Genomic DNA, 144,179 nt, shown 5'->3' with positions numbered 1-144,179 from the left:
ACGCTCATTCTTATAGACAGCCTTCCAAACACTTGTAGGAGCAAGACCCTTTTCAACAGGTCTGTCAGTTGCCTAAAGGTGTGGTCCCAGGCTTCTTGGGTGTTCCAGAGTACTCCTACTCTTCATCTTCACATAAAACCATTAAAGTATCTTAAAAATTTGAATGGCTTAGCATCTACATGATGTTTTCCAAGTTGCCCCCCACTCCCACCTTCTACTCTAAAAAGAGCACAAATTCTTAGACCCCAAATATCTTGATTTATACTTTGGGGGATATATTTAATGTTTTCAAGGAATGTCCTCCACTTGAATAAGCACATTTACAATATCTAAACCTTACTGAAAACCAGTCTTACTAGGTAGCTAATTCCTAAATTTCTGTTATTTCTAGGGTTACCAGCATTCTCTTTTCTTTCCTCCTTCCCTTCTTTCATCTAATCACCAAGCCTAGCCCATTGTTTGCTCTGAACTCATCTCCAGTTGGGTTTTATCCTCTGCAGCTATTGCCCAGGCCAGGACCATCAGTTCACTCCTGATGAGTTCAAGGATTTCAAAAGACTGATTTAGTTGGTAGTATGCCCAAGTCAGGATCAATAACACATGGACAAAACTCTTCCTCTGGCACTATTTGTCACAGATGTCTACAGTCTGGTGATATTAAAAAACCAGGAGCCTGAATCAGCATATTTTTATTGATTCCTCATTTTCTGATCACTTAATTCAAATTGCTTTGTCCAATCGCTAAGGTTTTCTGCCAGTGTCTTGTATCACCATGTTTATTGTTCACATTATTCCTCAACATGGAACACCTTCAGCCAAGAGAAGAAACCCAAGGTTTGCTGGCCCTCTTATGTGAGCTGATCATTCTCACCTCCATGCTTTTTGCCCATTTTATTCCACATGTCATGAATGCCAGTTCTGCCTTCATTTTTTTCCCTCTCATTGTAGACCCTAGTCCTACATATTTTCCTATCCTAGGATTTCGTCTATAACCCTTTCCAACCTTCAAAATGAATGTTCTAGAGTAAGTGTTTTAGAATTTACTTAGAAAATACTATATTTACATTAATCTAGCTCTGACAAGCAGAAGTTCTCACATCAACTGGAAACAAATATCATGAGCTATGAGCTTCTTCAAGACGAGGACCATGTCTTATTTAACTTTATATCACCAGCATCTAGTTCAGTGCCAGGCACATCATTTAAGTGCAGTAAACATTTATTAAATAATCAACTATCGCTTTATGGTGGCAAGTTCCTTAAGTGAAGAAGTTTTAGCTTCCTACTATGGAAAACAGTGCTCACAATGCTAGCATCATAGGTCATGAACATTAAATATGAAAACCCATGTAAAGGTCCTAGCACAGAACTTGGCACAGAGTTCAGTCCCTGTTGAGTTCACACCTTTCTGTTAAATTTTTAGAATTGTCATCACAATTGTAGAGCTCCCATAATTGCATATCAGGGTATTTCTGTTAAAGCCTTTTCTGGAGTAGAACCAAATTCAAGTGTGGGTCCAGCAAGAGGAAAATCCACAAAGACTACTTCTTACAGTACCCTTTGTTATCAAGTTTTGGTTTGGGGCATGGCTATGACACATCTGACATGCAGATATATGCTGGCTTGCCTTTTTAGGAGAATCTATAAATGCATTATCTGTTTGGATACTAGGCTTCATCATAGCAAGTACCAGTTTCGATCTCCTTGCTTACTTTTCATACAGGAGAGAAATTATATGATCAGCAGGTTGAATAGCCTTTGAACACTTCAGTGTGTTCATTTTTGCAACAGTGAACTCTGCACATTTGTTTCCATCAGGGAGAGTGAAAAATATAATTCCTGAGGAGCTGGCAAATCACTTCCATAAACTTAAGAATTTTCATAATTTTGGAGTTGCAGTCATTCCTAAACTGAATTATGCTCTCAGTTTTTCTATCTGTAAAATAGGGGTAATAGTTTGAACTCCCATCCTCTTCATTAATAATTATAATACAGAGGAAAGAGCACTGGACTGGGAGTCAAGAGGACTGAGTTCTATCCCTTGTTATGACTGGCTGCGTGGACCTTGGGCAAATCACTTCAACTCAGTTTCCTCACCTCCAAAATGAGAAGTCTAAACGAGGCAAACTCTAAGTCAGCTCCCAAATTGCAACAGATATACTTTTCAAGAAATGAAGTGGCCCTTTTCTTTTACCCAGGGATGCCAGATGAGAGGAGACTTTCTGCGCACTGTATAGAGACCGGTTCATGGCCTGTGCTGTCCAAGGTCAGTATATGGCATCTATGTGCTGACCATATGTGTCACAGCACCATGCACCAGGCAGGAACTAAGAGGGTGAATGTGATTGAAGACAAGTACTCGAGGGAAGTAGAGGCATGTGAATTCTTTGGATATCTTTGCACAAAGATAATGATTATGTTTTGTGCAAAAGCAGAACCTGTTATCATTTTTTTCACATTTCCTAAGCTGCCCACTAACCCTCTGATTTTTTGGTTGGAGGAATTACCTGTGGGTATACCCCAGCAGAGAAAAGTCTGGAAAAGGAAGTGGAAAGTTGCCTGTTAAAGAGTGTTAGCCCTTCCTCCAGGGATGGACTCAAGTGTAGCAGGTGAAGAGCTGCCCCTGTTATTCACTTGATGATCATGCCAAGTTCAAGGCAGATCACTTCCAACCCCAGACCTTTCTGGATCCATATCGTACTTTAGAATCTGTATGTGCTTGTATATATTATTAACACCATCCTATTTCCCAGCTGCAGGAAAAGAACCACAGGATTTCCAGTCAGAGATTTGAGTTAGGCCTTGGGCAGGACTTTTCGGGTCTCTAAGCTGATTGATATAAGGATCAAAAGAGACAAGGGCATGTAAAGCGCTTTGTTCCAGGGTTAGTCACAGCTGCCCTGGCCCTCCCTCCTCTATACATCTCCTCCTCAAATACTGTTTCAGGGAAGTTTTGTTAAATTAACTAAGACTCATCCCTTTGTTAGGGATATTTGAAGAAGGGGCACCAGTACAGACCAGAGGCTTTAGAACCAGAGTACACAGGGCACTGCTGTCCTGCAGCTTTGAAGCAGTGTCCCTCAGAGGAAGCTCTGCTTTCGGTAGCATCATCTCACCCACCCCCACGCAGCCCCGCCTGGGCTGTCTTCCCAGTGACTGTAACCTGGTGGCATGTCACTTGACCTGCTTCCCCTCTGCCCATGCAGTCCCTCACTGTTGTGACCAGGGGCTGCCCCCTAGGGAGCCCTGCCTCAGGCTCTCTTCTCACAGAAAGGGTACCTCAGAGAGTCCTACCCCACTTGACTTGGGATGTGCATCATGGCAAGGAGGCCATATGCCTTGAGGCTGCCGGTGCCACAGCCCAGCCAAGTGCCCCCTCCAGTTCATAGCCTGTGACAACCATTGAAAATTGGGGATCTGAGTCACCCCAGAACCAGAGGTTAAGGAGTCTCTGCTGTGAAAAGATGCCTAAAGCTTCACCACCAGCCCACCTACTAAAAACTTTTGCTTTACTAAGACTAGAGGGACTATCTGAAGGTCAGTTTATAGTAGCTTGCGCCATTGTGGCACAAGGAGAGCACATGGGCTGGGGAGGCAGACTGGCCCTGAGTGGAAATCCCAACTTCACATTCGCTGTTCAAGCGACATCTTGGGGCAAACTGCTGAGCCCGGTTCACACACATGTAAAATGGAGCCGCTGATGCCTCTGCACAGTTGTTGTGAGAATTAAACAGAACTGCATATTGTAAAGCACCCGGCCTATAGGGGCTGCTCCGAAGGCTTTTCTCTTGCTTCCTTCTCACCAGAGAATGACCAAATTATCTCAAGTATGACTCATTTAAATTTTTTTCTGTTAAAAAGCCAATCATGTCATACTTGATTATTCCTGACTGACCATTTCAATTCAGGTATTAAGGTATCCAAAATAAATGGATTTGTTTGCAGTGTTGACCTCCCACAAAGCAGGACAGTTTGACAGTAGGTCTGCCGGCTGTTACCCTCCCCTCATACCCCTCCCCACCCTACCAGCCCAATTCCAGCCCAAAAGTTGAAGGAAAAGGGCCATCAAATTTGTCTGAAAATCCTAGACACCAAGTAATTAGAAGCTTTTCATTCATGAAACTATCCTTTTTCCTGGGAAGCCCTCACTAATGGAGAGGCTCATTTTGATTTCCTGGTTTATGATTTATATTGAGACCATTTGTGTATTTGTATGTGTATTTCAGAAGTAACTAATCCCAAAACAGCAGAAAATTACCTTAGTCTCTATAGTAGCCAGTCTGTCCTAAGTATCTCATTGCATATCTCAAATCTTGTCACTGTTTGTCTGTCTTGGTCAGACAGCTCATTAAGACAGCCAAAATGACAGGCTCTACAGTGTTGTGGGCCCCTTTGTTTCCTTATGCATAGACAAAATGTAGACGATGTCACCCTCAAAAGACATAGTGGACAGATCTGAACAATCTTAAAGAACCACTGAAAAAACTTAACTACTACTTGCAATATAAATGTTATTGTATTTTCGCTTATTTTAATTCCCCTTCATATTTAGGAAACTGTGGTATGCTGTAAAATGGAAATACATCCAAACACAGTCCACACAAGTTATATCTTAGTTATTTATCCAAGTTCCTTAAATCCACAAACAAATAATGACCAGAAGTACAGTAAGTCTTTAGTTCTAAAGGATAAAACTATGTTTCTCTGTACCTTCATAGTACATTGCTTAAAAAAAAATTTTTCTGCAATTCAATTTAAAATACCCAAGTTGCTAACTTCCAAGCAAAGCAATCACAAGAAGGAATTCTCTCTGCCTGAAATTGGTAGCAGTAACAGAAATACAAGTCATAGGCAGCTTTTAAAATCAAGCATGATCGTGTTGTGCTGATTAAGGAGCATTTTCTTAACCAAGCAATTGTAGGTCCCAAATTTTCTGGGACTGTCCTGATTTTGAATGCCCTGATCCACTGAACTCTGTATTTAGGCTAGGTATCCCATTTTCTGGTTCCAAAAAGGTGTCAGCACACAGTTAATTTAAAGATAAGTGGCACACACAATTGTTATAAAAAACCAAAGTATCATCATCCCAATTTGTCTTTATTGAAACTGAAATTTTCTAAAGTCTCTTTGCTTAGATCCGTGATATCTCTATAATCTTTCCAGGTTCAATTGGAAAAATTTTTATTTCACTCTTACATCTTTTTATGCACTCTGAGTACCCCAAATGGGATTATAATTACACAGTCTAATTGATGGAGTTCAGATGAAAAAAATTGTTCCTCATCTCTAACTCCAAATTTCTAGAAAGATTTAAGGCTAATCCTGGGTACCTGAAAAAAAAAGGAAACAAGGCACAGATGCCTGGAATTTCTATTTTTAGCTTTGGAATGAATCTTTTCTTATGGTAATGAAAACAAATAGAAAAATGCTTGCTTTTGTGCTATGAAAGAGAGAAGAGAAAAACTGGTCCATAAATACTTGCAAAAAAAGACCACTTCCTACTGTAATAGAAACTGGATTAAAAAGCTGAAGTTTAGAAGTAAAATTATTTTGATACTCAAATATTTTAGCAGCTTAAAAATGCACTAGGAAAAAAATTCACATATTTCCCCCTAGCAGAGCATACCATTCAGGGTGATACTTGCACACTCCTATATTGCCACAGTGTGGATTTTTTCCCCTCAAATGAAAACCTATAGAAATAAACCCAGAAAAAGGAGAGATTGCTTCCCCCTTCCATCCTCATGTCAATAAAATATTTTAAGTGAACAGTTTTCTGATCACAAAATTCAAGTCCAAGTTGTTTTAAAAAAGCAAGAAACAGTTATTTAATAGAATACATTCTATTAAAAGTTAGCCAAGACCAACTAATAAGACCTCAAAAAAGGAACATATTTCAAAGAATTTTGTTCTCTTCAATAGTTGCATGAGTTGTTTTTTGTTCTTTCAGGAAAATGTGCAAATATCAAGGTTACCTGGGTCTGCTGGTCACTTCTAGTTTTGGACTCTTGAAGATGGTGAGTTTTGCTAATGATGCGCGGCTGTTTAAAGAACCGGGTAGCTTTTCTGGCAATCACTCTTTGTGTGCCATCTTTTATAAAGGTGCTTCTTGTTGCTAAGAGATCAGTTGCTTAGAGACCAAATCATTAAAAAAAATATATATGTCAGAGGCCAACATAAATTATAACCAAATTTTGTCATTTCAGCTCACCCTCTTAATGTTTGGCTTTTGTAATAGATCGTAACGTACCAAGAGAAGCCAATTACTAATCACAAATAGAAAACGGACCATGAGGAGGAGAAAAGATCTGTGCGTACGCTCCCGTGGACGGGGAGTAATACCACTGATTCCCTGGGAGAGAGTTACAACCTCTCGGGGCTCTCTGAAACTTTGACTCCTCATGGGGGGTCTGAGATGTACATTTACGTACACACATATATCTGTCCCAGGTAAAACTTGGGTGCAGTTTGGAGTATGAAGACAGGGCAATTGTGGAGCTACTTTTGTCTTTTTCAAAGGAAAATTAAGAGAAAAAGATGCTGCACTTGGAAAAATGTTCAGTTGGGAAACTGAAGTGATCTTAGCCTTCAGCCAGATATTTCTGTGTGTGAACAGCTGCCACTGCTGCAGGTCTGTATCGTGCTGGGAGGAGGGGGCTAGTGTACAGATCTGTCTTTTATCTTCTCCCCTGTACTCAGATGCAGCACCATCAAGGAGACAGCAATAAAAACAATTGGTTAAGTAGGTAAGGTTTGGCCTTGGGGTTCTTTCTCTCCCACTGTGTGGTGACTTTGCCCATTGAGAGACTCTTCCCTCAAATTAGCTGTCATTCAAGTATTACCCCCACGTCCAGGGGCATTTACATTTTAGGAATATATTTTTAAATGAAAGACTAAGAATGGTAGTATGCAAAGCTTCTTAACAGGTAGGATAGGTGATGTGGGGGAGCAAAATAAAGCTATATACACTCCTTAACTGTATGACTTCATAACACCTCGCCATCCTCCATCTCTTTTCCTACCTCCTCCATCCTTCACAGTTCTCTTTGGTCCCACCTTAGGTGAGAAGCAAGCAGGCAATAAGGGATCAAATACTTGGAGTTAAGAATCAGGTAAGATAAAAAGAGTACCTAGAATTTTAGAGGTTTATATATATATATATATATATATATATATATATATTTTAAGCAAGCCTCCAAAGTGCTTGCCATTAGAAAAGAATTCATGCCTGTCTTGATTCCTAAATAGTGTTGTGATGAACACATTATGTGGGAGAATGTGGGGCCAGGGCTAGGAGGTGGGGTGGAAGCATCAGGTGGGGTGATAAAGTGGTCTGGCTCTCATTCATTACTTCGTCCTGATCTCTGTCAGGTTACAATCATCTCATCACTCATTTACAGAGTAGATGAAAGACCCACCAGTATCAACTTATTTAGAGATATATGGCAGTTGGGAAAAAAAAAATTACAACCTGTGCAAATGGAATGGGGCTAATGCTCAGCAGAAATTCATTATAAGAGGAAAGGAAATGCTGACTTTGCTCAGCCCAAGCTACGAGTCAAATGGACATAGGACATGTGAATGTTGCAGAATAAACTCAGGTATGTCACCAAGATTTCCCTTAAAGTCTCTTCTCCCTTTCTAATCCCCCCAATTTTTCTTTATTGCCTATTTTTTTGAGAAAGAAATGGGAGAAGAAAGGGAACAGATCTGAGATAGAGCAATTAGGGACAGAAAAAGGCAAGAGAAATTAAAATTCCCAAGTACACAATTGGTCCTTAGTTGAAGGAATGAGAGAAATGTAGAGGAGGTTAGGGGAAAAGAGGTCATGAAGTTGATTGTATGTTTCTTAAGGCAGGGACCATCTTATACTTTTCTTTCCCCAATTCCACATACGTTGTACAGGGCTTTTGCATTTAGACCTCAATCAAATGGTTTTGTTAACTTCCAAGTCAAAAGAAAAAAAAAAACAGGGCCTGAAGAGGTTAAACTATTCCTTGGCCCTATACCCATGTGCCTGGTTCTCTCCAAAGGAGCAGGCTCTGCAGGTGTTTATATTTTGGAGTCCAATCTGAAAATAAAACCTGCCCTTCTTCTTATCCATCTGCCCTAATCTGTCTACTCCTTTGGCTCTGCTTTGACTCTCCCCACCTTTGTGGCCATTTGCTTTGGATTCTTCACCTCTACCTCTGTGACATGAGGCCCCTGCCTGTCTTTTTGGCCACCTCTTGCCCATTGGAAGGTGATTCAGGCACCACTCAGGATACAAATCTTTGGCCAAGCTCCAGGCTTTCACCTGCCTAGGTGGAGGTGAGAAATGCAGTGGGTCTGTGAAGGACCCACTCAGTTGTCAACCCTGTGTGATTGAAGAAAATAGGCTTGGATCCATGAGGCCTCTGCCTACAAGTGTCCCAAACTGAAATGACATTTTTCACAGGAAATAAACTGTTTGCACCAAGGAATGTGATCTGGTGTTATTTGGGATCCTGCAGTGCAACAGGCCACTTTTTCCACAGAAGCATGGACCAAAGAGCCCCCACAGCCTGGTTCCACCACTGCCATGGTGCTGCTCAGCCCACATAAGCTCCATCTCCCAACCTCAGGAATGAGGGGGAAGCTGGGAATCCAGAACAGTAGGGAGATGGTACGCTGAGAGACATTGAGCCCCAAGGCATACTCTGAAGAAGTGATTGCCATTTCCAGTGCCTTTCATTGATGAAAGCAGTTTTCTTTGATGTCACTCCCAACAGGACACCCTGTTGCATCTATTGCCTCCTACCCAACTGCCAGTAATTCCTCCAGGACTTGCCTCTCTTGACTGAAAACTGAAGACACTTTCTAGAAATAGAAGAGAACCTACTCCTATCCTGGAAAGGTTCCAGTATAGTGGCCTGCAAGTTCCGTGCCTAGTTCTCCAGGAAACTGTCCCCAGAAGAGGGCAAATGGCCTATCTAGAGGAGCACGCCCTACTAGATAAGAATGGAGACTGCTTCAAGTGCTTGTGGTCTTCTCTCGAGGGACACCTCTGCATGCAGGCAGCCTACAGCAACTAGTAAAAGCTTAAGCAATACCAAACAAGGTACCTTGCCAATGTCGTGTGCTGGGCAGAAAGCTACTCTTAAAAAGTCAGAGTACCGGAGGTCCTCAGAGGAGGAGCCGCCCTGGAAAAGTCTCCTCTAGCCGTCAGCACAGAGGTTGCTATTAAAGAACAGGATTTGGACAGTGGAGGGCAGCAGAACACACCTGCCTCAAATTGAACTTCAGGGCAACTTTGGGAGGTGTGAGGTGAAGGTACAGAGAGGATGTGTCTCTCCCAGAGACGGCTGTTCGTCCTGGCTAGAAGTACTGCAACCAAGCTTGCCCTTGTGCTGATTGCCTCTCTGGACTTCAAACTCTTGTTGAAATCCACAGGGACTTCTGGCATGCTAAAACCTGAGACACAGAGGCAGGCCTCAAGGCTCACGTTATTGCTGCCTTCCCTGATGGCATTTCCTCCTGGTCTCACCTTCTCCTGGCAGTGATGAAGGCTTTAAGACATCACATGTCATCGCCCCTTTTGGCACATCATCACAGCCTTACTCAGCAAAAAACCCTCTAAAAAACCTTGCTCCCCCATCCAGATTGTATTCCTGCTTTTTTGGGGTATACATCTGTCCACAGGCACACGCTCCAACAATTAGCTAAAGAGCAAGGCCAGACACAATGTCTCACTTGGGGGCTCAGGGAAGATTCACCCTTGTCCCCGTCACCAGTAATGGACCTGATCCAACTATTCAGATAATGTACCTGTAACAACCCTCCGCCCCTTCTCCCCTCCTTCTCCACCCCGCCACGGGAAATATGGCTTCCACCCATCCCACATCCCCAGAGCTCTGGTCATACCAACACTCTGGCAGCCAGCCTGCCATTGGGAGAGCTACAGCAACCCCCTTCCAGAAAGGCCTCAGCTGCACCTTGCTCTGACATGTTGAAGACTGCAACAAAGAGCCCATCCACCACCCCTGGTCTCCAGAGCAAGCCTGTATGTCCAACCCATCTGGTTGGTTGCCAGACATTCAAGGCAGGGAGCTCTCGGACTGCAATTTGTATGATAATTAACATAACAAAAGAGCCCAGCCTGATAAGCACCACCACACAATCCAATTTCATTGCTTTTCTTGGAGAAAGAACCATGATGTTCTCTTCATAGATTGTCTGGCCCTCATTGACCCTCTTTCGCAGTTGGTAATTTACCTCTAGTCACTGCCTCAGACAACTTTCAGGTTATTAATTATACCCATCTGTTGAGTAGTTTCCTGGGTGAGAAAAAAAAGTGAGAGAAGGAATAGAAGAATATGCTGTGGTAGAAAAATGTATTTGAAAACAGAAGTCAAGGTCTGGTGCTCTTGGACTTGTGAGGATTACATGTCCTCACAAGGTACATACATTAATATCTACACTGAACAAATTCCACTATAAACTAGCTCTAGAATCTTCTAATCCTCCTCAAGAGAGATCAAAGGGAGATAATTAGTAATTGCAACACAATTATAAGCCAACAATGTTGCTTTAGCAAAGTACAAATAAACTGAGCAAAATTCTCTTAAAACTGATCTCTTTCCCTTCTCTGATCCACCTCTGAGTCAATCTATCCCTGTCTTCCCATTCTCCCTGTACATCTCCCATCAAGCCACCTCTCATCTGCAGGGAAGCACTCTCTCTCCTGCCCCATCTGCGTGCATACCTTCTCAAGCCCGGGACAGACACACATCTTGAAATGAGGTGGGCTAAGATAAAGGCCAAAAAAGCACTAAACTAAACCACTCTGTCTTCAAGCACCTGTTTTGTTGGTTTTTGTTTCTCTCCTTTAAAGGTTGATTCCTGCCTGAACCACAGTTTTCAGCCAGCAGGGTACACAGTGCTTATTTCACTTTACACACTGCATTTTGAAACCAAGTGTGCCGTGACCACCCGGCTTGTCCAAAGTCCACTGTGTAAGGGCATCAGTCCTCTGTTAGCTTAAAGGGAATCCTCCTCAAAAGAAGTGTTCTCCAGTTGCCCGTGCTTCCGACACCATTACCTCCTTCCCACTCAGGGTTTCCCAATTGTTTTCATCCTGCAGGAGATTCATTGATTTGTAAACATAGCGACTAAACAGCAACAAGCATGCAGCAGGCATCCAGTTGAAGACTAATGAAAAAAAAACACCCAGGAGGAAATGAAAGGCAGAGATCCACACAGAGGAGATATTCTGGCTTACATACAAACAAGAAGTTGAGACCTCATGCCCATGACATCTTGAGAGGTAAACAGTGGCATATTCAGAACACACCTCTAGGAGGCCTCTGTAGGGGACAGAAGGTGCTGCCCCAGTCTTGCCAAGGATGATCCCAGCATAAAAGGCTTTTGATCCATCCCACCCATCATTTCTATCCATATGTTGGCATCAGGAGAGGGCAGGGTTGACAGCTGTTGGGGTTTGCTCCTGCATGTTCCTCCTACACATAACTCATCCAGATGACACCCACTCCAAGTGAAAAATAGACCCTCTGAGAATGAGCTGGAAAATTTATCAGTCTTCCTTGCCTATCCTGTCCTTTCCAATTCCCTAGATCAATCCCAATCAAAAGAAGAGAAAACATAACTTTCAAGGAAAGGAAAAACGACCCAGCCTTGTCATTCAAGAGAGACAGTGGCTAACCACTGCCACAGGGTTAAGTGTGATTGTTTCCAAGAGGCACTGCTAAAGCAATGTAGATTTACAATGCTTTAGCTGACCAGGAAAGGTCTGTTTTGAAGTGACCAAGAAACGGAGGCCCCTTGTACTTAGGGCTTTTCACTCTGCTGCTTCCTTGAAGCCGCAGCGAGCCTCTTCCAGTTCTCAAGCAGTTGCAGCTCAGGCTGTGGCACACGACCTTGCTGGAGGGCACCTGTTCCCACACTGGCTCCCCAGGCCCCTCCCTCCTGTCCCGGGCACAAGCACCTTTGCCCTAACTCTGCCCCTGCGGTCTCCCTCTTACTTTCAAATGGCACCCCCTCCTCTAACTGTTCAGTTAAAAGCCCCAAAGTAATTATTATACTGATTCATGATAATCTGCAGTGATGCAGGGCTAAAACTATTAAAGGAAACAAAAGTACTGCCTTCTGGATGTCCAACCCAAAGCAGGTCCAGGTGATTTTATTGGTAACTAATAGGAAATTCTGACATCTTTGAGGTGGGGTGTGAACTGAAGGTAGAATGTTAAAAAGTTCAATGCCTCAGTGAAATAGCCCATGGATGACTGAATTTGATATATTAGTAAAGAGTTGATATATTAGCTAAAGAGTATTATTGGAGTAAAATATTAAGTAATAGAAGGCTGTTTTCATGTAGTAGTTTAAAAGCACCATACATGTGACAAGTCATCTCAAGGCACTAAAGTCTCTATTTTTTCCCCAACCTATCTCTCCCCCAAATTCATGAACCCCTCAAGAGTAAGGACCATGTCTTACTCATCTTCTAATCCCTGGGCTGCTGGAGTCTGCAGCCCTTAGTAATTGGACAGTGAACTTTGCTGTTTACCCTTCACCTCATGTCCCCAGCCCCACCCCACCCCCCACCTTCCCTGGTGCCCCTCAAGGCCTGACAGCTGAGCTACCTGAGCTCTCAATCCTGTCACGTTCCCAGACCGATCATGTCTTGACACAAGGATTTTTATTCAAGTAGCCACATCTCTGTTCACAGTTCAAAGTGTGGAACCAACTCACCGTCCATCCCAAGTTAGAAAACTTGGGCCTTGGTGCCTCGGAGCTGACCCCTAGCGTTCCACATTGTTACTCAAGTCAGGTTCTCTGCCATAACTCCTTGCAATTCCCCTGCTGAAACACGGACTGTTGCGCCTAAGTGTTCAGTACTGAGTAGGGATTCATCTGACCCCGTTTCCTTGGTCTGGGTGAGCTGTCTAATAAGCACGCCAGCTCACTACCGCCCTGCCGTGCACGCTTCTGCAGCCCACTACATGGAGAGCAGTCACTTATCCCCCAGCCTGTTCCCCTCCCCTCCCCCCATCCCTTCCTTCCTGGAAACTGAAGCCCTAATTTGACCCCCTGACCCAACAGTCTACTCCCAGTTAGACTCAGACTATTCTCAGTGCTGACAGCAGCCTCTCTGCCCTCAGTCTGGCCTCTGCTTTGCCCTTCTGATGGGACACCCCCATCTCCATTTCCCGAACCACCCCCCAACCCCCGGTACTGGCCATTTGTTTAAATCAAGGCAGGGGATTACTGAGCCCTGTGCCCTCCTCTCCCAGCTGGCCCTCCACTTAGCATATGGCCACAGATAGTAAGGGGGCCCTGACATCTCCCAACCTTTCTTGGCAACCTTCAACAAAGGTATCTGCAAGTAATGGTGGTGAGCCCACCCCCAACACACAAGCACACACACAGACACGCATACACACACACACACACACACACACACACACACACACACAGACACTGGATTCCAGCATCCTTCTTGCACTGTTAAGAGAAATGGAAGGTGAACTAAGTGGGGAGGGATTTCTCTGAAATAGGTATATTGCTGTAGAACTAGGGTTTGGGGTTAGTTACTTCCTTCACGGGAGGAGGGGTAGGGGTACAGTGCCCTAGTAATGAGACATGCTGAATTGGTGGGGACAATCCCACTTTCTGTGGTGCTTTATTCATTTCAGTGAATGTAATTTACTTTGTGCTTTACTAAATACACAAGTCCTTACATTTCAAATGCCTTGTTGCACTTTATATGCATTTCCAAAAACATTTTAAAAGAATTCCTTCTCAAATCATGAATTGGGGGAAAGAGGGCCCCCATGTGAGTAGGTGGCTCCCCGGCATCATTCAGGGCATGGAGCAGCTCTCCCCAGGGGCCCTGCACCTGACTCTAACCTCAGGCTTCATGTTACAAGAGTCCTGCTCTCATCCACAGGGACATCAGCTTGGCTCTGCTTGTCATCACTCTTGGGTTTCCTCTCACGTAAGACTGCAAACTCCCCTCCAGCTTTAGCTGGGTGGGTGCTTTGGAGCTTCCAGCCATACTCAGATGGCAGACTTGCCTGTTGAACTCTCAGCTGCCCACTGTGTCCCCTTTTTTCCCTACTCCCCTCAGACAGGCAGGATTCCCGCACCATCCTCTCCATACTCCTTGCCAAAAAGCTTTCCTGAGTCAAGCTTTTACAAGTCTCTTCTTGTAAATGGGAGGTAACCCCAGCACCTTCTCTAGAGCTATTAGCTTTTTAAGCCCGTTTCCAGTGAATCAAGGAATAAAGACTGGCCCCTTTGAAGGGATTTATCATTAACCCTTAGGGGGCTGGAAGAGCCTGAGAGAGGCTCTTCCAGTGCCCCAATATCCTATACAACATTCCTGCTACCAGACCCAGCAGAGGCTGGCAAGGTTCAGTGAGAGAAGCCCCCACATTTCTCTGGCATGGCCCTGCCCCACCACTCAACTTCAGGCCCACTGCTGAGTGAATGGAAGGCAGACAGCAGGTGGGAAACTGAGGATGCATTGCAAATGCACCTTTTAAAAGACTGTTATCCCTGGCTGGTCCAATCCTGGGTGAGCCCATACTTAGCCAGCTCCTAAAAGTTTCCTTTTATCTCACATTCCTGCTCAGATTATTCCCAGGAACCACTTGGGAAAGAGGCCTTGTGTTTCTCTTTGCACAGTGCCTGGCACATAGTAAGCACTCAGTAAATGTTAGCTATTAGACATAAAAGAACAAATCCAGAATGAAATCCAGGATGCTTACATAGGAGCTGCTAGGAATAGCCAGGGGACCAGAAGAGTGGTGGGCAGCTAAATTCTCAGCACGTGGTGGACTGCTCATTTAAATGGTTATGAAATGGAGGGAGTTGCGGTTCTTTAAAGTAGAAAAAGAATGCATTTTGACCAAATGACAATGATAAAGAGTATTTTATTATTCCCAAACCTCCAAGAAAGTTGAAAAAAGTTTTCTCGCACTGGCTGAGTGTACTGTTCAATACCTAAGATGGAGGTTTATGACAAAACATCACCCATCTGTCTTCTGTCTTTGTTGTGAGAATTCCTGCTCATCAGATGATGTAAAAGATTTCATAGGACCCAGTGCCATCTGTGGCAGGAGAGAAAGCTAGTGAGAGGTGTAAAACCAAATAAGCAATATTTGCCAGATTCTCACCTAAAGCCAGGAAACAAAAAGATAAACAGCTGAGGTTCTGCCTTCAGACTCCAGAATTCATCTTACTGCCTAAAGCCCAGGATCACAGCCCTGCTTTCTTCCCTCCCTCTCCTTTGTCACGTTGCTGTCCACATGGAGGCTGGAATTTTTTCTCCATTCCCTGACTCTGTCTGGATTTCCAGCTGGTCCTTTTGTGATGCCTTGATTTCTCACTGGCTCTGCGGGGGCACAGGTTTGCTTCCCTGCCCAAGACCTGCCATGACCCCTGTCCTGAGGGCAAGAGTTCAGGACCTTGGTGCAGGTAAAGCCCCCACTTCACTTTGAGCATCGCCAGGACCCAAAAAGCTCTAGACTGGATGCCATTGGGTAGAACACTGGCTATCCTCCCCACCAAATGCCAGATTCTATGCCACTTTCATCCCAGCATGCCCTGTGATTGAACCAGTCAAGGTTTGGCAGAAAACTGGGTTGGTGGCAGATCTGAAACCTTAAAGTGAAGGTATGGAATGGGGGTGGGGTCACTGCCGGTGTTCAAGCAGGAAGGCCACAGGGGGGCAAGATGGACTGGACAGGCAGAGCCTGAAGGCAGAGAGACTGGTCACATGGACTTGGATAACTTCCCCTCAAGGTGGAAAGGAGGCAACCAATGTGAGAGATGGTTCAGAAGAACTGACATGAATCTGGGGAGGTGTAGGGGAAGGGAAAGAGCATTATTATGTTAAACAACTAGGTAACTGCAAAAACGTCTTTTGAATAGTGCCTTCCCCTGTGAGCCCACTCTCTCCTAATCCCTGTTTCTATTGAAGTTCCCACTCAGTTTCTCAGGAATCACCCAGGGATGAGGCAAACCCCCTTTATAGGAAAGATGTTCATGCTAAAAAGAAATGGACAAGGTGACCAACATCTAGCAAGTGCTTACTATGGAAGGAGCATTGGAAGCCTACAGGGAACCTGAGAAACAGGGTCCTTGCCTCAAAGGCTACCCATTAAAGTGCAGAGCCAGAGTCCAGTCTAGGAGCATGAGCCCAAAGTCCTTGCCCTTGGCGGTGCAGAGTGTTTTAGAGAAGCCAGAAAGAGGAGCAAATAGAGAGGGAAGATGACCACTTTGAACAGGTTGAGGGGCTGGCAGGATAGACAGCAGTTCAGTCAGCAGTCAAGAGCTGTGGGCTTAAAGATCTGTAGATAGATCAGGACCTGGAGAGACAAACCTGGGCATCAGCCACTTGAACACGTCACGTCTCCAGCATAGACAGAGGTCAGGAAAGAAGGTATAGGCCACCACCCTGAGGGACACCCTAGGTTTAGGAACTAATGAAGAAGCAGAAAAGAAGCCATGGGGGTAGGAGGAGGATCAGGAGTGGACCATTTAACTGGAGAGTCCAAGGAGGGCAATGTGAAGACAGGAGCAAGGAGCCATGAGCTTGGAGCGCTATCCTGACAAGCTGAAGATGCAAGAGCACGCTAGTGGCTTCAACCACTAGAGAACACTTCTGCTCTCCCACCAGTCAGATTCCATCAGGTGGTGAGCAGAGGAGCTGCTGAGCAGCAAGTGTGGACTCTTCTTTCAAGAAGAGTCAAAGAGGAGAGAACTGGAAGAGGTGGGGGAGGGGGGGAGAGTGGGGGAGGGGACCCTCCCTCCTTCAGGCAGGATTGCACAGCTTTAATCATCTCATAATTCTTGCAGTGTGCAAAGAGAGAAATCATCCCCAACCAGATTATTTATTGGCCTGGGCAGACCATACTTCAGAAGCGACAGTTTTACAGCACCTCCCTTTCAACTCAAACTCTCTGGTGGGGGTCATTCTGCCACCACCACTGGCTGTAAAAGTAGCATATCTCTAACATGATGCTAGAATCTTGGTGATCACCTCAACCAACCTGCCAATCTGTGTGGGAGCAGTAATGGCTCAGACTGACAAGGAGCCTTGAGGATCCCCGAATCTGTAGAAAGCTCTGAGCATGTTCCAAAAGGGGCCAATCATATCCAACTTTTGTGGATGTAAACTGTTTCTTGGTCTTACCCATTTCATCAGCCTCTGAATCAGGAGAAACAATGTTAAAGGAGAAGGAAAATAACTCTTTACTTAGGGCCGAAGGTGCAGGGGCCAAGTGGGAATGAAATCCTGCTCCTGCTTTCTTGCTTAGTCCCGGGTCCATCCAGATGCGACACCTTTTTCTAAACTGCCCAAAGGAGCATAGGCTAGTGGGGGCTTGCTTATACATGTATGTTGGGAAAGGTCTGGGTCTCTCTGTGTGGGTGGAGGGCAGCTTTCTCCTCAAGAGAAGCATTTTTTCTTTTTTTTTCCCTGACTGCCATCCTCTAGCCTTCACAGGCCTAGTTCCCAGTCCCCAGGCTCTCTGGCTGTTAGTCCAGGGTTGAGGGGAGGCTGGGATTGCTAGGGCCGAGTGCTCCACAGGCCATGGTAGTCTCGGGTAGAAAGGTCAGCTTCCAGAGGAGTGATGGATAGAAAAGGGGAAGGGGCCAAAATGATCTGCTGAGTTGTGGGAACAAAGCTTAGTGGTCCAATGCCTGGTGCAAAACACTGTTGACTGTCTGTGCAAATTATTTTAAACACAAAATTGGCAAGTCTTCACTAAATAATGCTCTCTCCCGTCCTTGAATGAACCAGCTGGGACCAGACCACAAGAGGTTAAATCATGTGGAAATCCCTATTTTAAAATGGAGCTACATTTACTCAAGAACCACTTATGTAGGATATGTCTTCAAATTGTTGCCATTTGCCAGAGAAAATATGCTTTAATTCCTTGATGCCAAAGAATGTCTGATACATTGTATAATGAAAGTAGAATAATTGAGCTACTTGTTCATTACAAAGCTCTACAGCTAAATACCCTAAATTCTTCAGTGGCTGAGTGGGCTTGCAGTGAATTAACAACGTTCCTTATTTAAAAAAAAAAAAAAACATTTTGAGATGGGGCACAATATTTACAATAGAATTTTCTATGAAGCATTACTGAATTCCTTTTACTTCAAGAAGGATCACGCATTATTCTTTGTTGGTAATGCCAGGGTGATTCAGGACAGGCGAAACATTAGCCAATGTGTTACACAGAAGTCCAGACAAGCTTCACTCTGGTCACTTTTCTCTCAGTTTCTGCCAGGGATCTTCCTTGACTTCTGTTCTCCTAATTTACCACCCCTCTCTCACAGAGTTCCTGCCAGCTGCCTTGTCTCCAGGTAACTGAAACACCAGGATTTGGGAAGCCCCGTAAAGGGCAGCAACCATGTAGTGTTATCCTTCCCGCCCACAGAAGCAGGCAGCAGGGTAGTGTACGCCTGGGAGGCTTTCAGGAAGGCACTGGTGTTGGGTACAGAAAGCTAGGGTTAGGTGAGAAACTGAATAAAAGCCGACAAATCAAGGCCAAACTCAGAACGACTGATGCTGCCGGACAGGACTGACACTGTCTCCACATCTCTGCACGTTCCAGGAAGAGCGAATGAAGCGCCAGCCCAGGCAGGGCTCTCCTGTCCTCTTCTGGCTGTGGCTCTGGAAAAGCAGGCTGCACCGTCAGTCACAGAGCTCTGGCGGCAGAGAGGTTTGGGGAGTGGAGAGAAGAGTGAGAAAAGAGAGAAGGGACACAATGAGACGTGGCCAGGCAGGCAGAGCCTCGTTTACAGGAGCACAGGAACATTTTAAGGATCACAGGTTGAGTTTGAGGACAACCAAGAGAAGGCCCCAAAAGTTGCTTTTCAATTTTTCAAGTGATTCCAGAGGGGTGAGGATAGATGCTAGATAACAGGAGGGTTAAAGAGGGGCTTGGGGCTGGGGGGTGAGGAGTGGGAGTGCAGTGGGGTGGGACAAGGCAAAGACCACACATTTCCAGAGCAGCAAAGAATAAAAACTGGCATGGGGGGCTGTGTGTGTCTGTGTTGGGGGAGGGGTGCTATGTCACTGGGGCTGGGAAGGGGAGTGGACACTGGAGTTTTATTTTAGCAGCAACCCTCTGGGCAGCCATTATGGCAGAAGTGCTCTTAAGGGAAAGCATCTGAGGAGCAGAGGAACTGTATTGTTTCTCTGAAGTTGGAAGGAAATAGAAAAGAAGGGCTATAGGTTGGATTTGTGTCCATGAGTCTCCCTCTCCCACATCAACATGGCACAGTGGGTGCAGGATGGAGACATCACAGTCATTTCTTTGTAGTGTGGGCTAGTGGCTAAAATGGACAAATGAGCAGCAGGGTGGATCCAGTGACCACCAAAGGACACTCCTGTAAACCAGGGGTCCCCAGGGCCAATCGTGGACCAATGTCCTTCTGTGGTGAACTTCTCACTGAAATAAGGGCAATGAGGTCCTTTTTTCATAGAGCTAAATTCAGCATGAAAGGACTGTCCTTTATGCTGAGATTATATCCTTTTCACTTTTTTTTTCTTTTATATTAAAGTGTTTTGCTAAACATGAAACAATGATCATAGATCAGGTTTGGGTTTTTCCCTTAATATCTTAGCAAAACAAAAAATGGTGTTCCTTGTGTCCTGCCCCTGCCACCACCACCTTTTTTTATATTTTTGTTTGTAAAGTGAATTCTTAGGAACCATTGTTCTCAAACTCACGTTTATACACCTCTAAAATACATACGGTTATATAAAGTATTTCAGAATGCTGGAAGAAAGATGTTTTGGGGTTGGTCTCCTGGGTCAGGATTTATCACCTCCTGCTGGTGCACCAGTTGAACTGTGAGCTGTTTCCTGCAGGGCTCACCTTGAAGATGAGTGGGAAGTCAAGTCTTTTCAACTCGTTTCCAAAAGGACCACATGACAGCTCTTAACGTATACACCTCCCTCCAGAGACACCAATGAACAGGTATGTGGTGGGAATGGAGCTTGTGCAGCCCTAGGATCCCAGCTCTTGAGACCTTGAAGGAACTCCAGAGTTCATCTTGTCACCTAATCTGAATTATTCTGTCTGAGGCCCTCTTTAAGGGAGCAGGTTTGTCTGAGGCCAAATTATCAACCATTAGCAGGGTCAAGGGCCCTCTTTCCCAGCAGGCAAGTTTCAAGCCAAACAACGGCAGCCTTGGCCCAGCATGCTAGGCCTACCAGGTGGTACTCGGAGGAGAATGCCATTTTGTCCTTTGTAGTAAGGCTATTTGCCTCCAATCTTTAATGCCTTTCTGCTGTGTGACTCAGAGCTGCTGCTATAGCCATTGTCCCCTCCTGGGGAGTTTTCTTCCAGTGACCCAGAGGTCATAGTCCACCTCAGCCTCCACGATTTCAACAAGGCTTTCCTGCAAACGTCTCCACTCCCTGTCCTCTCCCCAACCTCCCTGGCTCAATACTGCACCCCACGCCCCCCCACACCCACCCCAAGAGTGAAATCTCTGTCTTTTACAAGCCAGACCTCATGAGAGTTCCAGTTGAACTGATTGGCATAAAAATTCTCACAGTAGTCTGTGAGGCTGAAACACCGGGAATTACAAACAAGGGCACCTCTAGGGCTGGGAGACCTAGCAGAAGCACCTCATACTTTGGCTGTAAGGGACATGGTGAATAGGGCCACCGTGGGGACGTTAGAATGGAGGGGGTATTGGGGCCACTCTGAGGAATGGGGGGAGGACCCAGGAAAGCTTCACAGAGAAGACATTTGAACTGGGCCTGGAAGAATGAGTTAAGAGGCAGAGAGGGGACTTTCCAAATCCAGCTCCCTGGCCCTTGTCATAGAACCAACACACCCCAGAGAGCATAGCGGCAGTTACAGAGGAAACTCGCACTGAGAGCCAGGGAGGACCCGCCAGCTGGGGTGCACCTACCATTTGGGGTAGTGTAAAACCAAACTGCCCTTCCTTCCTCACTTGGGTCATGCCCCACCACCTGATAAAATAAGGTCATCTGTCCACTGACTCTAAGCTGAGATTTAATGCCCAAATGCCATTTAAGTTTCTCTGTATTTTGGGGTTGTCTATCTTTTTTAGACTTTGTAGAATAACTTGAAGTTTTATTGAGCCAGTGCCATAAAAAATAAAATGTAGTAAATTAATGTTTTAACTTTGACCCTGGCATGTTTGACAAGTTACATTGACATCTCACTATCCTTTATGCCCTTCAGTAATGATGTGGCCACTTCATGATGCTTGCAATGATAAGGTGTTTAGCTGGGGATATGTCGTGAGCATGTGTGTCTTGGAAATTAACATAAAGAAATCCAGAAACAAATTCTATCTCTGGGGAGAGAGCATTCACATGGGAATCAGAAAGACCTGGCTTCTTTCCCCAGCTTAGCCCTGACACTAAATGCCTCATCTTTAACTACCATCCACTTCACTTTCTCATCTGTAGAAGGGAAGCAGTTGCCTAGGGAGGGGAAAAATGGAATAGATGGTTTCTAAGGACTCTTCCAGCTCTGCCATTTCTATGATGAAATTCTAAAGGACTCTTTTATTGAACAGTCCTAGGACATTCCCTTCCACGCCAATCAACCTTGTGTAATGTTTGCTTCCAAAACCCTGAATCCTTGCTTTCTCAGGAACTCTTGGCATTAGTAGTTAAGAGTTTGCCTCAATCACTAATGCTATTGTCCCACTTTAGCTGTTGCTGAGAAAAAGCCAGCAGGGCTGTAACAAAGTGCAAAAAAAGGAGCTGATCCGGGAGCAAAGAATCACCCTTGGGATCATGGATCACTGCTTTTCCTCAAATTAGAAAAATGAGGCCTGAGCTGAGTGCTACTGTGAGCTTGTTCCTACAGCTAGCAGAAAGCAAGGAAGGCAAGTGCCTGGGGCCAGGCCCCCATCTGCCAGCTCCATCAGGTTCCTGGGAACCAACAAAGGCATTTTCCGGCTCCTTCAATACTCTGCCTCAGAAGGCTCCATACAGAAGCGAGGTACCTTCTGCCAAAACAGAGGACCCTTTCTCCTGAGCCCCTATGCACTCCTTTCCATTGTGGGTGGCATCTTCTGTCTGGTGGCGCCTGGGCTTCTTGCCATCACCAGGGCTTCCTTTTGATCCCTAGTTTGCATGGCTTTCTGTTGAGCAAACACATCCGTTCTCCCCCCCCGCCCCCCCGCACCAACAAGACAAAGGCAATTCATACACAGGAGCTGCTGCCCAGCTGACAGATGTTCTAGCCTTCTTGCCCTGCAGCCAGGCATGCTGCTGACCCCAAAGGTGAAAGGCTATGCTGCCCGTTCTCATCCCTCAGTTGGCCAGTTGCTACTCAGGATCATACAAGAATTCTGATGTCTGTCTTTCCTCCCCGACTCCTGCCTCCACAGTTCTTAGTGGCTCTTAGGACAGAGCTGTTTCCAAAGTGGCCTTTGATCAGGTCAGCTTCAGCTTGGAAAAGATGGGCTGTATGGCCAGAGATATCCTGCCACAGCTGCTCAAACCCTACATCTGCAGACCTGAATGTGCCTTCAGAAAGAAAAGGCTGTGAGGAACCCTTTTGGGGTACTTCCACACACAGGGACAGTGTGTAATGGTTCAGAAAACAAGCATCGCCTTTCTGAGCCTTTCTGGCTCAGCAATCTACTTTTCACATTTACCTTATGGCCTATGGGGGGGCGGGGGCGGGGGGGACAATATCCTAACTCTCCAGCTTTTACAGTTTAGATAAGTTCTCGACCGAATGGTCAGTCTAGAGGAGGGAACGTGGACTTCCAACAGGATACCCATGGGGGGTCCTATGGAGGTGGTGACATTTGAGCTGGGCCTAGAGGAGAGAGGTAGGATTTCACTGGGCAGATGTGGGGATGGGCAGGTTTTTGTTTGTGCAAATTCTTCGGTGTGAAGGCAGGAGAATGTGGAGCCAATCTGAGCAGCAGGGAGAATGGAGGGGCAGCCCACGAGGCAGGACAGATCACACTGCCACAAATATGCTCCTCCAGCTTGTCAGTCAGCCCACCAGGAGTCCTGAGCTCAGGTTGAGTCAATGCTCTTTAGACCCCTTTCTTCTTAGAAATTCACAAAGAGATTTTTGAGGGAGAAGTGACCCCTATGGAGTCCACTTAAAAGGCAACTCCATGATCTCAACTCAACGTACTTTCTCTAGGCTTCTTTAGAAATCATTCCAACAAATGTTTGGAATCTTCCAGTGTTTTTCTACATAGGTTACTGAGTTCTCTGTGTTTTACCCCAAGCCACAGCTGACAAGAAGGGCTACCAACAGCATACTACTTGTGAGAGCTAAGAGGCTCTAGAAATCACTTTGGTGCTTTTCAAAGTCATCTCCAGGGTGCAATAGAAAGGTTTGACAACATTGAGTGAAACTGATCCTTTGCTTCACTGCCAATAGTCAAGGCAGAGAGTTTCTGGAATAAGATCCTAAAGAGTGCTCCCACCATACCTGGCAGGCCTGCAGCTCTAGCACCACCTCCTTTGCTGGAGGCCTACGGAGTTTGAAGAGGGCCACTGCTGGCTCCTCCTCTAGCCCTGGCCCTACAAGGGCAACCGGCTCCCTGCTGCTTCTCCCTCCTACAAGCAACAGCCATTCTTTCCCCCAAATTATACCCATCCTCTACGCCCTTTCAGTATATCAAGGGATTAGAGATCCCTGTTAGTGTAACTTTTGTTGTTGTTTAAAAACATTAATAAGAAGGACATTCCCTTTAAGAAAATAATCACCCCCCAGAAGTAGAAAACAATAGTAAGGGGACAAACTGAATTGGACACCAATATGATTGAAGGCCAGCAAAGTGTGATGGGAGAAATGGCAGGAAAGAGAAAGAGGTGACAAGAAGTGAACAGAAAGCTAAGAAAGGAAACCGCCTACCCAAGGAAGATAATGAAGTCAGACCAGGGGCAGGCGGGAACAGCCATCAGAAGAGAAATCAGATCCAAGGAGACCTGCCACACTAAGGGTTGAAGATGTACTTCAATGGGCTTAAAACGGGCATGGGAAAGTTGGTCTTTGGAGGCAAACTATAAGGCAGAGGCTAGAAAGACTGAGTTTGGAGGTTGAAAGAATACCAATGTGGGGAAATCCCCGAAGGCAGTTTCTTACATTGGACTTGGCCATGTTGCTCCTCTTCTTTTCCTCCCCTTTCTGGTACCCTAAGGTTATTTGCACTATTCTCTGGTCCCCACTGCACCAGGGCAGACACCGAACATGTACCTGAGAGGGCACAAAGCTTCCTTTCCAAATGAGGTTTAGCTTTTATAGTCCTGAGCTGACCAGTGGCAGGATTCACCTGATTCTGGAGGCAAGGGCTACACCTCCAAGGCCAAGGGTCCTCCCTTTGAGCTAGGTGTATAAAAGGTCAAGCAGAGAATGAATGTCCCTTTCCCACTCCTGAGGGTTCACAGGCCTACATGTTTGACCCTACTCTGGCTTGACCAACAATGCCTTTCTTCCTTTTCTTATCTGGGCATCCAAGACATCCTACTCCTGCTCTCTTGGGCCCGAGTGTTCTGCTCTTTATCCTTTGATGGACTAGACCTGATTTAAGTGCCAGTTTCTTTTCCATAAAGTATCTTCAGGTTCCTTTGTCTTTCCAAGGCTAGGATTACTGCTAGTTAAATTCAGACCACTGGGAGTGACTACAATCCTGGGGAAATACTGGTTATGGTTGGACTTAAAAACCAAAAGTCTAAAGGGTGTGATATCACTGATAATTAAGCACAAATTATTCTTGGAAGTTATATAAACATTTTTAAAACAGTAAAACTTGGGTAACAATTTCCTTGCCAAAGAAAAAATTTCACAAATTTTCTACAAAAATTGCAGAGCTACAATTCTAAAATAGTAACAAAAGGGAAAAGGAGAACTAGATTAAAGTGTAAACTTATTGCATACATTTTCCCTTTTGCCTTTGTATTATCATCGGGTTGCCCCTTCTTGAATTTGTGTGTATATGTTTGTTTGCATCAAGCAACTCTTGCCTTCTCCTCTCCACCTTGGGTCAGCTCCAGTCTTCTTCTCATTTCTGCCTACAGACACTTCACAACATGTGCCCATACTATTTTTGCTGACAGACATGAACTAAACATGGACTTGACATTCTTGCAGATTCAAATGAACAGTCTTGAGCATCTTCACTCTATGGGGTCCCATCTCCCATTCTGCTGTGAAGCCTCATTGTTCACTTGAGGGCATTCACTGATTGAGACATCTTGCCTAGGTCTAAAGGTGTGTCATTAGCTGCCCTTCCAAATCACAAACTCACAGGATAATGGGGCTGAGGGTCACCTTAACTGCCTTCAGAGAGCACTTATCATTCCAACCCTGAGTTCTCAACTTTTAATCACTACTCCCTATAAACAGCAGCCTATTTTCCTCTAAGCAGTATTGGGAAAAAAGGTAAAGCAGGCAAAGTGTCATCCTTGGCGTCCTCTTTCTAGAGAATATGCCCAGAGTCTCCTTGACCTCTTTTTCACCTTTCTCCAGCTATCCCCTCTTCAGATCACAGTTTTAGACTGCAGCTACCCATCACCATCACTAGTACCACCTTCAATCTCTGCCTGTGGAAAATTTCTTCTCAGCCTCCTAGGTCCAGCTCAAATGTGACCTCCACTGGCAGGCCTTTCCTGATGTCCAACCTGCATCTTTCTCTCTTCTGCAGCCCCAGTGACCTTTAGAATGGCATTTGCCATGGTACTTGGCATTTTCTACATTAGACAGTAAGCTCCTGGAGGGCAGGATCCATGTCTGATACATCTCAGGATCCCCTGCAGGGTTGAGCCCTGTGAACCCTTTCTGAGGCATGCAGAAAAGGCTAAGGAAGGAGGGAGGCTCTAACAATGATACAGTGTGCTCTGCTGGTAGCCTTGAGTGTGGAGTCTACCTCTTCCTGGGACTGGTCCTCCCCATTCCCTCCCTTTCTCAATCCCAGCCATTCCTGAAGGACATCTCTTTCACTGTCTTCAGCCAACTGTCACTGTGGGACAGAGTCCTCTGAGAAGGCTTCAGCTGTTAACAGCTTAGAATGTTGCTATTCCCAGAAGTCTTTGCACTGAAGAGAAGGAAAGATGGACGTGGGGGTGGTTTGAAGGAGGTGAGGGTGTGAACCTTTACTCCTCAATGACATGTACGTTAGAGGATTTGGGCATGACAGGCTGGGCAAGTGAAGAATTTAGGGGATTGAGAGGGCTATTTATTGACACTCTTTCAAACACTACCCCTTAGTACTCTGAGTGAGTTTCCTTCTCTTTTTGCCTTTGCCTTTTTAAAAGGTGTATGCCCTGGCACTTAGCAGCCTTTAAATAGTAATCATTCTTAATATTGTCATTACCAATAGGTCAAGAATATCAACAAGACAGACAAGTGAAAACATACATAGCCCGCCCTAAACACATGAGCATGTGGAGGTGCCAAGTTGGACATGTAGATGGATTTTGTTAGGCAGAATTTCTGAAAATACGTTTCTGAAAGGAAGGGACTCAGAAGTATCTGCCTCCCTGGTGGTGGAAACAGCTTGAGCCAAGACAAGGAGGTGAAAACAGCAGATTATGTGTGCACAAGGGATGGCCAATGACTGGAGAGAGGCCCCTTCTAAGAGACTGATCAGTGAAGCCAGTTAGATGGCAGGAGGCAGTGGGAGGAGAATGAGGGGCCAAGATGAAGGAGGTATCATGATGAATTCAACTGGAGTTGCAACTACATATGCTGGTGGGTCAGTAAGAAGTCCCCTGGGAGACAGAAGTTTCCAGACTGAGAGTGAAGACGTAGGGCCTAGGCTCACCAGTGTGAGTGAATCTTGCAAAGGAGCAAGTATGAGGGAAAGGGAAGGATGTGGGATGCAGCGGAGTGTCCCAATGGAAAGTGTTGGGGATCGGGGGATGACAATAGAGTGATAGGAGTGGAACTTCTAGCTCTTCCAAGCTTACCAGTTATGGCAGAAAAATCCAGAAATATAAGGCCAGGAAGGAGGAGAATGTTGTTAGAAACCTAAAGTGTGCTCTACATGCAACTTTGTTTAAAATGAATATTGATGTGGTCTTTAGTTAATGATTTAAAAAATTAACCCTATATGCAAAACAGAAAAAGAGACACAGATGTACAGAACAGAATTTTAGACTCTGAGGGAGAAGGCGATTGTGGGATGTTCAGAGAGAATAGCATTGAAACAAGTATACTATCAAGGGTGAAGCAGATCACCAGCCCAGGCTGGATGCATGAATCAGGTGCTCGGGGCTGGTGCACTGGGAGACCCAGAGGGATGGGATGGAGAGGGAGGCGGGAGGGGGGATCAGGATGGGGAACACATGTAAATCCATGGTTGATTCATGTCAATAATGGCAAAAACCACTACAATATTGTAAAGTAATTAGCCTCCAACTAATAAAAATAAATGGAAAAAGAAAAAAAAAGATTAACATCTTCATTGTTTTTCTGGATTGGGAGATGTATTGAGGGCTTGATAAATGTTGAGTTGAAGTTCCCACTTGGTTATCTCCCTGGTGCTAGGTTTGCATAAATATGAATATATCTCTTGCTTTGGGGGTGTTGCAAAACCCATTACTTTCTCCCAGTTATTCTCTCTTTAGCTGCCAGCCAGGTAGGAAATATCACTGAATAAAGTCACCTTTCCATCTTCCCACTGTCACTTAGCTAATGATTGATGCATATTCTTGAAGAGGGACAAGCAATCCTTTGCAGGAGTGTAACTCTCTCTCTATTTTTTCCCAGTCTAAGTCGTGTTAATGATGGTTTTCAGTGGGTAATGAGGTTATGAGGAATGTTTATTTCCTTTACATTTTATGCATTTTCCAAATATTACTTAATTTTCTTGTTTTGAAGGAAGAAAAGCAGACTGGACATGATTGGAGTCATCACTCTTAGTCTTCCAAGAGAATTTCTGTAAGCTATGAGATTCCTAGTGACATGACAATACCTCTGTGCCTCCTTTGAGAGATTAAGATAATATTCTTGGCATAATATTCAAGAGTTTCAGCTTACTTCTTAAAAGATGCATTAGTATAAACTCTGCAAGTAAACTTTAGGATTGCACTTGAAAATAGAGGGTTTACCAGCCCCCACATGGCTGCTTCTCTTCTTTCAATGTAGTATCAACTCTTCAGTGCATTATAGGAAAATGTGACTTGGGAAGATTAGTAAGAATAGGGCATAACCTATATGACTTAGGTCATATTTCTAGCAGGAGAACTCAGCTAGTAGGGAGAGCAGTCGTACGGTTAGGACTGTCTCAAAACCAAATTCACCCAATACAAACTTAACACATGAACACTGCTGCTGTTCACTACTCCATGGTGCCTTCATTACTGCCTTCATGCCCCAATGCTCTGGGCCAGTTGACGACTCCCTTTACATCCCCACATACTCTCTGCTGGCTGGCTGTTGGGCCTTGCTTTGGCCAGGGGGCCACATCATGATAAAGGCTTGGGAATGTAGAGTCATCTGCAGCCTGTTCTGCCAAAATATTCAGTGGAAGACTGAGCCACGCTGACCTTGGACATGAGGAAAAGAGATGTGGTAGGTAGGATTCTAAGGTAATTCTTATCATTCTACCTCTACAGCCCCCAAGATTCCATCCCCTCATCACCATGCACATGAATGTGTTATCCCCCCACCCCTTGAGAATGAGCTGTGCTTAGTTGCCCAGTTGTGTCCAACTCCTTGTGACCGTGTGGACTGTAGCCCACCAGGCTCCTCTGTCCATGGGGATTCTCCAGGCAAGAATACTGGAGGGGGTTGCCAGTGAGCAGGACTTAATGAATATGAGGGAATTTCATTCTTGTGATTATTACCTTGTATAGCAAAAGGGGTGTTGTAAATGAAGTCAATGACCCTAATCAGTTGACTTTGAGTTAATTTAAAGGGAGATTTCTCTGGGTGAGCCTGAATTAAGCAGGTGAACCCTTGAAAAGAGTCCAGGTTTTCCAAGTCAAAATGATTTCAAGCAGCAGAGATGCTCTTCTGTTGGCCTTGAAGAAGCAATTCCTGCCATGTTGTGGAGAGGGCTACGTGACAGTGAACAGGAGGTGGCTTCCGGGAGCTGAAACTGAATTGTTCTAACAAGCAGAGAGCTTGGAAGAGAAACCTAAGCCGTGGATGAGACTGCAACTCTGGCCAACACCTTGATTTCAATATGAGCAGAGGACACAGCCAACTCAAACATGGACTCCAGACCCATGCAAGAAAGATTTCTGTTGTTTGAAGACACTAAGTTTTTGGTAATTTGTTATCTAGCAATGGAAAACTAGTACAATCAGTAAAGGATGTCTTCTTACATCCCTGAAGACAGAAGAGGATGTAAGATCTGAAGTCCTTTGAGAAGCTTTGGAAGCAAAAGGCATCTTGGCCAGCTGGAGTAATTCAGTGAGTGGTACTGAAATATAAAATCAAGCAAAGAAGCCTCCCCTTCTTCCTAGGGATCCCTGAGGTAGGGGTTAAACCCATGTCTTTCCCTCTCATGAAGAAAGCTCAGGTAAGTGGTGCTGCTTGCCGGTCTGTGAGTTCTCCCACCCAATAGGAGATTAGTGCAGAGGAGAGGATCCGGAGATGAAATTTATACCCTGGGAAGGTATCAACAGTGGGTTTCAGTCAAAGGCAAGCCCTTCACTTGTGTCTCTTGAAACTTGGCAAATTTCTTCCCTGAAATTTAGTCATTTACTAGAACTTTATTTCATGTTGTGCGTGCATGCTAAGTCACTTCAGTTATGTCGGACTCTTTGGACCATAGCCTGACAGGCCCTTCTGTCCATAGGATTCTCTAGGCAAGAATACTGGAGTTGGTTGCCATTTCCTTCTCCAGGGTATCTTCCTGATCCAGAGATAGAACACATGTCTCTTACATCTCCTGAATTGACAGGCAGGTTCTTTACCACCAGCGCCACCTGGGAAGCCCTTTCATGTTGTTCAGTTCAGTTGCTCAGTCGTGTCTGATTTTTTGCGACCCCTTGATCGCAGCACGCCAGGCCTCCCTGTCCATCACCAACTCCCGGAGTGTACTCAAATTCATGCCCATCGAGTCAGTGATGCCATCCAGCCATTTCATCCTCTGTTGGCCCCTTCTCCTTCTGCCCCCAATCCCTCCCAGCATCAAGGTCTTTTCCAATGAGTCAACTCTTCGCAAGAGGTGGCCAAAGTATTGGAGTTTCAGCTTCAGCATCAGTGCTTCCAATGAACACCCAAGACTGATCACCCCTAGGATGGACTGGTTGGATCTCCTTGCAGTCCAAGGGACTCTCAAGAGTCTTCTCCAACGCCACAGTTCAAAAAGCATCAATTCTTTGGTGCTCAGCTTTCTTCACAGTCCAACTCTCACATCCATACATGACCACTGGAAAAACCATAGCCTTGACTAGATGGACATTTGTTGGCAAAGTAATGTCTCTGCTTTTTAATATGCTGTCTAGGTTGGTCATAACTTTCCTTCCAAGAAGTAAGTGTCTTTTAATTTCATGGCTGCAATCACCATCTGCAGTGATTTTGGAGCCCCAAAAAATAAGTCTGACACTGTTTCCACTGTTTCCCCATCTATTTGCCATGAAGTGATGGGACAAGATGCCATGATCTTAGTTTTCTTTCTTTTTTAATTTAATTTAATTTTTTTTCTATTTTTATTAGTTGGAGGCTAATTACTTTACAATATTGTAGTGGTTTTTGTCATACATTGACATGAATCAGCCATGGATTTACATGTATTCCCCATCCCGATCATGATCTTAGTTTTCTGAATGTTGAGCTTTAAACAAACTTTTTCACTCTCCTCTTTCACTTTCATCAAGAGGCTTTTTAGTTCCTCTTCACTTTCTGCCATAAGGATGGTGTCATCCACATATCTGAGGTTATTGATATTTCTCCCGGCAATCTTGATTCCAGCTGGTGCTTCTTCCAGCCCAGCGTTTCTTATGATGTACTCTGCATATAAGTTAAATAAGCAGAGTGACAATATACAGCCTTGACATACTCCTTTTCCTGTTTGGAACCAGTCTGTTGTTTCATGTCCAGTTCTAACTGTTGTATGCTGACCTGCATATAGGTTTCTCAAGAGACAGGTCAGGTGGTCTGGTATTCCCATCTCCTTCAGAATTTTCCACAGTTTATTGTGATCCACACAGACAAAGGCTTTGGCATAGTCAATAAAGCAGAAATAGATGTTTTTTTGGAACTCTCTTGCTTTTTCGATGATCCAACAGATGTTGGCAATTTGATCTCTGGTTCCTCTGCCTTTTCTAAAACTAGCTTGAACATCTGGAATTTCACGGTTCATGTATTGCTGAAGCCTGGCTTGGAGAATTTTAAGCATTACTTTACTAGCGTGTGAGATGAGTGCAATTGTGCGGTAGTTTGAGCATTCTTTGTCATTGCCTTTCTTTGGGATTGGAATGAAAACTGACTTTTTTCAGTCCTGTGGCCACTGCTGAGTTTTCCAACCTTGCTGGCATATTGAGTGCAGCGCTTTCACAGCATCATCTTTCAGGATTTGAAATAGCTCAACTGGAATTCCATCACCTCCACTAGCTTTGTTCGTAGTGATGCTTTCTAAGGCCCACTTGACTTCACATTCCAGGATGTCTGGCTCTAGGTGAGTGATCACACCATCGTGATTATCTGGGTCATGAAGATCTTCTTGTACAGTTCTTCTGTGTATTCTTGCCACCTCTTCTTAATATCTTCTCCTTCTGTTAGGTCCACACCATCTCTGTCCTTTATCGAGCCCGTCTTTACATGAAAGATGTTGTTACTTGCTACCAAAGGCACAGAAACAAGTCCCACCATCTGTGATGCATTTTTTAAAAAAATAAAAGCACAGCCAGTTTACTTTTCCCCCAGAAGAACCAATATTTGGTTTTTCTTTCTTTTTCTTTTAAACAAAATTTTGGAAGGGTGACACCAGTTTCTTTCAAACTGGTGAATCATTTTAATGTTTGAATCATTTTAAAGGATTCAGAGGGACTATTTCTTTAATACTTGGAATAATTAAGAGATTATATAGTATGCACAGGAAAGACAAATAGCTTTAAAAAGAAAACCCTTCATCTCTTTTTCTTCTACCATCTCAAGGGCCTTAAGTCTCTACTAAAACAATAAAACATTTTAAGTGAGAAAGTTATCTTTAAATTTCAGATGTCTAGTAGATTGTGAAATAGAATTTTTTTTCATCTCCCTCATTTTATTTATTTTTTCTTTTTAATTGAGGGATAATTGCTTTACAGTATGTGTTGGTTTCTGCCATACATCAACATGATCAGCCATAGGTGTACATATGTCCCCTCCCTCCTGAACCTCCCTCCCACTTCCAACCCCATCCCATCCCTCTAGGTTGCCACAGAGCACCAGTCTGAGCTCCCTGAATCATAGAGCAAATTCCTTCTGCCTATCTATTTTACATAGATACTGCCAGATGTCTAAGCTGGGTTTAGAAAAGGCAGAGGAGCCAGAGATCAAATTGCCACCACCTGGGAAGCCCCATCAACATGCATGTACAAGTTTTCAGTTCTCTTGGGTGGAGTGGAATTCCATCTAGGAGTGGAATTGTTGGGTCATATAGTAACTATATCTTTTACATTTTGAGGAACTGCCAGGCTATTTTCCAAAGATACCACACCATTGTCACCCTGTTTATTTAACTTATACGCAGAGCACATCATGAGAAATGCCAGGCTGGACGAGTTACAAGCTGGAATCAAGATTGTGGAGAGAAATATCAACAACCTCAGATAAGTGGATGATACCATTCTAAAGGCAGAAAGTGAAGAAGAACTAAAGAACCTTTTGATGAGAGTGAAGAAGGAGAGTGAAAAAGCCAGCTTAAAGCTAAATATTAAAAAATGAAGATCTGGTCCCTTCACTTCATAGCAAATAGAAGGGGAAAAGGTGGAAACAGTGACAGATTTCCTCTTCTTGGGCCCTAAAATCACTGCTGATGGTGACTGCAGCCATGAAATTAGAAGACGATTGCTTCTTGGCAGGAAATCTATGACAAACCTAGGCAATGAAAGCAAAGACATCACTTTGCCAACAAAGATCCATATCGCCAAGGCTGTGGTCTTTCCAGTAGTCAGGTATATTGTGAAAGCTAGACCATAAAAAAGGCAGAGTGCCAAAGAATTGATACTTTCGAACTGTGGTGCTGGAGAAGTCTCTTGACAGTCCCTCGGACAGCACAGAGATCAAACCAGTCAATCTTAAAGGAAATCAACCCTGAATACTCATTGGAAGGACTGATGTTGAAGCTCTGATATTTTGGCTATCTCATGCAAAGAGACGACTAATTGGAAAAGATCCTGATGCCGGGAAAGATTGAAGACAGAAGGGAAAAAAGGCAACAGAGGATGAGATGGTTGTATGGCATCACCGATGCAATGGACATGAACTTGGGAAAGCTCCTGGAGATGGTGTGGGACAGGGAAGCCTGGTGTTCTGCAGCCCATGGGGTCTCAAAGAGTTGGACATGACTTGGCGACTTAACAATAGCAATCTATTTTACATATGGTAATGTATGTGTTTCCATGCTACTCTCTCCATTCATCCCACCCTCTCAATAGACTATTAAGTGCTATTATATTTTGTGAGAAAAGTATGTCACAGTACTGCTGTCACATCCATACATGGAAACACATTTCAGATACAACAACAGTCTAATTTCATGTGACATGAGGAGTCCAGACAAAGGTGTGATTGCAGAGGATGGGGAAATTGCTTACAGACCAAGTGACCAACCCTGAGCCCATCTTTAAAGGAAGGTTAATGTCCCATCAGTGACAACTGAGAAGGAAGGGACCGCTGGTCCACGCAGGAAAAAGTTGGGAAGGTTGGAGGAGTCTAGGCATATTTGTGTAATATTAAGTGAACCAGTTATGTTGGAGGTGGAATTCATGGCAGGAAGTAGAGATGTCTGGAAAAGCAAGCAGCTATGGAAGGTTTTGGTTGTTGAGTCTAGATCTTTCTTGTATGTAGTGGAAAGCCACGAAAGTCATTTGGATCCATCAAAAGCAAATGTTTTGTGAAAATCCGTGTTTAGCTGTGTTTGTCTGGATCGATGGCGGGGAACCGATGGGGTATTTATAGTGAAAGTGATAAAGACCCAGCCAAGGCAGTGGAAGAGGAGAAGATAGAATTCAAAATACAATACACACAAAAAACCTCAAAACGACATGGTGCCTCTCTAGGGAATCTACTGGCATCACAAGCCTTCAAAGGTTTTGGCTGGGACCCTGTTTGTTTGGAGCAGCCAAGTGGTCTAGGCAAACTTCTTTGTCTTTGCAGAGAAATATAATCATACATGGGCTTACTCTGACATTTTTATAGAATTAGCGCATGCCTAATTGAGAATTTCAGAGATTAAAAATTAGCCACATCAGGAACAGAGCATGGTAATGGTGTGAAAGGCTACTTCCTCCAGGGCAAGCATGAGCCAAGATTTAAAGATGCTCTTTGGGTCCACTGATGCTGAGAGATGCTGTTTGGGTCCTAAGTTTCCATGCTGCTGCTAAGTCACTTCAGTCGTGTCCAACTCTGTGCTATCCCATAGACAGCAGCCTACCAGGCTCCCCCATCCCTGGGATTCTCCAGGCAAGAACACTGGAGTGGGTTGCCATTGCCTTCTCCATAGGCTTCCACATATCTTCTTACTTGGCTCCCTGCTAAGCCATCAGTTTCTGGGTTTCCTCAGTTTCCTCCTCGAGAAATCTGTGTGATCAGCCCTAAAGTTAGTTTCGTTTTCATCCCTGCCATTGTGACATTGTTCTTGCCTACATCTTTAGCAATCGGACTAAGCAGTCACCTACTGCTTAGGTGGATTGTACCGGGATTCTAGTGAAATGAAGAGACACTAAAGGTAAGAGCTAATTATCTATTGAATACTTACAATGTACCAGGTCCTCTGCTAGATGAACGTTAAGTGCTTAACAAGGTATCTGGTACAGATGGGGCTCAATCAACATTCATTTCTTTTCTCCCTGCTATTAAATTATAGAGAGGACATGAGATGGTAGGGGGGAAAAAAAAGGAGCCAGAAGGGAGACGGGCAAGGAGAAACCCTGTCTTGTCTGAATGCAACATGCAGGTAACCCCCACCCTCTTGGAGCAGGAGGAGAAGCTGCTCCTCACCAACAAGTTAGGAAGAAGAGAAGTCTTCCCCACCTCAGAGCTCAGCTCCCCTCTGAGCAAGGGCCAGCAATTGAGGCCTGGGGAGAACTCAGAGGGATAACCCTGCTACTTTGCTACTTGCTGGCTGTCCTCTGTTCCCAAATCACCCTTCTGCTCAGAGGAAATTGTCTTGGAAAATGAGCCCTTCTTTAGCTTAGCTTTTCTTCCTTTGTATAATAATAGGTTCTGATTTTTTAATTTTTTTAGAGAGGGGGATTAACACTTGCATGAATTATACTCCAAGGAGATCTAGGTCTGAAGAAGCTGAGACATGGTTTCCTAGCAGAATTCTTCCTCTTTTGTGAGCCTGTAGACCCTATCGTCAGGGGCAGGGTCTCTTTCTCCCAAAGTCCTCCTCAAAACAACACACTCATCAGACAGAAGACTGCTATGGCTCTAGTCATATGAGAAGGGAACATATTCAGGCCCCAGAGTCTTAAATGCTGATGCAGTATAGAAAATAGAACCCATACTCAGGAGACCTGGATTCTAGTCTATGGTTTTACTGCTTTAAGACCTTGAGAAAATCATGTCACCCTTTGAGTCTTGGTCTCCTTGTGTACCACCTAGGAACCGCAAATGTTATCACAAAGTCTTGTCACAAAGTGGTGAGAATGGCAAGATAATCAGCACCCTTGCTGAGGTGTATAGTATTTGTGCTGATTCAATGGTTGGCCCCTATTCTTCCTCACATTTTTGCCTCCTTTCCCAAATTCAGTACTCTGGTCTTACTTTGATGTAGAAAGAGAAGGTAAGTTCTTTCAAAGAGAAAAGGCAGCAGGGCAGAGGCAGAGGGAGTGAGATGTCCATCTTCCTTCTGAAGGATTATCTCCTTGGCGGGTGGTCTCCGCTTTTCCCACTCTTTTTTTTTTTTAATATCAGATTCCATTCTTTTTCTATTTCAAGTACTACTTTGGAAACTCCAATGTCTTCACTTCCCTTTTGAGTTCTGGAACCCCAAACTAGGCTGTGTTCTCTAAGATTATATGTAGTGGGCAAAAAGATTTCTTTACAGAGTAATCTTGGCATTTTATCAAGTTCACAAAACTACAAGTAGTACTTTACATACTGTTTGCTAGAAGTGCTTTGTGGTTGGTCCCCCTTAGAGGAGAGGGCAATTGTAGATGTTTTCTAGAAAGACAGAGCCCCAGAACAGGTGGGAAATGCTCTCTTATGTATTGTGGTTTGGGGGCTAACAGGAGACCTTGAGAAAGAACTAAGTTTGGGTCCTAAATTTCTAGTCCACATTCCTGTTATTCCACTATACCATGAGCTCTTTGAGGGCAGGGATCAAGTTTTAGCCATTTTTGTATCCCCAGGATACAGCACATGGGGCATATAAATACATCTTTGCTAAGTGAACATGTGCGACAAATATCTCCCCAAATAAGGCAGAAAACTTGGAACCACAGACTCCTGGGAGCTGGCACCACCAGACTAGGGTATATAGGATCCCCAAATACAAGTTCTATCAGGGGGCAGCTACCAGTGACACTCAGGGGAGCACCAACAACAACAATACAAAAGGATTCTATGTGTGCTACTAGACTTCTGGTTCCAACCAAAGGGAGGAGACACATTGCACTGTGTCTCCCACTTATTACAACTAAACACTCTGAACAAGATACCAAAAAAAAAAAAAAGGCAATTAACTGAAGACTCTGAAAAGTGTAAAAGCAGGGGGTCTGGAGGGAAAATAAAAATATGATGAATGATCAATATGATAGCAGCCAGTTTCTTGAGATTTTTTCCCTGGATTTGACCTGTCCTTGACTGCTGTACAGTTATGAAACCGCATGGCAGTCATGGACAGCAGCAGCTCCAAGAAATAGCCCATTTTTCTGGTCAAATGACCTGAAAAATTGAACCCAATAATCCAGAGAGTGGGAGAAAACCCTGTTCTTTTTTCTCATTTTTAAATTTTTTAGCTCAGCCTTAAGGCCAGATGCAGCTCCCAAACTGTCCTGCTACCACCATGCCAGTTGCTCAGGTACCTAAAACCCCTGAGAGAAAACCTCTATCTCTGGATTGAGGAACTCAGAAAAATCTACATATTTTTTTAAAATTATTCAAAAATCTTTCCTGTGATGGAAAGAGTATGAGGGTAGTCCTCATTTTTTCTCTTATCACTTTGTTATGATTTTAAGAGGACCCAGAGTCTCATTACATACCATACAAAATGTCCAGATTACAATCTAAAGTTACCCAACATGGTAAGAAGCAGAAAAAAAAAATAAATTTCATTTATTAAGGAAATGGCAAGATTAATGTAATTGCTAGAAAAAAATCAAAGCAGCTATTATAACCATCCTTCGTGATGTAAAGGTAAACACTCTTGTAAAGAATGGAAAGCTAGAACTTCTCAGTTAAAAAAACAAAAACAACTTTTTAAACAGAACCAAATGGAAATTTTAAAACTGGGAAATACATGAAATAAAAATTCACTTGATAGATTTAATATAGAAGGCGAAAGAAGAAAGTATCAGTAGGCTGAAAGAGATAAATAGAAATTATTCAATCTGAAGAACAGAGAGAAAATGTTTGAAAAATAATGAATAGAACCTCAGGAATCTGTGGGAAGATATCAGATGGTCTAACATCCATGCCTTTGGTGTTCTCAAGAAAGAGGTTGGTAGAGAAAAAATATTTGTAAAAATAATAGCTGAAGATGTCCCCAGTTTGGTGAAAGGCAGAAATTTACAGATTCTCCACAAACAGGATAAACTTAAAGAAAACTGAACATCCTTTCCTACCATCTTACCCACCAATGCCCTCCTTCTTGCCTGCCTGGACCCTAAACACATCTGAGTTCTTGATCCTGGTGCCAGGGAAGGAGCACATAAATATAAGACACTTGGGAGATGATTAATCCTGGCTCACTGACTCAAGTGTGAGACCCAGGGAAAACTAGGTCCTCTGCCTAATCCTCAGTTCCTCATCTGGAAAATCTCAGGCTTGAACTAATGGTCTCCTGGTTTCCCTTCCAGCACTAAGATATCCATTAGCAGTTCTTATGTAGACTTTTCTATTCAAAAATTATTTATCAAACCCAATACTGTGAAACAAGAGACCGTCGTCCTCCCAGGAATTTTGCACCCTCTGTAATGACTGAAATGGAGATGCTCACTGAACAGAACTAAAACTGAAGTTTCAAAGCAACCAGGATGGAGGTCGACTTTCCCCAGCCGCTTCCTAACAACATCTCAAGCACCTTGGAAAGGCTGGAATTCATTGCAAAGGAGAGGAAGCGCCATAGAAAACTTTTGCTCCCAATAAATTCATTTCAAACGTCAGCTTTTTCAGATGCTAAAAAATGGAATGGAATGTCCCCATTGCCTTGGATTCCCAGGGTAACATCAAGTCTGTCAGAAAACATTTAATTTACCATGCCTGTAAACACAGCGATAACTGTCACTTGTGTAGCATCTTACAGTTAATAGAATAGGTCTCATTTCACCCATTTTCTCATTTCATCCTCACAACCACCACCTTCTCAGGTAGGTGAGAGCAGTCACCTCCTGTTTTCTCATAGAAAACAGTCTGAGAGGTTTTACCCCAGACCATCCAGCACTAAGCTGGAGAAAGCGCCAACAGTCTGGCACCCAATTCTGTGCTCTTTTCCCACACCAACAATCAGAGGCCCTGGGTAGTGCCAGAGTCAAGCTGTGAGCTACAGCTCCTGGGAGCAGGGCCAGTTACCCTACTTTAGGAGGGCAGGATGTAGTAGATTAGATCCTCTGGGCTCATTCCTCCCAAGAGGAACACAGTGTTGAGAGTCAGTGCCAAGATGTGCTGTCCCTTTCCCATCCTCTCATTTGCCTCCAGCCAGGCTGTTTGGCTGGAGAGGCTCTCTGGTATGAGACACACAGAGTTCTCCATCCCCACACCCTGCATATGAAGGCTCTTTTGCAAAAGTCCTTTCTTCCCTCCCTCCAGGGCCTGTGAACGCCCTTGCTAAGTCAAGTAGGCTTGGGGATTGGTGCTTGCTTCTTCAGGTTTTACCATTGGGGAGTTTTGAAGGGCTTTGCTGCGTGGCCTTGTCATCTGCTCCTCCCCACCATGGAATTCTGTCCCCTCGCATTCCTGCACGTTCTATTCAGCCTCCAGGCTGCATTGATGTACTCAGAGGTCTTCTTTCCCTCCCTGCATGAGCCATTTTCAGCTCATTTATTTCATACATTTCATTTTCAAGAAAAAAATACAAAGTAGTCTGCTTTGAGTGTGAATACTGAGTCATTGCGTACTGTCATTTCAGAACAAAAAGAAGTCAAAATGTGGGTGGGCTCATTTCATTTGCAAAGGAAGAGACCTCCTCTTCTTTGTTTTACCCTGAATGGCTCATTCAACCTGAATCAAAGCTGAGTAGTCTTGGCCTTGGAATAGGAGGCTGGTGTGCGGGAGCAGGGGGGCGGGAGGGGGGGTGCGGTGCGGCGAGTTGGAGGAGTGGAGTGTAGGCACCACACAAGCTGAGATCATGGGCCCAACCCCCTGGAACCACATCCATGAGGCATGAAGAGAGCAGAGGGACTGAGGAAATAGAGTAGTCGAATGGTGCTATGCAAAGCCCTTGCTCATCTCTGGTCCTGGTTCTTCCCTCTGTAAAAACTTCAAAAGGCTCACATGAGTGGGCTGGGAAAGGACCTCAGGTACACAACTCTTCTGTAACTATGTCCCTGGATCCGTGTGCTTTCTACCTGAGCACTGGAGTCTGGACTCAGGAAATGAGGTTTGATGCTCACCTGTTTAGGTGCCTGGACAGGTGGAGAGAGGAGGTTTTGGTAACAGACTAAGGTCTGGATCCCACCTCTGCCTCTTCTTGGCTATGTGGCCGTGGAATAAGTAAACTGAGTCTCAGTGTTTTTGTTCGTAAAAAGGGAATAGTAGTACTTATCTTGATAAGTCCTTGTGAGGATAAAAATGTAACCTTTGTGAAGTGCCTTAGCACAATGCTGCTGACGTTTTCTCTTGGACTTCCCTGACTCACATGCGGACAGTGGGACAGTGGTCAGTTTGGCTTGGTGGCTTTGGGCAGCCATTTAATCTCCCTTAATTTCTTCTTCAGTAAAATGGGTTAATATATGCTTCACAAGAGGATCATAAGCATTAGAAATGATGGCGTGAAGAATCCAGCACACTTCTGGGGCACTGTGGCTCCTTAAATGGTTGCAATTATTTACCTTAGAGGTCACTGTCAGGGTCCAATGCCCCTAAAAAGGGGTCCCTGGGAAGATTGCAGCAGTTCTTAGAGCTAACGTCGGAGGCTAGAGGCTGGATCAAGACAGGAGATACCAGCAGATTTTGAGACAGAGTAGATGGGATCAGGGTGCCGTCAGCTGGAGCCAGTACCCAGAGGTGTGGGGCAGGGTGCTCAGGGAGCATGGTACCTGGCAGGACACTTGCCCCCTATGGCCAGAGAGGCTGCTCCACACCCTTGGTTATGCAGCTGTTTCTTCCACAGTCTCGGGCTCAAGAAGTCTTCCTGCTGCGTCCACAGGCCTCACTCAGAATGCAGGCTGCCAGACAGGCTTCTTTAGGGGTTTAGAAATCATAATGCAACACCCAGGTATAGCAGCTCTAACCATGGGGACCTGGGTCACTAAAAAAACCCATAAGCATAAATACATTCCTTTGGGGGAAGGAGCACCTTTTGTCTTTTTTCTGGTGGAAGCTGGGATCTCTGGGGTTTTGGTCATGCTGGGTTGTCTAATGAGTCACAGACCCCTTGAGGTTCCAACACAAGGGGCCTTGGGATTCATGATGAACACTCTACCACTCTGAAAGAGCAATGAGATTCATCTCTCCAGTCCTTCCTTTCATCAAAAGTTTTAGTTGTACCCCCTGGAGGACCAGCTCTTTGTGGTTCTCCCAAGAAAACCACAACCAAACAATCTGCTAAAAAAAAACACAAAGTTCTCAGTACTTCTACTTGCATCATTGTTCAGTCTGGAACATCCTCTCCATTCATCAAAATCCTCCCTATACATAAGACCCAGCTCCAATCTTAACTCTTCCAAGAAGCCCTTTAATATCTTTTCAGCCCACAGCAGTTATCCTTGCCTTAAAATGCAGTCATGCCACCATTTTTTTTTTTTTTTTTCTGGATAGCCCCCTATTCCATGGCTTTGTTAACATCTGCCTTTATTTAACTTTTTTCTTTATGAATGTTGGTTTTCTCTATCTTTCCTCATGTCTTACTTCCAAATAGTCACCAAAGACCATTGATTGTGCCTCTCAGCAACATCTCAAATCCATCCACTTCCATCTGCCTCTCAAGGCCATTTTCTGGTTCAGGCCACCATGCAACAGCCTCCTAAGTGGTCTCCCTACCTCTAGACCTGGCCCTCCAATCCATTCTGTACCCTGAGGCTAGAGGACTCTTTCTAAAATACAGCTGTGCCACAAGCACTTGATCCCACTAGCCTCAAGATAGAATATAAACTCTCTAACAGGCCTTTCACAGTCCAGCCCGCCTTTCCAATCACATTTCTCAATATTCCCCACCCCTCTCTTTCACCGCCGTCACAGAGGCCTGTCCTACTCTGGTCATGATGAATCCTTCTCAGCTCCTCATGCATACTCCTTGGGACATTCTATCTGGATTAGTCTTCCTTTCCACCCTCCATGCACCTCACACAGCACTCAGTCTTCAATCTTCAGGCCTCCTCTTCAGTGTTATCTCACCCACTAAGCCGTAACCCTCCCCCTAAAGCCCCAGTCCAGGTGACATGCCTGGAGTACCTTGTCCCCTCCCTCTCAGGGCACTTTTAATTCTATTTTGTAGTTGCCTGTTCACTGGCCTCTGTCCTCCACCGGACTGTAAGCAATTTCAGAGCAGGAAGCATATCTGTACAGTTTACCGTTGTATCCCCAGTCTTGGACCCAGCATCTACATTTAGTAGAAGCTCAATAAATAATTTTTTTAACAGATGAATGAAAGGAAGACTGAATCTGTACATCCACATCTTCAAGGGCAGCAACCATTTCTTATGCTTCTCTTCAGGACCTCGTTCAGGACCCTGTGCATTCTAGGTACAAAGGAAAGGAGGTAATTATTTGCTGTGAGCAAAAAAGCCTCGTTATTTAAATAGCACACTCCTCTGTTTCGTGAAGTTTCCCCCTCTCCAGATGGAAGGCTTTTGAACTACATGCCAGCAGGGATGCAGCTGACAATGCAGTGACCTAAATCTGCCTACAGGGGAACTGGACACACAGCATCCCCTGCCAGGACTGGGATACCCACAGAATTCAAGGCCACTAGAAACTGAATGGGCCACTCCTCCACAGAGGAGCAGAAAAACCCTTGACAGAGTCCAGAAACTCACATTCTAGTCCTGGTTCCTTCCTTATTCATGGGACAACAGGCAAATTACTTAGCCTCCCTAGAGTTCAGTTTCCTCATTTGTAAAATGTAGAAAGGGGGAAGGGCCAATTATGTATCTTCACTTATAACTCTGAATTTCATTCTATGAAAAACCATGTCACCACATTCTTACCTGAGGTGAAGAAGAATCAAGATGTTTCCAACCTAAAGATCAGGACACCCGTACCATTTCAAACAAGGTGTTTTGTAATCATAATCGTATCCATTGTATGAGGCTTTGAACTTGGTAGTGAGCTTTCATAATTTTCATTCTTTTAGGTAACTGACAGAGGCAACCATATGGGTATGTCAGTGTCTCTTCTCTTCCTCTTCCTTGTCAACTTTATTAGAAACAGCAATATGCTCAGTTAAAAAGAATATTCCCCAACCCCCCTTACAGCTAGAATGACCATGTGACTGAAGGTCTAGCCAACAAGATGAAATGAGCAGAAGTCACATATAGCATCCAGAATATATTCCTCAAGGGAGAGAAGACACCTTTTGTGCTTTTTCTCCTCTCTTCTATGCTGGATGAATGAGAATAAGATGACTAGAACTTGGCAGCCATGGTGTACCATGAGGTGATGTGCTAAGAATGTTGGAGCAAGAAGACAAAAGGAGCATTTGTTTCTGATTCCTGGAGCCATCATCCCAGCTCTCGGCCAATTCTGTTGGATCTCTTTTCCGTAAGAGAGAAATAATTCCTATCTTGTTTAAGCTAGTATTTGCATTTTCCTGTCACATGTAAACAAACCTAATCCTGATTGATAAAGTGATCATCTGTTTTATGAAAGATCCTGTACTAAGTACTGTAGGGAATGCAGACATACATAAGATTTTGACACACAAGACTTAGGCAAGAAGTTTCTGTCTGGGTAAGAAGAAAGGTTTGGTTTTGTAGGTCCATGTGGGCATGAAAAGAATTTACGGGAGTCGAGACCAGAGAATGTAATGAAAGGAGTTTGACTGCCAGGCCAAAGAGGTTGGATTTGATCCTATGACAGACAAACAAGTAGATGACCTTGCCCCCAATGCAAATAAAGAAATCCATGTCTAGGTTACAGGACTTGCCTAAGGTCACCCAGCCAGGGAGTGACAGAGTCAATCTCAATTCTCTTGACACTTAGTCTGGTCTCATCCTGCAATTCTGTTCCGCATTTGAAAGGATCTGGAGCAGCAAGAGTAGAAATGGAGGTTTTACACTTTGACATAGCCAGGGAATTGAAGTGTGTACTACTCCAATTGCCGCCAACCCTCCCTACCCCTGCCCCAAACCTCTAAGAAAGAACTTTGGGAACTGCCAGAACTCTAGGATCCAGACTACCTTGAAGTCTGAGGACCCTTTCTGGGCCCCCTGGTTAGCCACCTCTGTGAGGCTACCTTGGCCAGGGTGCTCCTTTACTGCGTAGTAAGCCCCTCCCCAAGTGTCAGGTACAGTGCTGCCTGCTCTTTATACATTATCTGATTACTCTGATTTATTTGAGCCTAATAAAGTTATAATGTCCATTCCTGTTTTACAGATGAAGATGAAGAAACAGAGGCTCAAGAAATAAAGTCACCTACCCAATGTTGCTCAGTTGACGGCAAAGTTGAGGTAAAAAGCCATGTTTGTTCAATTCCATAGACCTGTTCTGAGCCCACATTCTAACATTTCCCCAGTCTCTGCCCAAGCATGGAACAGTCTCCTGTTCCTGCTCAGATTCCAAGGACTTACCTGGTTTGATGGCTTGACCAGCACTAAGAATCTGCCAGATTCCAGCTGTGCTCATTCCACCTGCATCAGCAGCCGGCATCTCATCCAGGAGTCACACCACCATGCTCTGCATCTGACCCTGTCTGGATGAGGGATCTCCTGGGAGAGAGTGGACCCACAGATGCCCAGTCTTCTGTGAGGGCTCTCAATCTTGTCTGGTCATGGGGCAGGGATATCGGAGTCCTCCCATTCTAGGTACTAGAGTTCACAAATTCCAGCGAACTGTTTCATGGGATCAGGGACACTTCGTTCTTTGTGTCCATCCTGTGACTGTCATGGTTAGAATGCATTTGTTCTGATTTGCACTGACATTCAGTCAATAAACAACTGGTCATTGGAACTGAATCTCCTATCACTGCCAGCATTTGCAAAGCTGAGTTTCATTTTGCTGGTCATCCAGTGTGTGTCTTTCCAGTAATGTGGTATGTCCAGTGTTCCAACATGAACCACATATTCCCCTAAGCTGACCACCTTGGCTTTCTTCTGGAAATTTCACCAGAAACACCCTGAGATACTGGAGCCTGCAAAGCTGAAGGCAACGGGTAGACCTTGGTCCCTCGGCATCCTGTGCCTAAGTATGAGGGACAAGCCCTATGCCAGGCTTTGTCCTAGGCCATCACATGTCCACCCCATTCTTGTCTTACACAACCTCCCTTTCCTCTGGCCAAACCATTGCTGTTTCTTTCCAAGCTCAGTCTAAGATTCTCACCCCTACACATGCTCCTCGAATCAGGCTGAAGACAGAATATGTTCACCTTATTTTACTATGACTAGATATATCAGTGATATATCAGACTTAGCCAAAGTCTAGCAGATTTTAATAGTTATTAATAGAATATTCATTCCTTATAAACACTATAATCAATATTCCTATTCTCTCATGCACCACTTAAAGTATCTGAAATCAGACATGAAAGAGTAATTTAAATTTGTTGAAGACAAAGCTTTCTCTTCATTTTATTTTTTAAAATGTTTATTTTATATTGGAATATAGCTGATTAGCAATATTGTGGTAGTTTCAGGTGTATAGCAAAGTGATGCAGTTACACATATACATATATTTATTCTTTTTTCATTTAGGTTATTACAGAGTATTGAGCAGAGTTCCCTGTGCTATATGGTAGGTCCCTGTTGGTTATCTATTTTAAATATAACAGTGTGTACATGTCAATCCCAAACTCCCAATCTATCCTTCCCCTCTACCCATACCCCCAGTATCTATAAATTTATTCTGTTAGTCTGTTTCTGTTTTGTAAATAAGTTCGTTTGTGTTATTTCTAATTAAATACCACATAAGAATGATTTCATATGATATTTGTCTTTGTCTGTCTGACTTACTTCACTTGGTATGATAATCTCCAAGTTCATCCATGTTGCTGAAAATGGCATTATTTCATCCTTTTTAATGACTGAGTAATATTCTACTGTATAAATGTACCACATCTTCTTTATTCATTCATCTGATAATGAATATTTCTTCCATGTCTTGGCTATTGTATATAGCAATGAACATTTGGGTACATATATCCTTTCAAACAATGTTTTTCTCTGGGTATATACCCAGGAGTGGGATTGCTAGATTATACAGTAGCTCTGTTTTTAATTTTTTAAGAAACTTTCATAAGTTTTCCATAGTGGCTGTACCAATTTACATTCCCACCAACAGTGTAGGAGGGTTCCCTTTTCCCCACACCCTCTCCAAACATTTATTTTTTGTAGACTTTTTGATGATGGCCATTCTGACTGGTGTGAGGTGATATCTTATTGTTATTTTGATTTACCTTTCTCTAATAATTAGCAATGTGGAGCATCTTTTCGTGTGCCTCTTGGTCATGTGTATGTCTTCTCTGAAGAAATGTCATTTAGATTTTCTGTTGGTTTTTTTATTGTGCTGTTTGTTTTAGCATATATGGAACTGCATGAGCTGTTTATAAATTTTAGAGATTAACCACTTGTCAGTTGCTTTGTTCGCAAATATTTTCTCCCATTCTGTGGGTTGTCTTTTTGTTTTATTTATGGTTTCCTTTGCTGTGCACAAGCTTTTGAGTTTAATTAGGTCCCATTTATTTATATTATTTCCATTACTCTAGGAGACAGATCAAAAAAAATATTGCTAAGATTTATGTCAAATAGTATTCTGCCTCTGTTTTCCTCTAAGTCTTTTATAGTATCTGGTCTTGCATTTAGGTCTTTAATCCATTTTGAATTTATTTTTGTATATGGCATTAAAGGATGCTCTAATTTCATCTTTTTACATGTAGTTGTCCAGTTTTCCTAGCACCATTTATTGAAGAGACTGTCTTTTCTCCATTGAATAGTCTTGCCTCCTTTGTTGTAGATTAATAGACCATAGGTGAGTGGGTTTATTTCTGGGCTTTCTATCCTGTTCTGTTGATCTATATTTCTGTTTTAAATTTGTTCATAACAAGGTTTTCTGAAGATATAAGCAGATTTTGTCAGATGCAGAAGCACATGCAATTCTCACAAACACATGTTGTAGCATGGTCAAAATAATCATTAAACCTTGTCGACATTCTTAGAGTTTTTACACAATCCTCATAACCTATCACTGTCACCAATAAGTGACAGCCAGTTAAGTAGTTGAATCCACATGATTAGCAAAGGCTCATTACTTCACTGGCTACAGCAGTTTCAAGAAAATCATGCTGTAAGTGTTTTGTGGACAGCAATATGTTGCATTTATATACCTTTCTACACCCTTATACACCCAGCTGAGGGACACAAAAGGAACTCTGAAATCTGTGCCACTTCACATGTACTCGCTTCTCTTTTAGCCAAGCAACAGCAGAGTTTGGCCTAAGTAAGGCTGGGATCCAGGCCCAGTTTACCTCTTAATAGTGTGTGATCTCTAGTAGGTCAATACTCTCTGAACCTCAGGTTTTACATTTGTAAAATGGAAATGATACCAATGCCTGCCTTATCTGAGGCTAACCAAGGATGAGAAATCCCTGATAGGCCATGAAGCAACACTCAAAGGCCCTAAGACAACAGTCAAATATCAGTCATCTTTTCACACACATTCACTTCTCACTTTGCGCCTGTCAAATGACCCTTCCCCTCTGCAGTGGCAGGGCTTCTCGGCCCGGTCCTTTCTCACCTTTCTCTCATGAGCCATTGGCCTGAAGTCTGGGAACAAACTGGTTGTCTCTGGGGAGAAAGGGGCTAAAGGAAGGCAGTCAAGCCCCCGATGCCTCCACTGCCCATGAGCCCTCTCCCAGGCCCCAGCCACCTGACTCCCCCCAGTACAAGTGTGTTACCCAAACACCTGTGGAGGGAACCCCTGCCTCCACCCCAGCCCTGGGCTGAGTAAGCACTAGGGCAAGCAGAAGAGGCTTGTCATCTGGCTGAGGCCAGAACTCAGATGCACAGGTAAGCCACAGTCCAGAACAAAACGGCACATGGTCAGGTGCCAAGGGAGTGGGAAAAACAGAAGGAGAGTCCCGGAGTCTCTGTTTGCGGACACTGGCAATTCTTGCAGCGCTCTGTGGCTGCAACAAGCCGAGAGACAGGACGTGCACCACCTGCCTCTTCCTCAGCCCCGCTCTGGAGGCCCCCCTCTGCCCTGTCCCTCATGACCCCACCACCGTCCCCCTCACTGGCCTAGAGGAGCCACGAGGTCAGGCAGTGGACCGCTCCCTTGCCACACATGCCAGGCTGCACCCAGAGGCTGTCCCCAGTGAGCACCTACTGAATTGAGCAGACGAGAACAGAGCAGGTGGACAGCACTAGGGGCTCGTCCTCTGGCCTTGCTGCTGCTGCTGCTAAGCCGCTTCAGTCGTGTCCGACTCTGTGCGACCCCTTAGACGGCAGCCCGCCAGGTGGAGGCCTGCAAAAGAGCGTGCAGGAGGGACCCTGTCCTGGGAAGGAGGTTGCCTAGGCTCTTGTGGGAGGAGCTCCCTAGAAAGAGAAAAAGGGAAATTCATCAATACCCCATGAATTACCTTGAGAGCAGTGCTGTTTAGAAAAGAAGCCTGGAAACTGAAATTCCTGAGAGCAGCAGCTAAGCCAGGGAGCACGCTACTCCCCTGTGTCAGAGGTGAGAGTGTAGAGCTGAGGCTCTATTCCTAAGTCCTGTCTGCACGGCCTTCCCACTGCTGGCCACCAGGGCTGCTTCCTGGACTGCAGGTGGACTGAGTGCTCCTTCCTGCCACTTTGCTGGGTCGGGGTGGGGCTCATCTGTGAGTTTGAAGGGCCCTGGCATTCTTGGAGAAAGGTGGCCTGCTCACCAGGCCCTGTTCTTTCCTGACCTTCTGCCAAGAATAGATGAACGCTTTCTCTGAACTGTTAAGTCCCTTATCTGATTTGGAAGCATGAAGGCAATATTAAGATAGAGAGCTACTGTATGCAGATGCCTGTCTCTTTTTGTACTATATTTACAGAAAGGAACTGCTTTGGCTTTTAGAGTGAAGTGTGATGTTAAGAGTTTGTTGCTGCTACTGCTACAGTTCACCACCCAAGCAATAAAAACAAATTGGAAATACTCAAATGTCAATAACACCATCAAATTGCTTTAAAATATATCATAGGCCCCCCCACTTCAGCTGTCATTTTTTAAATCCTTGGAAGAATGGAGAACTTTCTGAGTTTCTAATGCTTGACAACATGGTGTCCACCTTTCCTTTCCAAACTCTCCCATCGGGGCTTCGCAAGTACCTTTAATTTCAACAGTGTGGGGTGAGACTAGCTTACTGTGTGGCCTTGGGCAAGTCCCTGATGGCAGGATCTCTAGGTTTCTCTTCCACTCTGGAGCCCCTTTCAGTTCCATGAGTCTTTAACCAGTGATCCCATTAGGAAACAATGCAGTTCCTAGAATTATAGGTCTTCAGGGAGCACAGTCCACTTCTGGCTGAACTGTTCCCAACACTGCTGCTTACACAGAGGTTCCAAACTTTCAAGCCTCAATAATGACTCCAAAGAATTCAGCATTTTCTTCTGTACCAAATGACTGCCGGAACCACAGGGGCCCTGGACAGGCCTTAGCTGGCCCAGCAGGAAGAAGGAAATTGACCTTCTGCCCTCCTCCCAAGCTCACTCTTTCAGTGGCCTCCTGGGTTGCCTCCTCTGGATCCCTCTTCACAGCCCCAACACCCCACAAATCCAGGCCCTTGGACAGCCAACAGCTGCCCACTCTGTGGGTCTTCTCCGGCCCTCTCCTCTCCTGACTGCTAAGAAACTCCTTCTAGAGGGTCTGCACTTAAGTGGGAAGGAGACTTCTGACTAACTCACACTCAGATTCGATGCTTCCTCAGGAATGGAAATAGGGATGTCTCATAGGAGAAAAAAGCCATTACACTCCCACAGAAATCAGTTTTGAAGAGTTGAATTTGAGGCATCAAAGATGAACCAAGAGAGGGAGATGTTTTGTGGCGCAGAAGGCTTCCAACACCAAATTTCTGGGTTTGGGTTTGGCTCTATCTTGTCTTTAAAAATTGTGTGCTCTTGGGAAATGTATCTAACCACTCTGAAATCCGACTTTTATGACTGTAAAATAGCTCTGGAGCCTCTGACCTACGCCCACTCAGTCATGTGAGAGCGCTTGCGAACTGTAAAGCTCAGCACAGACTGCATGTCGGTGCCCCTCACCACTTCCTCCTGCATGTCTGGGAGCCGCCCCCTCCCCAGACACCACTGCGTGTTTCCGCGTGCCTGTAAGCAGCCCCCTCCTCAAGTCAGCTCTGCCGCAGTTCCGCCACTCAGAAGCCCTGGGGAGGGAGAGATGGCAGCCAGCACTTTCCCTTCCAGCCCTGCCCCTTTCCCACCTCCTAATCCCTGCAGGGATCCTCCCCCCACAAGAAAACACCAAATGTCACCACAGGCAGGGTTTCTGGCTTGGGCTGTAGTAGGACAGCAGGAGACCGGCATGCAGGGCAGAAGAGAGGAGGGTCTGTGTTGTGGATAAAACCCAGAGACATGGTTTTTTTTAAAACCAAGACAAGAATGTGGCCCTTCTGGCACTGTTTATAGCATCTCTCAGCCCCCTTGAAGACTGGGCAGCACTTCTTGGTGCTATTTTAAAATGAGGCAGCCCGGGCATACACACTGAGGAAACTAGATCTGAAAGAGACACGTGCACCCCAATGTTCATCACAGCACTGTTTATAATAGCCAGGACATGGAAGCAACCTAGATGCCCATCAGCAGACGAATGGATAAGAAGCTGTGGTACATATACACCATGGAATATTACTCGGCCATTAAAAAGAATTCATTTGAATCAGTTCTAATGAGATGGATGAAACTGGAGCCCATTATACAGAGTGAAGTAAGCCAGAGAGATAAAGACCAATACAGTATACTAACGCACATATATGGAATTTAAAAAGATGGTAACGATAACCCTATATGCAAAACAGAAAAAGAGACACAGATGTATAGAATAGACTTTGGGACTCTGTGGGAGAAGGTGAGGGTGGGATGTTCAGAGAGAACAGCATTGAAACAAGTATACTATCAAGGGTGAAACAGATCACCAGCCCAGGTTGGATGCATGAGACAAGTGCTCAGGGCTGGTGCACTGGGAAGACCCAGAGGGATACGATGGGGAGGGAGGTGGGAGGGGGGATCGGGATGGGGAACACTTGTAAATCCATGGCTGATTTATGTCAATGTATGGCAAAACCCACTACAATATTGTAAAGTAATTAGCTTTCAAGTAATAAAAATAAATGAAAAAATAAATAAAAAAATAAAAATAAAACGAGGCAGCCCATGGAATGGGGCTATTCTCACACTCTTCTTTCAGTCAAAGGACAGCCCTTCAACCCCCAACACAATGGACACTCTCCTTATTTAAATGTAAACATTTCTCATAGTTTCCCAAAATCAATATTTATAAATGCTATGCTGGCAATTATTCTGCTGCTGTTGCTGCTGCTAAGTCGCTTTAGTTGTGTCTGACTCTGTGCGACCCCATAGATGGCAGCCCACCGTCCCTGGGATTCTCCAGGCAAGAACACTGGAGTGGGTTGCCATTTCCTTCTCCAGGCAATTATTCTAGCTATTCCTAATTACCATTAGGCTTGTATGATGACAATGTGCTCCCATATAAGCTTGAAAATATTTCTAAAAATGCTAACAGAAACGAGTGAATTATTTTTTCTTAAAAAGCCAATTCATAGGACACTCAAATATTATAAAGAGAGGCACCATTATGTTTATTAAGCCACAGTTTGATGAAATTAAGTAATGCTTGCTGGGTGACAAAGTAACACACTGATCAGAGCTGGGGGAGGATCCAGTTCTCCTAATCCACTCATGGCTGGTTGAGAATGAAACAGAAAATAATATAACCTAAAAGGTAATTATGAGTCAAAAAGATAAAAGGCAAATTCAAAGCTGTTTTAAAACAAACTAAACACTGATTTAAATCCAACAGTAAACAAACATATGGAAATTAAATTTAAATGAGAAAAAACATAAGGGGGTAATGCAAGTTTCAGACAGGCAGAGTAAACACATTTCAGCTGTCCTCTTATGCAGAGTTTTTACTGTCAGCCATACGGGTCTTTGTGGGTCATAATTCTGAGGAGGAAATGGTTATACTGGGAAAACAAAGGTCATAGGTAAACTGTAACAAAATTCTGGGTCTTGTGTTTGACAGAAATTGAAGTCAGAAGTGGAGATGTAACCTCATTTTTTGTGAAAATGATCAGGAAAAATAAACAAAACTCTGCTTCCCGCAAAAGGGAATAAAATACTGGTAAACAAGAAAGACAAAGTAATTAGGAGAACTCCTAAACCCAGATAAACTGGCCCAGTTTGATTGGAGTGGGTGCGCACTGCAAAGCTCTTATAGTGATTCTGAAAAGCACGCTGAGGAGAGATGTCCTGTGGTTGCTTGTAAGAACTTGCAGCCTAAAGATGTTCACCTCCTCCACCATCTGCTTTCTCTGCTCTGTCTTCTTGTGCTCACAGTATGATGCTAAACCATAGGGCTTGTCTCATACTTACCCAACAAGTAACTAAGAGAATTCCTGAGTCTCCCTAGTCTCTCCCATTTGATTAAGGTAGGTGTCCAAATCAGGTTGCTATGGAGTAAGGACCGATTTTACTGAATGCAGTCAGCTCAATCCATAATTTACCTAACATCTCCTATCCATGGAGGCAAAGCTCTTCCAGGAAAATGAAGAAAGAAAAATACATCTGCAGTAACTAAGTCAAATGTCCAGAACTCCTGGAAAACAAAGAATAAAATGATAGCAAAACTAATAGGAACATGACATGGACCTTACAGTAAAAAAAAAAAATCTTGTTGGAATAAATCTCAACTGCAATAAAATGTAAAACACAGCTAAATCTTAATATTAAACTAGTAAATCCCAAGTATCTAAACTTTCATATTTTTAAAATCAAAGCTGTCTGAAGTTATGGGAAGTACCTAAAGAAAGGACCAATGTACATATGACAGCATTCAAACACAAAGGCACAGGGCCTTGGGAAGAGCAAGTATAATGAGGGGCTTTAATGCTTGAGTATCTTTCACTTCATGGCACATCTACCTCTGCCAATGCATCACTGTGAAATTGCTTCAAATAGTAGTTTACTGCATTTCACTGACTCATAGACTTTTAACCTGGAAATATGAACTGGCTTGTCCGTGGCCATACAGCTAGTTGGTGAAAAAGTCAGAGATCAAGTCAGTCTCTTGAATCCAAATCGAGAACTGTGTTCCCTACACCCTCTGCACCTCCAAAAACTTTGTATACACTCCTAATCAGCCAAACTGGCTCAGATTCTTGGTTTCAGGAAGTCAATAATCTTAGTTATCTAGCATCTCAAAAGAATAAATACTTCTAACATTTAGAAGTAAAGTAGGCTATGTGGAAGCTGGCAGGTGATACACGGCACCATATGTCACACTGGTGACAGCCCAGCTCTCTCTGGCTTGAGCTCATTGCTGTTCTCCATCTCTTCCAGAATCAGGTGCCAGGGCTAATTAAATTCCTGATTAAAGCCCAAGGCACCACTAGGGGTTTAGCTGGTAAACTGGCTGGTTAGAAAGCACAAAACAGCCCCTTCTATTTTATTTCCACAGACACTAGGAATAAATTGGTAGAGATATCCAATATTCCTTCCACATGATACATCCGCTTATTTATTCACTCATCCATTTGTTCATTCAAATTTCTTTCATGAGTACCTTGGGACACAGGACACATCAACCTCTCCCTTCAAGGAATTTACAACTCATTTGAGGAGATATGAAATGAATCCATGAAAAGAAGTTAAAATGGAGCAAGTATAGGCAGATGAGGGAGGGAAGAGAGAGGTTCCTTGAGATGGAACTGATCCAGACAGCCTTCATGGAGGAGACAGAGTCTATAAGCTCCTGGCAGTAATGAAGTAGGAAGCCCCTTGATCCTTCCATCCCTTGGTTAGACAAAGTAATATCTCAATGACACTAAGGAGCCGGACACATCAGCCACTTACCTAGGGATTTGTTAATTTCTGAAGTTAGCCCAAAGTGAAAGATAATACCCTTATATTATTATCTTTCACTTTGGGCTATGAGGACCCAGTATCCTCACTGTACAGGCCCCTTGGGGCTAGGCTTGGGACTGATGGATAGAGAAACATTTCTTCAGGACACTGGATCACCTGGAATAGTGGCTATCAGTCACATTAGATCCGATGCACATTTTTTAACAAATAATTTGTAACTCTTCCTTTCTCATACTCAAATGAAAGCCAAGCCAAAGATAAAACAATCTGCCTATACACAAAATTTACCCTCTAAAAATCCATAATTTAAAAAAAATAGAATCATACATTCACTGCACTATATTCAAGGAACAAAAAAAAGCAATTTATAGTAAAATAATAAGTATGTCAATACCTGAAAAAAAAAAGTGTACACAGCTACAACTCTAAGACCTAATGAGGGGTTGGATGTCTGCACCTATGTGCAGAATGACCATGGATTCAATACGTATGAATGCACACAGGTTCATGTATGTTTTAAGGGCCACTCAAAACATACTGGCATTGCCATTTGTAATATTATTTTCCAGAATGGTGAACAACCCTCAGTAAAGTTCTGAACAAAATTTACCACCTTCATTCAACCTTGCACTCCTGAGAAATTCAATGTGTGTTAAAGCTAAAAACAAAAAACAAAAAAAAAACCACCTTTGTGTTTATATATAAAATGAAGTTGGAAGCTCGACCCTGATAGTTATGAAAGATTTTCACAGACATGAACATCCAGTGAGATGTTTGAAAGTCAAGTAAGATAGTCCCTTGTGGTGTAGACTGTCCTGACCGCTGCAGAACATCTGACATTTCTGCCCATGTCCACTAAGGGTCGGTGGCTCCCTCCCCCCATCATTGTGACAAATGCCTCCATAGGCCTCCATAAATTCTAAAAATGCCTCTTAGGAGGTGGAACCACTATCTCTGGGAAGTCTAAATTAGAGGGCAGGGGTGTATTGTGGGAGACAGGGTGTCTTCCAATAGCTAGAGTTAGGGATTTTCTGTTTACCCTATTGCCCTCTGTGATGCTTAATTTTATGTGTCAACTTGACTGGGTCATGCGGTGCCGGCTATTTGGCCAAATATTCTGGGTGATTCTATTCTATTTTTGTTGTTTTTCTTTCTTTCTTTTTTTTTTTAACTTCTCTTGAAATCATTTATTATCAGGGAGGAGGAAGTTACAATAAATCATCACAGAGTTGGTACACAAACATAAACTTTCTTCAGCATTAGTTATTTTCTTAATTGAAGTATAGTTAATTTTTAAAATTTTATTTCTTTAACACCAAAAACATTTTATATTGGGGTATAGAAAATTAACAATGTTGTGGTAGTTTCAGATGAACAGTGAAGGGACTCAGTCATACACATATATGTATCCATTCTCTCCCAAACCCATCTCTCATCCAGGCTGCCACATAACACTGAACAGAGTTCCATGTGCTATGCAATAGGTTTTTGTGTGTTATCCATTTTAAATATAGCAGTGTGTACATGATCTTCCCCAAATCTATAACTATCCCATCCCCTGAAAACCATGAGTTCATTTTCTAAGTCCGTGAGTCTCTTTCTGTTTTGTAAGTAAGTTCATTTGTATTTTTTTTTAATTCCACATATAAGGGATGTCATATTGTATTTCTCCTTTTCTGTCTGACTTGCTTCACTCAGTATGACACTCTCTAGGTCCATCCATGTTGCTGCAATTGGCCTTATTTCATTCTTTTTAATGGATGAGTAATATTCATATATATATATATACACACCACATCTTCTTTATCCATTCCTCTGTCAATGGACATTTAGATTGTTTCCATGTATGTCTGGGCTGTTGTAAACAGTGCTCCAATGAACATTAGGGTGCATGTATCTTTTTGGGTCATGTTTTTCTCTGGATATGTGCCCAGGAGTGGGATAGCAAGGGCATATGGTAGCTCTGTTTGTTTAGTTTTTTAAGGAGCCTCCATACAGTTCTCTATGAGTGTATTTTTGGATGAGATTCCCATTTAAATCGGCTGAGTAAAGCAGATTGCCCTTCCTAATGTGGGGAGACCTCATCCAGTCTGTTTAAGTCCTGAATAGAGCAAAAAGGCTGAGACTCCCTTGGGTAAGAGAGAATTTCTCTGGCCTGTCTTCAAACTGAAATGACTTTTTCCTGCCTTAGGCCTCAAAATGAAACAAGGACTCTTCCTGGGTATCAAGCCTGCCAGCATTCAGAATGGAGCCACACTATCAGATTCCCAGTTCTCCAGCTTGCCAACACCCTGAGTAATCTGTCAGCCTCCAAAATAACGTGAGTCAATTCCTTTTAATACATCTGTGTGTGTGTGTGTGTGTGTGTGTGTGTGCACATGCGTGTATACAGGCCATCTACGTATTATCTTTACTTATCTATATACACATTATATTGGTTCTGTTTCTCTGAAGAGCCCTATCTAATTAATACACTCCCACACAAGTCTGAGCCATGTCCTTGCCCTGGCCTGCCTCCTGCCTTCTGGGGCCTCCTTCCAGGGTGCTGGGCTCTCGCCATCGTAGCCCTTGGTCCACCCTAAGACACCCTGAAGCTCTGTATCTGGAGGCTCAGCTGCAGCACACAGGACCCCACCCCAAACTCAGCATGAAGCAGGCAGTGGCAAACAGGAAGGAGAGGGACGGCCAACAGGCAGCTTTTCCAACTGATTGGCCCCCCGGGGCTGGGGCCCTTTTTCAGTATCTGCTTAGACACTCAGGTTTAGAGTGTTCTGTGAAACAGGGAGGACCTTTGCAGAAAGACATAGGTATTAGCAGTGTTCTCAGGAGGCCAAGAAGGCTAGGACCAAAGACGGGAATTTTACAAGGTAGGCAGATATAGAGAACCCCTTCAAATACCACCTGGGATGAGAAAGTTTCTCAAAGAGGCACCCTCTTTCACTGGGCAGAGGGAATGGCAATGTGAAACTTTGATTAGTTCCCCTTTAGTGAGTGAATCTTGTGGTCAGGAAAGAAGGCTTCAGAAAGAAACTGTAGAAAGGGTATTTCATTTTATCAAGTATTCATTCACTCATTCAGAAATGTGTTGAATGTCTCCTGCATGCCAGGCCTGCATTAAGTTCTGAGACTTTAATGATGAACAAGATGTAGGCCTACACTAAGAAGCTCACTGCCTGACAGGAAGATAGACAGGTAAAAAGGCAATTATAAAATGATGGGATGCACACCAGGAGAAGTAAACACAATCACAGTGGAAGCATATAGTTGAGGCATTTATCCCTCCCAAGGATGAGGAGTTTTCCCCAGATGGAATACCAGAGGTAAGATGTTCTGTTTATTAAAGTATATTTGACATACAATATTTTGTTAGTTTCAAGTGTAAAGCATAGTGATTCAGTGTTTTTATACATTGTAAAAAGATCACACTATGAGTCTAGTTACCATCTATCACCATACAAGTTATTACAATATTATTGGCTATATTCCCTATGCTGTACATTACACCCCCATGACTTAGTTTATTACTGTAAGTTTGTGCCTCTTAATCCTCTTTACCTATTTTGCCTATCGTCCCATTCCTCTCCCCTCTGGTAACCACTAGTTTTTTTCTCTGTATCTATGAGCCTGTTCGTTTTGTTATATTTGTATTTTTAGATTCCACATATAAATGCTATCATATGGTATTTGTCTGATTCATTTCACTCAGCATAATTTTGAAGAATGAATTGAAGCTGGAGCAGACAGAGAAGGGAAGAAGGACAAAACAGGCTAGAGATGAGTGCTGCAGTAGCAGAAGTCAGGGAAGGAGCCGGTACCTCCCGGAAGCTGGAAGAAGGAATATAAGGCACAGTGTGGGATGGTAAGAAACAGGCCAGAGAGAACAGACAGGGCCAGGTCACAGAAGTCCGTGTGTAAATCATGTCAGCAAGTTTGGTTTTCACTGTGAAGGCAATAGGAAGCAGCTGAAATATTTTAAGCAAACGAGTTACATGATCAAATTTGTGTAATAAACATATCATGGAGACTGAAGAGTCAAATTTAGGTGCATAAGCTAGCAGACTGGGAACAGGACAAGCATTAGGGACAATGTTGCAATAGTCTGGCTGAGGCAAATTAAGGCACAGGGGAGGAAGGGAGGGGTATAAGGGAGAAAGGGAGGGGTATAAGGAATATCAACACACACACACACACACACACACACACACACAATTGATAAATAAAATATGAAAAAAATATTGCCATAACTAATAAAGTAATAAAAAGTAAAAGGGTATGGTGTTTCCTTCTATGAACTTGATAAGGGTTTTTGTTTTGTTTTAAGGGAATAAAGTGGGCTTAAAGCTCAACATTCAGAAAACTAAGATCATGGCATCTGGTCCCAACACTTCATGGGAGATAGATGGGGAAACAGGGAAACAGTGGCTGACTTTATTTTTGGGGGCTCCAAAATCACTGCAGGTGGTGATTGCAGCCATGAAATTAAAAGACGCTTACTCCTTGGAAGGAAAGCTATGACCAGCCTAGACAGCATATTAAAAAGCGGAGACATTATTTTGCCAACAAAGGTCCATCTAGTCAAGTCTATGGTTTTTCCAGTAGTCATGTATGGATGTGAGAATTGGACAATAAAGAAAGCTGAGTGCCAAAGAATTGATGCATTTGAACTGTGGTGTTGGAGAAAACTCTTGAGAGTTCCTTGGACTGTAAGGAGATCCAACCAGTTCATCCTAAAGGAGATCAGTCCTGAGTATTCACTGGAAGGACTGATGCTTTGCTGAAACTCCAATACTTTGTCCACGTGATGTGAAGAGCTGACTCATTTGAAACGACCCTGATGCTAGGAAAGATTGAAGGCAGGAGAAGGGGATGACAGGATGAGATGGTTGGATGGTATCACCGACTCGATGGACATGAGTTTGAGTAAACTCCGGGAGTTGGTGATGGACAGGGAAACCTAGCGTGGTGCAGTCCATGGGGTTACAAAGAGTCTAACATGACTGAGTGACTGAACTGAACTTAACTGAAGGGAATAAAGCAGCAGGAGACTTGGGGAAAGTTTGGATGTGAGTTTGAAGTCCCCATGGGCCTCCAGGTAGAGCCCATTGGTAGTGACTTTGTGGGTCTAGAGCTCGAAAGAGAAGCATAGGCTACAGACAGAGTTTGAAAGTCTTCCATGGTAGGTGATGATCAAAAGCTCTGAAAGTAGATGAAGTCACCAAGAGAGTCTGAGTCTATAGAGAGGATGTAAGGCAAAACCCAGGCTTTCCTGATGGCTTAGCAGGTAAAGAATCTGCCTGCAATGCAGAAGACATGGGTTTGATCCCTGGGTCAGGAATATCCCCTGGAGTAGGAAATAGCAACCTGTTCCAGTGTTGTTGCCTGAAAAATTCCATGGACAGAGGAGCCTGGTGGGCCACAGTCCAATGGGGTTAGTCCAGTGGGGTTGCAAAGGGTTGGACAAGACTGAGTGACTAAGCATGCACACAAGGCAAAATCCAGAAGTATACTGGCCATTGAGGTGAAAAGAAATTGAGCAGTTGAAGGAGGCTGAGAAAGAATGCTCAGAGAAATAGAAGGAAAACTAGAATAAAGTGATATCGTGGAAACCAAGGGAGGAAGGAGTGACAAGAAGGAGGGAGTGAGTGGCCAAATGTTGCAGAGAGGTCGAGCAAGACTGACATTGAGGCAGAAAAGTATATATTGTGTTTAGCAAACAAGTCATTGGTGACTTATTTCTTTTATTTCACTTAATATTCATTACTTATTTCACCCCTCCCCCTATTTCCTTTGTATTAACTAGCTCAAGTTGCTACTCATTTCTTTTATTTTCCTTCTTAGTTTGGGAGCTGTACCTTTCCATTCTACCAGCTGCCTTCTCTTTCGTGTCACTCACAGGCAGACCCATTATATGAAGATGTGTCCAACTATTTCCTCCGAATTTGCTATTCTCCTGCTATTTCTCTTCCTCTGCAGGATAAAATCTTTAGAATTCTTTCACTTCCCACTCTCACACAGCAACATGAGACATGTGGAAAACTTTTACTTCCCCTCTTTCTCCTTTAGTACTTTTAGTTCCAGGCCATTATTAACATTTCCCTTGAAATATGTCTCTTCTATTTTGCACAATTCTATTACACATTCCTAAATGGACTATTATTATCCATCCAAATGTAACTAATTATATATTTTACAGATCCTTGTTCAACAGTTTTTTCCCCCCCCTTTCTATCCTCTCTCCATTCTGAAGTCTTTAAACTGATTCATTCATTCATTAGCTCTCTTCTTAATATCTTTTTCTCTGATAGAAGATGTGGGTGACATGTCCTTTGAATTCTTGCATATCCTGAAATATATTTCTATTGCTCTGACAGGAGGGTAAGACCTTGCTACAGGATTCTCAGTATGCAGCATTTTTTTCTGGTAATCCTCACATGATTCAGTCTAGTCCTCTCTGCTTCAAGTGTCATAGACAAGAAATTTGATGCCCTCATGATACTTCTTCCTCTGTAAGTAACTTGTACTTTCTTTCTGGAAGAGAACAAGCTTTTCTTTTTATTCTCAGACTTCAGGAATTTACCAAGCTATGACTCATTTGTCTTGCCCACAACTTACTGAAACCTTCCAATCAGCAGACTTTAATTTAGCTTGGAAATTTTACTTCCTATTACTTAAAGTGTTAGTCTCTCAGTTGTGTCTGACTCTTTGTGACCCCATGGACCTCTTTTCCATCTACTTAATTTGTCTGCAGAGCTTGCCTTCTGGTTTCAGAAAGTCTTTTTGTGTTCACTGCAGTCTTTACATCCTAATCTTATTTTTAAAGTTATCATTGTCTATTGGCTTGGTTTCATTAAGTCTCTTCTAAGAGTACTGCTGGGCCCCTTAGGTATTATGGTAGTCCTTCCTTTTGTCTGATCCCAGGGCTCAGTGCCAGCTGCTAGGGAAGCTTAAGAGGAAGCAGCCCCACAAGTGGTGGGTATTAGTCCCCTTATCAAGGCCACAGGAGGAAGACTCTCATTCCCCTGTTTTCTCTCACTTCCTACTCTCAGGAACAAAGATAAACTCAGTGCACCTGTATGATTCCTCTCCCTCTCACCCAGCCGGGTCCCTTTGCCAGGATACCTACTGGTACCAGATACTGGTGCCTTCTTATGATCACAGAAGAAGGGGAAGTGTAGAGATCAGGTGCTCACATGCCCAGCTTTAAGAAAACAGTATGATTCCACTCAAGAAATCATTTCAGAGTGATATCTGAGATGGATACTACAGTAGAGAGACCTAGGCCCTCTTTCCTATTACAAATACACCAATTCAGCAACAATTCGTGAACAAATTACTTCAGTGAGAAACCCAGAAACCAACTGAAAATTTCATGTACCCTAGGCAAACATTAAGCCAGACTTGCTGAAGCTAGTAAGGAAAGTCAAGGCACCCGTTTGCAATACTTGCTACCCCAGTACAGTTCCATATGACCAAGAAGAGAAACCATAGCTCCAAGTTTCTCCTAGGAAGGAAAAGAGCTCTTCCACATGTCCAGCACCATAGTTTTTTTTTTTCAAGGGGGCTACTCAGAGACCTGGCTGCTGTCTTGCCAGTCTTGGAGCTCTGCCATGTGCAGAGACAACCATGTGGACCGGTAGATACCATGGCTTCTCTCTATTTAGCACAGAGTGAGCAAACAAAAACATAGCTGCCTGATTCTCCTTGGCAAGGGAAAGAGTTGGCCCAGATTTCCAATACCACAACTTTTCTGGGGGCTTCCTTCAGGACTCGCTTCTAACTTGTTTGTCTTGGAATGTTGATGGGATCTGGCAAAATCTATCCAACTGGGGGCTAGTGAAAACAAAGACATAGATTTGAGCTGGCAGTCACCACAGTACCCTTTAATGTTGCAGCATCGAGCAAGCAGTTTTCTTTTTTTTTTAAACCTAGTTTCCAGATTCTCTTTGGGAAAGAAAAAAGTTGCAGAGAGTGTCCAATAACCCTAGACATCTGCAGACTGCAAATAACAGCAGAAGTGGACTAGATCAGCATGGAAGACTGAGAGGCCCTCGGAGCTGCCGGCCAGGCTGATCGGTGGGTGTCTCCTCCTATACAAGGCCAGTCTACTTTGTCTAGCACAGACGCTAACACAGAAAGTTGAGGACAATAAAAAATCAGGCAAAGATGTGCCAAACAAGGAAAAGACATAAATCTCCAGAAGATTACCCTAATGAAATGGAATTATATGATCCACGTGACAGAGAATTCAAAATAACTGTCAAAAAGATACTCACTGGGGTCAAGAGAAATGAACAAAATTATAATTTTATCAAAAAGATAGAAAATATTTTAAAAGACCAAACAGAAATCATGGAGTTGAATAACACAATAACTAAATTGAATATTTTTCTAGAGGAATTCAGCAACTGACTGATTAAACAGAGAAAGGATCCATGAACTCAAAGACAAATCATTGAAAATAATTCAGTCAGGGCAGCCAAAGGAAAAGAAAGAGAGAGAATATAGAAACTTTAGGGACCTATGGGACATCATAAAATAGACCAATAGGTGCATTGTGAGTATCTCAGAAAGAGAAAAGAGAGAATGGACTAGAAAGCTTATTCATAGAAATAATGACTGAACACTTACCAAATATGGAGAAGGAAATAGACATCTAGACCCAAGAAGCCCAAAGAACATTAAATAAGATGAACCAAATTAAAAAAAAAAAGAATACCCTACACTGAGACTTAATCAAATTGTCAAAATTCAGACACAAAGAGAGAATTTTAAAAGCAGCAAAGGAAAAGCAACTTGTCACATAGAAGGGAGCCACCAAAAAACAATAAGTGATTTCCCAGCAGAAACCTTGCCGGCCAGAAGAGAATGGTATGATATATTCAAAGTGCTCAAAGGAAAAAAAGCTGCAAACCAAGAATACTACACCTGGCAAACTATCCTTCAAATATGAAAGAGAGATAAAGAATTTCCAGACAAACAAAAGCTGAAGGAGTTCATCACCACTAGACTCATACAAGAAATGCTAAAGGGAGTTCTTCAAATTAAAATAAAAGTGTACTAAATAACAACACAGTAGTATAAGAAATATGAAAACCTTGGTAAAGGTAAATACATACACAAATTCTGAATTTTGTATTCCTGTAATGGTGGTAGGTAAATAATTTTTAATTCTAGTGTATACATTAAGAAACAAAAATACTAAAATAACTATAATTTTAAAATATGTTAAAAGATACATAGCATGAACAGATGTAAATTGTGACAATAGTAACATAAGGAGGGATCAGGAGAATTTACAGGGTGGAACTTTTGTATTTGAATTTAAATTATTAGCTTAAAATAGACTCTGATAGCTATGAGATATTTTATGTAAGCCTCAAAGTAACCATAGAGACAAAATACCTAAAGTTACACAAAAGAAAAATCAAGACATAGCAATAAAAAAAAATCAACAAATACAAAGTAAGATAGTAAAAGAAGAAAAGACAAGCAAAAGAATTACAAAACTATCAGGAAACAAGAAAATGGCCATAGGAAATCCTTCCCTATAAATAATTACTTTAAATGTAAATGGATTAAACTCCTCAATGAAAAGACATAGAGTGGCTAGACAGATAAGAAAACAGCACCCAAATACCTGCTGTCTATAAGACACTCCGATAAGACACACATAAGCTGAAAAACAAGAGATAGAAAAAGATATCCCATATAAATGGTAAATAAAAAAGAGCAGAAGTGGCTAATCTTATATCAGACAAAATAAACTTTAAGGCAAAAACTGTTACAAGAGACAAAGAAGTATATTACATAAAAGTATCACTCTACCAGGAAGATAGATAGATAGATATCACACATATACATACATACACATATACATACATACACATATACATAAACACACACTCAACATCAGAGCACTTCACCATATAAGTAAACATCAACAGAATGTTTACAACAACTGAAAAGAAAATAGAGAACAATAAAAAATAGAACATTTCAATACCCCACTTTCAGTAATGGGTAGAACATTTACACAGATTGATAAGAAGACATACATACGACTGGAACACTACAGACCAAATGAACGTAACAGATATACACAGACAATTCTAGCCAACAGCAGAACACATTTTTCTCAATTATCCATTGAACTTTCTCCGGGACTGATCCATATTAGGTCACAAAACAAGCCTTAATAAATTTAAGAAGATTGTTACCTTTTCTGACCACAATGGAATGAAACTAGAAATCAGCACCAGAAGGAAAACTGGAAAATTCACAAGTGTGTTGAAACTAAACAACACACTGTTAAGCAATAATAAGCTCAAAGAAGAGGTCAAAAAAAAAAAAAATTAGAAAAATACCTCAAGACAAATAAATACAACATACTGAAACATATAAGATGTAGCAAAAACATGCTAAAAGGGCATTTTATCGAGATAAATACACTACAAATGAAGAAAGATATTAAACACCCTAACTCTACAGCTCAAGAAAAATAAAGAACAAACTAAGGTCAAAGCAAAAGAATGGAAATAATAAAGATTAGAGAAGAAATAGAGTATAAAAAATTAATAGAAAATAATGAAACTAAGAATTAGTTCTTTGAAAAGATAAACAAAATTGATAAACCCTTAGCTAGACTAAGAAAAAAGAAGACTCAAATAAAATCAGTAATGAAAGAGGGGACAGAACCATGGATGCCACAGAAATAAAAGGATTAAAAGAGACTGCTATGCATAATCATACACCAACAAACTGGATGACCTAGAAGAGACTGATAAGTTTCTAGAAACACACAATCTACCAAGACTGAATTATGAATATATAGAAAATATGAGCACACCTGTAACTCATATAGAGATTGAACCAGTAATCAAAAACCTTACAACAAAGAAAAGCCGAGGACTAGATGGCTTCACTGGTGAATTCTACCAAATATTTAAAGTAGTATTGGTGCCAATCCTGTTCAAAGTCTTCCAAAAGACTTAAAGGCGGGGGAGAGCAATTCCATATTCATTTTGTGAGCCTACCCTGATATCAAAAGGCAGACAAAGACACCACAAAAAACAAAAAAACTGCAGGCTAACATCCCTGATAAATATAGATGCAAAAATCCTTACTATTAATAACAAATTTAATTCAACAGCACATTAAGATTATCACACACCATAACCAAATGGAATTTATCTCTGGGTTGCAACAATCTTTCAACAAATGAAAATCAATTAATGTGAGCCACCACATTATCAGAATAAAGGATAAAAATCACATGATTATTGCAATAGATACAGAAAAATATTTGACAGATTCAACATTCTTTCATGATAAAAACTTCCCAACAAACTAGGAATAGCATAAAGGTACCTCAGTATAAAAAAGGCCATAAATGAGAAGCCCACAGCTAACACCATACTCAATACTGAAGAACTAAAGCTTTCCTTCCAAGGTCAGGAACAAGGTAAGGATTCCTACGTTCACCACTTTTAGTCAACATAGTACAATACTGGAAGTCCTAGCCAAAGTAAATAGATAAGAAGAGGGAACAGAAGGCATCCAAATTGGAAGAAAATAAGTAAATTTGTCCTTGTCTGCAGACGACATGATTTTATAAATAGAAAACCCTATAAACTCCATTAAAAAAACTGTTAGAATAAACAAATTCAGTGAAGTTGTAAAATACCAAAATCCATTGTGTTTCTATACACTAACAACAAACTATTTGCCAAAGAAATTAGGAAAACAATTCCTTTACCATAGCACCCAAAAGTTAAAAGTCTTTTTACTAAGGAAATAAAAGACTTACATACTTAAAACTACAAAACTGACCAAAAAAAAAAAAAAAAATCAAAGAAAATATGCACAAATAGAAAGACAGTTTGTGGTTATGGATAACAAAACTTAATATCGTTAAAATGTCCATACTACCCAAAGCTATCTACAGATTCAATGAAATCCCTATCAAAATCTCAGTGGCAACTTTTTTTTTTTCCAGAAATAGGATAAGCAATTCTAAAATTCACATGAACCAACAAAATACCATGAATAGCCAAATCAATCTTGAGAAAGAACAACATAGCTGGAGGCATCACACTTCCTGATTTCAACATATATTTCAAAACTGTAGAAATCAAAACAGTATGGTACTGGCATAAAGACAGAAATATAGACAATGAACTAGAATAGGGAACCCAGAAATAAATTCATGCATGTGTAATCAACTGATCTTTGACAAGGGTGCTAAGAATACATAAAGGGAAAAGGACAGTCTCTTCAACAAATGGTGTTGAGAAAACTGGACATGGATATTAAAAAGAATGAAATTGGACCCTCATACACAAAAATTATCTCAAAATGGATTAGAGACTTAAATGTAAGACCTGAAATTCTATAACTTCTAGAAAGCAATATAGTGGAAATCCTTCATGGCATTGGTCTTGGTAATGGTTCCATGGATCTAACATAAAAAGCATAGGCAAAATTAGATAAGTGAGACTACATCCCACTAAATAGCTTCTGCACAGCAAAAAAAGCAATCAACAGGATAAAAAGACGACATAGGGAGTGGTAAAAAATATTTGCAAACCATGTATCTGATAAGAGGTTAATCTCCAAAATATATAATGAACTCCTACAATTCAATAGCACAAAAACTATTAATAACCTGATTAAATAAATGAGCTAACTGCTTGAATAGACATTTCTGCAAAGAATATATACATATGCCAACATTTGTTGTATATGGCCAGCAGGTACATGAAAAACTGCTTAATGTCACTAATCATTATGAAAATGCAAATCTAAACCATCATGATATATCATTTCACACTGGCTATCATCAAAAAAGCATAAGTCAACAGTGTTGGTGAGGATGTAGAGAAACTGAAACCTCTGTACACTGTTGGTAGGACTATAAAATAGTGCAGCTGCTATGGGAAACAATATGAAGTTTCCTCAAAAAGTTAAAACCAGCAATCCCACTTTGGGGTATTCATCCAGAATAACTGAAATCAGGATCTCAAGGAAATTTCTGCACTTCCGTGTTCATTATAGCACTATTCACAGTAGCCAAAATGTGCAAACCATAAATGTCCATCAACAGATGAATGTATTAAAAATAAGTGGTGTGTACATTCAATGGAACATCTGTGTGTGTGCTTAGTCACTCAGTCATGTGTTGCTCAGCTGTGTCTGACCCTTTGCGACCCCAGACTGTAGCCCACCAGGCTCCCCTGTCCATGGGGATTCTCCAGGCAAGAATACTGGAGTGGGTTGCCATGCCCTTCTCCAGGGGATCTTCCCAGCCTAGGGATGGAAACCAGGTCTCCCGCACTGCAGGCAGATTCTTTACTATCTGAGCCACCAGGAAGCCCAAGGGAACATTTACACCCTTTACAGCCTTAAAAAAGAAAGAAACTCTGTAATACGAGACAGCATAGATGAGCCTTGAGGACATTATACTAAAAAGGCATTATGAAAAGAGACAGTCATGAAGGACAAATACTGCGTGATTGCATTTATGTGAGGTACCTAAGATAGTCAAGTTCATAGAATCAAAGAGTGGAATGGTGGTTGCCAGAGACTGAGTGGGGAAGGAAATGGAGAGTTTCTAATCAAATAACATAATATTTTAGTTAAGCACAAAGACTACATCCTAGAGAACTGCTATACAACATTGTATCTACAGTCAACAATACTGTATCACGCACTTAAAACTGGTAAAGCCGGTAGAGCTCATGTTAAGTGTTTTTACCACAATAAATGTTTTAGAAAGAAAGAAGGTAAAATGATACACAAGAGTAATTCATTCCTAATTGTTGTGTAAGATAGTGGGGGGGGGGGGGCGGTGGAGAATGAGAGAGAGAGGAGAAGATAGGAGAGACATAGCCCAATATCACAGCTGTAGACATCTCAAAAAAAGAAAGCCATCGAAGTCAGGATCTGTAGGCTGACCTGCACTCCCCCTGGCTGGTGGCAGTCCTCCAATGCCTGGTTTCAGTCCCCTGGCTCTGTAGATGGAGTGCCATCTTCACCAGTCTTGATATTGGCAGGAATCCCTTTGGTCCCTCCCACTTAGCCGCTGGAGAGATGAGGCATATATTATCTTGCTTGTCACTCTGCCTTTTGACCCCAAGAAGAAAAGGTCCTGGGCTCTTAGTCTCCTAGTTCACCTTTCTTTCAGGTTTATTATTCATCTCTGAGATGCAGAAATGATGGTTCCACTACCTAGTCTCCAGGAGATCATATTCTGATATCATTGCTCTCTGTGAACCCACCATAAAATGCCAGATCTAGGACGGGTTTCCTCTCCCTTGCGAAGCTCACACATTCTAGCAGTGAGTGCTTACCCCGCCTTTGTTTTTAAGCCTTGGAGCCAAGTGCCGCTCTAAGCCCTTTTCCATTTCATCAAATTGAATCCTTTCCCTGTCCTATTTTCCCTATTTCCTGCCCATCATCTTGAGCATTCCTGACTGGCCAAGATTTGGGCCCCAAAGGTTCCCACTTTCAATGAAGAAGGCATGGATAGATGTTGGTGAGGTTACAACAGGATGATGTTCAGGCAAATTGCTTACCCAACCTGAACCTTGCTTTTCCATCTGTGAAATGGCTGTAAGACTTACCCTGCAAACTTCACAGGCTTATTATAGGGCTCAAATGACATGAGAAAGTACTTTGAAAACTGAACTGCTCTACAAATATAAAGCTTTGTTTTATTCTTTTGAAAACAGTGGCTCAAGTTTCTTAAGTGGGGCTTTGCAGTATTAACTTACTTCCATGGATTTAGCCATTTCAAAACCACTCAGAGCTCCTCTTCATATTTTTCCTTCAGTTTCTGAAAACAACCACTTCTTTTATTTACTGAAAGACCATAACTTCAGTTAAAAAAGAAAGCTTCTCTTTACAGTGTAACAAGGTTACAATTTAGATACTACTAATGTTGGAGTCTGGGGTCCTGTCTGTCACCAATCAGGTGGAGATGTGGACATGGAGATGTGCCCACATCCCCCTTCAAGGAAGGACTTGCTGCAAGGAGTGGGGGAGGTGTGCCTCAGCTTCAAGAGCTGCCTGGCCCAAGGCCACACCCTCCCCAGTACAGCCCACATCTGCCCGGTGATCCAGAGAGACGAGGGAGAAAGCCCAGTCATTCTAGCCTGACACAGTATACTGATGGGCAATACTCAATCCAGAGCCTCCCCGTTGGTCTGGCTAAGGCTTGGTAGGACTACACTGAACTGGACTTCTCCTTCTGCTCAGTTCTGCTTCCTCTCTTTCCTTCATAGGTACTGATCCCTAATGAATATCTCGTACCCCAAATTCCATCTCAGCGTCTACTCCAGGGTACCCAATCGGTGACAACTGGCTACCATGCACTAAAAGGGCAGGATGGGATTGGGGGAGGGGTATGTTTACTGCCAACAAAGGGAACAAAGAAAGCACAGGAAAGGTAGAGGGGAGGTCTAAAATAGCACTACTGTACAACCTCAGACAGCTCCAGCCTAACACTGATTGGGTTATCCAGATGTCTAAGAAACTATAACTATGATAGGTGGAAATCTGCTACCACCAAAATCTCATAAGGGATGCAGTATCATCCAGCCTTATTCAGGGCATCTATCTCATCATCTCAGTCCTAGGCATAACATGATTTGCTGGTCTCAGCCTAAGGCACCGAAGGCTGACTTCTCAGAAAATGCAAATATTACTGGGTATTATACAAAAACCTCAGTTAATATCAAGATTAGCCAAATTATCTAAATGTTAGTCAGGGTTTTATGTTTCAACTACCTTTAAATGTGCAGTGAAAGAAAAAGTGGCATTTTCTGGAACTCAATGTTTTCTTATTTCATTTGGAAAAATGGGTTTAAAGGCTGAGGTTTAGTCTGGTGGGGGTTAGAGATTATACATAGTTTCAGTAGTCACAGGAGCCACTGAAAATCCTACAATAAAAGGTAATCTCTGAAAATGAAAATCTGTCATCTGCAGTCCACCAAACCAACCTCCCCCCAACCCAACACACACACTAAAAACTCCTCACTGGCTTCCCACTCCTCTTACAGTAAAGACCCCAGCCGTATGAGGTCTCACCCACAGAGACTGGCCCCTAACACTTTCCCCAGCCTCACTGCACACTCTCCCTTCCTTGTTTCCAGTGTTTTCCACGCTGCAGCCACATCGGCCTTCTTATGGTTCCTTAGGGCCTCACACATGCTATCCCCTTTGCCTGCAGCTCTCCCACCCAAACTGTCACCTATTGATGACAACTCACCTTTAGTTTCCAACTCAACCATCGTCAGTTCCTCTGGGAAGCCTTCCCTGGCCCTGCACTCCACATGTAGGATGGATTCCTCAGTGGTACAGTCTCACAGAATCACACTCAGTTTTTTCAGGGCATCTATCTCATCATCTCATTTGGAATTACACCCTCACATCTGTGAGATTTATTTGGTTGATTATCTCCCCACTTAGACTGTAGGTTGCAGGAAGGCAGGAACTGGTGTCCCAGTTTGCTCTCCATCTTATTCCTAGATCCCGGCACAGTTCCTGGCAGAAAGCAGGCACTCAATTAGTCAAATAAGTGGATAAACAAATGTTGGAATGAATGAATGAGTGAACAAACAAGGAAAATGAGAGAATTTCTCACTTTGGTTGGGTGACTTGAAGTTTCTTGGGGTTAAAATGTAGAAACAGAGAGTTAAAAGCAGAGGGGGTTGGGTGGGAGATAGATGTACATGCTGACAAAAATCAGAGAGACTTTCTCCCTAACTGGTGGCAAAGAGGAAGAGTAGGGCTGGGGAGGCAGCAAAGCACCATCAGAAGTCACAACATAGCTGCCAACCTTTGGACCAAAATACCCAAGTGCCAGACCTTAAAGTAAATGAAAACTATTCACTTTACCCTCAGGAGAAAGTGCTATGGAATTAAAGTTGGAGTATATTCTTGAATTGGATTTTCTTCTCCAGGGCCCTAAAGCTAACCTGAAATCATTTTTTAAGACCATTCTATTTAAACTTTGAAAATGAAGCATCTGCCTGCCTTTTAATGGAAAAACTACTTATCATTGTAAAGACAGCACATGATGTTCTTGGCTCCTTTGGTTTCCAGAAGAGGAAACTCAGATATCTCCCCAGGTCCCCATTGTACCTTGAACCCCCTATGTCACCAAAACAGGCCAGATTAACAGCTAACTTTATTTTTTAATAATAAGTAGAATGTACCAGCTCATCCAGAGAATACTAGGCAGGACAGTCTACACAGACATACCTGCCTCTCAAAAGTCTCAGGAGACTTAAGAAGCCAAAGTTTGAAGGGCCGCCTATAACCACTCAAAGTCACTGTATTCAGACAAGAGGCCAAGTTTACCAGCCACTCAAAGTTCTGTTCCTGAAAAAAACACTGACAATCGATTAATCAAATATTCTTACTTGGCACAAGTCCCTCCTGTGACAGACACAGTGAAGAGAGTTCCCTTCCTTAAGCACACTATAACCCAACTAAAGAACTAAGATCCGGAAGAACTAAGAAATTGGTCAGTAGCACAAGGCACAGTATATGGGTGTCAGCAAGTTCAGATAGCCCATAGCCAACCACACTAAAGTCCATCGAATATTAACTCTATGCCAAGTGCTTTACATGCACTTTCTCATTAAATCTTCAGAACTCCATGATACGTACAATTACAGTCTCCTGAGATGAGTTGAGTAAGGTACCCAAAGTCTCATAAAAAGCAGTTTCAGGCTCAGGTCCATCTGATTCCGAAGCCCTTGCTCAGAACCTCTGAGAACCTGAGGCTTGCAGAGTTCAAGGCGTGGGAAAGCTTGAGGTGGGCATGGATGGCAAGGCCTGATTGAGGAAGGAGGCTGTGAGCTAGATCTTAAACAGGGGCAGCCCTGAGACAGACGGGAGAAGGAGAAAGTTGGGTGTGCGGTGTACAGGGTACAGGGAGGAGAGAGGAGAACAGGGACAGAGAACAGAGCAAGGTCAGCTGCTTGGATACAGCTGGTCTGGGGTGCGGGATGAGTGAAGAGATCTGCCTCGTAGGCCACAGTAACATGCCCCAGCCTTCTCCTTTCTTGTAAAATACTGTATTCTTGCACAGAAAGACTGGGAGAGGGAATGGGAAGAAGAATCAGGTGGAAGAATCTGGGAAGTCTGGCTTTTCCTTTGCCCTCTTCTTGCCCACTCCTTAGCCTCTCAATACAATATCTCAGGTACTCTAACCATCCAGCCCAGTGTCCATGCCGAGTGTTTGGAGTCCTATATCCCAAGAGGGGCAGCAACTTGGTCTGAGGTTGTCAGATAAAGCCAGGCTTGTTCCAAGGGGAACTCCTACAGGCTGTGGGCTCTGAACCAGGAGGGATGGGGATGTGTGTGTCAGGCTACATTCACTCCCACGACCATTAGACAGGCAGCCTGCCAAGGACAGAGGGGCATGTTCTGTGACATAAGCAGTTTCATGCTCGAGCTCTACCATCACTACACACACATCATTTAACAAAGCCATGCCGTCACCATATAGCCTTTGTGTCATTTATTTGTTAATTTGCTCATTCAACAGGTAACTACTGAATGCTCATTTTAAGCCAGGGACTGTGCTAGGTGTTGGGAAGAGACAGAGTTAAACAAGATGTGGCCCCTGACTTCAGAAGCTGTACACTGTTGTTAATGGTGGGCATTGGTGACAGATAGTCAGGGAACAGTAACTGTATGAACGTTGGGATAAAAGGAAGCTCAGGAGGCTCCATGAGACTCCAGCTGCTTCCTCTGCAAACTGCTTGTCTTGTTCATGTCTGTACTCAGCACCCATTACTGTGCCTGAAATACAGTAGGCACTCAGTAAGCTTCTAGTGAACCAAATGAAGATCTTCCTGGGGCTGACCTCCAATCTGCCTCTCTGTGACTCCTCCCTGTTGGTTGTAAGCCTGACAATTGGCATCCTAAGCCTAAATGAAAAGAGATGAGGATACATGGCAATTCTTCCAATAGGTCATAGTATGCTGGGATTGGGACACTGTCTGTATCACTGCCATCCCCTACCAGACCTCATGTCCCCATAGTTGAGGTCATTCATGAAGCACTTGGGGCTTCATGCTCTCCTGATTCCTCATCCTGGATGTTCTTTTAAGAAGACGCAAGCTGGTCAGCCTCGATTAAAACGAAGGAATCAGGCCTTGACACAGGACCTTGACAGCTCCAGCTGGCTCAAAGGCAGGGAGCCAGCTCCTTCTCTGAGATACTGGGCTGTGGAAACAGCAATCTTGGTTTTAAGTTGTGGCTTCCCACACCACCAGGGCCTCTTGCAGGCCCTGGGGCCCCAGGGAGGCAGTCATTCTAGAGGAAGCTGAGAAAAACGGGGAGTGAAGAGGTCCTGGGAGAGACTGAGAAATGACTCTGCCTTGGGGGCCAGGGGCAGGGGTGGTTAGTGGCCTTTGAGGCACAACAAGCATATGAGCTAACAGGAGTAGGAGGGAGCTGTGAAGAGGTAGCCAGGAGGTATGATGTGACTGCCCCCTCAAGTAACACAGACTGAGTAAGGTCCAGTAGGGGCCTGGCCACCACCTCAAACCTTTAGCCAGAGAGCACCTCAGAATCAGACCAGAGTGGTCTTGGGACAAAGCCCTCCAGCTGGGTAGCAGCAGAATAAGGTATTTTTTTTCCTCCCAGTTTCCACTCTGGAGTTTTTTTCTCATCACTGGGCTACCTCCCAGATAAGGATCTCATGGGAGAGTTCTTGGCCTGTCATATCCTGAAAATTTTCCTTCACGGATGACCCCTGCTTGTCATGCAGGGCTGGGCTTTTCTCTTTCTGATGAACGGCTTTTTGAACCATCCAATGCCAGCTGTTTCCCGGTCTCTATCCGTTCCCCTCCCAGGAAAGATGGAGTAGGAGCTTCAGTGGCCACATGAGGCCTCATGATCCTGGGGAGGAATGACCTGCGGCCTGGGACTCAGCCCGACAGCAGACTGCCCAGGGGCAGTGGGCACAGGCCTTGGCATCTGGGCATGCTGATCTCTTTCTCCAGAGAGGGCAGTGTGGGGGGAGGAGGGGGTGGAATCCAGCGACTTCTCAGGCCCTAAGAATTCCTGCTCTCCCCCTCAGTCTGACCCTCGTTTTGCCCGTCTGGGCCGCGGCAATCCCCACGGGCAGGGCAGTGGGGGAGAAGGAAGGAGAGGCGGGTTTGCTAGTTCGCTTGGCCAGGCACCAGGAGTGTGAGCCTGCCCTCCCCCGCAGACTGTCTCCACTCGCTCCTGTCCCCCTCTCCGCCGGCCTGTCCCTCCGGGCTGCTCGAGCCCCACTACTGCTGTCCCCAACCCGCCCCGCCAGCAGGGCCAAAGGGCGGCGTGACTCACGGCGCTGCCACCAGCCCACGGCTTGCCCGAGGCGTATAAAGGCTGCCGGGGTGAGCGGCGGCAGAGCCTTGCCGGACCCGGTCCGAGGCGCTCAGGGCATGGCTGGAGGCGCGGAGCGAGGCCGCGGGGGCGCGGGCTGGGGGCTGCGCGGCGCCCTGGCCGCGGTGGCGCTGCTCTCGGCGCTCAATGCTGCAGGCACGGTGTTCGCGCTGTGCCAGTGGCGCGGGCTGAGCGCTGCGCTCCGGGCGCTGGAGGCGCAGCGGGGCCGGGAGCAGCGCGAGGACAGCGCCCTGCGCGCCTTCCTGGCCGAGCTGAGTCGCGCGCCTCGCCGGGGGCCCGCGCCACCCCCAGACCCCGCGAGCGCCGCGCGCAACAAGCGCAGCCATGGCGGGGAGCCTGCGCAGCACATCCGTGCTGAGAGCCAAGACATGCTGATGATGATGACCTACTCCATGGTGCCGGTAGGCGGGGTCTCAGCTCCCTCTGACGCCCCCGCCGGGGTGGGCGGCCGACAGTGAGGGAGAGAGCCTCAGACATCCCCTCCTCCTCTGGCCAGATGGCTTGGTGCCCTGGGGAGAAGTCCTGGGTGTGAACCCGCTGGGAAAATCACCTTGGCGAGCTCCTTAGCCCATCAGGGGTCAGTTTCCTTATCTGTTAAACGGGGGAGGGGTGAAGGGCTAAGTCTTCCACCTCTGAGGTCGTTCAGACTGCAGATAAATTAGGAGATAGGCAATGTTCTTAAGAGCATACTTCCTAACTTTGAACACAGGTTTTCACCTTCTGGTGTGACAGGAGCCACAGCGGCCCGAGCTCTGCCTGTGAAATTCGTAGGGGGTCCATGAGAGCACAGACGTAACATTTCTGGAAGAGCGCAGACTTCTGTAAAGTGATTCTTCCACTGACATCATCTATTGGTCTGGCTTTTCACCGGGCCTCGGCTCATCCCACGCAAGAATGCCAACCTAATAGTTTAGGTTTATGTGCAAACAGCCCTAATTTTACCAACCCCTGGGACCTTTTTGAGGGGAAACTTACTCTTGGGTACCAAGTGGTTACAAATAATGGAAATCAACATAGAGCATCTTTTGTTAAAACGCAGTGTCAAAGCTGGGGTTTATCATGTGGGCTCCAAGAAGTCTATCGTTTCAGTCGCTCGGCCGTGTCTGACTCTTTGCTACCCTATCGACTATAGCCCACCAGATTCCTCTGTCCATGGGATTTTCCAGGCAGGAATACTGGAGTGTGTTGCCATTTCCTTCTCCAGGGGTTCTTCCCGACCCAGGGATGGAACTCACCTCTCTTACGCCTGCTGCATTGGCAGGAGGGTTCTTTACCACTAGCGCCACCTGGGAAGCCCCCAAGAAGTCTGTGGAACCTCAGAAAATGTCGGAGTGAGCTCTTCACAGGCTCATGCATCTAGGGAGAGTCCAAAGCTTTTCATTAGATTTTCAAAGGCCACTGTGCTCCTCAAAAATGATTTCAGAAAAACTGCTCTTAAAACAAGTCGTTAAAGTAAAGCCTCAAAAATCTTTCTTCCAGTTTTAATTTCATTTGTTTTTGCTGATTTTAGCTCAGTAATTATCTAACAGTTACACTTGGATCACATTGCAGTTCCCCGTTCTATTTCATTATCCATTACAGCTATGATGAATATTTTACAAAGATTTCAGTTGTCATCTCAAATCAAGTGTGAGCCATATTTTAGAATCCTAGGTGTTTGAAGATAAATTCACTTAATTCTATTATCATAGAAGCTTTTAAATACCTTACATGAGCTGAAGTGCTTTCATAACTACATGAAAGTACTACACACTTCAAGCACATCTTTTGGGAAAGATCACATTTTTCCATTCCTGAGTTCATTTTGTTTTTAACCCACATTCTCATTTAAAAAGCTGGACCCAAGCAAAAATTTCAGAAAAGGACCTCTGTAAAGTGAAGAAATCTCTTTAGGGAAATTCACTCTTTCTCTTGGCTCTTCACTGTGCATTTTTAGGGGTTTGTTAAACCATCCAAGAAGGTTGCACCTGAGTATCAACATTTTATATTTTTAATCCTGCTTTTAAGAGGTTTATGTATCCAGATTGCATTCTGTTCATCATTAATCCAAGATAATGCAGACACTCATATCTGTGTCAGTATGAAAGCTGATTTAACTACCACTAGCTGCTCTGTAGCAACTCAGAGAACAGACATTACATTTATCTGGATGAGAAGCACTTGAAGATTATGCCCAAGTCATCCCCCACTTGCAATGGGTGTGCTTTGACCTTTAGGAGTCACTGAGGGACTTTCCATGTAGGCCAGGAGAAAGTCACCATCATAGTCCTCTTGGGAGTAGTTCCCAAACAGTAGACTTAGGGATCACCTGGGAACACATTAAAAATGCAGATTTCAGGGTCCCAACCTCAGACTTGTAGAATTATAATCTCCAGAACCAGCTTCCGTAAGTCCCCTGACCTACCCATCTCCCACCCTTCCGACCCCTTGGTGAGTTTGATACAGGTGGTCCAGGTGCCACACTTTGGGAAATGCTCCTCTAGGCCACCGCTTCTCTAATGTGCATATGAAGATCTTGGAGATCTTGTAAAAATGCAAATTGTGATTCAGAAACTCTAAGTTGGGGACTGAGGCTCTGTATTTATAACAGGCTCCCACTTATATTGTTGCTGCTGGTCTGAGAACCACACTTTGAATAATTCCATTCTAGAGCAGTGGTTGTACAGTGAAACCATATAGGGAGTTTAAACATGACTGATGCCTAGGACCCATCTCCCAGAGATTCTGAATTAATTGTTAGGAGTGAAGCCCAGGGGCGGGTGCCCGCTTACCAACACAAAGGGCCTTGGCATGCCTTCGTGATGATGGTCAGTTGTATTAAGCACCTCACTCTCACCAGGTCTCCCTTGAGGCCTCTGCTTTAGGCAAAGGAACAAACTTAATGGTGAAAAGCTTTTTACATACTTTATTGTGACAACATTCTCACCATTCACCCTAGTAGATTTTCTTCATCTTTACTCTCTCTGTTTCTCAGAACAGAGAATTATTCACATGAGGAAACAATTTTTAAAAAGAACTTTCTCAGGGCATGTAGAGATGGACATGACTTAGCAACTGAACAACAACAGGGCACCTGAGTAGAAAAATTGCTAGGAGGACTATTAAAGATGTAGTTTACAGCATGGAGGTAAGCATACCAACTTCTCAGGGTTGAAGTCTACACTTTACCTCACCTTTTTATATAGTGCCAGTAGGTCTTCAATGAGAGTGAGATCAGAGGTCCCCTCACTACTGAAGTCCCATGTCCTGAGAGATCTCAGAACAAAGAAACTGTATGCAGACTAATTTCAGCATTGCAAAAAGTCTTCCAAAAATGGCTCATCTATGCAAGATGAGCCTTCTCAAGCCAACCAGTACTTCTAAGTTCTATGCTTTTGGCTGAAAGTACTTCAGCTCAGCATGTTAATTCTGGTTAGCACATTCTGACCAGAAACTGATTGGCAGCAGTAAATGATTTTATTAAAAGGACAGCATAACTAATTATTACTTAAGTACAATTAGTTTGGTTGTTATTGCTTACTTGCTAAGTCGTGTCCGACCCTTTTGTGACCCCATGGGTGGGCTGTAACCCACCGGGTTCCTCTGTCCATGAGATTCTCTAAGCAAGAACACTGGAGTGGGTTGCCATTTCCTCCTCCAGGGAATCTTCCCAACCCAGGGATCGAACCCACGTCTCCTGCTTGTCAGGCAATTCTCTACTGCTGAGCCACTTGTGAAGCCCATTAGTTAGTTTGGTACAGCCATTAAATCTTTAAAAGGAAATGAGTATTTTGGAGAAAAGTAATGAAAGGGGCCCTGGGTACCACTGAGCTATACCAGTAATGGGAACCCATCTGCCAGGAGCTCCTTCAAGAGATGTTGGCGCTGTATAGTCTCCACTCCCTCTCACTGCTCTTCTCACTCCTCCCTGCATCAGTTTCTCTCTTTCATCCCATTCTTCAAGTCTCACCCTTATTGATGTTCTGGTAGCTTTATCATCCTCCCTAAAATCTTGGGTCGAGCACCCAGTAGGAAGAAAGTTTTACTGCTCATAATGTGTGCCTTAACAAGTTCTAAATGGATCAAAAGTTTACGTTTAACAAATGAAGTTCTAAAACTGTTAGAATAAAATATGAGTAAGTTCATTTTTAATCTTGGAAAGGGAAATGAGAACTATAACTCAAAAGCCAAAAGCAAACAATAAATGAGTAAATTTAACCACATTTAAAAAGCACACACAACAACAAAAACTGCATGACAATTATAAAAACAAACACATACACCATTATTAAAGGCAAGTGATAAATAATAAACTGTAAAGAAATATTTGGAGCTCATATCATAGGTACAGGGCTAATCTTCTGCATGTATTATATATGCTGATTATATCTATGCAGAAAATATATGCAGCAGTTCTAGAAGCTGTTTAACAAGGTAAGAATTTAATAGGGAAATCTGCAACAGAAATAGGAATCCAGTAGGAATATGGAATGCATAGGTCTCAGGAAAAGAAATGCAAATTTATCTTAAAAACACAGGAAAAGAGCTCTTGATTTAGAAATGCAATTACTGCTCCAAAATATAATTCTTACCTTTCAGAATGGCAACTGCAAAAGTTTGACAACATATTCTGTTGGGGAAACTGAAGGGAAACGGACTTGCTCTTATACTGCTGTTTGGAATGCAAAATGCTACAGCCCATAAGGAAGGCAATTTGGCAATACCTTTGGATAACAAATAGGTTTACTCTCTCACCCAGCAATCTTGCTTGTGGGAATTTATCTTGCACAAGACTTTGTCATCTATGAAATGACATATGCACATTGTTATTCACTGCAGAATATTGGTAAAAACAAAAGACTAACATCCTGTGTCCACTACAGGACTAGTTAAATAAACTGACATATATGTCCACTGGGATACTAGGTAGCTATAAAGCAAGAATGAGTAAATTCTCTATGTTCAGCTACTGGAACAACCCCCAAGATATATTTTTAAATGACAAAAGTGTAAGGAAGAAGGGGAAAAAATAAATGACATGAACAACATTACTTACTTAAGGAGGGTCGGGATAAGGCATGAGCCTTTCATTGCATAGCTCTGTGCATTATTTTGACTTTTGAACCATGTGATTGTGTTACTCGTACTGTGAGTGAAAAGGCTGTAAGCCCAAGGTTACATGGCAGCTGCCACTGGGCTGGGGGCCGTAGGGCACAGAAGGGACTGTGCCCACCCAAGGTTCATGTGCTCCGTCTACAGGGGAGGCTTTTGCTGATGGTTGCTGTACATGAACGAGAGCCTTGTATGTCTGATCTTCTGATTTTTGTCAAGAAAAGTAAAAAATCTGTCTTTTTATGTGAAATCTCTTGGCTTTTAACTATTGACAAAAATTTTCTCAACATGTTTTCTTATTTGACTGACAGTGTGTTGGCCAAACAACACTCACATTGTTAGGGGCTGAGTTAAGACTTGGTTTTGAACAAAATGGCTTTATTTAGTTCCACCACAACCCCCACCCCCACCGCTGATTTCCCAGCCTAATTTTGAAAGGATAGTGGAATCTGTGTCATTGTTATCATTATTGGTGGTTGGAGTTGGTTTTTTGCATTTCATTTGGTTTGGTTGGTTTCATTTTGTTTTGGTTTTGGCTGTCTCTAAACATCAACCGTAGGGGCTTCTCTGGTGTCTCAGTGGTAAAAAATCTGTCTGCCAATGCAGGAGACGCAGGTTTGATCCCTAGTTTGGGAAGATTCCCTGGAGAAGGGAATGACAATCCAGTCCAGTATTCTTGCCTGGGAAGTCCCATGGACAGAAGAGCCTGGTGGGCTGCAGTCCACGGGGTCACAAAGAGTTAGATACAGCTTAGTGACCAAGTGTGAGCACGAAACATAAACTCTACCTTCAGTGGATGGAGATTTCCTGTCACTGAGGCTTTTCAAAAGCATTTACTGTGGGCAGTTCTCATGGAGGAGATTCCAGCTGTGTTAACTAGTAATGCATTGTAGCAAACAGCTTTTCATGATGACCACTCTGAGGTACATGGATCTATACATTATCTTGTTTACAGGGGACAAAAGTCACATTACCATAGTCACAGCTTCTGCTTGCATGGATGCTGTATCGCCTTGAAGGCCTTAGCTTGGTCAGGGCAGGGGTTACCTGCCTTTCCCACCCCTTGAACTGGGTCACTTCCATGGTGTAAAAGCTGAGGATTTAGATCAGGAGTCAACAAACCGTGGCCTAAGGTCAAATCAAGCCTGCTATTTGTTTTTGTGCAGCTTGTGACTTAATGATTTTTACATTTACAAGTGGATAGGAAAAAAATACGTGGAACGGTATTTTGTGACACATGAACATTGTATGAAATTCAAGTTTCAGCAACTATAAATAAAGTTTTATTGGCATTCGTCCATGCCCACTTGTTTATGTATTGTCTGTGGTTGCTGTCACATGACAACCACAGGATTGAGTAGTCACACCAGAGACCATATGACTCACAAAGCCTAAGGTATTTCCTATCTTGTTCTTTACAGAAAAGTTTACCGACCTCTCATGTAGACAGTGGTCCATGGGATTGGAGGGCCCTAGGCATTGTACCTTTGAAGAGCTAAGCTACTAAATCAGGGTTGTTTAAGCAGTGTTAACCTTGGGGTTTAAGCCCTCCCGCAGGAGACAGAGTCCAGGACAGAGCTGCGCTGAGAGTGGTTTCACTCTAGAGGAAGGCAGTGGGACTGAGCCAGCCCTCAAGCCGTGTTCCTTCTAAGCTGACTTCCCAAGTCTGGAGTGGATAATGTTAGAATAGCCATCCCTTTAGCCTCATATCTAGGCCTTGTTTCAAACCACATCTATTCTGTTCAGTTGCAGGGGAGAAACTTATACCCCAGTAGGTCCTGTCGTATAAACTGGGCCCTGGTGAGAGCTCAGAGGCCTGACAGAGCAGAACAAAATAAGACAGGGTGGCCAAAGCAATAACCCACATGCGGAGCCTGGTTGTGGCTGGAGAGGGGGGCAGGTTCTGTGGCCTTTCTCATAGCAGCATGTGCTCATGGGCACTTGGGATGTCACACGTTAATTTGCATGTCAGAAGCCATGCCCAGCTATCAGTTAAGGGTAAGAGAGAACTTGAGGCTACATCTCAGCTAAGACTGTGTCTGGTGTTGGTACTATGAACACGCCCATAAATTTTGTTCATGTATCAGGTCGTGATGGTATGTGAGGAAGACAGGAGAGGACTGGCCCCTTAGCTACATCCTTCAGACACTTTCTTCATTGATACGTATTCTGCACACATGCAAATAAAACCTTCAGTGAAGATGTACAGTTGTCATGCTTCTCTAAGGACTTATGGAAGAAACAAGTGGGTCAAGACTGAGCATCTGGACCTGTGGGGACAGGGAAGTTGTGTTGGCCACATGAAAGGCATTGAATGGCCTGGATCTCCTCTCAGGTCCTGTGGTTATGCTAAAGCTCCTAGTTTCTTTCTAGCCATAGCAGCAGAGATGAGGGCAGCAGGAATAAGCCCCCCTGAGCCCATACAACCTGAGCAGGAATAACCTCCCAGGGCCTGGTGAACTGTCCACTCCCATCTTTTTCTGCTGTTTCCCCACCTTTCCTTCAACCTTCTGAGCCAAGGATAAAATGACCTCAAGGTCATGTTCCGCCTTCTGGAAAAGCACCACTCCACTCTGGGGAGACTGCTGAATCCCTCAGACCTGCCTGTCATTTCGCACCACTGCCCACTAGATGACAGGCTGAGAGATCTCTGGGTAGAAGGCTCTTTCTGGGTGCGTTGCAGAGCAACTTCTCAGACCATGAATCTTCCAGTGCCAAGATGCTGTTCACCCTCCACAAAGCCCTTATCTCAGGATTTCTCTTTGGCTGGTCCAGGCTTGCCTTCACATGATGCTGCTGCCCTTAACTCTGGAGACCTGGAATTCCTTCTTCTTCACGGTCAGGTTCCCAGGCAAATTCTCTCTCCCCCATGCTTCCCTGAAGTACATTGCGGCAGTAAATAGTATGGACCTGGGAATCAGACAGATTCATCCCTGGCCCACAGCTTGGTAGCTGGGCAACTTTGGGCAAGTCTGTTAACTTCCCCCAGCCTCTGTTTCCTCCTCTGTAAGAGGTGAGATAATAATATTGAATATGCACCTCATAGGGTTGTTTGAAAGTTTAAGGGAGATGATGTAGGTAAAGGACAGTGCCCGGTATAGTCAGACTTCCAGTAACTGTTCATTGTAGCTGTGGCTGAGATTAATCGCTGTGAGTTTATCATGTAGCCCTCCCTGCCCCATGCCCTCAGTATCTTGTTTCTGGCTTTCCTTTTTATCTTCAGTCTCTTCAAAATGCCGAGGTGTCTGATCATGTGTGCTGTTATCAGTTGCTGCTTTGGGATCCTATTTTGCCTTTTGAAGCCTAGGGTGGCTCGCACCAACCTAAATCATCTTGTCATTGAAAACAAAACAGAATTAGCCTTGATGTGGCTTCTTCAACAGTTTGGGCTTTCCCGGGTCCTCAGCCCTGCTTCATGGCCACTGATGACGAGGTTTGACACCCACGAGGAGAGTCATCTTCACCCCCATTCTGAGCTACTGGCATAGTTATTGTGCACTCCTGTCGATTTCTGTTGATGGCAGTTCTGAAAAAAAGTTCTGGATGCTTTCATTTGGAAGATTGAAAGAATGTGAGTAGAAGGTAGAGAAAAAAGCTTCTAAGAAAGGGGAAGAATTTACTTCTTGGGGTGGGCAGTCTCATGTTCTCCAGGATGTGGATACCTATGTGGGAACTACCAACATAGTCCTAGATCTTATAAGACATAACTCATCTGGGGGGAAAAGACATTTAAAAAATCTACATTCTGCAAACTCTCCTTCCCTCCCTGCCTCAGAAAAATATCCTTGGCCAAATCTAGTTGACATTCAAGCTTAATTTACATGCATTTTATCTACAGACTAAAGGTCATGTTGTGTAAAACAAGCTGAAGCTTTTAGGTTGTAATTCTGCTACAAAGGGAGCATTTTTCAGTCCATCAGTTGTTTTTTTTTTTTAATGTAGCTCTTTGAGTTGTAACAGCTGTATATTTTAAGTAGATATAATTTACTTCTAGATTAACTGAAGTTCAGACACAATTTTCTTTACTGAAAGGTGGAGTTAAAAGAACAAAGCCAACTAAAGATCACTTAAAATGCAATTTGTGAAATTGTTCAGAATGCTATAAGTAGAGTAACCCCATCTTCCGGCCACTCAGAAAGTTTCTTGTGTTCATCAAAGTGCTGGGAATTTTGGAGATGCTGCATAAGCTATATGTAAAAACAGTGAAGGACTTGGAAATGCATTGTGGGTAACTGTACCCAAGCTAAAACAATGAGCTAGCAACTGCGAAATAATTCCCCAGTTTTTAAGTGACTCAGTGCTTTTGGGGTCTGGAATCTTTTCACTCAAAGGTGGAAAATGCCTTCTTCCTATAGGCAACACTTGAGGTCCTTGGAATCCATCCCTCTAAATAGGCAGGCCTTTAGAGAAAATTCTTTTACAGTGAGCATCAGGGCAGTGACAGAGAAAACCAGGCCTCACTCAAGTGATGCAGGAAGGTTTCGTGGAGCAGACAGAACTGGAAACGGGTAATGAAGTGTTGATGAGATTCGAGCAGGCAAGGAGGGGAAATCAGTGCAAGTACAGTTAATAACTTGAGCCAAGGTCTAGGGACAGGAATGAACATGGTTGCAAGGCTAAGAGAGCAAGAAGCTTTCCTACACTGAGGAGTTTGGGCTGTGGGAGAGGAATTAAGGTGACCACAGGAAGCTGAGAATGAATCTGATGAGCAATTGGGAGAATTTTCCATGGGGCACTCATGAAGGAAGCGATTTTATAGGACTGATCTGGCTGTACAATACAGGAAAGATTGCACCAGGGAGAGATGAAAGGCAGGAAGAAAGTTAGGAAGTTATTGCCTTAGTCCAGGCAGGAAATGATTCTGTCTAGCTAAGATGATGGTATCAGAAATGGAGAAGATCTATAGACTAGAAATACCACGAAATAAGGATAAATTGAACTTGGGAACTAATTGGACATAAGAAAAGAGAAAGGAGCCACCTGGCCCACATCCTTCCAAAGATGGTGGAGTGATCAGAATTGAGGAAACTGAAGTGGGTTAGTTTAGATGTGAGAATGCTGCATTTATTTTGAGAATGAACATGAAAATAGAGGAAAAGGGGAAGGAAAACAAGAATGAAAGAATATTCAAGGAAAAGAGAATTCCCTTCTTCCAAGAACTATGTGTTCTCCATCAGAGAGGTCTTTACAAGTCTAAAAAAGTAAAAGTCAGTTCCCAAAGCCTATATAATGACCTCTAGAAAGAATGTTATTTCTCAGGTAGTCATTTTTATGGTTCATGGGTTCAAACCATACTATATGCTGGGTATTGAATTTAGGGAAGTCAGTTAAACTAAGCATAATTTGTAAATATTCATGTTCAAGGTGAACTCACGCATTCATTCTTCCGTTGATCAAAACTTTTTGAACCCCACAGAAACAGCATGTCTGTCAAACCAACAGTTTCATCCAGCCAATGTTCCAATGTTAACAACATCCACAACTGTTGTGGATGAGTATCTCAACCCAGCTGCTGCTGCTGCTGCTAGGTCATTTCAGTCATATCCGACCCTTTGCGACCCCATAGACGGCAGCCCACCAGGCTCCTCTGGCCACAGGATTCTCTAGGCAAGAATACTGGAGTGGGTTACCATTTCCTTCTCCTGTCAACCCAGGGACCTCCTCTAAATATTTTCTGGACTAACCTCTTATAGCTATTCCTTGTGCAGAGGGAGGAGGGGGCTGAGCAGGGAGTAGCTTGACAAAACATCTCCACAAATGTTTTTGCTATGTACAAAGAATGCCAAAGGGCAGAGTTTGGGATAATGGATTAATTCTTTGTCCATCCCCCCAACACTGGATAAGTTACTTAACTACCATTTATGTATACTTTTCTGACTATAAGGTGAAGATAAGCATACTTAGATAAAAATCAAAATTATCTGAAGATGCTTGTTGAAAGGAATAGTGGGAGCACAGAATATTATTATTAACAGTTAGTGAAAGATTATTCCAGCAGCACTCCTGCTTCAGAAAAATCCATTAGAAGCCTGGGGGAGACAAGTGATTCTTAGCTCACTTCAGAACACTCATCTCTTCCACCCATAACCTCTTATGCACTTATCGTCTATATCACACAACTAAAACTTTGTTTGTGTACAGTTTTGGTCTCTAATTTGTCATCTCTAGTCACCTTTGTCTCTTTAAATATATCTCACCACTCTGCTACACCATTAGCGAGGTATTTGATGAATATCTCTTCACTGATACATGCATCTACAACTCAGCAAGGGCAAATATAGACTAAGATATCTGCCAGTTTCTGAATCTAGTTTCTTAACACATGAGGAGTTTTGGAGATGAGTCCTGGAGTATTTTTTAAAGTCTTTTCTAAGAATTCTTGCTATCCATCAAATAGGAGTTTGTGTCAGGTGTTGGTAAGACTGATTTAGCAGGCCTGCTCTACCTGTTGGAGATTCCTTCATTCATTTGACATGTAGTTACCTACTATATCATAGGCACTACCACGGGTGCACAAGAAGCAGTATAAGCAAACCATGCGAATCCCTGTCCTGTTGGGGTTTACATTCTGGGAGAGTAGCGACAGACAAGAGCCAAGGCAAATAAGTAAATTCCCCGCAGTATTAGAAAGTGATAAGCACTATGAAGAACAATAAAGCAGCTTGAGGATTAGGGAGCAGGAAGGGGGAGATGCAGTTAGAAGTCTTCTGGGTGGGAAAGGCCTCACTAAGAAGGTGACATTTGAACAAAAAACTTGAAGGAGGTGAGGGTGTGAGCCATGTGGAAATCTAGGGGCGGGCTCTTCAGGCAGAAGGAAGAGCGAGAGCAAAAGCTCTGAGATGGGGGAGTGTACAGAGAGGACAAGGAGCAGTTAGATGAGGGAGGGGGACGGAGTAGTAGGAAATGAGGTCAGAGGATAACTGGGCAGAGAAGGGACCAGAGGACCAGTTCATGTAGAGCCTTGCAGGATGTTGTAAAGACACTGGCCTTTATGGGGGGCGGGGGGTGGTCTTTGAAGGATTTTAGGCAGAGGAGTGATATGATCTGACCTGCTTTTTCAAAGGATCACTACAGTGGACTAGATTCTTTGCAGGGGAAGCGTGGGCAGTGGCAGCAGGGAAGCTATTTACTTGGCTGTTGCAGCGGAAAAAAGGTAGTGGCTGAGGGGTGGACTCTGTCTAGATATGTCCGATGTCAAGCTGCTAGAATTTGCTGACAGCTTGAACATGAGATGTGACGTGGGAGGCGGGGGGAAGGAGTTCAATGACTTCAAAGTTAGTGGCCCAAGTAGTGGAAAGACAGAATTGTCATTAATGAGATAAAAGAACTGCAGATAGAATGGATTTGAGGGGAATATCAAGAGTTCAGCTTGGGGTATGTTAACACCAAGATTTCTGTTAGATGTTTAAGTGAAGATATTGAAGAGGCAGCTGAACACCTGAGTCTTCTATGAGGGAGGGAATCCCTGTTGGCAGGGTACCCAAGAAATAGTGGAGAGGCTGAGCACGATAATATTCACCACCTGGACACAGTGAGACTCTAACCAACAGTCCATCTACTCCTGAGGTTACTAAGTCTTAGAGAGATAAAACATCCTGTTCAACGTCACAGAGCCAGTGAGTGAAGGAACTGGCACTCACCTCCGACTTAACTGTGTCTGACTCCCCAAACCCAAGTACTTTATACCACACCTTTCAGCCCTGGGTATTATCTTTTAATTCTGTTTACAGGGTTTTGTTTTTTGGGGGGGGGTAAGAGGAGAGGTTTTTTGTTGTTCAGTCTCTTAAGTTGTGCCCAACTCTTTGCAACCCTATGGACTGCAGCATGCCAGGCTTCCCTGTCCTTCACTATCTCCCAGAATTTGCTCAAACTCATGTCCATTGAGTGGATGGTGCCATCCAACCATCTCATCCTCTGTTACCTCCTTCTCCTCCTGCCCTCAGTCTTTCCCAGCATCAGGGTCTTTTCCAGTGAGTCGGTTCTTGCATAGGTGGCTAAAGTATTGGAGCTTCAGTATCAATCCTTCCAGTGAATATTCAGGGTTGATTTCCTTTAGGATTGATTAGTTTGATCTCCTTGCTGTCCAAGGGACTCTCAAGAGTCTTCTCCAATACCACAGTTCAAAAACATCAATTGGATGGAGCCTAGCCTTCTTTGTGGTCCAACTCTCACATCCGTACATGACTACTGGAAAGCCATAGCTTTGACTATATGGACCATTGTTGGCTAAGTGATGTTTTTTCTTTTTAATACTCTGTCTAGGTTTGTCATAGCTTTTCTTCCAAGGAGCAAGTGTCTTTTCATTTTACACTGCATTTTCATTGATGTTTGAGACCACTTTTCATTCAGCACCCCAGTCTCTGTCTGGCTGACCCAGCCCTAACCAGATGTCTCTACTCAAGAGAGCATGAAAGGTTTGTGTTATTTCCCTCCAAACCAGGGGCACATTAATAGCTCCTGGTTTTGCAGTGATGTTGTTATGGGCAGGAGAGAGATGGCCATCTCTCAGGAACCCTAATAGGATAACCCTCAAATCTCTGGGCTCCCATTTTCTAGGGATTAGTGGAGTCTTTGCCAAAAGTAAGTTATCTTAAGTAAATAGACACAAAGAGAAACAGTAACCACATGCTAGACGTTCAGTTCAGTTCAGTTCAGTCACTTAGTCGTGTCCAACTCTTTGCGACCCCATGAATTTCAGCATGCCAGGCCTCCCTGTCCATCACAAACTCCCGTTTACTCAAACTCATGCCCATCGAGTCGGTGATGCCATCCAGCCATCTCATCCTCTGTCATCCCCTTCTCCTCCTGCCCCCAATCCCTCCCATCATCAGGGTCTTTTCCAACGAGTCAACTCTTTGCATGAGGTGGCCAAAGTATTGTAGTTTCAGCTTCAGCATCAGTCCTTCCAGTGAACACCCAGGACTTATCTCGTTCAGGATGGACTGGTTGGATCTCCTTGCAGTCCAAGGGACTCTCAAGAGTCTTCTCCAGCACCATCAAAAGCATCAATTTTTCAGCGCTTAGCTTTCTTCACAGTCCAACTCTCACATCCATACATGACCACTGGAAAAACCATAGCCTTGATCAGATGGACCTTTGTTGGCAAAGTAATGTCTCTGCTTTTTAGTATGCTATCTAGGTTGGTCATAACTTTCCTTCCAAGGAGTAAGCGTCTTTTAATTTCACGGTTGCAGTTACCATCTGCAGTGATTTTGGAGCCCACAAAAATAAAGTCTAACACTGTTTCCCCTGTCTCCCCATCTATTTCCCATGAGGTGATGGGGCCAGATGCCATGATCTTAGTTTTCTGAATGTTAAGCTTTAAGCCAACTTTTTCACTCTCCTCTTTCACTTTCATCAAGAGGCTTTTTAGTTCCTCTTCACTTTCTGCTATAAGTATGGCGTCATCTGCATATCTGAGGTTATTGATATTTCTCCCAGCAATCTTTATTCCAGCTTGTGCTTCTTCCAGCCCAGCATTCCCATGATGTACTCTGCATATAAGTTAAATAAGCAGGGTGACAATATACAGCCTTGACGTACTCCTTTTCCTCTTTGGAACCAGTCTGTTGTTCCATGTCCAGTTCTAACTGTTGCTTCCTGACCTGCATACAGGTTTCTCAAGAGGCAGGTCAGGTGGTCTGGTATTCCCATCTCCTTCAGAATTTTCCACAGTTTATTGTGATCCACACAGTCGAAGGCTTTGGCATAGTCAATAAAGCAGAAATAGATCTTTTTCTGGAACTCTCTTGCTTTTTCGACGATCCAGCAGATATTGGCAATTTGATCTCTGGTTCCTCTGCCTTTTCTAAAACCAGCTTGAACATCTGGAAGTTCTCAGTTCACGTATTGCTGAAGCCTGGCTTGGAGAATTTTGAGCATTACCTTACTAGTGTGTGAGATGAGTGCAACTGTGCAGTAGTCTGAGCATTCCTTGGCATTGCCTTTCTTAGGGATTGGAATGAAAACTGACCTTTTCCAGTCCTGTGGCCACTGCTGAGTTTTCCAAATTTGCTGGCGTATTGAGTGCGGCCCTTTCACAGCATCATCTTTCAGGATTTGAAATAGCTCAACTGGAATTCCATCACATCCACTAGCTTTGTTCGTAGTGATGCTTTCTAAGGCCCACTTGACTTCACATTCCAGGATGTCTGGCTCTAGGTGAGTGCTAGGCATTAGGTTCCCATAAACTACTGGTCAAAACGGAATAATATCTTTGGCTGAAGAGCACATTCTGCTCCCAGTTGACTGAGTAATCAATAATGAGGTATTAATACTTATCAAATATCCACTATATGCTCAATGCCATTCTAATGCTGCCAAAGGGACCAGATGAGAGAATGGGGCAAACAGGAAGAAGATGAAAGAGTTCTTACCAATAGGTGCCTATTTGGTTGGGGAGCCAGAACAACATGAAGGAGGGTGGTAATGCTGCTGGGCTGTGAAGGGATCAGTCAGTGGGGATGGAGGTCTTTGGGGAAGGTTGGGCAGGATTTAGCTGAGCTCTGAAGATACTCATCTGAGCCAAGAGCACTCAGCCCCAAGCCATTGGCATGGGATGGCCAACATTTGTTCCCTTGCACTGACAAATACCTGGACCTTTGGCTGATCTTCCTTTGGGGCTGCAAGAAGGTCATGCCTCAGTATTTCATCCACAGACATGGCAAAGGCATACCTTCTTATTGGGGTCTGTAGATTGTCATCACCACATCTTGGTTCCAGTGTGAATTCCTGCCTTTCAGAGGGATGAGTCTGGGGTAGCTGACCCCAGCTTCAGATTCCATGAGGGATTCCTCCAACACCTGTGGTCGAACCCTTCAGCAGCTGGGCCAAGGCTTTCCTAGCTTAATCCCAGGCTGATTATCTGCTCCCAGGGAGCTGTTTCTAAAGGACCATTTGCATGCATATAATAGCAGCAATTTGCACAATTAAGGAGAGCCATAAAGGATATTCAGTTGTCTAAGAAAAATGGAATTTAAGTTACAAAATAGGTCACATCTGAAAGGCGACTTGGAATTAAACAGCATTCTCCACAGCAAACCAGAGCCAGTACTTGGGGAACAGCAGAGAAGCCGTGACAGGACATATTATTTCAGCAGCATGCAAACTGGTGGTGATGGGCAAATTCGCTCTTTTACTTTTTTTTTATGATCAGTCCTGAGAGTAAAATGTGAGAGGGAGGGAGTTCAAGAGGGCAGCCAGCCAACCACCTGAGGCTTTGTGTGCAGATGAGCAGTGGCAGTACGTGGCATTTCGCTCTATTCATCCTGATGAGAGAGAAACACTTTTGATTAAGCCTTTCATTTTTGAACAGAAGAGACTGCTTGCAGTTGATGCATAATCAACTAGTAAAAATCTAGTGTCTTGTTCACATTCAGAGTAAACTAAAGTAGAGATTTGCATTTCCTGTTGAATTTCACACAATTCCTTTTGTAAAATCTAAATGGTATAAAAATAGTAGTGCATGCTAAGTCACTTCAGTTGTGTCCAACACTGTGCAACTCCATGGACCGCAGCCTACCAGGCTGTCCATGGGATTCTCTAAACAAGAATACTGGAGTGGGTTGCCTAGAGATCTTCCTGACCCAGGGGTCAAACCCTAATCTCTTAGGTTTCCTACATTGACAGGCAGGTTCTTTACCACTAGTGTCACCTGGGAAGCCACAAAAAATGTAGATGTGGTAGAAAATAGGACTTCTGCACTGGAAGCCAGCTCTGGGAGCCTGGGCCAGCTACTTCACTTGATTTCTTTGGACCTCAGCTTTCTCCTCCCTCCTCCACTTGACTCTAGCTCTCTGGGTGTCTCCCCCTACTTCCTCCCCAATTCCTCCTGGGAGTAGTATTTGAAATCATCTGTCTAGTCCAACTCTGTCAGTTTATGGATAAGTCAACCCAAAGTAGCTCCATTCTATTTGTTTTCTATTTGGGGGGTTGGCAATTTATGTGGGAAAAAGAAAAATCTTATGACTAATGAACAACTTGAAAATCACTAGACAGCTATTCTAGTTCATTCTACATTCACTCGTCTAGAAGAAACAGAGATCTGTCCAAGTTATTCCGAGTGATGGGCATAATGAGGAATACATGACATTGTGATTCCTAGGGAAAGCTGTGTAATTAAAACCATCCTTTGGGCTCATATAATGTTTGCATGCTCTCTTCTCTCACTCTAAATTATTAAAAACACAGCAAGTAAAAACCACCCATAATCCCAACATATCTTTTCAAATGATATGAACTAAGAAGTGAAAATTACCCTTTTATCTCCTAGTCTCAATCTTCAAGAGGAAACAAGATCTCAATGGTTTGGCTCATGAGCCTTCAAACTTTTCTCTGTGCTTATCCAGACATATCTAATTATTCTTTTTTAACCAAAAAGTTGTACTGTTATGTGGCTTGTGCTGTTTTTATCACTCAGCAGTATGCTTTCAAGATGAGTACACATAGATCTACTTCATTCTTTTGCATCTCTTTAATAAATGCCTTGCTGTATGTGTGTGTTTGTGTTAGTCACGCAGTCGTGTCCAACCCTTTGTGACCCCCCGGACTCTAGCCCACTGGGCCCTCAGTCAGTGGAATTCTCCAGGCAAGAATACTGGTGTGGGTTGCCATTCCCTTCTCCAGGAGATCTTCCCGACCCAGGGATTGAACCCAGGTCTCCTGCACTCCAGGCAGATTCTTTACCATCTGAGCCACCAGGGAAGCCCAATAATTACCTTACTGATAAACGTTTAGATTTTTTGCATGCTTTTGCCATCACTGTGTAGAGATGAACATTCTCGTCAGATATCCTTGTATAATCTTCTTACAAGCGAGGTTCCCAGTTCATAGCATTTTCTTTCTCATAGAGGCTGCCAAATTAGTCCCATCTGTTTTTAGTTTGAATTAAAGCCACCGCAAGCCATCTGATGCCAAATTAGCAAGAAGTCCATTATTTTTCTTCAGAGGCTCTTTCCTTGCCCCTGAATTGCCCAAGATTCCATGGGTTCTACTAATCCAATGAGACCAGTTCTGTATCCAGAGAGAAAACTGGGAGATCTGGTCAGGCCACAGATGGGACCCATTTGGGCTGTCTCTTCTATGTCTCTTCTATGGCAGCATTGCTGCCATATGGTATAAAAGTTGAAAGCAAGTCCCCATGTATTGTGATATGACTTCGTCCAGTGCAGCATGACCTCAAGGTGACCCTGAGATGCCACAGCATTTCTTCTGGGAGGATGGCCCCACCTCCTCAGCAAAACTCCTGACCTAAGCTATCTGGGGGTACCATTCTTTATGTTACACCCAGGTTGACAGCCGTTGTCACCTGCTCTCAAGACAAGCTGTCCTTTGGAGACCATTGACATACTTTCCTACTTGAACCCTATATCACCAGTGGAAAAGCTCTAGGTCTGGAAACAGGTACTGTTCTGTGCACAGGGATACAGACAAAATAGCAAATTCTCCTGCTGTCAAAATGCCTTCATTCTTTGGAGAACAGGCCTAGGTAATAAACAGATGCATACAGAAGCCAAGCTAATATTGGATAACAGTGAGTGCTACAAAGGCTGAAAGCCTTGAGGTGATGGGGACTGGCTGCTAGGGTTACTCTCAGGTGTGTAGTCAGGGAAAGCCTTCTTAACGAGGTGACATTTGCGCTGAGGCCTCTGAAGATGTGAGCACAGTTTATAACAAGAACTTCTTTGCTATGCACAGCTTGGCAAAGACCAGTGGTGATGGTCCGTGTGATTGGAGTCAAACAGTGGTGGAGTGGGGGTAGATGGCCTTGAGAGAGGGCAGGGCCACATCCTGCATGGATCCTTCCTGACACCCCCAGGGCTATGAGTTCTAAGGCTGTTTTCAGTTCACCTTTCTCAAATCCTAAATGAAGATCTAGAAAGCCTGGTATACCAAATATGACTCCTTAACTTGACAAGTTAGGTTTTATGACTTTCAATTCTTAATTTTCTGATTTTCATCCAAACTCTTAAGCATTATTATCAGAAAAAAAAAAAGTTTCTGGCTTTCTTATGGTCATACCTTTTCACACCATGTTTTACTTTGATACAATCTTATATAAACCATGTTTGTTAAAGAATATTCCCAAGTGAAGATTGACACAATTTACTTGTAAATATCTAACTTAACTTTTAGCATATAAATGAAGCCAAAAGGTCAGGAAATGAAAACTCCTTCTTTATCGCTTTTATAGAAGCTATGCTAACTCCAGACCAGTGATGAACATAAAAGAGAGAAAGGTTAATTTTCCCTATTGATGCTTCTGTTATTTCCAACTACTTCTCCTGCTGTGATCCTCCAGGCAACAAATGAGGCATTTATGAAGTCTCTAATGATTCTCTCAATGAACAATTATGCATATTTTAAAATCATAAATTTTGTAGTGCAGCTGATTGCATTAATTTATGAAAATGACCAAAAGCAGTGAATCAAAATTTCATCTGGCTATGTTATAATACTCATCTGAGTCACAATAGAAAATGCAGTAGACCTGGAATCAGGAAACCTGGAGTTGAGCCCAGCTTTTCCACAAGCAAGCTGTGTGACCTTGAGTGAATGACATCACCTTGCTAAGCCTCTCTGTTCTTATCTATACAAAAGGGAGAGTCCCACTGCCCAAAATACTTCAGATCAGAGAGTTTTGGCGGCTAGGAGGAAATGGTTTGTGTTGGGAGAGACACCTGGGATTTCCTAATGCATTGCTTGGCTGGAGGTAGTATATGGATGTTTGTTTTATTATTCATCTTATACTGTTGGCACACATTTTATATTCTTGTGGTATGTATGATATATTTCACAATAAATTCCCAAAGTAGTGCACCTGTGGCACTTCACAAACAGTGAATACAGTATAAATCTGCCTCCAGGCCCCCTAGCAAACAAAGTAAACCTAGATAGAAAACAAAACAAATTTTCCCTTCAAATCAAAACAAGTTTTCTTTAAAAAGAGTTTGAGAGAGAAATCAGCAAAATTTTTGAATAAAACAAAAGTGCATTTTGTTTTATTATGTGCGGGCATTCGTATAGCTCCCTCCCACCCTGGCTCTCTACTCCTCCTTACTTGAGGAGTTTTTAGGTTTTAGTTCTCCTTTTTAGAGTTCTCTCCAGAAATAGTCTAGAAAGTCATAGACAAAGAGAGAATCTGGAAAGTAGCAAGAGAGAAAGTGTATAGAAGCATTTTCATATGTACTACTTTTTTAGTTAAATGAAAGCATGTTATACATGCTGCTCTATATCTTGGTTTTTTGTTTTTTTTTCATCTATCTTAGAGATCTTTCAATATTGGCTTTATGGATTTAAATTTAGTCTTTTCCACAGTATTTCATTGTATGAATATGCTACAATTTCTCTAACCAGACTTCAGTGATAAATATTGAGGTTGTTTTTAACTTTTGCTCTTGCCCACATTTCTAAAATAACCAAGTTTGTACATGTATCTTCTCATGCATACATGAGTCTATCTGTAGAATAACTCATAAAATATAATTGGTCAAAAGATCCATTTAAATTTTAGTAGGTATTGTCAAAATGCCCTCCAAAGAGGCAGTGTCCCTTTGCATTTCCATCAACACAGTATGAGAGTGCTCCTTTCCTGATACCCTTGTGAGAAGTACTCTGTTTTTATTTACAAACCAAAAAGGTTAAAATAGTATTTCATAATTTGATGTGTTTCTTCAACTACAAGTGAAGATAAGACACTCTCTTATTTTTCTTCTTTGAGCTTTCTGCCTGGATCCATTGCCCATTTTCCTTTATTTTTTTGTTCCTTTACTTATTGCTTTGTAGCAACTCTTTGTATATAAGCTCTTTGCATAACTATTCTTCTAAGTTTGTGTTTCGCCTTTGTTATTGTTGATAGTATTTTATGTCTTATAGAAATGTTTAATTATTAGACAGTCGAATTTATCACATTTTCCCTATGTATAGTATGGGGATTGTTTCTTCCTTAGAAAAGTCTTTCCTACTCTAATACCATTATAAATATTTTTCCCAAGGTCTCCTTCAGTATTTTTACTAGTTTGTTTTTAACTTTAAAATTTTCAACTAATGCTGTTCAATTAACTTTTTTAGTGTAAGGAGTGAAATAGGGATTTGTATTTATGTTTTTCCCTAGATGTGTATCCAGCTGTCTCAACTCCATTTCCCAATTGATAAGGTTTCTTCCCACAGTTTTGAAATGCCACCTTACTTGGGTTTAAAAATTTCTCTATGTATGAAATTCTTAGATAAATTGATCAATTAAATCATCCCTGGCATATCCAAGAGACTATCAAAACAATAGCATAGAGTTTGCTTATCCCATAGCAGGCGCTGTTGTGAGTGCACTGCATATATTGAATCATGTATCCACATAACCGTGGTACAAGTAAGGTAGGTAGTGTCAGCGCCTGTATAGCCAAGGATGCTACAGCACAGAGGGGTTAAGTAACTTCCCCAAAGTCATACTATTTGTGAATGACAAAGCCGTGATTTGAACACAAGCAGTTTGACTTCAGGATTCATGCCTTCATCTGTACTTTATGCTGCCTTCACAAAATAGAAAACACTCTTGTGTATGCTTCCTACATCCAAGGAACTGTTCTAAGAACTTCATATATAACTTCCCTTAAGTTTCACAGCAATCCTAAGATGTTAAGTACTACTAATAGCCCCATCTCACAGATAAGCAAACTGAGACAGAATGGAATTTGTGTTTTAGTCTCTAAGTCGTCTCCGACTCTTTTGCAGCCCCATGGACTATAGCCAAAACTGTAGCCCACCAGGCTCCTGTGTCCATGGAATTCTCCAGACGAGAATACGGGAGTGGGTTGCCATTTCCTCCTCCAGGGGATCTTCCTGACCTAGAGATCGAACCTGCGTTTCCTGCATTGGCAGGCAGATTCTTTATCACTAAGCCACTAGGGAAGTGGAACTAGAGAACAGAAAGAGAGGGGGGGATGGTGTGAGATGAGGCCAGATACGGATGAATTTTGCTGTATCTTTAGAGCAGCAAGGCATCACCAAAGTGATTGAATCAGGCCTGACCTGATCAAATTTGGGTATTGTGAACCTCACAAGCAACAGCATGGAAAACGAATGGGGAGAGGAGTGTAAAATGGTGTGTGGGAATCTTGTGTCAGGCTGATAGCATGGTGCAGTGACCACGCACTCCAGATGGCCATCCAATGGCAAGTAAGCAGCGTCCCCATGACATGAGAATCACAGCTCTGAGGGCAGTTTCCACACGCCATGCTTGGAGCTCCCTAACCCTAAAGGCAGCTGTTCATATAATTTACATTTTCAGAGGAAAAAAAAACGTCAAGGAGTCAAGTACCTTACCCATACCCACCCACAGAGTTAAGTATGTGCTTCAGACTGCTAAGTTCACCAGTCCTGTTTATTCAGATCCATAGATTGAGCCCTTCAGACCGTGGGGAGCCAGCCTGGGTTTAGATTTGGCTGTCCTCCCCCATCCTCTGCCTTCTCAGAGTTTGATAGAAATCAAGGAGATTCTGTTGATGATGTCTATGGAAATAGTTGCTGATACAAGAAAAATGTTTATCTTTAGATCTTTCAGGGGTGTCTTTTCAGTTTTAGGTTAACTTTTCCTCTCACTTCTACCTATTCTTCTGAGGCAATTTTGGAAATTTTTATAATTGTTTTCTGCTTGTCTGAATAAAGAGCAAGTTCAGGGTCTACTGCCTACCGTGCTGCTGGTAATGGACCTCTCTTCCCACAGATCCGAGTGATGGTGGACCTATGCAACAGTACCAGGGGTATCTGCCTCACAGGTAAGCTGACCGGCACTGACCAAGAGCAGCGCACACGGGGAGCGCATATGCTGGCCGAAGGGCCTGGGGCAGAGTGAACACCTTGGAACTCCTTAGCTTTATGGCAATGCTTGTTGGTTTACTTGTATACCAGATGTTTTCAATGGGCTAAAACTCAGTAGTAACATAAATTTTGAAAAACAATAATATTTTTGGTATTGCCATAGACTTCCAGCCATGGAAAATAACTAGGTCTTGGGTAATTAGAAATATGTGGCACCTTGAACTGAGGCCAACACTAATTCCCATTAGTGTTTTAAAAGGGAAAAGAAAGGGAAAAGACCTTGTTAAGTAGTAGAGAGTCCTTATCAGAAGTAGTTATTTCCCCATATCATACAGATAGCTTGAATAGGAGGCTCTAGATGCAAAGTGCTAATTAGTTAAGAAAATGTTTTTATGATGATTTCCCTGTGTGGTGCCTACTATGTGCTCGATGGGACTGGAGGTTGGTCACACCCTGTCCCCTTCTATTCAATGAATCAAAGACAAATAGAAAGGAGGGAGGGAATTAACTTCAAGGCACACCAAGCCTCAGGACCTGGAATGGCCAATGGATGGAGCAGGGGAAGAGAGGCATGGTGTTTGGTTTTCTTTGGCTGCAAGTCATGTGGGCATGCAGGATCTTAGTTCCCCTGACCAGGAATCAAACCGAAACCCATGTCCCCTGCAGTGGAAGGGCAGAGTTTTAATTACTAAACAGCCAGGGAAGTGCCTGGGGAGTGGTCTTGGTGTGATTATACCTGACTCTAGCAGAGATTGGCTTCTCACCTCATGGGAAGAGTGTGTGCCCACTGCCTTCAGAGCTCACAAGCTCACTTGGGGAATGCTGCGCTGGCCAAAGGGCTGAGGACAGAATGAGTACCCAGAAACACTTTAGGTTATGGGAATACATGTTGATTTGCTTTTACCAGACATTTTTAATGGGCTAAAAATCAATTATAATTATGAAAAATAATAACATTTTCATTATTACCATGGCAGTATGACCATGGAAAATAGCTAGGTCTTGGGTGATCAGAAATGAGTGGTACATTGGACTGAGGCCAGGCACCCAGTTCATCACCCTCTGCCCCGACCAGGTACTGACCACCAAGGACAGGCCTACAGTGCCCAGTCTCAGACACTGCACTTCCTGTCTCTTTGAAGGGGGTGCAGCGTTCTGAGCAAACAGAGGGAAGTTATTTTTGCATTAAAAATCTATTATGGAGAGGTCCAGATCTAGATGGCAGGGTAGGAAGATCCTGAGCTCTCATCCTTCCGTGGACACACCGAAACTACAGCTACTTACAAAACAATGATCTCCGAGAACAACCTGAAGTCTAGCAGAACAGATTTTCTGAACTAAGGACAGAAAGAAAAGGACACAGTGAGGGACCCATGTAGGATAAACAGAGACACAGTCTAGTCAAACCCACACCCCCAGTGCGGCAACCCACAAGCAGGAGGGATGTCACAGCCACAGAGAGTCCCCCCGAAGAACAAGGGGTTGAAGCCTCACATCAGGCTCCCCAGTCAGTGGGACGTGCATGGGCAAGACAAGCCCCCACAACTCCTGGATTCGAAAACCAATGAGGCTTTCGTTCAGGAGAGCTGGAGGGCTGTGGGAATCTGGGACTCTACTCTTTGCATACACATTCATTCACTCTAACTTCCAGCACAGAGGCAGCAGCTTGAAAAGTGCTTGGGTCACAGGAGAAGGAGATTCACTGATGAATTTTAAGGCATGTGCTGGAGGGACAGGGATCTGGAGGAACTTCCTCTGGGAATGGAAGCACTGGCAGACACCATTTCTGTCACTCTCCACCAAACTGACACTGTATGCCCCACCCCAATGCTCCTCTGAGGACTGACTCCAGCTAGTCCCTCCAAAATACTTCTTGCCCTGCCCTACCCAGAGGGCAGCCCTAGCTGGCACCAGCACCCCTCCAAAGCAGCTCCCACTTTAGGGGGCCAGCTTCACACCACAGAGCACTCACAGTAGTCCCAGCCTGGCCTTGAAGCCAGTTGCACTGGAGGCTAGCTCCACACATCAGCAGGCCCGCAGCAGTGCTCTGGTGACCAGGGGCAATTGCACCATTGAGCCACACCTTCTACATAACTTCTACAACTAGGAGGTGTAGCCGACATCCCTAATACATAGAAACAAGCACAGAGAGTTAGGCAAAATAAAGAGACAAAGGAATACCTTTCAAGTGATAAAAAAAAAAAAAAAAAAAGACAAAACACCAGAAAAGGAGCTAAATTAAACAAAGATAAGCAATTTGCAAGATAAAGTGTTCAAAGTAAACAGTCATAAAGATGCCCACTGACTTGAGAAAACAATGGATGAACTCAGTGATAATTACAACAAAGAGAGAAAATATAAGAAAAAAGAACCAATCAGAACTGAAGAATATAATAACTGAAATGAAAAATACACCAGAATGAATGAACAGCAGATTAGAGGATGCAGAATAGATCAGCAGTCTGAAAGACTACAGTCTGGAAGAACAGTGGGAATCACCTAATCAAAACACTGAAAAGAAAACTGAACTTTAAACAATCAGATAGTTAAGAAACCTCTGGATCAAGAATACTAACATTTGCATCACAGGGGTCCCAGAAGAAGACAGAGAGAGAAAGGGACAGAAATCCTACTTAAAGAAATAATGTCTGAAAACTTCCCCTTGCCTGTCAAAGGAAATAAACATCCAAGTCCAGGAAGCACAGAGAACCCCCCATAAAGACGAACCCAAAGAGGTCCACACCAAGACACATTATAATTAAAATATCAAGAATTAAAGAGAGCATCTTAAAAGCAGCAAGAAAAAAAATCTAATTATATACAAGGAAACCCCCATAAGACTATCAGCTGTTTTTTCAGCAGAAATTTTATAGGTGGGAAGGGAGTGGCATGAAATAATGAAAGTATTGAAAGAAAAAAATTTACAGCCAAGAATACTTTACCCAACAAGGTCATCGCTCAGAATTGGAGACATAAAGAGTTTCCCAGTAAAGAGAAAGCTTGTAAAGGAGTTCATTACTACTAAACAGGCTGTACAAGAAATGTTTAAAAAAAAAACAAAAAAACTTCTTTAAATGGAAAAGAAAAGGCCATAGTTAGAAATAAGAAAATTATGAAAGAAAAACATCTCCATTGTAAAGGCAAACATATAGTAAAGGTAGTGAATCAACTACGAAGAAAGTTAATGTTAATTTTAAAAGACAAAATGTAGTAAAATTATCTATAACTAAAATAATTAGTTAAGTGATGCACAAATAAAAAGATGTAAAATATGATGTCAGAAACATAAAATGAAGGAAAGGAAGGTAAAAGTGTAATACTTGTAGAACGTGCTCAAACTTAAGTGACCACCAACTTAAGAGACTGTTCTATACATAAGTTGTTATATGTGAGCCTTTAACTAAGGAGACAAAAGTCTTGTACTCAGAAAACTGGGCTTTCCATGTGGCTCAGTGGTAAGAATCTCCCTGCCAATGCAGGATACATAGGGTTCAGTCCTTGGGTCAGGAAAACCCATTGGAGAAGGTAATGGCAACCCACTCCAGTATTTTTAACCGGGAAATTCAATGGGCAGGGAAGCCTGGTGGGTTACAGTACATGGGGTCACAAAAGAGTCAGACACAGCGACTAAACAACAAAAACAACTCAAAAAACTAAATTTCAATTCAGTTCAGTCTCTCAGTAGTGTCTGACTCTTTGTGACCCAATGGACTGCAGCACACCAGGCCTCCCTGTTCATCACCAACTCCCAGTGTTTAATCAAACTCATGTCCATCGAGTCAGTGATGCCATCTAACCATCTCATCCTCTGTTGTCCCCTTCTCCTCCCACCTTCAATCTTTCCCAGCATCAGGGTCTTTTCAAATGAGTCAGCTCTTCGCATCAGGTGGCCAAAGTATTGGAGTTTCAGCTTCAGCATCAGTACTTCCAATGAATATTCAGGACTTATCTCCTTTAGGATGGACTGGTTGGATCTCCTTGCAGTCCAAGGGACTCTCAAGAGTCTTCTCCAACACCACAGTTCAAATGCATCAATTCTTCGGCACTCAGCTTTCTTTATAGTCCAACTCTCACATCCATATATGACTACTAGAAAAACCATAGCTTTGACTAGATGGACCTTTGTTGGCAAAGTAATGTCTCTGCTTTTTAATATGCTGTCTAGGTTGGTCGTAGCTTTTCTTCAAGGCACTGATAAAAGGAACTGAGGATGACACAGATAGATGGAAAGATGCATTGTCTCCATGAACTGGAAGAATTAAGATTGTTAAAATGACTATACGACTCAAAGCAATCTACAGAGTCAATAAAATCCCTATCAAAATGCTAATGTTATTTTTCACAGAACTGAAATAACCCCGAAATGTGTATGAAACCACAAAAGACCCCACATAGCCAAAGCAATCTTAAGAAAGGTGAACAAAGAACTTCAAACTTCCTCATTTCAAACAGTATTGCAAAGAGAGTAAACAAAATTATATGATTCTTTTTAAAAAGAATATTGGAGTATAGTTGATTTGCAGTGTTGTGTTACTTTCTGCTATATAGCACAGTGAATCAAAACTGTATGGTACTGGCACAGAAATAGACACATAGATCAGTGGAATGGAATAGATGCTTCTATCATCACTTTATTATGACAAGGGAGCCAATAACAGACAATGGAGAAAGATAATCTCTTCAATAAAATGGTGTTGGGAAACTGGATTGCCACATGCAGAAGAATGACACTGGGTCACCATCTGCAAAAATAAACTCAAAACAGATTAATGGCCTAAATATAAGATTTGAATCCATAAAACTCCTAGAAGAAAACAGGAAGTATATACTCTTTGACATCAGTCTTAGCAATAGATTTTGGCTCTGTATCCTCAGGTACAAGAAACAAAAGAAAAAATATTAAAAAATCTTTTGCACAGCAAAGGAAATCATCAACAGAAAAAGCAACCAAGCAAATGGGGGAATATATTTGCAACTGATTTATCTGATAAGTAGTTAATATCCAACATATTGAATATATGAAGAACACAATATAAAAATCTATTTAGTTAAAAAATGGGTAGAGGACATGAATAGACATTTTTCCAAGGAAGACACACAGATGACCAACAGACACATGAGGAGATGCTCATTGTCACTAATCATCAAGAAAATGCAATTTAAAACCACAATGAGATATCACCTCATTCATGTTAGGATGGCTGTTATCAAAAAGACAACTAAAAATAAGTGTCAGGGAGATGTGGAAAAGGAGCTCTCATGGACTGTTGGTAGGATTGTATATTGGTGCAGCCACTATGGAAAAGCCACAGTATCGAGGTTCCTTAAAAAATTAAAAATAGAAGAAGCATATGATCCAGCAATTCCACTTCTGGGTATTTAAATGAAAAAAATAAGCTAATTAGAAAAGATATATGCACCCCTGTCTTCACTGCAGCATTATTTACAATAGCCAAGATATGAGAACAACCTCAGTGCCCATTGATATATGAATGGATAAAGAAGGTATGGTATAAATACACACAATGGAATACTACTCAGTCATTTAAAAAGAATGAAATTTGAAGCAAAATGGATGGACCTAGAGGGTAATATGCTAAATGAAATAAGTCTGACAGAGAAAGACAAATGTATGATTTCACTTGTATATGGAATCTAGAACACAAAACAAGTGAACAAACATAATAAGACAGAAACAGACTCACGGATACAAACAGGTGGTTGCCAGAGGAGACAAGGGGGAGGGGTTAGGGGATAAGTGAAATAAGTGAGGGAGATTAAGGGGTACAGATATCCAGTTATAAAATAGATGAGTCATGGGAGCGTAGTGTCCAGCATAAGGAATATAGTCAATATCATCACAGTAACTTTGTATTGTGAAAGATTGCTAGACTTGTGGTGATAAATTGTTGAATAATGATGTACTACACCTGATACTAATATAATTTGTATGCCAACTTTTCTTCAATTAAAAAAAAAATTCTCTTATGGAGTAAATGCACAGATCTCATGGACTTTAAAGATAACCACAAGACTCTGAAGCCGTCTGGAGCTTGTGTTGGGTCTCCTCAGTCTAAGGCTCCAGGCTCTGAGGAGGTCCTGGTCACTTCACAGGGCTGCACTGGGGAAGGCTGAGAACCCCTGCACAGCGTGCATGGACTTGTAAGAAACCTATGCTGCAGTAGTCTCCCCAGGACCTCTCATTACCTGCCAGGCATTAGGAGCTCTGGTTGCATTTGTAGAATGACTAAATCTGTGATTTTTCTAAGTGATTAATGGGGGTGGTGGGCTAGCAAGAAAGATGCTTCCTGGAGGAACTCTGAGTCCAAACCTGATTCTTGTTGGTTTAGTTTAACCTCAGAGATAAAAGCTGTAATCCTGTGGCTTCTTAGAAAATGCTAATCGAGTTATTACTCAAGTCACATTTCAGTCCTCACAGAAAATTAAATATCTTCAGAACAGCTTGGTCCTTTATTCTGAAACCCTTGTGGCTTAAGCACCTTTCTTACATCTCTGGGAGTCCCTTTTCAGTGTTGCTGCGTGTGACAGTAATGAGCTAGAGAAATGCTCAAATGGATAGAATTACAGACACAAAAGCCCTGTTGAGAGGCACAGGAAAAGCCTCTTCCTTTTTGATTTTTATAGTGATAGAATGAGAGCCAGGCTGTTCAGTGAATGTGGGTCAGAGCTATTGAGACCACTTAGGGGAGATTGGCGGGATCGCATCTGTGCTGGAGATGGGTTGAGGAGGTTATTCTTTGGCACCTAAAAATGCTTTTCAAAAGCCAGTTCCTTTTTTCATGACAGCTTGGAATTGGGTCTTCTTTTACACAGAAAGCTCTTCAATTAAAACTTAGGTGTGAAAAGTACAAGTTGTATGTACTTTTTTACAAGGCAAGGAGGTACCCAAGGATAGGCCAAGCTGCCTGGATTGGGGGCGGGAAGGTGAGAGGACCCAGGACTGAACTGGGGAGCTTCAGGGGGAAAGGCAGAGAGCAGTGGTCCAGAGGTTACAAGGTTACAAGGCTCCCAGATGACGCCTTCAGTAAGGGTTGCCAGGACAGACCCTGGGTTTGGGCCTAAGAACAAGATCTAGCTCTTCACTGGAGTCATCTTTGAAAAAGCAGGTTCTTGTGACTTGAGGCTAGTCCAGCTGTGACCAGGAAAGCCTCTTCCTGTTCCTTTCCCAGGACTCAGCTGTGGTTGCTCTGGGGACAAGGACAGATGCCATGTAGTTTTGTGCAGTCTGTGACATCTCAGGGGAATAGTGAGGGCAGTTCACAAGCCAGAGTAGGCAGGCTTTAGGATTTTGCTAATGCCGAGTTTGTCAAATGACATATGGTTTTCTGGATGCATCTTACCCCTGATCCCAGGTTTCCTTGGGACCCCAGGAGCATGTCTTCTGGAAGAGCAGGTTATCGTGAAGAAGGCAGGTCTTGGGTAATTCTTCACTTCCAGTGACCTACACATATAGGCTTGTTGGAAAATCTCTAAATCATCATATTGCTGAACTGCTTGTTGGGACCAAGATGCTTCAAACCCACAGTCCCCATTCTCCTTGCAGAGACATGACTCCAAGTCTGTGATAACACTTCTTATCCCATACCCAGGCATAAGTCGTGGATCACTGTTGCTACATAGCATGGCCTCAGGTCCCAGGTCATTCTTTTCTGGTGTTGCAGAAAGTTGTACTAACTGATTGGAGTTGGCACTTGAAATAATATTCATTTGCCATTCCTACTCTTCTCATTTTTAAGGTTGTCATGGCCATAATCCAAAATTGAAATGCACCAAATAAATGAGATCAGACCAAAGCTCCACTTTAATGGGGCATGTGAGGAAAGATGCACACTTTTCCACGTCAGGTGCCCGGGGACTGGCAGAATAGCTGGCAGCAGAGCCAGTTGCAGAGGGTGGACCAGCACACGGAGGGTGGGAACTGAGGCCTCAAAGCTGCAGCCAGTCCAACCCAAGTGGGGAGCCCCCTTAGCATGGAACCTTGTATAAGTGCACTGGTGGCAGGCCCAGGGAACAGCTCTATGTACAGCCTTAATATGAACGTGGCTGCCTACACATGTTCCTAGAGGGTCTGTTATTCCAGAAGGGGAGCTGAGAAAACATCCTGCAAGACAGTTTTCTAGTGGCTAGTTGGCACATGTTATTTGACATCTGACATTATTATAATGACTCATATTTGGGGCTTCTTCTGGGTGTGAGGGGCCATGAGCAGCTCTGTTGGCATCCTGGGGACCATGGGACAGTCACCATCACTCTGCTCCTGAGCTCTTTGAAACTCATCCTTTCTCTTCTGAAATTCTCTAGTTTCAAGGCCTAAGCATGGGCTTCACAGGTGGTGCAGTGTTAAAGAATCTGCCTGCCAATGTAGGGGGCGCAGGAGATGTGAGTTTGACCCCTGGGCCAGGATCATCCCCTGGAGATGGAAATGGCAACCCACTCCAGGATTCTTGCCCCAAAATTCCCATGTACAGAGAAGCCTGGCAGGCTACAGTCCTTGAGGTCACAAAGAGTCAGACACAACTGAGCATGAACGCATGCATGAGACCTGCTGGGCTGACCTTGCTCTTCCATCTCCAGAGCACTCTCTCTCTCTTTCCTGGTGCTGCTTCTGTCACCTGCCTCCCTCCAGGTAGGGTGTGTTCCCCTCTCTGCATCCCCACATTTGGCTCAGATATTTCACTGTTACCTCAAGGCTAGTAGCTCCCAGTCTTCCTAGGGTCAGGAACCCCTGTAAGGATAGTGTCTGATGCTTTTCCCATAAAACTTTCACATCAGGTCCAGGGGACCCAGGACCACCTGCACGCCAGTAACTTGTGGTGCTTGGTAAAAATGCAGGTTCCTGGGTCTCATTCTAATTCAAACTGTATTAGAATCTCCAGATTGGTCCCAGGTATCTGTATCTTTACAAGCATTCTAGTTGACTCTAGGCCTCAAGTGACTAAGAACTGTAGCCGTAGGATGTCAAGGACATCGGGTCAGGGTCAGTAAACCCTAATCTAAGCACCTCATCATAGCAACATCCTTGGCCCTAACTAACGTGCCCTAAGTATACAGCTCCGGTCAGGACCTCTCTCTAATACTCCTTTGGATGGAAATGGACTGTCCCGAGAACTCTTGCAACCCACTATATACAGTTGATTCTTGCTTGTTCACCTTTTTTCTACCAACCTGCACATCTGAATTTGGCTTTATCTGCAGTCCGGATTGACTGTGGATTGATTTCTGTCTGACAGCTATGGAAAGTCCACATTGGATCCTTACCAGGGCGTGTGTGGGGCCATCTGGTGGTTTGACTACAGGCTACCCTGATCCTAGAAAATGCCGTGCCATTTTCAGCAAATCATTTTTGCACAAAATAGGACTCTCTGTCTATATATATGTGTGTGTGTGTGTGTGTATATATATATATAAAGCATACCATCAAACACTTGCTCTTTTGAAAGTTTTCCTGTCTGTCAAATAGGCTCATCAGTATCCAGGCTCCGAATCATCTTGAGAGGCCTCCTGTTTAGCCTCCAACCAGACACGGAGTCCTGCCCGTTCTTCTGCTGAAAACACCTCTCACATTTCTAGCTCCCTCTAGAACGCTCCAGTCACCAACCACATTTATCTTCAACCTTGTCCCAAGTTTTAACTACAAACATCCTCTGGATATGTTCTCCTCCCCGCCCCCACCCCCGCCTCTTCCTCTCCCTCTCTCATCTCACTCCCTAGTTGTATTCCACTTCCATCGACAGAAAGGATCGCAAACGCGCACTGACTTCGGTGTCATCTTCCCTTCCTAAAACTCTGCTATGGTTCCGCGCTGCCTTGCAGATACTGTCTATGCCCCACCACCAGGCCTTCAAGTGCTGCGCATCCCTCCGCCAAGTACCCCGGCCTCATCCCAACACACTCCAGCTGGGCCAGGTTCCCCCCTCTCTCTCACCCCTGGACCTTTGCTCCAGCCGGTCTCGTGCAGGGGTGCCCAGCCCTCACCCCTACAGCTGTCTCAGGCCCCCTGGGTCTTCAGAGCTACAACTCAAGGCTTATCCTCTCTGCAGTCCTGCTCAGACCGCCCTTTGCCCAGACTGTCCCAGCACCTCTGTGGCTGCTTCTCTGTTGCTCCCTCATATCTCACTGTGGTTTCAGAGTATTCACCTTCCTCAGTTCGATTGTAAACACGACAGATTGAAAGACCAAGATTTCTTTTTTAAAAAAATTATTTTCTTTATTAATTTTTTTGGCTGCACTGAGTCTTCATTGATGCACACTGGCTTTCTCTAGTTGCTGCAAGGAGGAGCTACTCTTCACTGCTGTCGGGTTCATGGCCTTCTCCTTGTAGTGGCTTCTCGTTGCAGGACATGGGCTCCAGGGTGTGTAGGCTCAGTAGGTGCATTGCACAGGCTTAGTTGCGCTGCGGAATGTGGGATCTTCCCAGACCAGGGACTGAACCTATGTCCCCTGCATTATTAGGTGGATTCTTAAGTTAACTTAACTAAGTTAACTTAACTTAACTTACCATTGGACCACCAGGGAAGTCCCAAGGTTTCTATGGGTAGATTTTGGTGCACACAGTAAGTGCTTCGTAAATGGTGGTTTTCTGAAAAGTCACAGGACTTGAATCTTTAGACAGATCTGCTCACTCCAATTGGAGAAGGGCATGGCAACCTACTCCAGTATTCTTGCCTGGAGAATTCCATGGAATTGCCTGGTGGGCTACAGTCCATGGGGTTGCAAAGAATCAGACATGACTGAAGCAACTGAGTCTGTATGCACCCACTCCAATATTGGTGATTGTCTGTGTGATCAGAGAAACAAAAGACCCTCAGCTGTTCATGCTGCAACCTCACTGGTCTGTGTGAATGCTTATTAAGTGGAATAATTGACACTAAGACTGTTTGTGGAGCAATTTATTGTGCTAGATTATGTGTAAATGATTCACCTGAACACCTTAGATCCTTTTTAGAGTGATTACAAATGAAGAAAGCTATTTGTTACCTGATCTGAGCCCTCAGGTTTTCTCAGGCAATTTTGTGCAACAAAATAGAAACCCAGCAAACCAGCTTCTGGTCTCAACTCCCCTGGGTGGCCCAGAGGAGACAGGCTGTCTGGATGAGTGCATTCGGGGCTGCTCCCAGGACAGCTGGCTCTCAGCCCTGCAAATGCAGCACTTCCCAACACCTAGCTGCACACAGCTGCAGTAGGGCCCACCCACGTGGTCACCAAACCTCATGTAATCAAGGTGACTTTGGAGTCTATGGTGAAGCCACTTAGAAATTATTCTTAGTCCACTAGAACTTGAGCAAAAGTGGGTTTGATTGGGCTATGGGTATTTGTCTAATTGTTTTTAAGGCTCTTTGGGCAAGTATACTGAGTTCTAAATAAAAGGCACAGGGAAATTCCTTAGGGCCCATCGATGATCAGTATGTTTTAAGAGGGGGAAAATGCTCTTTGTTCTTTGGGTTCGGGAGTTAACTTACTTCCATCTGTGGTTTATCATCTAAATTTTTCTTCTGTTGTAGGACCACCTGGCCCAGCAGGTAAGAACCTATAGATATTCTGAGTTTGCAGGGAGGATGTGGGTGGCTGGCTCTCCAGGATCCCTCAGAAGGGACTGAGGCAGGGAAGGGGGAAGAGTCCGGAGGCAGTCTTGACTACAGCTGTGTCCCCACCTTCTCTCTACCCTAGTCACCAGCTCTCCTGTTCCCTCCCACTTGAGAGCCTGCCATCACCACTCCCTACCAGTCACTGCTTTGGGGGGTGGTGGAGAAGGTGGGGAAGGAAAGGAAGAAGCAGGGGACGCTCTGGGAGAGGCCTTGATGCCTGGCCAGTCTCACTGGCTAAAGGAAATAACGTTAACTTCAGTGAAAATTTTTTTCAGTGTTCCCATTTCCCGTGTTTTGATGCAGGGCCTCCCGGAGTCAGTGGATTACCAGGACACAACGGATCAGATGGACAGCCTGGTCCCCAGGGCCCAAAAGGCGAAAAAGGAGCCAATGGAAAAAGAGGAAAAATGGGTATTTAGGCACAGTTTTTCTAATTAAATCCCTTGGTTTTTTTGTCTCCACCATTGCATTTTGGATGAGCCAAAGCTGGTGCAGTGGAAAAAGTGCTACATCTTTGAATGCAAGGCTGGTTAAATGTTGCCTGGAAGCTGCTGTGTTCTGGGGCAATAAGGGCCTCCTTTTTGGTCCAACCTTGATGATGGTGTGTGTCCAGGATGCCTGGGAGAAGCAGTGTTCCTGGGAACTGATATCCACTCCTCTGCTTGCTCTGACGCAAACAGACAGATGGAAGGGGCAAGAGTGTCTGTACTGGTACCCCAAGTTCTTTCAACAGTCAGTTCCTGCCCTAGCCAGGGTAGCTGACAGAGAGGATGAGAGGTGAATGTGATCAAGTTGACACCAGAGAGGTAACACAGTCAAATCAGGTTAGCCCTGGCCATTTTAAGAACCAGGGTTTGTACTCGGCCCCTTGCCCTGCATACCTCCCTGGGCAGCCACACAAGGGAGGCTGCAGGAGGGAAGGGAGGAGGCTGTGAAAAGCCTAGCTCTGTGGACAGGCTGTTGGGAGCATGGCTCAGCCCTCGACCAGCTCAGACTCTAGCCTGGACTGTCTGACTGGAGATCAAGGGCTATGCTTTCCCTGCCACCCTGCCAAAGCCCCGGGGCTGTGAATGCCTTCCCCTGCTCCCTTCCTGGGCCCAGGATGCATTCTCATCCCACCCAGAGACCAGCGTAATTGCAGGGGGTGGGAGGAGAGGCCAGAGCTGGCAGGACCGCCGAGAAGAACTGGCTTTGTTCTGGGAGTCATGAGAAGCCACAGGGTTTTGAGGAGGAGAGTGACATGATCAGATCTGCCTTTCTGTGATACCCCTACTGGGGGCGGACAAACTAGAGCAAGCATAGGAGCCAAGACAGGGAGACAGGGCAGAGGCTACTCACCAGGCAGGCAGGAGGGATGCAGCTGGGGTGTGCATAGGTTGATGAGCTGAGTGATATTTTGGGGGTAAAATCAGCAGTACTTGGGGAAGGCAAATCTAAGTAGGAAAGGGGAGGGAAACACCAAGGCTGACCCCAAGGTCTTCTTCCTGCCTGACAGCTCTTCCCTAAGATGGAGAGCCCTGGACCGACTTAGGTCCTAATGGGATGTGCTCAGTTTGAAATGCCTTGAAATGTCCAGGACGAGGTGTCAGAGGGCCTTGAAGATGCAGGTCAGCAGTCAGAGGACACCCTGGGGCTCAAGATGTACCTTAGGGAGTCACCCGAGGTGATGGACTTTTGGGCCATGGACCCAGCCCCTTCGGGAGGGAGCCACCCAAGAGGAGAGCCTGGGCCCGTCCAGGAGGAGCAGCAGTATTTAGTGACCAAGTAGAAGGGAGGAGCCAGCAAAGGAGGCCAAGGACAGGCTGAGCAGCAGGAGGATCCCTAGGAGAGGGTGGGAATATTCATCAGCAGGCATTTATTGAGAGGGTTCCCAGTGCTAGTGCTGAAACAAAATAGATGCAGCCCCTATTGTATTGTGGAACTTTCTGTCTTTGGTGGGGAGGCAGACATAAAGTCAACAATCAGATACATCTGTAATCACGGTATGAGGTGAAGAAAGGAAAGAACAGTGTGTTATAAGCAGGGCAGAGAAGGAGGGTCAAGAGTTAATGTCTGAGGTCAGACCTGAGGGACAAGGGCAAGGCAGACAGTGGCCCAAGTGGGGTGCATACACCTGCCAAGGCCCTACTGGGGCAGCTGGGGGAGGGGGCAGCCAGGTGAGGTGGGAGGCAGGGGCCAGGTCCTTCCAGAGCCTTCTGCGTGATGGTCTGGGTCTCTCCGCCAGCCACATGCAGGATGTGACCCTCAGGGCCAGGGTCATGGCCATGAAAAAGGAGGGGCCATCATGTCAGCAGAGAGCTCCAGGATCTTTAGTGGTTTGGCAGGCAGGGTTGGGAGAAGGGAGGAGTGGGCATCCCTTCCAGAAAGAGGGAACAACAAGTGCTTTTTCCAGAAACAGGCTAAAGAGCCCGTGTTCCACAGAGATAGGACTGGGTTAGGCTCTGCCCTCTAGCAGTGATCTCTGAACAATGGTATATATTAATAGCTGACATTCACTGTCAGGCACTCTACCAAGTCCTCTCTACATTTACCTCATTGAGTCTTCACGACAGCCCCATGAGATGGGAATCTTTGCTGGCCTTATTTTTCCCAGATGCAGAAGAAGTCTCATCTTTCCATTTTCCAAACAGGCCCGGGCCCTCTGTACCAGGGCGTGTGCACTGCTGTGCCCCAGCCCATTCCTCCCCTGGAGCAATCACAGCTGATACCTCCCCTCCTCCTCCTGTTCAAGATCGCCCCTGGCCTCCGTGTCTGGTCCCTGCCTCACCAGCTGTTACATCCCCTGCTCTCTTCCGAAGCATCGATCTCTCCCTGAAATCCTGTCCTCGTGTTGCTCGCTGATGTGCTGATGGTCTGGCCACCCAGGGAGAACGTGAGGTCCACGAGAGCCAGGCTCTGGAGCCTGGTGCACCCAGTGAAGGCAGCAATCAAGTCATTGTTGAACTAGCGGACATAACATGCCCCGTGTCCAAAAGCTAATAAGCATAAGAGGCAGGCTTGACTCCAGGCCTTGACTCCTGGACCCCTGCTCTTAAACACGACAGCACTGAACACTTTCAGGCTGGAGAGGGTTGAGTCCAAGAGGCATTACCGGAGGTGCTACAGAGCAGGAGCAGGAGGAAGGAAGCCCGGGCACTGGGAGCTAGCATTATTAATTGTCTAAGGATGTTGCCGAGCCTCATTGTGAGTCTCACCTGGAGGGTGGGAGGGCGCCAGCCCTTCAGAGAAGCCCACAGGACACAGGCAGGATGCACACTTCATCAAGTACCCACGTGTGAGGCAGAAAGAATTATTCCTGCTCTACAAGCAGAAGGGAGCCAGGAAAGGCGTTCTGGGAGCACCTGCCTTGCGCTCTGACTGGCTTCGAGGGCCTGGGTCTCCTCACCTGTACACTGAGGAGCAGGGCTTCCAACAACTCTTAACGTGGCTTCCAGTTTTGAAATAGTCTGCTGCAGTGTTTGTCTGAGAAGGAGAGACTCTGCCTGTGTATCCTGTTATTTGACACAGCTCTCAGCCAACCCCAGCTGAGGCTCAGTAAAGAACTGATGAGTGAAGAATGAAGGAATGAGAACAGTAGGACATGGTTTCTGTCCATAAGTGCTTGCAGTCCTGTTGAAAGAGAAGATAGAGTTTATATACAGCATGAATCCTGTAACTGGTTATTCTGATATGAAGATGCTTTATACTCTACAGCAGGGAATGCTGCCAGAAGAAAAATCTGAAGTTAATTGTGCAGATAATGGACAAACAGGATCCTGTATAGAGGATGGGTTGTACCATAGAGCTAAGTGTAAAGGACAAGAAAGAGACGTGTGATCCACACCTTGGAAGTAAATAGAGGGGAAATGGGGAGGGCACTGCAAGGAGAGCAGGGAAAGGCCCTACTTGGAGGAACTGATAGGGAGGCTGGCCCTGCCTATGAGAAGGGCCCCGGGTGAGGATGGTGGGGTGGGGAGGGAGCAGGGGTTTCAGCTCTGTGTCTGCAGGAGGCAGCCAGGAGCCACTGCGGGCTCTAGAGAAGAAGACTAACCTAATGAGACCAGAGTTTAGAGCTCCAGACCAACAGTTGTTTCCAGGATATTGAAATATTAAGCTAACCCTCACTTTCTGATTTTAGGAATGCTAAGAGCAAGAGTGGAATAGGCCAGAATCAGAGCGTGAAGTCTTGGTTTGGATCCCAGCTCTTCTGCTTACTAGCTGTGTGCACTTGGGCAAGTTACTTAATCGCCCTGTTTCCTTAACTGGAAAATGAGAATAGTAATAGTGTTTTTAGGAAGGTTAAATTTATATATATATTTAAATTTTTATATATATATATATATATATATATATATATAAAGTGCTTACAATAGGGCCTGACACAGAGCAAGTGCTGCATTAGTTTTAGATATTAAGTGGTAGTGTTGTTTCAAACGGTGGGGAAGGAAATCTGATTGGAAATGCCTACATTTATTTGAAAACATCAACTTAGACTTAGAGAGAATTGGACTTAAACGTCGTCCGTTTTGCAAACAGCGTCTTTTCCGAAGTTTGACGTGCTATGCCTCAAAACCAAGCATTTTCTTTCTTTCCATCTGCCTCTCACTTTCTCACTCGAGAATTAATGCTTCAGTGTTTTCTCTAAAAATTGAGTCCCCACAAAAACAGAAATAAACATCCTCCTCCTTATTCATCCCAGCCTTGGGTCTGGGTTTTGTATAACACCCTCAGCTCCCATCTCCTCCGCCTCAGTGGGTGACAGATGGTGCTGCCAAAAATAAGGTGTCCTCCTTCACCCCCTGCAGTGAAGGTGATGGCGTTGACCCCACTTGATCTCACAACCCCAGACTCTGGGAAAATGACTTGTTTTGAGGGGGCACTGCCGACGGGAAAGGAAAACAGCAGAAAGCCACACCCAGCACCCGAGCAAGGCGAACAGAGTCTGGCCTTTCTTCTCCAGCAGAATGTGCTGACTCCAAGCCTGCCAGCAGTCATGGGACAGACACTGCCCTGATCCAGGCCACTCAGTGTTTAACAGTGTCCCTGCCCATGGCCAAGTCAGGGAAGGCAGACAGTACCACATCTGGCTCCTTTGACAGCAAACGTGATGAGATGGTGGTATACTTCACGCCATGGCCAGGGCACGGTCAAGGTGGTTGCACCAACCAAGAAGAGGGAAAAGTTTGTGGAGGCAGCAAAGACTGTACATAGACAAAACGTCCCCTCCCTTTTCCTGAAGAAAGCTTAAAAGTGATCATGTACACACACAGCTGAGTGTCAAAATACACCAATGAGCAAAAGTCCTTAATATCCTAAGCATTAAACACCAGCCCCTGTGCATTATGACAGCTGTGAGAATGTTCTGTTTCACACCTGGCCTTTTTGAGAAAGGGAAAAAATGCATAAAAGGAAGGAATAAAAGAAGAGGAAATTGAATGATGATGCCAAAGGCTCTTTGTGACTAGAATAAATGCCTGAAAAAGAAAACCCTCGAGTAACTAGAAGATACCATTTCCCTGAGCACTGCTGAATGTGAGTCACACGACACCTTTCGAAGGTGTCAGTTATTTTCTGGTGCATTGTGCCGGCTGGACTATGGCAACATTCTCATCTTTTGTGTCCTTCAGATAATGTGCCAAATTGCCTATTTAAAATACTGACAAAAGAATGTCCGCTCGTGCAGAGGGTCCCTGATTAAGGGCTTTTCAGTGAGTGAACCGCTTTCCAGAAAGATGTCCTGATAACTGTGGGCAGAGGTGACCCACAGCCATGGGATCTCAGTGTGCTGTGAGATGCACTGTGGGACCTGCCCACCCCCTCAACCATGTGACTGACTCCACGGCAGAGCCTCCAGTACCCACACTGCAGGAGCTGCCCTTGCTTTTCTTCACTGTGTCCCCAGCAATTCCATTGGCAGAAATTGAGCAAATGTTTCCCTGTTTGTTGCGTTTTTTAACACTTTCAGGTTCTTTCATACACTACTGTCTTCCTTGGAATGGTCTGTGTAGGTGCCTTTGAATCTGAAAGAGCTTATCACTCCTTTGGCATAGAGAGAAGGTGCTAGGAGTGCCAGTTGCACATTTTAGGGAATAATGGGCTAGTATGGCGGTGCAGGGTATTCCAGCGCCATCTGTGGTGTAACATGATTTATTAATAATATCCTCCCCATTGCTGCAAGGGCTTGAGAAGAGCCAATCAGGTGGGGTTGAGAGGTGTTCAGGGTTGGATGGGAGGCTAATCTAGATGACCTCTAAGGTGCCCTCCTATCTGAAATTCTATGATTCTCTTGGGATGGTTATATCAGAATCCTGTGTAGCTGGTAGGAAGTTGGGGGTGGGGATCAGAATTGGTTTTAAATCTGGAGGGAGGACAGTTGCAATGTCATGGAATGACAGTTGGGGAATGGGGTCTGGCCAAGCTGGTGGGGCAGTCACTCAGACAGAACCTTTAAGAAGGGGCTTGGGATTGGCCACATAATTAGAAAAAGCAATGAATCCTAAGAGCTATTGGTTATAGAGGTTGAGAGAAACTGAAGTTTTTCACTGAAATGTGCCTCTGGCTATTCTCTGTTGCCTGAAATCTCTGCCCCTTTGAAAAATATCTCTGTTGAGTGATATCTCCAGGAGGCTCTTGTCAAAGTGAACAAACAATGCCTGCAATGGGATATTGTATTAATTCATCCACATCTGGCAATATCTTTGCACATAGTAAGCAATCACTTTCCCTCTTAGTATCCCTAGGTGCTCGTAAGTTCTAGCAGCTTTTTAATAAATTTTCTACATAAATAATCATATCATATATAAAGACAGTTTTAATTCATCCCTCTCCAATCTGTTTGCCTCTGTTTCTTTTCCTTTGCTTTATTGTGCTTTATTTAAAGTGACAAGAATATGTACCATTGTCTTGTTCCTGATCTTAGGGGGAAAGCATTTAGTCTTTCATTATTAGGGATGTTGTTGTTGTTGTTTAGTCACTCAGTCATGTCTGATTCTTTGTGACCCTATGGACTGTAGCCCACCAGGCTCCTCTGTCCATGGCAAGAATACTGGAGTGGGTAGCCATGCCCTCCTCCCAGGGATCTTCCCAACCTGGGGATCATACCCGAGTCTCCTACATTGGCAGGAGAATTCTTTCCTATCTGAATCACCAGGGAAGCTCCGGAGATGATGTTAGCTGCAGGTTCTTTTCATAGATGCCCTTTTTCATGTTGAGGACATTTCCTTCTATTCCTAGGGTGATGAGAATTTTTATTCAGAATAGGTATTGAATTTTATCAAATGTCTTTTCTATATCCATCAAGATGATCACGTAATTTTTTCCTTGCTTAAATTATTAATATGCTATATTACATTGACAAAATGATTCAGATTTTGAATTCTATCCTGGCAGGCAGTTAAGCTGCTTCAGTTCAGTTCAGTTCAGTTCAGTCACTCAGTCGTGTCCGACTCTTTGTGACCCCATGATTCGCAGCATGCCAGGCCTTCCTGTCCATCACAAACCCCTGGAGTCTACTCAAACTCATGCCCATCAAGTCGGTGATGCCATTCAGCTATCTCATCCTCTGTCGTCCCCTTCTCCTCCTGCCCCCAATCCCTCCTAGCATCAGGGTCTTTTCCAATGAAAACTCTTCACATCAGGTAGCCAAAGTATTGGAGTTTCAGCTTCAGCACCAGTCCTTCCAATGAACACCCAGGACTTATCTCCTTCAGGATGGACTGGTTGGATCTCCTTGCAGTCCAAGGGACTCTCAAGAGTCTTCTCCAACACCACAGTTGAAAAGCATCAATTTTTTCGGTGCTCAGCTTTCTTCACAGTCCAACTCTCACATCCATACATGACCACTGGAAAAACTGTAGCATTAACCAGATGGACTTTTGTTGGCAAAGTAATGTCTGTGCTTTTTAGTATGCTATCTAGGTTGGTCATAACTTTCCTTCCAAGGAGTAAGCGTCTTTTAATTTCATGGCTGCAGTTACCATCTGCAGTGATTTTGGAGCCCAAAAAAATAAAGTCTGACACTGTTTCCACTGTCTCCCCATCTATATTCCCATGAGGTGATAAGACCAGATGCCATGATCTTAGTTTTCTGAATGTTAAGCTTTAAGCCAACTTTTTCACTCTCTTCTCTTTCACTTTCATCAAGAGGCTTTTTAGTTCCTCTTCTTTTTCTGCCATAAGGGTGGTGTCATCTGCATATCTGAGGTTACTGATATTTCTCCCAGCAATCTTAATTCCAGCTTGTGCTTCTTCCAGACCAGCGTTTCTCATGATGTACTCTGCATATAAGTTAAATAAGCAGGGTGACAATATACAGCCTTGACGTACTCCTTTTCCTCTTTGGAACCAGTCTGTTGTCCCATGTCCAGTTCTAACTGTTGCTTCCTGACCTGCATACAGGTTTCTCAAGAGGCAGGTCAGGTGGTCTGGTATTCCCATCTCTTTCAGAATTTTCCACAGTTTATTGTGATCCACACAGTCGAAGGCTTTGGCGTAGTCAATAAAGCAGAAATAGATGTTTTTCTAGAACTCTCTTGCTTTTTTGATGATCCAGCGGATATTGGCAATTTGATCTCTGGTTCCTCTGCCTTTTCTAAATCCAGCTTGAACATCTGGAAGTTCTCATTCACGTATTGCTGAAGCTTGGCTTGGAGAATATTGAGCATTACTTTACTAGCGTGTGAGATGAGTGCAGTTGTACGGTAGTTTGAGCATTCTTTGTCATTGCCTTTCTTTGGGATTGGAATGAAAACTGACCTTTTCCAGTCTTGTGGCCACTGCTGAGTTTTCCAAATTTGCTGGCATATTAAGTGCAGCACTTTCACAGCATCATCTTTCAGGATTTGAAATAGCTCAACTGGAATTCCATCACCTCCACTAGCTTTGTTCGTAGTGATGCTTTCTAAGGCCCACTTGACTTCACATTCCAGGATGTCTGGCTCTAGGTGAGTGATCACAGCATTGTGATTACCTGGGTCATGAAGATCTTTTTGTACAGTTCTTCTGTGTATTCTTGCCACCTCTTCTTAATATCTTCTGCTTCTGTTAGGTCCATACCATTTCTGTCCTTTATTGAGCCCATTTTTGCATGAAATATTCCCTTAGTATCTCTAATTTTCTTGAAGAGATCTCTAGTCTTTCCCATTCTGTTGTTTTCCTCTATTTCTTTGCATTGATCACTGAGGAAGGCTTTCTTATCTCTCCTGGCTATTCTTTGGAACTCTACATTCAAATGGGAATATCTTTCCTTTTCTCCCTTACTGCTCAGTATTTTTAAGGTTTGTCACGATAGGTCCACAGCAGCCTCAACTGTTGGGCTAATTTAGCCTCACTACTAAGACAAGTCTTTCCAAGGACTCTGCCTCACAGCCTGCGCTTTTCTGAGATCCCTCTGCTTTGACTGGCGGGCATGAGGACCCTTCCCTGTGCAAGTTCTGAGAGGGGCTTTCTGTTCATTCTTCTCCCTGTCTGGTAGGCTTTTACCTTATACAGACTGTTACTCTGCCAAAGACTTGAGGAAACCCCTCTGAAGTTCACCAGAGCTCTTTCTACACAATGACCTCCTCTCTCATATTCTGTCCCATGAATCCCAGCCACTTTTATCTCCCCAAACTCTACTTTTTTGTCTCCTCAGCTCAGCGAAGCTGCTGTGTGGAAGCTGCTATGAGTTGGGGCATCATATGATGCATGAGATATCGGCTTCCTTTCTCCCAGGCATCAGAATGCTGTGCTGCCCATTTTCCAATGCTGCAATGAGTCACTGCCTGATCTTGACTACTCCTAGTAGGACTGCAGTTCCTGTAGGGATGTCTCCCTGCGAGCAGAGACAGAGATTTTGTCCATTACCTGTTGTGCACGCTATCTCCATCCCTCATAATGCCTGTCCTAAAGCAGTGTGACCTGTTTTGCTATTTTGCTTAAAAACATTTTGCATCCAAATGTCACAGAAAAGGGCGTTGGAGCTGGAATCACGATTTTTTGCTGCTCACTTAGCATCCTCAGTTGTAAACCCTGTAGGCCTTATTTCCAATTTCTACCAAGTGAGAGTAAGGAAAACTGACCAGCCTACCACGCCAGTATTGTGAGGGATACACCAGATAATGCAGATGACAACATCCACTGTTCAAGGGCTTAACAAAGTCCTCCAAGTACTCAGCCCTCCCTGCTGGGGTAGGGAGGGCAGATTTCTGATGAGGTCTCCCCTTCTTTCTGCTCTCACTGTGACTGTCCCTTTTGGGGTTCACTCCTTTCTCCAACCTGTTGGCCCAACAAAATGTCTCTAAAAAAATTCAACAGAACTACCTAGAATTATATTCTTTCATGAATTTATACCTCGCTGCTGTTTTAAAATGATTATGAAGTGTTGTGTATTTGGTTTCTGAAGCTGCTTCACCTTAAAACCACAAAGCACAGTATTACAAAGTAGTATACCAGAATTTCCTGCACAACAGGCTCATAAATCTCTTTTTTTTTTCCCCCTCAGGGCCACCTGGAGCCACAGGAACTCCAGGGGAAAAGGGAGATCCTGGTGAGCTGGGCTTGCCTGGAAACGAGGGCCCAGCAGGGCAGAAGGGTGACAAGGGAGACAAAGGGGATGTGTCCAATGATGTGCTCCCCGCAGGTAAGGGGCTGGTGCTGCGGTCTTCTCCTGGGGCAAATGGGACCAGAGACCATCCTGGTTTCTTGTACCAAGGCTGCTCTGGATCATCTCTCCTTATCTGCCCTAGATGCCCATCTGTTTCGTAGCATGTTTTAGAGTCCTGTGCTTTTGACAAGGAGAAAACCATGTGTAAGCCCAATGTTGGTAAGACCAAATCTGAGATCTAAGCATAAGTAGTTGAGATAAAGCACCATGCCGTGGCTGGATGGATTTAGGATGAAGAAAGCTTCCTTTTCCCAAATATCTGTTAAATCCAGTGCAATCCAGAAGAAGAGAAATGAGATATTTCAGAGGACAACAGACAGAAAGTACAAGCTTCAGAGTTGATCTCAGGCCATCTTCAGACCCTTATCCTAAGATTCTTAACATAGGATTGAGGCAAACATGGTTGCTGATCTTCTTATCTGGTTTCCAGCCCATGTTAAAAGCAGGTAATTGGTGTCTGTGGCACAGCAAGCCTCAGAAAGGCAATGACATGGCGGAAAGAGTAAGTGACAGCTGATTGTCATGGAGGAGGAAGAGGCAGAATTTTAAAAGCACTTTACTTTGGGGACCATTTGTACTATAAAAGCATAACTATCCTACTTGTGTGTTCAGCAAGCACTTTTGAATATCAGAGAACACCATTTATGAATTAGGGACTTTGCTATAACAGCTGAAACTGGGAATATGAAAATGAGTAAGACCTTTTCATTTTTCTTTTTTTCTCCTTTTTTTTTATCGCTAACCCTGACCTTTTCATTTTTCTTTTTTTTCTCCTTTTTTTTTATCGCTAACCCTGACCTTTTCATTTTTCTTTTTTTTTTCTCCTTTTTCTTTTCATCCCTAACCCTGACCTTTTCATTTTTCTTTTTTTTCTCCTTTTTTTTCATCCCTAACCCTGACCTTTTCATTTTTCTTTTTTTTCTCCTTTTTTTTCATCCCTAACCCTGACCTTTTCATTTTTCTTTTTTTTCTCCTTTTTTTTCATCCCTAACCCTGACCTTTTCATTTTTCTTTTTTTTCTCCTTTTTTTTCATCCCTAACCCTGACCTTTTCATTTTTATTTTTTTCTCCTTTTTTTTCATCCCTAAAAAAAAAAGGAGAAAAAAAAAAGAAAATGAGCGAGACATGATATCTGTCCTCAAGAAGCCAGGATGATAGATGTTCAGGACAATGACCCTGAATCAGTGTCCTATCCAGTTTTCAAAATTTCTTGAGCACCTGCCATTTACCAGGTACTGTGTAAAGATCAAAGCACCCAGGAAAAATCAAATTTAGGTTTAGCATGCCTTGTTCCAAAAAAAGGAGGTTGTGTGCAAAATATGTAAAATTTAAGAGGTGTTTTGACAGGATTCATATATATATATATATGAATATATATATATATATGAATATATTTTGAAACTATAAGATCATGTTATATTCAGTTATATGGGAAATCTACACATCCAGAATATCACACTCCCCTATATTAATTACCAAGCAAATGGGGGTGACCACAAGGCATTCAGGAAAGCCACATCTCTGAGTGATGCTACTCTGATTCTAGAGACCAGGCCAGAGCTCAGTGTGTCCTCTGGCCAGGGGGCAGAGAAGGAATAGGAGGACTGGACCACGTCTGCCATGATTGCTGCCTTTTCTGCTGGGGGCTTAGAACCACCCTCAGCCTCTGTGACCCCTGTTTGCCCCTTCAGTTCTAAAGCAGCTGAAAAGGCCTATTTTGTGGGGCTGGGAAGAGGCAGCTAAAGAGATCTCAGATCACCAGTCAGCCCAGGAAAGGAGTGTAGAACCATAGGACTGAATATCCCAGACTAGCGGCATCTTTATGCAAATTGCAGAACCAAAGGCCCCTGCAAAGGGCTGTACCCACATGGCCACCTAAAGTTAGAAGTGTGTAGTGACTCCACCTGCTGATGTATAGGTACGCCAAACATCAGAGCACTCACTCTGGTGACCTCCTTGGGTTCTCACAGGGCAGGGCAGGGAGTATGAGAATCTGGAAATGAAGAACCAGTGTCAGAGGGATACACTGCCTGCCCAAGGTCACAAAGCTGGACAGCCACCCCCTGATCTCTTCCACAACACGGAGCAGTGTTTCTCATGCCTGGAAGCATCCTTGGAGGTTTTAAAAACTACAGATGACCAGCTTCCCCATCATTTTGATGAAGTGATCTGGGATGGGGTCCAGGCATTGTAATTGTATTTGAGCTCCTTGGGTGATTCTAATAAACAGTCAGGGTTGCGATCTCCCAACATCAGCCAACAAAAAGAGGATGAGCTAAGGAGTGAGACAGCTCTGAGTGGGGTAGGGGCGGGGGCAGCTCTGCTCCAGCTGTGAGCTGGGGCAAAGCCCTGAACTTCCCTGAGACCCGGGTCACCCGAGGAGCTGCTGGGACTGTCTCACAGAGTACTTGGGAGGGACAAAAGGGAGATTTCTAAAATTCCCAGCACAGTTCCTGGCACATAGTTGAAACTCATAGTTGAAACTCTGTGGGAGCTCCCTTGACCCTGTGTGAGTGAGTGCTGGAGGACCACTGTCCAGGACTTGGCCAGCCTCCCTGGAGCGGCTCCATCTCCTTTTCCCTTGTGTGGAACCCATCTCTACTTACAGCTCTCTAATCAGCTCTCACCCCTGCTTCTCTCTCTCTTTCTCCAGGTGCCAAAGGTGACCAAGGACCACCTGGCCCACCTGGGCCCCCAGGCCCTCCAGGTCCTCCGGGTCCCCCTGGAAGCAGAAGAAAAGGCCCTCGGCAGCCAAACATGTTCAACGGCCAGTGCCCAGGTCACACACCCCGGCCCTAGGGAGCCATCTCTTCAGTTAACGATCCCAAGCTCTCAGGCTTCACCCAGACTTTGTGACCAGATTGTTTTAAATAAGGGGAGATTTTTCCCAAAGCGAGTATTCCTTCCCCATCTCCACCCACCTGGGAGGCCTGAACAGCCTGCCCAGGGTAAGGACCAGTGGCAGGTTTAGAATCGGGCCTCCTGCCTCCTGCCCTCATCTCTCTTCCTTCACTTGAGCTAGTCGCTCAATTGTGTCTAAGTCTTTGCAACCCCATGGACTGTACCCTGCCAGGCTCCACCATGGAATTCTCCAGGCAAGGTTGGTAGAGGGGGAAGCTATTCCCTTCTCCAGGGGATCTTCCTGACCCAGGGATCAAACCCAGGTCTCCTATTTGGCAGGTGGATTCTCTATAAAGGCTGAGCCATCACCAGACTATTCCTCTTTCTTGCCAGATCCACCGTCTCTGGAGCATGGAGGGCTTGACTGATGGAGACGATGGGGAAATTCAGATCATCTAACTCCCCATAGATACCCCAGTACTGCCATCACCACCTCTAAGCTTTGCTAACAATGCTAGTGACGTTGTAGGCATAGGGCTAAGTGCTCAGTTCATTTAATTCTACACTAGCCCTAAGATACAGGAGTCGTATTCTGACCAGTTCACAGATACAAAGCTGAAACCCCAGGGAGCTACATAGTCTGTCCATGGTCACTCAATTAGTAAGCAACAGCTGGGATTCAAACCCCAGTGTGCCTGCCTGTAAAGCCCCTGCTTGGGGCATTTTCCTTTCCAAGACAGAAATCCACACATTGAGAATAAGCCAACAAAGGGCAGTTCAGTTCAGTCGCTCAGTCGTGTCCAATTCTTTGTGACCCCATGGACTGCAGTGTGCCAGGCCTCCCTGTCCATCACCAACTCACAGTGTTTAATCAAACTCATGACCATTGAGTTGATGATGCCCTCCAACCATCTCATCCTCTGTCATCCCCTTCTCCTCCCTCCCTCAATCTTTCCCAGCATCAGGGTCTTTTCAAATGAGTTAGCTCTTCACATCAGGTGGCCAAAGTACTGGAGTTTCAGCTTCAACATCAGTCCTTCCAACGAGTATTTAGGACTGATCTCCTTTAGGATGGACTGGTTGGATCTCCTTGCAGTCCAAGGGACTCTCAAGAGTCTTCTCCAACACCACAGTCCGAAAGTATCAATTCTTTGGTGCTCAGCTTTCTTTATAGTCCAACTTTCACATCCGTACATGACCACTGGGAAAACCATAGCCTTGACTAGATGGACCTTTGTTGGCAAAGTATTGCAAGGGCATCTGGTTTCTGGCAGGCCTGGACGGCTTGTTCTTCAGCCAGTTGTGACAGGGGTGGCTGTGGGGTTGAGAGCTAAGAAGAAATCAAGGGCTGTGTTAATGAAAAGTCCTTCTCAGGTGCTGCTAGAACTTCACACAGCGATGTTCAGGGACTTATTCTCCTACCTTGGGCCATGAGGAGGCACACCTGGATGCCTGACTTCCTGGCAAGCAGAGAAGGTCCTGACCGGGGTTTCTCTCTCACTTGCTGTGGATTTCTCCACCACTTTTCTAAACACCCTTTCATTCTGTCTGGTACATTGTTCCTTCTGGAAGATGTTTGGGTGGGGGATATGGAACACACTTAGCTGTCAGAGTGGGTGAATCTGAGCTTTCAGGGATGTCACCACCACACCCAGTGAATGGAACCTGATTATGACCCTGCCCAGCAGTGAGCAGGCTGTTAATTCAACACCACCCACTCCCTTAGCATCAGCCCTTTGTTCAGCTTCCCTGGGGGTACAGGCTGAGCTGAACCCTCCCCTGAGAGGAGGGGAAGTCTGACCCTGCTTCTGTGGAATTTGGACTTGCCAGAGGCTCTGTCAGCAGTGAGAGGGGTGCTGGAGAGGTGCCCTCCCAGCCTAGCCTGCCTGCTAAGAGGCTGGTTGGCAGGGAGGGGTTGGGCTTCAGGGTTGTGAAAACTGCTTAAAAGAGAGGCCGATTCCTTCTGCTCTGCCTCCCAGAAGTGCGTCCTGGTTGTCCGGCATCCAGCATCTGAGCTCCACCCTCACTGCTGCTCCTTCCTTAACCCCATCCCACCCCCTCAGCTTTAGAAGCTGGTGGGTAGGTCCCACACGAGTTAACAAGACCTTTTCTTCAGACTAAGAATGGGAGGGTCTCTCTGTCCCTGTCTGTGCGAAGCTCAGGCCCCTAAGTGGGAACTTGAGAGGCAGGATTGTGTGTGGGGAGTCTAACAGCCCCGAGACCGCTCTCATCCATGGCAGAAGGGCTTCAGAGAGACAGGGCTCATCCAGCAAAAGGAAGGTTAGAGAAGAGCCTCCCTATTTTACTGATAAAGACACCTCTCTAGTTTATTCTGTGCGTTTCCCTAGTGATGGTGGAGGTGCTCCTTTCTATCTAGCAACCACAAGGTGATCGGAAACCCTCAGAATTTGCCTGGGGAAGTGGGTCCTGGCCTTTCCCAGAAAGCCCGATTTGCCGAGAGCTGCTGCCAGGCGGTCTGTTCCCTCTCTTCTCCACACTGGCCACGCGACCCGCGCCTTCTGTCCTGCTTCTGCCACCTGAGCACCTCTTCACCAAAGGTCTGAACTCAGCCCATTTGCTAAGGAAGATGAATTTATGCTTAGTCATAGCTTCAAACCAACTATGAATCAGGTGCCCCTCAAGGGCCTGGATCCCACAGGTCTTCGAGCAGAAAAAAACAGACGGGAGATGGGGAGGGGAAAGGGGCCTCGACCTCCCTGGTCTAGGCTGTCTCTAGGCTCCCTCCTCCCCTGCTCCCTGGCAGTTCAGGAAGACAGGGTACAATGGGCCACCCCATCATGAGGCTGCTCCCTCATCCCTATCAGCTTCACTGAAAGTGAAAATCCCTCCAGAAAATGCAAATTGTGATAGATTCCCACCTGCCCAGAGTGGCCAGGAACATGTCAGTAAGCCTTCCTCCTCACCCCACCCCCAGGTTGTTGAGGGTTAGGATAGCTGACTCAGGTGATATTTTCCTATTACTGACATCCTCTCGGGATCATACAGTCTTAGTAACTGTGGTCATGAAATGCTTGTGGGGAACTCATCAGGCAGAGGAAACAAAATTGGAAGCATATGAGTTGGTGCTTCAAAGCAAGCAAGCGAAAACCAAGGATGCTTATGGAACTCAAATCTGGAATGAGGTGGCGGAAAGCACCAGTTATAAAGTTATACACATCTCACTGTGCCAACTGCATTTGCTCTGATTATCTTTGTTGTTTTAGGTGAGACATGTGCTGTACCAAATGATGATACCTTGGTTGGAAAAACTGATGAGAAAGTCAGTGAACACCATTCGCCAGAAGCAGGTACAGAAACAAAGCATCCTGTTTATTTTTTTTAATTACTTGTGTATGGGTCTTCATTGCTGTGTATAGGCTTTCTGCAGTTGCAGCGAGCAGGGGCTACTCTCCGGTTGCAATAAGAGGACTTCTCATTGTGGTGCCTTCTCTTGTTGCGGAGCACAGGCTCTGGGTGCAGTAGTTGTGGTGCACGGGCTTAGTTGCTCTGCGGCATGTGGCATCTTCCTGGACCAGGCATCGAACCTGTGTCCCCTGCATTGGCAGGCAGGTTATTACCCACTGGACCACCAGGGAAGTCCCAAAGCATCCTGTTTTAAAACTCAGAAATCAGATATCTTAAAGTCATATGGACTAAAAAAATAAAATCAGCACAATGTGAGAGTTGTGAGTCATGTTTCTTTTGTTGCAAAATGAGGGCTATAGCCCAGGAGAAAGCATTTCAGGTAGCTCAGAGAAACTGCTCCAGAGCAGTAGGGGGAGAGGTCAGCATATATGTGATTTTGGTGAAGGAGGAGTACATGCAATCAAGCACATGTTTTTTGCAGAAGGTTTCTGCAAGTCACATGGAGCAGTCATCACCATGAAGGATTTGGGTGCTTTTCTAGATATTTGGAAAGTGAAAGTGTAAGTCTCTCAGTCATGTCTGACTCTTTGTGACCCCATGGACTGTAGCCCACCAAACTCCTCTGTCCATGGAATTCTCAGACAAAAATACTGGCGTGGATTACCTTTTCCTTCTGCAGGGGATCTCCTTACCCAGGGATCGAACCCGGGTCTCCCACATTGCAGTCAGATTCTTTACTGTCTGAGCCACCTTATGAAGAGATACATGACTTCAGTTCAGTTAAGTTCATGCTCAGTCGTGTCCGACTCTTCATGACCCCATGGACAGCACCATGCCAGGCTTCCTGTCCATCACCAACTCCCAGAGTTTACTCAAACTCATGTCCATTGAGTCGGTGATACCATCCAATCATCTCATCCTCTGTCATCCTCTTCTCCTCCTGCCTTCAATCTTTCCCAGCATCGGGGTCTTTTCTAATGAGTCAGTTCTTCGTATCAAGTAGCCAAAGTATTGGAGTTTCAGCTTCAGCATCAGTCCTTCCAAGGAACATTCAGGACTGATTTCCTTTAGGATGGACTGGTTGGATCTCCTTGCAGTCCAAGGGACTCTCCAGAGTCTTCTCCAACATCACAGTTCAAAAGCATCAATTCTTCGGCTTGGGCTCATAAAATCAGCTCCTGAAAATATCTAACTATCTGAAGACCTGTTCTACCAGTCCCCTACTGCCACCCCCACTGAGGACAGAGTGCCTCATTTCTGCTGTCCACCCTTAGCTCCTTTCAGGGGATGTGGAAAGTCAGCAGCTGCATCAGCACATGATTTAATCCTTGTAGAGGTAGGTGGCAAGTCCCAGTGGCAACTGCCAATTTGTAGGTTACAGTCATAACTGGGAGGTGAGTAACTTTCTCTTCTTTTAATAGAATCCATGATCACATCAATTGGAAATCCAATACAAGTGTTGAAAGTTAAAGAGACGTTTGGGACTTGGATAAGAGAGTCTGCTAACAAGAGTGATGAACGCATTTGGGTGACTGAACATTTCTCAGGTGCTTTTACTTGGCAGATGATCCATATCTCTGTTGTAATTTTCTTTCCTCTGTTGCCTCCCTTCAGGCTTATCCTGTTTCTGTGTCTGAAATCCTTGCTCATTGGTGTAACAGAATTGCTTTTTTTATTTTAGAAAGCCCAAATGAGTGGGCAGAATGCTCTTCTCAGTTGAGCACACTGGTGACAAACCTCACAGTTCAGATAATGGGGACATGACCAGGGCACCCCCACTGTAGCTTTTTGGCAAAGTGTCCAGGAGGAAACAAATAGCATCCTGACTGATAAACCATAAGAAACCCTGAAACCATAATAAGGAAGAAATGTCAGAGACAGTTTTTTTGTTGTTTCTTTTGCACAGGCTATCTTTCTTTAAGGAGAATCCTTTTGGCCACTTTTCTCAGATACCACAGCATCTGAGAGCCCAGGGGAGAGGGTGAGGTATCATCTTGAAGATCTACTGCATCACACTGTCCCAAACGGATGTGGTCAGGGATTGCAGCGGCCCCATGCCAGAAGAGTCCTGGCCATGCCTACTAGTCAGAGCAATAGCTCAGACATGCTACTTTGGTTTCATCCAGGCTTACTCATCAGCTGGTAGTAACTGTCCAGATGTCCAGCTGAGAGGGAATCTGTGACTCTAAAGCGAAGAGCAAGGGCATTGAGCCAGCATGGCCCCCTTGGAGTGCAGTGCTGGGAGGGGACCGCACAGGTGCTCGTCACGATGCTGGCCTATGGCAGTCTGATAGAAAAGTTGATAAAATTGTAGGGGAGGGCATGGTGCCATTTTCCTGAGATGAGCAAAGGCAACTCTGGTTACTGTGTTCAAAAGATGATTCAGGAATCCACGGAAGAGAATTGGCCTTAGGGTTTGGGAGCCTGGGATCTTGAAACTAGACAAGGACCCTTGCAGGACGTCTGACTCTCACCTTCCATCCTTTTACCCCTCCTTCCCCGACTCGCCTCCAAGCTGTGACTGCCTTTCCCTGGCTTCCCTCCTACAGGTATCAGGGTGAAGGAATTTGAAGACCAGCCCTCGCTGCGGAACGGCAGTTACACGCTCATCCACCTCCCGTACTATTTCCACGGCTGTGGTCACACTGTCCACAACAACGCTCTCTACTACCACAAGGGGGGCTCCAACACCATCGTGAGGTGAGTCCTTCGGGGCCCCGCTGCCCCTCCTCACCCTCCCCTGCCAGCACCTTCTCTGTGGCGCTTTAGTCACACTTCAGCTACTTAGGGGGAGGGACTGTGGGTCTGCCCTCTTTATGTTCCCTGGGGCCTGGCGCACAGCCAGAGGTCAGCCAGGGTTTGCTGACTGAATGAACCGCAGGCCACAAGGAGTGAGCCCCACTGCATTTATTGCTGGTCTGGAACCAAGCGTAAGGTCAGGGCCAGGGAGAAGGAGGCCGGTAGCAACAGGGGGAGGAAGCTTTCTCATTCTTTGGGAAAGAAAGAGCAGAATCCAGACCTCCCTCTGGCAGGAAGGTGTCACACCCTCAAATCGGTTTTGTTCTGAAAACTGTTGGGTGTGAAGAATTTCATGTCACAGCTGAGATCTCTGAGGACTAGAGACTGCAAGGCCTTCGGGTGGTTCTGTCATCCTGACAGAGCCCTCACCAAGCCGCCTCCCCTGCGCCCTCCATTTTCCCATGGGCAAGAGAGGCGGCCACCCAGGTAGTCGGGGTCCAGGACAGCAGCCCAGGCTTCCTGGCTCTGCACAAGAATTGCTAAAGGTTGTCTGCATGGCTCCAGAAGAAATCAAGTGCTGGGCTTTAGAGGCAGAAGTGGTCATCTTGGGCAAATCAAGGGAGAAGTGAACTCAATCAAGTTCCAACCCTCCCACCTACTTATTTGTGACCTTGGAGGAGAGACTCCACCTCTGGTGACTTCCATGTCCTCGCTACAAATGGAAAGGTGGATGAGAACCTCTGCAGCCCTCCAACTGTACTCCCATTGGAAATGACAGTTCGTGTTGTGAAAGCCATGGTCCTCATCACTCCAAACAAGAGACTTGTATCTTGAGGGAGAACTGGATTCCTTCATGGGCATGGGCTTGCTAGTACATCGTGCAGTTAAACCAGCCACGTTAGACACACATGTCAGCCGTGGCTGGAGGCACCCCGTCCTGTGCCTCTGCACCACCCCCCACCCTGGGCTCCCTCACTGCCTCGTCACCTCCTGGTTACCTCATCTAGACAGAATCTTGCGCTAAAAGAAAAAGCTAACTGACCCGCCACCGATTCAGAAGCCCTCTCTCCCCACACACACTGCTTTCTGTGACATTTGTTCTCATTTTTCAGCCCTGTGGCTCCCTGCATGCGCAAGTGTGCTAAGTCGCTTCAGTTGGGTCCGACTCTTTGTGACCCCATGGACTGTAGCCCACCAGCCTCCTCTGTCCATGGGGTTCTCTAGGCAAGAATACTGGAGTGGGTTGCCATGCTCTCCTCCAGGGGATCTTCCCGACCCAGCAATCCAACACAGATCTCTTTTGTCTCCTGCACTGCAGGCGGGGTCTTTACTACTAGGAAGCCCTGTGGCTCCCACATGTGTGGGGCCACCCAGGTGGCACAGTGGTAAAGAATCCACCTGCCAAACAGGTTCAATCAAAGCTGGTTTGATCCCTGGGTCGGGAAGATCCCCTGTAGAAGGGAATGTCTACCCACTCCAGTATTCTTGCCTAGAGAATCCCATGGACAGAGGAGCCTGGGGGGCTACAGTCCGTGGGGTCGCAAAAGAGTCAGACACGACTGAGCGACTGAGAGCAGTTACGTGAGGTGTTCTGGGGTGAATGAGCCCCAGAAGAGGATTGGCCACCCTAAGAAAGAGTGGCTTCTAATGACACGAAGCTCGTGTGAGGCACTGGTTAGAACAACTATACTAGGGCCCTGCTCCAGTGCCTGGCTACAGTCTGGGAGGAGAATCAGAGGCAGACTGGAATTAGACCCTTTTTTGCTGGAAGAGACGAGCCTCATCAAGAAAAGCAACTGTCGGTGCCAGTGCTAGAACGGCAGTCCTGAATCCCTGGCATTCAGAGGAAGGGGAGCCCTGAGAACAGAGATGGGCATGAAAGACCTTCTCAAGCCCGCGCTCTTATCTAGTTTCTTTTCAAGTTTACTTCAGGATTTCCTAACTGGCTTCAAGCTTGTGTACTCCAATGCATACCCGCAGCTTCGCACCTGTCACAGTTCTGCTGCTCGATGGCGCCCTCTAGTGCTTTTCTTTTTTTGTAGCCTTGAGTCCCTGAATTTTCATTCCTGAAGCTGAATCAAAATCCACTTTTGCTATGATGTAGATTTGGAGTCTGCCAAATCAAACAGCCTCCAGGAGCTGAGGGGCCTGGGGTTTCACGCCATCACTTCATTGATCTACTTGCTTACCAAAGAAAGAAAAGTGACTTCACAGCCATGACTTTGCTACTTCACTTCTCTGCTGCTGACTTCCTTCACTGAGCCTGCTGTGAAATTTTTGTCTTAAAACTCCAGCGTGGAGTAGAGGAATCACCCCTAAACTTGGAGGTCAAAAGCCTGAATTTAAACTGCTTATCTGTATTCCTGGGCTGGTCACATCTCCTTTTCTCATTAGTAAAATTAAATGACAGACTAGATTATCTTTTAAGGCCCCTTGCAGCTTTGAGAGGGCATATCAGGAGGTCAGCAGGCACCTGAGGATTCAGGAAGTGAAGGACTTTTACCAGGGTCACATGGTTAGGAGGTGGACACTGAGATGTAGTCACCAGCCTCTGCATTCTCACCACTCACGGTGTTGCAGATGAAATAGCAGAATGAGCACAACCTGGAACTTACTAGAAATGCAGAATCCCAGGCCCAGCTTAACAGAGGAGCCTAAAAACCACCCTTGTCCATAAAAATGGTGTCTCATATCTACTTTTTTTTTTTTAACACATTTCAGGTTTGAATTTGGCAAAGAAACATCCCAAACTCTGAAGCTTGAAAATGCCTTGTATTTTGATCGAAAATACCTCTTTGCGAATTCCAAGACGTACTTCAATTTAGCTGTAGATGAAAAGGGCCTTTGGATTATCTATGCTTCCAGTGCAGACGGCTCAAGCATCCTTGTCGCACAGCTGGAGGAGAGGACCTTCTCCGTGGTGCAGCACATCAACACTACGTACCCCAAGTCCAAGGCCGGCAACGCCTTCATTGCCCGAGGGATCCTCTATGTCACTGACACCAAGGATACGAGGATAACGTTTGCCTTTGATCTGTTAGGAGGGAAGCAGATCAATGCAAACTTTGCTCTAAGAACTTCCCAGTCTGTTCTTGCCATGTTATCATACAATATGAGAGACCAGCATTTGTATTCTTGGGAAGATGGCCATTTAATGCTTTATCCCGTACAGTTTCTGTCAGCTGCTTTGCACCAGTGATAGGAAGCATTCTGTTCCCCTCAGTAAATTTCAGCTGTTCTCTGGTACCGTGTGTGTCCCAATAGGAAACTTGTCTTTAAGGGCGGTCAGGTTATTAGCTGTCATAATCTCACGACACGGGTGCTGATGTGGTGTTTCCCCTTTAATTCTGACTCTGTAGGGGAAATAACGGACTGGAACTCACAAATGGCTGGCATTTGGTGATTCCTTCAGAAACTAGCTGGGCAAGTTACGTCTCCCTCTTTAGGTCTTGTTTTTCCCCACTGGTAACGTGAAAGGGCTGGCTAAGATGATTGGTAAGATTTCCTTACCTGTAGGGAATTCTGTGATTCTTAGCTGTTGCTGCTCTCGCAACTTTTACGTATTTGGTTTTGGATTTTATTTTTGGCTTTTAGCCATGGCTGAGCAGATTTACCTCTGAGTTGATCAGCCTGGTGGCCTGAGCAATGAATTCCTTAGTTCCGACTTATGTTTATTGTCTTGGAAGCTGCACTGACCCTTTAAGGCTGTTGAGTTACCTTATTACCCCTAACTTATTACCTTTCTCTGCATCTTCACCTGCCACCAGAGCATCAGAGTGGGCATCATCCTCAGCTCCTGATTACCATGCCAAAATTAGCCAAAGCAGGAATAGCTGCCTGCATTGAAGCAGAAACAGGCAGTTCTGGGTTCCTGTCAATTTCTGACCATGCTGATCTGCAGCTCGGCTCGTAAACGTTGAATCTGCAGGTCTTGCAGAGTCTTTCTGCCCTAGATCTGGATCAGCTCTCAGAGTAAATACTATGCAAGTGGACATTAATCCAGTGAGAACCTTGAGAGGCACTTTGCAGTTTTCAGAAGAAAGGTGCCATTCGTGGTTATTATCTAGAACAAGGATGGGCAAACTGTGACCCGTGGGCCAAATACAGCCCATTGTCTGTTTCTGTAAATAAAGTTTTATTCAACACAGTCAGAGGCATTTGCGTATTATCACGGTCACAGGCATATTATAGTCTGGGACTACTTTTGCTGAACACTGGCAGAGTTGAATCACTGCGAGAAAGCTGAGGAACAGCTCCCCAAACCTAAGACATTTACTTTCTGGCCCTTTATAGCAATAGTTTGCCAACCCCTGATCTAGAATATTAGAGTGAGCCTGATTCTTAGAAGGGCTTATTCACCTGAGCCTGTTCATTATATATTTTCTTTGTTTCAGACTAAAAAGAGGTCATTTATATGCTTTGAATTTATGGTAAAGGGCAAGGGAGAGAACAGCATAAAATTAAGACTCCACCCCCAGGAAAGCAGTTAATGAACTGTTCTTATCCTAGTGTAGTTTTTCTTTTTAATATGTTATCTGGCTTTTTCCTCCTTGTGACTTTTAAAAAAATTTTAATTGGCAGATAATTACTTTATAACTACCCAAATATAGTTTTAAAGAATGTGATCTGGTCCCTTTGGATGCCAGGAGAAAATCCAGTTTAACTTGCTCCTAGTTCAGTTCAGTCACTCAGTCGTGTTGAACTCTTTGCAACCCCATGGACTGCAGCATCCAGGCTTCTCTGTCCATCACTAACTCCCAGAGCTCACTCAAACTCAGGTCCATCGAGTCGGTGGTGCCATCCAACCATCTCATCCTCTCTTGTCCCCTTCTCCTCCTGACTTCAGTCTTTCCCAGAATCATTCTTTTCTAAGGAGTCAGTTCTTCACATCAGGTGGCCAAAGAATTGGAGCTTCAGCTTCAACATCAGTCCTTCCAATGAATATTCAGCAATGTTTTCCTTTAGGAGGGACTGGTTGGATCTCCTTGTAGTCCACGGAACTCTCAAGAGTCTTCTCTAACACCACAGTTCAAAAGCATCAATTCTTTGGTGCTCAGCTTTCTTTATGGTCCAACTCTCACATCCATAAATGACTACTGAAAAAACCATAGCTTTGACTAGATGCACCTTTGTTGGCAAAGTAATATCTCTGCTTTTTAATATGCTGTCTAGGTTGGTCATAGCTTTTCTTCCAAGGAGCAAGTGTCTTTTAATTTTATGGCTGCAGTGACTGTCTGCAGTGATTTTGGAGCCCAAGAAAATAAAGTCTCTCACTGTTTGCATTGCTTCCCCATCTATTTGCCATGAAGTGATGGGACCAGATGCCATGATCTTAGTTTTTTGAATGTTGAGTTTTAAGTCAACTTTTTCACTCTCCTCTTTCACTTTCATCAAGAGGCTTTTTAGTTCTTCTTTGCTTTCTGCCATAAGGGTGGTATGATCTGCATATCTGAGGTTATTGATATTTCTCCCAGTAATCTTGATTCCAGCTTTTGCTTCATCCAGCCCAGCATTTCGCATGATGTATTCTGCATATAAGTTAAATAAGCAGGGTAACAATATACAGCCTTGACGTACCCCTTTCCCAGTTTGGAACCAGTCTGTTGTTCCATGTCCAGTTCTAATTGTTGCTTCCTAATCTGCATACAGGTTTCTCAAGAGGCAGGTAAGGTGGTCTGTTGAAGAATTTTCCATAGTTTGTGGTGATCCACACAGTCAAAGGCTTTGGCATTGTCAATAAAGCAGAAGTAGATGTTTTTCTGGAATTTTCTTGCTTTTTCTATGATACAACAGATGTTGGCAAGTTGATCTCTGGTTCCTCTGCCTTTTCTAAATCCAGCTTGAACATCTGGAAGTTCACAGTTCACGTACTGTTGAAGCCTGGCTTGAAGAATTTTGAGCATTACTTTACTAGAGTGTGAGATGAGTGCAATTGTGTGGTAGTTTGAGCATTCTTTGGGATTGCCTTTCTTTGGGATTGGAATGAAAACTGACCTCTTCCAGTCCTGTGGCCACTGCTGAGTTTTCCAAATTTGCTGGCATATTGAATGCAGCACTTTAACATCATCATCTTTTAGGATTTGAAATAGCTCAGCTGGAATTCCATCACCTCCACTAGTTTTATTCGTAGTGATGCTCCCTAAGGCCCACTTGACTTCATACTACAGGATGTCTGGTTCTAGGTGAGTGATCACACCATCATGGTTATCTGGGTCATTAAGATCTTTTCATATAGTTCTCTGTGTACTTGCTCCTAAATGCCCTTAAATGCACATATTTTCTGCCAACTCGGTTCTTCAAACATCCTTCAGCCTAACACTGAGGTCCAGGCAGGGCCACCGAGAGTAGACAGGAGTCCTGGGGTCCTACAGTCAGGAAGGAGACGTAAGGGAAATACTTATGTAAAGATTTTTCAGCAATTTGCCCTCACTGAGTACATGTATGTGTTAGGGGGAGCTTCTCAAACTTTTTCACTAGAGCCTCATTGATTCTCAGTGGCCCTGAGTCCTGGTTTTATACCTTATTAGTGGAAGCATTTTAAATTTCAGGGGATGTGCAGATTGAAATATTTGAGTCTCCATACCCCCTGAATAAACCTAGGCAGCTATGAGGGAATTTGTTGTTGCTGTATTCTCAAAATAATGGGTATTTGAAACTTTTCTCACCACTTTTTAATGAGATTGGTTATGTCATGTCATCACAGCTTTTTTAAAAAATGTCCTCTTCAGATTCATGTTTTATAACAAAGTAGAGTTTCATGTTCAAGATCAATGTGTTTAATATGTGCTACTCTTAAAGTATTTAAAAATATATGTTGGCTGTTTCTGGACACAGGGGACCTGAATATGTATATAGTTTCATAGTGATTATAATAGTAATATATACAATACTAACTGTACATACAGTAACAACCAAAAGAGGTTAGTTATTTAATTAGCCCATATTTCTTTTAGAAAAAGTTTTAGAAACCCCAATCTTGGTATTTGATTTATCTTGGCACCCTTAACTGTTGGTAAGGAATCATATACTCACTGCTAGACACGTATAGATTGGGATTTCTTGCTCTCTCTTTTTTTTTTTTTTTTTGCTATGGCAGAGTAATATAAGGACAACTGAGTTTGACCAACAAACAGAAATTAGTAATTTCATAATAGGGTTGAAAAGTTTGTCTTTACAGAGTGAAAAGAATTCAGATTTTACTCATTCTTTCCTGCAAACAGTGCTTGATTTTTAAAAAAAGGTTTGAACTCATTGCTAAAATAGAATGTACCAGCTAATGTTTTTAAGTCAAGATATCATTTTAGCAGTTTACATTGACGCTTATAAGCAAAGTTACTTTACAGCACTTTCCAAACATTTGCACTTCTGATGTCAGAATCAAACCAGATAATTCCCTAATTCTTCTTTAATCTAAAGCAGATAATTTCCCACCAGAGAGTAAATAAAACCATCCCTCTCAACCTCAGAGGTTGGGTGGACCCCATTTCAAAGCATCTTCTTGCAAACTGATATTGTGTCCTATCATTTAGCCCAGGTGTTATGACAAAGTAAGGGTCCTGGGAGGAAAGTTTTCAAATGAGGAGTTCTGATCTTAAGTACATCCACAGTCTGTTACCTTCCAAGGTTGCAAGATAAAAAGTCAAACAAGACACTGAAATTCTTAAAGAACCAGGTGTCTTTTTCTAACTGCACTGACTACATTTTGACTGTGGCTAGAAGGCAATGGCACCCCACTCCAGTACTCTTGCCTGGAAAATCCCATGGACGGAGGAGCCTGGTAGGCTGCAGTCCATGGGGTCGCTAAGTGTCAGACACAACTAAGCGACTTCCCTTTCACTTTTCACTTTCCTGCATTGGAGAAGGAAATGGCAACCCACTCCAGTGTTCTTGCCTGGAGAATCCCAGGGACGGGGGAGCCTGGTGGGCTTCTGTCTATGGGGTCGCACAGAGTCAGACACGACTGAAGCGACTTAGCAGCAGCAGCAGCAGATGGTCACAGACGATCTAAAGGAGAAGTTCAGGACTGAGCTTTTCAGTTCTCATGCAGCTGCTAGGACCTGGTGAACCACATCATTAAAACCATAATTTCCAACCTGTAACCACAGATTCTAAGCTCTTCTGAGCAACAAATGGATCATGGTGAAAGTATCTTTTTTGGTTGTAATTTATTTAACTTTAATTAGTCAATAAAAATAATCATTGCTGAACATAATCACATGTTGAAACAAGTGTACTGTTATTATTACCTCATGTTAATTTATACATAATGTTTAGAAGAAAAAATAACCAAAAACCAGTGTTTTGGTAGAATTATATTAATATTTGTTGCTCCTCTATTCAAACACTCATAGTTTGCTGGCTCCTTCTGAGTACTGAAAAAAGTCATTAATATGGATTGTTTTCTCTATCAGAAAACATGAAAAATGTGCAACTAGTTACTAAAACTAGATACTTACAGATGTAAGTGCAATGAAGATTTGTTAGTTTATTGGCTTAGTTTAGGCAACTAAAAAGGACATGATGTTACCTGCTAAACATAGAAGGAATTTTAAAAATTGGATTTGTGTGAATTTGGGCGAGTCTCTCAATCCCTCAGAAGCTCTCTGTCATCTGTAAAATGTGGATAGTACTACTTACCTCCTTTGGTTTTTCCATGTGAAATGAAAAGTGCTCTAAAAATTATATGATTCTTGATAAATCATATGTGGTACTCTTATATTTCAAACCTACAGGGAACCAGAGTGACGCTGTTATTCTTTCAGCCTTATTCAGGGCTGCCGAGCTGAGTGAGAGGTATACAGCATCAACAGTGTCTCTCTGCTGGTCTGTATGACTAGGGAGTTAACACTTCATGCCACCAAAAAAATGGTCCCTTAGTCATGCAACAAATTTACAGTAAAAGCGCCCTCAAATCATGAAAAAAGAATTCAAGGACCCCACTGTTTTGACCTAGAGAACTTCTTTATAACCTTCCCCAGAACAGTCTCTGTTCCTGACAGGCCCAGGCATGCACTGCTGATGTCTTTTGTCATTAAAATAATACAAAGCAAAAAAGAAATAAAAGTCCTCAGAGAAAATAGCCTTTCCCCTTTACCTGGACCATTCAGACTTTGCATGGGATGCTAACATATCCAGTTTTATAGCTGTTCACTGTAAGGTTTAAAATAAGAAAAAAATTAACCTGTCTCCCTACTTTTCCCTCCAAATGATCTGTCATGATCAGCCTCAAAAACTGAGCCACTTGAACAGTGGTTGTTAAACTATTTTCTAAAAATCTAAAAAAATTAATTCTAAAATTGCTAAAGTCTTGTGTCTAGCAATATGGCTTGGTTAGTGTTCCAAATTCATTTGCCAAGAAGCCACATACATAATCACAGGATTACAAAAGGTCAACACTAGATAGAATCTTCACATAAAACCACTCCAGCTTTCTCATTTTAAAGCCTAGAAAAGTGAATCCAGAGAAGTTTCACCTAACATCACAGCTTAAGTATCATGGTGAAGATAAGATATTTTTTCCTAACTTTATGATCATGGTTTCCACCTTACTCAGACATGTCCAAGAGAAGGATCTGGTCTGTGGAAAAAGCCAGTAATTAACTTTGAAGATTTTTTTCAAAAGGCGTTCCTTTTAAAAAAGCTGTATCTAGAGGAATTTGCCAATTTAAGCCCAGTCAGGCATAGAACACTCCTCAACAAAGAATTCCTCAACAGTCGTCACCTTCCAAGAGGGAGATAAGAAAGCTAGCACAGCACTGCTTGTTACTCTAAAAATTGCCTCACCGTTGGACAACACTTCCTGCCCAGATTTTTTAGAGACATCAATGTAACTGCTGCCTGGTGCTCACCATCTATGTGTCATGGTCTCCGCTAGGCAATGGAACATGTTATTTCATTATTTCACTTGATCGTTATTTCACTTGAGCATCATAGATGCTCAAATGGAAAAGTCCTTCTTGTTGTTTTTCAGTTGCTAAGTCGTGTCTGACTCTTTGCGACCCCATGGACTGCAGCGTGCCAGGTTTCCCTGTCCTTCACAATGTCCCAGAGTTTGATCAAGCTCATGTCCATTGATATCCTTCTTAAATATCATTTACTCTCTCTGGTCAATATTTTAATCCTCTCTCCAAGCATGGTAAACGCTATGATATATCCAGTACATGGATTCCACGTCAGGAAAGACTTTCTGCCCCTGGTGCTGGGAGTGCTGTCAGCAAATAGCCTTCAGCTGTCAGACCCTTCAGGATTTGCCTTGTCTGCAGAGATTTGCTTCACCCAGGAAGCACCTCCTCATCCAGTGATGGATCAGTGTGAGTATAAAGGCTTGGACAACTCAGCCCAACTCAGAACTGCTGTAAAGGGCCACTCTAGTACCAGAGTTCCCCATAGCTCAGCCAGACCTGTCACTGGGCCTGCATCACAGACTTTTCTTTCTACTATCCTGCTTCCTTCTCCTCCAGTCCTCCCAAAGGTATTGACAGTAAGGGCACTGTTTAATGACACCCTGCTAACTAAGCTCCATCTCAGAATTTGCTTCCCGAGGAACCTGTTGTAGAGTTGCCAGGTGAAATGCAGGTTGCCCAGCTAAACTTTAATTACAGATAAAGAACAAAAATTTTTAAATATAAATATGGCACGGGATATACTTATACTAGGGGCTTCCCAGATGGCTCAGTGGGTAAAGAATCTGCCTGTAATGCAGGGCACGTGGATTCAATCCCTGAGTCAGGAAGATCCCCTTGAAAAGGAAATGGCAACCCACTCCAGTATTCTTGCCTGAGAAATCCCATGGACAGTCCATGGTTACAGTCCAAAGAGTTGCAAAGAATCAGACATGACTGAGTGACTAAGCACATAATTACACTAAAAGTTTTATTTATCCAAAATTCATAATTTAACTGGGAGTGCTGTATTTATATTGCTAAATCTGGCACCCCTAACCTGAAGTGGTCCCAGGAAGAAGCTGCTGATGCAGCTTTGAAGCTGAATCATCCACCACCCTGTTTGTAAAAGGGACCTCATGGCTGATAGTAGATGGAGCAAAAATTGCCAGTGAGACATGATGGTCCAATCATCAAAGCTTTCATTGGTGGGAAACTGGAATGGTGTAGCAGTGGAAAGGAATGCATCAGCCAGTGTTATGTATCAGGTGTTAGAGATCATGAAGAAACAGGGAATCAAAGGATCATGAAATCAGGTGGCTCTTGCTAAGGAAAAAAGATAATAAGCAGGTGAGAGCAATTGCCAACTGAAAGCTCCATGGAAAGCCCAGGGCCTCCTTAACAGCACACAAAGAGGCTCTTGACTCCTGCAGTGGAAGGCAGAGAAAGCTAAAGACCAGACCGCGGACTTGAAGATCAGCTCCAAAGAAGCTTTTTGCCAAGCTCCAAAGAAAATTAGACTCCCAATAAAAGAAGGTCGCCACACCAAGGTGAGGACCTGGCCAGGAAGAGGTTGGGACTCTGCTATTTGGGATGGGGCTATCTGGGTCGGCCGTTTCCAAGTTGCCGTTTGTGGTCATTTAGAAGTAATGGGGAAATTCAAGGATGCATTAGATCAAGTTTGTTGGCAAATTTATTTTCTGTAAAAGGCTTGATAATAAATATTTTAGGTTCTGTGGTCCATACCATCTCTGTTGCAACTCCTGAATTCTGCTGCTGAGGCTAAAAAACTCACAAACAATAGGTCAATGAGTGAGCATGGCTGATGCCAACACAGATTTGTTTATGGATGCTGACATTTGAATTTTATCATTTTATGTGTCACAAAATGGTTTTAACTATTCTTTTCAAAGATGACTTTTTAAAAAATCTACTTTTGTCTGTGCTAGGTCTTCATTGCTGTGCACGGGCTTTCTCTAGTCGTGGTGAGCAGGAACTACTTTTCCTCAGAGTGCACAGGTTTCATATCGCAGTGTTTCTCTTGTTGGGGAGCATGGGCTCTGGGCCCATGGGCTTCAGTAGCCGAGGTTCACAGGCTTAGCTGCCCCGCGAAGTGTGGAGTTTTTCTGGACCAGGGATTCTTTACCACTGGACGACCAGAGAAGTCCTGGTTTTAACTACTTAAAAATGTAAAAACCATTCTTATAGACTGCACAAAAAAAGGTGTGGACTGGATTCGACCTACACCTAGTTTCAGGTTACTGAAACCTGATATAATTTCATGATTTATAATAAGAAATATATATTGGTCTTTGTCTACTTTCTGGCATAGAGCTCCTAGACCTCAAAATTTCCTGTGATGAGAGCCATAAAAGTGTCTTTTGTTGTTAATGAAGTGACTTTTGGAAAGCCCCTAGGTGACATAAACACAGGGACTGGTTACCAGTATAACCAGCCATGATTAGAGGGTTGGAACTTTCAGTCCCACCCCAACCTCCAGGGAGGGGTATGGAGTTAGAGGCTGAATCAATCACCACTGGCAAATGATTTAATCAATCATGCCTGTATGATGAAAGTCTCCATAAAAACCCAAAAGAACACGGTTTGGAGAACTTCTAGGTTGGTGAACATGTGGAGATTTGGAGGTGGGGGCGGGGGGTAGTCATGAAAGCTCCAAGTCCTTTTTGTATGCCTTGCCCTATGCGTCTCTTCCATCTGGCTATTCCTGAGTTTTATCATTTTATAATGGTAATCTAGTAAGGAAAATGTTCCTCTGAATTCTGTGAGATGCTGTTGCAAATTAATCTCAACCAAGAAGGAAGTCGTTGGAACTTTAGAAGCACAGTAAACTACATGGACCTGGGTTTGGCGTCTGAAGCAGCAGTACCTGCTCCTCCTGTGTAGGTCTGAGCCCTTAGCCTGTGGGCTCTGGTGCTATCTCCAGGTAGATGATGTCAGGACTGAGTATAATTTTAAGACACCAACGAATATCCAAGAATTTTGTAGTGCGAGAAAACTCCCACACATCTGGTGTCAGAAGTACTCTGTTTTGTTGTAGTATGAAAGTAAAAGAGAAAGCTAGAAAACTGAGTTTTCCCTTATTCACCTGGGTTAAGTCATGCTATCCTGAGTGGTAATTTTTCTGGCTTACATAGACACAGATCCACTCTTTTATGTTCTTTTCCCATATAGGTCATTACAGAGGATTGAGTAGGGTGCTACCGTAGTAAGTCCTTATTATTTATCTATGTTCAAATGGTACTTATATTTAAGAACATTTTATTGCTAGAGGGTGGAAATCATTGTGTCAACTTAAAAATTGTTGCACAAACAGCATGCAATACTTCATCTTCTCCAAAGGAATACCACGGTGGTTGGCGACATCAGTCATCAGAGTTCACTTGAGTGCTGACTGTGAGATGTGTACCAAATGCTTCACATGTATTATCTGATATAATTCTCATAGAAAGTCCATAAGGTATAAATGTCATCCACCTTTTCCAGATTAAAAGATATTAAGAAACTCACTCTAAATCAGTTTGTAAATGCTGAAATTAAGATTCAAATTCGAGAAGTCAGAAACCAGAGCCCACACTGAGTAATTGCTCTTTGCTGCCTCAGAAAGAAGCCTAGGGGTGTGGTAGTGAAGTGGTAGCTAGAGTGCTCTGGGATTCCTCGCTGCTTCAGTTTCCTCGTCAGGCTTCCTAGCAGCAGCCTAGCAGAAAGGCAAGCAAAGATGTCTGAATATATTCGGGTAACCAAAGATGAAAATGACGAGCCCATTGGAAACCATCATAAAATGATGGGCCAGTGCAGCCCAGCTTCTAGGGGCACGTGGTCTGCACTACAGGAAGCCAGTGTCTCAGTATACGAGAGGTGTCCATCTGGTGGAAGGTATTCTGTGTGCCCCTAATGCTGGCTGAGGGAATCTGGTGTATGATGTCAACTATCACAACAATAACAAAAGAAAGATGGATGCTTCATCAGCAGTGAACATGAGAAAAGTAGTCCAGAAATAGTGTTCGGTCTCCCATGGAAAACAGCAGGATCTAAGAGTATTTTAGTACCTTTGGAGAGGTTCTTAGGGTTCGGGTCAAGAAAGATACTAAAATTGGTCATTCAGGGACTTCCTTGGTGGCCCAGTGGCTAAGACTCTGCACTCCCAATACAGAGGGCCTGCGTTCAATCCCTGTTCAGGGAATTATTAATAGATCACACACGCCACAACCAAAAGTTCACATGCCGCAACTAATAAAACCCAACACAGCCAAATAAATGCATATTCTAAAAACTGGTCATTTGAAAGGATTTGACTTTGTTCATTTTACGGAATATGAAACCCAGGTGAAAGTCACATCACAGCAACATGTGATAGATGGACAACAGTGTGACTGTAAACTTCCAAATTCTAATCAAAGCCCAGAGGAACCTTTGGGAAGCAGAAAGGTGTTTACTGGGTGCTGTACAGAGGACATGACTGCTGATGAGCTGCGGCAGTTCTTTTGCCAGTACGGGGAAGTGGTAGATGTCTTCAATCCCATGCTGTTCAGGGCTTTTGCCTTTGTTCCGTTTGCGGATGATCAGGTTGCCCAATCTCTCTGTGAAGAGGACATGAACATTAAAGGAATCAGCATACATATATCCAAGGCTGAACTGCTGTCTGGTAGCAACAGACAGCAGTGGAAGATGTGGTGGTGATCCAGGTGGCTTTGGGAGTCAGGGTGGATTCGGTAGATCAGCAGTAGAGAGGGCGGAGCTGGTTTGGGAAATAATCCAGGTAGTAATACGGGCAGATGGAGGAATATTGGTGCTTTTAGCATTAGTCCAGCAATGATATCTGCAGCCCAGGCAGCTCTGCACGGAGCTGGGGTATGCTGGGCATGTTAGCCAGTCACCAGAACCAGCCAGGCCTGTCAGGTCATAACCAAAGCCAAGGCAACATGCAGAGAGAGCCAAGTCAGGATTTTGGTACTGGAAATAACTCTTAGAGTGGTTCTAATTCAGGTGCAGCAGTTGGTTGGAGAGCAGCATCAAATACAGGGTCAGGTAGTGGTTTTAATGTAGGCTTTGGCCCAAGCATGGATTCTGAATCTTCTGGCTAGGGAATGTTGACATTGGGTTATGGTTAGTTGGTATAAACTGGTAGAAATTCAAATTTTTCTAAACGCATGGTAAGTATATTGTAAAAATACATTTAAGAATTTTTAAAATTGGCTCCTTCAGTGTGTAGTATATTCAGCAGTATATCTGGCATTCTTCTTTAGAAAAAGAGCTAAATGAATTTTTTAAGTTTTGTTACATAAAGGGTTGAAGTATTGAGTGTTTGAAAGTGAACTGCTATTAACCTGATTGATAAACCAACACACTACAATTGATATCAAAATGTTTCTTCTGCAATATTTTATCCATGGACTTTTGAAGTGAATTCTTTGCATGCTCAAAATGGAAACCATTGATTAGAACTACATCCTTTTCTTCTTGTTTTCATTTGAACCCCACCATATCAATTTTTTCCTTGGGAAATCTCCTCTTTGGAGAGCATGGTGTCACAGTGCTTGGTTCTTCTGTTTTTGTTTTTTTAACACTTGTCTCCCTTCATATACAAAAGTACAATACAAAGCCTTCATTTAATCTTTGCAGTTCATCTCATTTCAAATGTTTATGGAAGAAGCACTTTGCTGAAAGTAGTGCTGTAAATAATTCTACCATAGGAATACTTCTGTCCACATACTTTCTCATTCAAGGATTCTCATCACGCTGCACAGACTGCATCTTTGATAGTGTCTGATTTTTATACACTATTCTTTATTTCATGAACTTGTATCAACGCTGTAAATGCAAGCCTGTGATATGGAACCAGAGGGCTGTTAAAACTTTTGAAACCTTGTGTGGGATTGATGATGGTGCCAGTATGAGCGAGGAAAGGAGAGAGCATGTGCAGAGATTTGGTGGTGCATAATGGATATTTTTTAACTTGGCAAGGTGTGTCTCTAAGTCCTGTGGCTTTGGTAAGAGAGAGTGTGCTGAGAGCAGTGATAGCAAATAACATACAAATATTTTTTGCATTCAAAGGACATCTG

At 43.9% G+C, this 144,179-nt stretch overlaps 1 protein-coding gene, 1 long non-coding RNA gene and 1 pseudogene across 4 annotated transcripts in view; all 3 read left to right on the top strand.

Moving 5' to 3' along the window:
• Positions 1-45,595, top strand: part of LOC139035639 (uncharacterized) — a 61,863-nt gene extending 16,268 nt beyond the window's left edge. The window contains exons 3-10 of one of the 2 annotated variants that reach the window (XR_011488285.1): positions 2,199-2,266; positions 5,951-7,112; positions 7,372-7,601; positions 11,102-11,284; positions 19,868-19,976; positions 42,086-42,204; positions 44,040-44,113; positions 45,353-45,595. This is a non-coding gene — a long non-coding RNA (uncharacterized lncRNA). Of the gene's footprint in view, positions 1-2,198; positions 2,267-5,950; positions 7,113-7,371; positions 7,602-11,101; positions 11,285-19,867; positions 19,977-42,085; positions 42,205-44,039 lie in introns of both variants that reach the window. The other variant, XR_011488283.1, reaches the window with a different exon arrangement.
• A 28,351-nt stretch (positions 45,596-73,946) lies between these two features.
• GLDN (gliomedin) lies at positions 73,947-136,919 on the top strand. 2 transcript variants are annotated; one of them, XM_020869206.2, is made up of 10 exons: positions 73,950-74,544; positions 96,951-97,002; positions 108,568-108,585; positions 108,955-109,062; positions 119,111-119,248; positions 121,926-122,051; positions 125,338-125,421; positions 126,901-127,026; positions 128,029-128,179; positions 130,940-136,919. In XM_020869206.2, the coding sequence occupies exons 1-10, from the start codon at positions 74,182-74,184 to the stop codon at positions 131,415-131,417; spliced, it is 1,644 nt and encodes a 547-aa protein (XP_020724865.2). In that variant the 5' UTR covers positions 73,950-74,181; the 3' UTR covers positions 131,418-136,919. The 2 variants fall into 2 exon arrangements, with proteins under 2 accessions (XP_070325381.1, XP_020724865.2); XM_070469280.1 differs by lacking the exon at positions 126,901-127,026 and having other exon boundaries at positions 73,947-74,544.
• Positions 136,920-142,189: 5,270 nt separating this feature from the next.
• Positions 142,190-143,228, top strand: LOC110121912 (TAR DNA-binding protein 43 pseudogene; annotated as a pseudogene).
• Positions 143,229-144,179: the final 951 nt, after the last annotated feature.

The sequence above is a fragment of the Odocoileus virginianus genome, chromosome 6 (assembly GCF_023699985.2).
Source record: "Odocoileus virginianus isolate 20LAN1187 ecotype Illinois chromosome 6, Ovbor_1.2, whole genome shotgun sequence".
NCBI classification, from domain to species: domain Eukaryota; kingdom Metazoa; phylum Chordata; class Mammalia; order Artiodactyla; family Cervidae; genus Odocoileus; species Odocoileus virginianus.
Note: the sequence above shows the minus strand (reverse complement) of the source record. Positions and strands in the feature narration are given on the sequence as shown.

What these genes read in the sequence shown, in the direction of transcription:
- GLDN (XM_020869206.2), top strand. Translation starts at nt 74,182, where the DNA reads ATGGCTGGAGGCGCGGAGCGAGGCCGCGGGGGCGCGGGCTGGGGGCTG. An exon ending in TGGAAAAAGAGGAAAAATGG is followed by an intron (nt 109,063 to 119,110) that starts GTATTTAGGCAC and finishes TTTCCCCCTCAG; the next exon opens with GGCCACCTGGAGCCACAGGA. An exon ending in GGCTCCAACACCATCGTGAG is followed by an intron (nt 128,180 to 130,939) that starts GTGAGTCCTTCG and finishes AACACATTTCAG; the next exon opens with GTTTGAATTTGGCAAAGAAA.